General features: G+C 38.9%; 3 protein-coding genes, 2 long non-coding RNA genes and 1 other non-coding gene across 7 annotated transcripts; 2 read left to right on the plus strand and 4 right to left on the minus strand.

Moving 5' to 3' along the window:
- Positions 1-6572: 6572 nt before the first annotated feature.
- On the minus strand, positions 6573-29069 carry LOC5563829 (zinc transporter ZIP14). The gene is made up of 6 exons (XM_021849789.1): positions 27991-29069; positions 19244-19772; positions 7936-8271; positions 7719-7873; positions 6919-7510; positions 6573-6854 (listed from the first exon to the last, which is right to left on the minus strand). Exons 1-6 carry the CDS (start codon positions 28153-28155, stop codon positions 6589-6591), a joined length of 2043 nt encoding a protein of 680 aa, XP_021705481.1. The 5' UTR covers positions 28156-29069; the 3' UTR covers positions 6573-6588.
- A 12918-nt stretch (positions 29070-41987) lies between these two features.
- Trnam-cau lies at positions 41988-42059 on the plus strand. Its single transcript has one exon. It is a non-coding gene; the product is annotated as a tRNA-Met (tRNA).
- Positions 42060-42208: 149 nt separating this feature from the next.
- On the minus strand, positions 42209-78964 carry LOC5563827 (Y+L amino acid transporter 2). Of its 2 annotated transcripts, none has more exons than XM_021848935.1 (8): positions 78769-78964; positions 64755-65470; positions 44182-44400; positions 43835-44105; positions 43649-43769; positions 43373-43576; positions 43163-43312; positions 42209-43100 (listed from the first exon to the last, which is right to left on the minus strand). In XM_021848935.1, exons 2-8 carry the CDS (start codon positions 65071-65073, stop codon positions 42864-42866), a joined length of 1521 nt encoding a protein of 506 aa, XP_021704627.1. In that variant the 5' UTR covers positions 65074-65470; positions 78769-78964; the 3' UTR covers positions 42209-42863. The 2 variants fall into 2 exon arrangements, with proteins under 2 accessions (XP_021704627.1, XP_021704629.1); XM_021848937.1 differs by lacking the exon at positions 78769-78964 and adding an exon at positions 65617-65819.
- LOC110677728 lies at positions 54291-55121 on the minus strand. The gene is made up of 2 exons (XR_002501157.1): positions 54803-55121; positions 54291-54739 (listed from the first exon to the last, which is right to left on the minus strand). It is a non-coding gene; the product is annotated as an uncharacterized LOC110677728 (long non-coding RNA).
- Positions 57447-58118, minus strand: LOC110677729. The gene is made up of 2 exons (XR_002501158.1): positions 57794-58118; positions 57447-57730 (listed from the first exon to the last, which is right to left on the minus strand). It is a non-coding gene; the product is annotated as an uncharacterized LOC110677729 (long non-coding RNA).
- A 6264-nt stretch (positions 78965-85228) lies between the features above and the next one.
- LOC5563826 (angio-associated migratory cell protein) lies at positions 85229-87323 on the plus strand. The gene is made up of 3 exons (XM_021851010.1): positions 85229-85509; positions 86062-86974; positions 87038-87323. Exons 1-3 carry the CDS (start codon positions 85404-85406, stop codon positions 87237-87239), a joined length of 1221 nt encoding a protein of 406 aa, XP_021706702.1. The 5' UTR covers positions 85229-85403; the 3' UTR covers positions 87240-87323.
- The last annotated feature ends 34559 nt before the right edge of the window (positions 87324-121882 follow it).

The following is a 121882-nucleotide window of genomic DNA, read 5'->3' on the forward strand; positions in this document are numbered from 1 at the left end:
ACCAGCATGAAATATTTTGAAAACAATCAAATTTACTCAAAAATCTTATAAGCATGAGCTTGCGCATGGATGGCCTCTTCTTCGTAGTTGCACTCCGTTGTTAACCAGAACTATGAGCGTAAATAGCCATCAGACTTGAGGGGGGCCACGGCCCTTTCTTATAAGAGATAAAAGTCGTAAAGGATTTAGATAACTTAACAATGCTTGTTTCGATAATATTTGTGAACCGATTATAGTGGCACACTTTCATTCAGAAGTAGATCAAAACCTAAAGGGTTTATTCACAAATTTCATAACGCTGCAAATGGCCATTTTTGGCACCCACCGACCCCCTCGTAACGCTTTTTGTATGATTAATCAACGAATTTTGTATGAGCTGTAACAGGACACCCACCCACCCCCTTCAGCGTTATGAAATTTGTGAACAGGCCCAAAAATCGTCCGATTGATTTACGTTCTTAGAAACCATATGTCACTTTTATGGAAAAATAGTAAACGTATTTAAAAATTATATTTTTGTTCATATTGCCAAGATGGCATATTCAACGCAATCTTATAGATCTTGAATAGAATATAAGGATTTAAAAGCAGACTTTAATCAGGATTTACCCTTACAATTCGATTTGAACTAGATGTTTTGCAAAGTTTTAAAACAAGATAAAGATTTAAATGTATCAAATCAATTAAGGCTCAGGAACAATGTGAAATCAAAACCTCTTGAAGCCTACAAGCACAGACAAACAGACGTAACACTGACGAAATTTCCATCGCCCACTCATTTAACGATGATTTCAAATTCGCTATGTAACAAATCTCACAACCAGAGGCGCGCGCAACGTTTTTCTTCGCGTTTGACGTTTCACACTACCGCCATCTGCCGGTCTTGTTGCACGAAACACCTTTTCGTGCGACATGCTCACCAGATGATGATGGTGTAAACTGGGTGATGGATTTTGAAGAAATTTGTTCTAAGTGTTACGTCTGTTTGTCTGTGCTACAAGTAAAACCAAATCCAAGCCTTTGAAAAAAAAACTTGCTAGTTTGGAAATATGGATTATTATTGCTCAGCATTTCTGTTACGAACGATTCATTTCATTAAACCTCTTGACACAGACAAACAGACGTCACACTCTCATCATTGTCCATCGACCACCTTTTTAACGATCGCTTCAAAAATATGGTAGGTGGCCAATCCACCACCCGCAGCGCTCGCATCGTTTTTGTTCGCGTTTGACATTTACACACTACTGCCATCTGTTGGCCCGTCGGCCAAACACGGTGATTTTAGTATTGGGCGTACATGTCCTCGTGACTATGATTTTGACCGAGATTTGTTCTAAGTGTTACGTCTGTTTGTCTGTGCTCTTGAAATCAAAATTTGAACAAAGGATTTAATAAAACCTTTTTTGTTAGAGTTAAAAACTTTAAAACCTGAAGCAGCTTGGCTACCATCATATTGAAGGATTATTGTTTTTTTTGTATTCAAATAAAGCTGTCGTCAGCACATTCGTGCGATATCAGTTGTTTGAAGAAAGCAGGAAGGTATTTTGCTCAATCAGAGCAAGGTAGAGAAAATGTTCGATCTTAGTGGTATAATCAAAATTTTCATAAAAACAATAGCAGTTGAAAAGAAATAAATACCATACCAGTGAACCAAAACACAAAATACCGACAATTTTACGGCAGACATACTTTATACCAGCCATAAACTTATGTTTACAGATAAATACAGTCGCCTCTCCACATCTCGATATCGAAGGGACCATCGAGATAGGGAGAGATCGAGACATAGAACATTTTTTTTAACGAATACTAGATTGAAAATCACTCCGTTGCCAGGAAAATCAAAAACAAACAGATGTCATTTCGTCTTTGCAAATTGTTTTGAATCTCTAAAATCTAGTCTAGTAACCTTTGATAATGGGCATATCGACATACGGAGAGAAAATTGAGAACGAAAATCACATCGAGATAGGGAGATATCGAGATAAGGAGGATATCGAGATATGGAGAGTAAAAATGTATGCAGAATGAAGGGACTGGAAAAATCATCGACATAGGGAGAGATATCGAGATGTAGAACATCGAGAAGTGGAGAGTCGACTGTACACACTAAATTTTCATCAAAAAACTTCCCAAAGCCCAAAAAGAGCAGTTTTTTGCAAAACTAAGTGAAAATGTGAAATTTTGGTGACAAGCAGATTTCGCAAAACTTGAAGATAATATGTGAATTTTGGGGTAATTTGTAAATTTCTCTGCGAGCTTATATGGGTCCAACTTTTGCCCCGATGATTCGAACTTTTGTCACACTATGGGCCACAATTTGATGCCAAGCAATTATGTAGTAACTTATACAGCTCGAAGCATCCTTATGATGCCTAAATACGCCCTGGCATAAAACATCAAAGAAGATTTTATCTGTATTAATTTCCATGCAATGAAAATTTGACCAAAAATTATAATTTTTACGTCAAAAAAAAAAAACAACAAATAACCATAATTTTTCCAAATCTTAATCGATTTTTATGATATTTGTAGTGAAAGTCTCTTAATTGAACACTATGGTATTTGCACAGACAAACAGACGTAACACTTAGAACAAATCTCGGTCAAAATCATAGTCACGAGGACATGTACGCCCAATACTAAAATCACCGTGTTTGGCCGACGGGCCAACAGATGGCAGTAGTGTGTAAATGTCAAACGCGAACAAAAACGATGCGAGCGCTGCGGGTGGTGGATTGGCCACCTACCATATTTTTGAAGCGATCGTTAAAAAGGTGGTCGATGGACAATGATGAGAGTGTGACGTCTGTTTGTCTGTGGTATTTGTAAGCTTTGAATTGAATTGAACTAGAAATCTTAAAAAGAAAATCTTGTCCCACTCGAACTTTTGCTCCACTTTCTCTAGTAATGTTCAATTTTGGGTTATTTAAAATCGAAAAATAAATCCGGCTGGTCTTGAAATATAAATGAACGACTGAGTAATACATATTTTCTGGAAAATACATGAGCTCATGCTTGAAAAATAATCAGTTTTTATACAGTAGATTTACATATATGTAAATAAATGTCACCTAACAAACGGCTGTTTCATTGGACTTGGTGAAATAAGGAATCTGAGCCAAGAGAAATTAAAGAATGTTTTGTGATTTTTTTTTGTTATACCATACACACTCAACTATTATTTAAGGGTGGAGATAAATCGAAGCCAAACTTCTAATTTTCAAGTGATTTTTTGTGGTGACAAATCGATAACGTTTTCAGCTAAAACTGATGTTAGGTTATCCAGATTTGTGTTCTCGAAAATTTGAGGATTGGCTTCGATTCATCTTCACCTTTATTTCTATTTCAAACAAACAAATAACATACAGTGGGATTCCGTTTTTGGCAACAAAGTTGAGATTTTCAACTTTTTTTCGGAACCGTGCCAAAATCGGAACCCATTTTTTCAATTTCAAGAATATTATTTGATAGACAATATTCGGTAATTTAGAAATAGAAAGAATAGAAAGAATGGAAAGCTCTTGCATAGTAAGGCATCTCAAATGGAAAATTGTCAGTGCAGGCAAAATCAAGAACGAATACAAATTTAGCTCAACTATTTCACGCGACCAAAACGTCGCTGGACTCTGGCGACCTTTTCATGTTAGGGCTTGAGCGACACAGGCTATTTGCTGGAGCACTAAACTGCAAAACGTTAGCCAGTCCAGCGACGCGAAGGTAGAGCGACATTGGAGCGATTACTCGGATGCACAATAATTGATAACAGTCAAAGTTTTATATAAAACATATTATCTTTTTAGGAACAGAATATTAACCAAGCCTTCAATAAAATTTTCTATTTTTTTATATTTTGTAACAAAAAATAACTTCTTTTCACTTCAAATTGAAATGAGTTTTAATTGTGTTTTAGAAGTTGAGCTTGTTGAGCTTAATCACCAAATGAATTCAACAGAAATTCGCAGGATCCTGCTATAAAAGCCCAAAAACCCAAGAATCTTCACTTGTTCGTAAAAATCTCCAAATTCCGCTGGAAACCTGTTAAGAAACCTCAAGATCCTGTCGTTTTTTAAATACAACTAAACATCAACAGTATTCCGCTAGATATTCCCAGGACGCCGTAGAAATCTTAGTGATTAATAAGGAATCGCTTGATTTGGCATAGAATCCCAATAACTAATTATACATTCTCAGAAAAAAAAACCCTAATATCCGAAAGGAATGCTTCGGTTTCGCTCAGTATCCTTAAGAATCTGCTGAAAATTCTTAGAAGCCCACTATAAGAACATAGGTTTTTGTAAGCAATATCCAGAGTTCAGTTAGAAAACTCTTAGACCCAGCTAGCTATCACCTGAGAGAGAGTAGACAGCTGGCTTAGATTGCAAGCTTCCAAAAGTCAAGGGAACCTGTCACCAACTGTCACTGAAAAACCAACACATTTGGAGGGCAGAACATGAAAAAGCGTCAAAATTCAAGTAAACTTAATTTAAGGTGACCAGACTTCCCGCGTTTCGCGGGACAACGCAATTTTGAACATGATATTACTGCGTCAAATCTAATTGTTTGACTAAACTGTGCAATTAGATCATGGTTTAGACCTAAAATGTTTGTAGAATAAACATCCAATGCGAATAATGTTTCATTGGGAACGAGATCTGGCAGGGTGTCCCGCGTTTCGCGGGACATATATGGTCGCTTTAACTTAATTAAATTTTCTAGGTGTTTTTCGATGATTTCAAGCAGAATACCTAAATATAGTTCTGTGTTGGCGAATTGCTATTGATTGGTTTGCATCCATATCCATTTTCATAGTTAACAACATGAAGAAAATATGATTTTGACCAAAATAAGTTCATCTGACCCTTGTGCACTACCCAATAATTTAAAAAAAGAAGTCAAAGAAGACAAGAAAACATGCCAGCTGTCAGAGAGCTGTCTCCTCTCTCTCAGGGTATCACCAGGATCTCGTAAGGATCATTTTGATTACACGCTAAACTTCATGCGCTCAAAAATGAGTGCCGAGTACACAAAATCGGCCTCTCTTCATGCAGTACAGATTCTGTGCAAAGGGGGCTGTACACAGTTTTGTGAAGACGGTGGTAAACAAACCGAATGAGTGAAAGGCGCACAGAGGAGGAACGCTTGGAATGCGGAATTCGCTTCCATGTTTGTTTTGCTTCTGAAAACATTAAAAAAACATTCCGGTTTTAAAGTTTTTCAGAGATGTTTTCATTCAAATAGCCGAAGCGGAAGCAAATGGAGAAAAAACTTTCTCATTTGCGCCCACCTTCCGGCTTTTCGCTGGAAAAAATCCCTGAAAACTCCCCATCTTACCAACGGCCAACTGTTTGCTGCCGCGCGGGAGATGACTGACAGTTCCATTTCCATCGATCCGCGCACAGCCAATGGCCAACACATCGGTTACACATAGCATGAGTGCGACTTACACAGAATTTTCACTCAGCCAGAGAGTCCTGCATTGGTTGCTTCATTCTGTGTAGTTTTAACAAATGGGCTGCGTTGAGCAGGCTTAGCGTGTAGGGTTTATTCACAAATTTCATAACGTTAAAAATGGCCATTTTTGACACCCACCCACCCCCTCGTAACGCTTTTTGTATGAAAATTTTGTAAATTTTGTATGAGCCGTAGCATCGCGAGGACACCCACCCACCCTCTTCAGCGTTATGAAATTTGTGAATGGGCCCTTATTTCATGCTATTCGTATACTTGATTAAAATCTCGATATGACATCAAGTGCACTCCAGCCCGAGCACCAAAGTGTAGCTTAGACTGTGTTTTCATTTGGCATGGTTTCGCTATAAATGGCTTATAGAAGAAGCCAATGAGTCATTTATTTCTTTACCTATTTTGAAAGTTATGGATTATATGTTGAAGCTTCTGAAATTCACTTGAATACGAAATTACTTGTAATACGCAATTTATTTTATGAAATTCCATAAAAATATTAGAGACACGACTTTTTGCTTGGCTTGCTTCAATTGTTGTGTTGTGCTTTTACATACTCAATGCTTGTAATTTCAGAATAAAAAGAATATCGAGCTGGAGAGGCAAGACAAACAATGCTTGTGCTTTGTTCAAACGAGCTGTTGAAAATCTAGAGCAAAATATTTATATCACCTTTCGGCATACTCAAGTGGGCTCGTCTCTAGTTGAGATACTCATAGAGATTAATGACTTAATAAAACGTTGCGAACACACGACAATCTAGAATTGAAGAAGCGCTTACAGGACCTCCATCAGTCGATGCGATTTGGGGGAATATCGACGAAAATTGAATTCTGAACTTGATATTTGCCAAAAACGGATCCCTTTTTCTTGCCAAAATCGGGGGATTCTAAAAACAGAGCATGTTAAAAACATAATCTCCAAATATTGTGGGAAATTCAAACATTCTATATCTATTTTTCATTATATATTTAATTTGCAGCCATTCTCCACTCGTGAAAAGTGTTTTCGTGTTTGCCACACTATAATACATACAGCAATGCAACGTATCAGAAAAAAGCTTCGAAGAATTTTCTCTATCGATTGAATAGTTCTTGTTACACTTTGTTTAAAAATATTTTATTCAAATAACACCCGCAAGTGATCTTCGTTCAGTGCTATCACCAGCATGATCATTCCCCCCAAAAATATGCCACAAATCTGAGTCCACGTGGTTCTCAGTTTTTTACACCGTTGATCGCTGGAAACCGTTTCGCTCAGGTCCCGGTTCATTTCCGGAACAAGATCTGCCAAGGCAATGTAGAGAAACGTTCCGGCCGTTCCCGCGTAGATCCACCGTACAACCGATTCGTGCAAACCGGTCACCAGCAATCCAATTAACATACCTAAAACAGGGGAACGACATTTTAACGAAAATGTATCAATTTCAAAAAGCTCTCAATTACATACCTATAAAACTTAATATCGAAGATACCACGTTGAGGAACATGGCACGTTTTATACTAACTCCCGTTTGCAACAGCAACGCGAAATCTCCCAGCTCGTGGGGCAGCTCGTGGCACAGGATGGCAAAAGATGTGGCCATCCCGGTGACCGGATCGGCTGCAAACGCTGCTCCGATGGCCAGTCCATCGGTTATGTTGTGCAGGCCATCGCCCAGGATAACCATAAACGCCACCGGACTAAGTGGCTTGTTCTGCTTTGGCTTCTTCTCGAGCATGCTGTTCAACTCCTTCCTTTGCCGGTCCTGTAAGTCTAGTTCGATATCGTCCACTGAGTTGGTGTTTCGCCGCATTTGAGACGGTTCTGGGACTGGAGCCACTTTTGATCGAGCATGTGAGTGGCCATGATGACCGGAATCATCATCCGATCGCAACATCGGAAGAATGGTTTCCAGAGTGTACATGAACAATGCACTGAGAAATGCACAACAGCACAGCCATACGGGTTCCTGGCCGTGGGAATGATCATCACTAGGACCGTGATCGTCTTCTACCATTGAACGTTCTTCGTGGGGTATAAGCGCATGTGGAAGCAGATGCTAAAATAATTGATTAAAGAGATTGTTCAAATATTGGGTTACAGTAAGACGGGGCAAAAATTCGACTTTAGTGGAATAATTATTTTTTTCACAAAAACTATAGGGTAATTTGCCCATTATTGCGGCATTCCCTATAAACTATTGAGATATTTTATTTTAATCCATCATTGATCCATATCTGTGGGGTGATGTTCAATATACAACTTACCATCAGCGCGTCTCCGCATAGCGTTCCAACGGCCAGAGCGACCAAAAACCGAAGAATTTCATCATATGCAACCGATTTAGCCAATGGAACAATCGCCACCCCAGCTAATCCACAGATTGAGATGATAAATACGCAAACGGTTGCATACAGCCACGCTGAAAATAAATTGTTCCGATCAACAGACTTCAATGCTGTGAGTGACTCCTTCCCAACTTACCATAATTAAAAAGTTTCTTTTCCACGTGCGGTAGATCTTTGGATTGATACTTCTCCATGCAAGCCCTTTGATCGATTTGTGCCAGCAAAGCCGGGCAAAGATCTTTGAATGTGGCCGGAGTGATTTTGATCCGGGCAGCCAGAATTTCTTCCACCTCGAGTTCGTGGTCAGTTGCGTCGTGAGGATGGGCATGCGGTATCGAGCGACGATGCCTTGCATCCAAGGGCCCGAGGTGTCCGTAGTTGAAGTTCTGGTGCAGAACTTCATCGCTGTTCTGTGGCTCTTCTAAAATAAGATGGACCATGGACATCGGCGACAGGCAGGATTTACGACGATCTGGAATGGGTATTAGGCGAATATGTTTACAGCACAATTTTACAATGTTTCTTATCTGTTTTCTCCGTCAGGAAAGTAAAGCGAGAGTTTCCTTTGCATCATTAAACCTGTTTGCATTTCACATTCTGCGAAAGCATCACATGAGCAATAGCCATGAGTAAATAATATTTCTATTATACGTGATCTTGACTTATCATTAAGACAGTTGGTTGCTTTTACGTCCGAGCAAAATTCAGTAAATTGTAAATTGAGCTTAAATATGATTAAATTTATCTAGTATGTTGGTCTTGTTACTTTATCATTGGGTATTTTCCCACGAAAAGTGTATTTCGAGTACTATTAAAAATATGCACTATTCTTATATTTTGAAGAAACTTTCCCATATAGTCGTAGACTAGACTTCATTAGGCTTTATTCATAAATTTCATAACGCTGAAAACGTCAATTTTTGGCACCCACCCACCCCTTCGTAACGCTTTTTGTATGAATAGCAGGACACCCACCCACCCCCTTTAGCGTTAAAAAATTTGTGAATAAGCCCTTATTCCACCAACATGAGCCAGAACTTCATGAACAGTTGCAGGAATTTTGTACCAACTACCGTTTTGATTCATATTACGGACACTTAAGGCCTTAGAAAAGTATAACTCAGCATAGAGCATACTAAATAAATCATTATGTATGATTTATCAGCGTCATCGAGCGTCAGAAACCCTTAACTGTCGAATTATGGGCAAAGAACACGCTTTCGCAACTTGAATAATTTTAAATACAGTGGTCCAATTTCATATTCGCACAGGATACTGTTTCCACATCAAGGTAGTAAAAAACTATTAAATGAAGTATTGAGCTACAAATACTTTATCCACATTGAAGGTAACAGGTGTTATCTATTGTTTGCCAATCACAAAATGTTTCCATTTACATTCATCTTAGGATTAATAGAAAAATATTGAATTGATGTCTAAAATTCACCCAATTCCATATTCGTACACCTACCAAAATTCATACGCACAACGTTCAAAACTAGATTTAGAAGCTCTATTTGATTACTGAAATGCTTTATTATGATGTTCTGATGTAGTGAATGTATGGACAATTTATTAGTGGACATATATGAAATTTAGGTAAAGTTATGAAAAATGCCAGTTTTCGAATGATTTTTGCTATTAAATCCTACAATTCGAACAGTAACGTTTATTTTTGTCATTGGATCCAATCTATAGATTATACTCGTATGCTCTGATAGAAATTTAGTTGAAATATATATAGTTTACAGAAATCATAAACAGTTTTTATCCCTTTTGAGTTCAGAAAATTGTTGTGCCATAAGTTCAAAACTCTTCTAAAATTATATTTTTAATCAATGTAAACCAAATTTTCATTCTAAACAACAGGTAAATGTTAATTTTGAATTTGCCTGTAAAAATAATTTCAACTACGAACTTCGTTTTACAATAAAGTACCCTAAATTACGCTGTACATACCTCCACATAATTGATGTCATCGTAATATTCAATTATCTTTGAAATAATATTCAAATTACATTCAAAAAAGCACCCTATTTTGCAATTTATTGATTTTATAAGAAAGATACAAAATAACTTGAATGAGCAGAGAGCATTGATATACTATTTAATAGAATATATCCTGTTGTTTTCATCATTTTAAAAAACGTTTGTGTTGCGGTTATGGCAATAATATTTATTCTTTAAATCTCTATAATCATGTTTGGTAGTAAAATGTAAATTAAAAATGATAATTACGCAATGTTTTGATAGAAACATTAACTATGGATTATGTTTATACATTTAGGAGCCAAACATAAAGAAATTGACTAAAATTTTTGGTTTTGGATTTGTTATAAATGTTATACTACCTAAGATTCAGAAGTATAAGTTGTCGATATCCACTCCTAGCTACTCTAAAACTGATTATACTTTTTTGAAACTTGTTCAATATTCGCAGTTATCATTATTAAGGAAGTGATGTTGAAAAAAATGCAATTTATTGTTCGACTTACCGAATATTTTAGCAAAAAACATGGGAAAACTGGTATTTTTCTAAAATTTACTTAAGTTTAAAATATGTCCGCTTTTAAATTTTCCAAATGTATTCTACTGCATCTGAACAACACAACGAAGAGCTTAAGTAATCATCTAGTCCATTAAAAATTAGTTTTGAATGCTGTATATTTCTGTTTTGCTAGGTATACGAATATGGAATTGGGTCAATTATAGACACAATCTCAATACTTTTCCATTATTCCAAAGATTTATGCAAATGAATATAGTTTGTTATTGCCAAACAATAGATGACACCTATAACCTTCATTATTGATAAAGTATATCGAAGTCCATGCACCATTTAATAGATTTTTACCAACTTGATATGAAAACAGTGCCCCGTACGAAAATGAGATTGAGCCACTGTAAATATAAATTTGCGGGCTTTTCATGATTCTTATTCCGGACGCTTCCTCACTTTCACCTCATATTCCGGACACTTTGATTCGAATAGACTAAATAGACGTCTAAGGCTGTTGGACATTATAAGTTTACATAGGTTTTTATGGGGCCCAGATAGCCGTAGCGGTAAACGCGCAGCTATTCAGCATGACCATGCTGAGGTTCGTGGGTTCGAATCCCGCTGGTCGAAGATCTTTTCGTAAAGAAAATTTTCTCGATTCCCAGGGCATAGAGTATCTTCGTACCTGCCACACGATATACACATGCAAAAATGGTCAATCGGCAAAGAAAGCTCTCAGTTAATAACTGTGGAAGTGCTCATAAGAACACTAATCTGAGAAGCAGGCTTTGTCCCAGTTGGGACGTAACGCCAGAAAGAAGAAGAAGAATGTTTTTATGGACAAAGTTTATTAAAACGAGCCTCGAAAATGAGAACTTGAACGGCAAAAATTGAAACATTTCGTGTGAAATGTTTTCCATACAAAATAGTGTCCGGAATATAAAGCTTTCCGTAATATGATTCAAAACGGTATACAAATTGAAATATTGTTGGTAAGTAGCTTTACAAAACTCATCAAATTTTTCTGAGTTTATTCGCTCTTGACTGTTGATTGACCATTATGCAACCTTTCAATGAATTTTCAATATGTTAAGCTTGGGCGATGTATTTTAATGGAAATTGTTCTAAGCGTTACGTTTCTTGGCTGTGTTTGTAAAGCTATATATACAAAAAAAAATAATTTGATGTTTTTGATGTCGATGTCTTTGAAAGGCGCGAAAAAATCTTCGAACTTTGCTTTATTTGAAAGATCACTTTATCCCTTCATTCAGGGTGACATTATTGAGCCTTTTTTTTAAACCGAGTCCAGAGGTGCGGTTGAAGAAAACTAGTCTTCTCTTCATTCGCTAGCGTTCCGATGCAAAGACAGACTTGACGTCTTGTCTGCAATCGCATTAGAACGTCGATAGAATGGAAGAGACGACTAGTTTTTTTTTTCAACCGCTAGACTGGAGCACATTGATACAGAGCATGGGCATACGGTGAAATTCACGGATTACGGTAAAATCATTTCTAATTTCTGTTCCAATACCCGAGCAGAAGAAAATTACTACTGAATACCAAATTGAGGTATTCCATACCAGATAATTTCCAATACTTACAACCTGAATGAGGTATGCATGAGCCCTGCATAAGAGGTAAAATACCTCAAATAATACCTTCTGCATATTCTACAAATACCAAGCTGATAATTGGATCAGGTATTTTTATACCTAAATAATACTTGATGGATTTTCATATAAAAGTGAAATTTTCCAATACTAGTTCAATACATCCAGCAGTCCTCAATAGCTGTCGAATACCAAAATGAAGTATTTTTAATTGTTTTAAACATTTTTTTCAAATACCATTATAATACCAAAATGAGGTATTGATAACAGAACAATACCTAATTGTGGTATGATACCAAAATATGGTATGCATAAGTTATTGGCGAGTTATTCTTTCCTCCTCGGGTAGTAGCACTAGTTCCACGATGTAAGAAAAAATACAAATCAAAACTGTATTTTTACAAAACTTTTATATTTTTTCTTTAAAGTGTGGATCAAAGCTTTCGATTGTCGTTAAAAAGTTCTTAATTCGTCAATTATTTTGTTTAGGGTAGAAGCACCGGTTTTGGCCATACGCCAATTGTAGCCATAGTTGATTATACACCGTTTTAGATAGCCAAACAGTATGAAACCTTTCGGATTAAGTAGATCACATTCCCATGTTAGAGTTACATTCATTTACACGTCCAAATTGATTCAAATTATAATAAAAACAATTCATTTTCCTTATAATTTTAACTCCCATACACTTGATTTGGCCAGGGCACTTTTAATTTGGCCACTCTCATGAGAAATCAATGCGATTGGCCAATTTAGGAACCGAAGCTAAATCTCTGGCGAAAACTGGTTCTGGTGGCCTATATTAACCAATGAGATTTTCAAAGCGAAAAATGGGTTTGGCTCAGTCTCTATATTTTACATACATAATATGGATTCGAAGCTTGCATTTGACATAATTGTAGTATAAATGCGAATTCCCATATAATTTTTATTGACATTTACTTTTAGGCTGGCCAAAACCGGTGCTTTTACCCTAATGAAAAATAGTTTCTCTTAGTAGTGCTACTATAGGAACAATATTTTCATTTTGAACAAATTCGTACTTTGAATGAATGGTACTTAGATAAATAGCTCCTGACCTTCATGTCAAAAAATATTTTGCAACAGTTTACAGCAAAACGGCCGTAAAAAGCCCCTTATGCGACTATAAGGGACTGTCTACCAAGGGAACACTGACCCTAATAGATAAAAGCTGTTCACTTAATTTTACACATCATTGAAAATTTAGCCTTGAAAAAAAATTAAGATTATATAGTGAGGTGTGGCAAAGTGAGTAAATGGTGAAGTGGAAGAAAAAAGTTAAGAAAATCTTAATACTTCGCACTTTGTAGTAGACCTTTTCCGTAAAAAAATATTATTTGCTCATAAGCTTTCGATTAATTTACTGGACAAACTTTCCCAAGGAACCCATATGTTTTGTAGCCTCTAACTATAGAAAAAACAACGAAAAACTGGCGGCACAGTAGTTCACCCCACGGTCCCCTACAATTTATATCTCTCCTACGTTTTTGGGAACCCCTTTTTCCCCATATGAATTTATCTCCACGTTGTGATGAATTTTGATCAGTTGTTGTTCCTCCGCGGTCTCCCCTTTGTTGCTCATAGGATTCGAAAGTGTTTGTTTTGTTTTGGCATGGTGCATGGTGACGAAAAATTTGCTGTCTCTGTTGCTCTCTCATCATGGCTAATTGACTGTCCTGCTCTTTGACATTTCCAGCAGGAATTGTTTACATTTTTGTATGGAGTTGACATTTACAGCAGGTTTTATTCGCAGTTTCGAGGTTATGTCAAACGTGAAACGATCTATTTCCTCCTGTTTTTTGCAAGACTCCCCAAAACATTTGCCATAATCGAAGTTCAATTAATTTGAAGGGGGAAGAGAACCATCCACAACCATCATAAAGATCCTCCATATCCTTCGCATGAAGCTACTGGTACTCCGGTTGAATAGTTCTCATAAAGGGTCCTGCTCTCTCTTGGTTTTGTAAGTAATCAGATGAAAACTGACGACGGAAATTCCACTGCGTGGGAACAAACCATTTTCTATTTGCTCTCTACTGCAAATCCGGAAGAGTTCCTGTTCCGATTCTCGAGGAATATGCTGCAGCGCAGTAAAATCTTCGTGGCTATTTTCCGCCGATCGCAAAACCGAAAGAGAACAGGACCAACTGGACCCTTGTCGAGGAATATCGCGGGGCACCACAGCAACTTCAGCCAAGGAAATGAAGGCGATGTATAGGATTCCGTACTGGGATGTTCTTATTCCGGTAGCGGTCCGTATTCCGTTTTGGGATGTCTTATGATTCCGGCACAGATTCCGGTAACGGTTTGAGGTTATAAAAAGAAAATTGCTGCTCATTTTTTCAATAGGCCTATTCACATGACGTTTCAAATCAGCTGATCGAGAAGCACTTTGACAGTTCTTCTATGAAAATGACAGGCCCGTGTTAGCACAGGTCCTCCACCGATGTAAACAAATCAGGGTTGTTAACGTTAATCAACGATTAACGCCGTTAACGTTGGTTTTGTCGCGGATCAACGTTAACGCCGTTTCGTTGATTTTTGTGGCTGTTAGCGTCAACGTCAACGATATGCGTTGAATCAACGTCAACGGACATCGCTAACCAAATCGTTGATCACACAGTTCACGTAGCTACATGATTTTTTTTTCTTTACATCGATAAACAGATCGTTTCCATGCTGATTCCGTTTCCAAGGAGAGCTGAAAGGGAAAAATATTTGACCAGCTCTAAAGCAATGTTTGTTCAGTCATCATTCTGATTCCACCAGTCGTCTTGTTTGGGCATAAGTACCTTCATTTCAATTTATTTTATCGGAGACCATCAAATAGTCTGTGCCTTACAAAAATTGTAACTGAAGAAGCTAGTCGCCAATTACCAGCAATCCATGAAAATCCCTGCTAAGGATTGCAAACGGAAGCCTCCACCCAGCACGCCAACCACCACTTCTGGATTGCAGTTGTTCCAAGCGCCTTCGCCGATCCGTTGGATTCCATGCGAAACAGTTACCATATTTCAACCAATGGTTTTTCTGTTCTGGAGATCACGGTGATCGTGAAGCAGGTTTTCCAGTCTCAAATCTTTTAAAACTGCGACGAAGAACGTCTTCACAGGTCTTCACTGATGCAAGGTTGGCAAGGATCTTTATACGAGGCACTTCTTCGAGTCCTGATGGTATTCATCCTGGAGGTGCTTTTCAATGAAATGCCGATAGATAAACCTTAATCAAAAGTGTTCTTTTCTGAAAATAAACATTATACCTTATTTTGTAATTTTTGATTTCTTCCCTGTTTTTTTTCTCTTTTTCTCTTGGGTCGTAAACTTCCCTTGGACGAAATCGCGTTTAATCTTTTACCATCCGTGTCAACTTGCTCCGGTGGTAATGATAATTTTAAGACCAAGGACTTTCCAAATCCTTCCCCAAACGTGGAACTTTATATTCTATCAATATTGAGTACCGCACATTTCCAGTCATTAACGCAAGAAACAACGCAAGTCGTTGACGTTAAATCAACGGAAATCGCTAACGTTAACGTTAATCAACGGCTCGAAAAATATAACGGAAAATTCGCTAATCGTTACAATAAACGTTAACGATTTAACGAAACGGCGTTAATCGTTGATTAACGTTAACAACCCTGAAACAAATGCATAGACGGATCTGTCACATGAAAAGGCCTATGTCGAGTAAGTTTTGTTGTGTGCTGGAATTTGACATTTCATCATGTCTACAAACATTCAACGCAGGGGTGTTATAGAACATTATGGAAAAATCTCCACTCCGTATGCCCATAGGGTTAAAACATCTGTGCCGCACGATGATTTTAAGCTCAAAATGTGATGAATTTCCAAGTTTTTAAAAAATTGTAAGAAATTCAGGACTGCATATAAATAAAATCTAAAAGCGTCAATAATCATTAAAAACAATCGTCTATAGAAGAAAAATATAAAAACTGGGGGTAAGGTTTGACGGAAATGGTCTATTGTTCAACATTAGGAAAAGATGGGTTAAGTATGTGTTCAACGTTTGGATATAGAACTATCTTTTTAAATATATATTTTTTAATTTCAAAATCGACATTACAGTGCCAAAAATGTAACAGGAATAATGTTGAACAATCGCCTACGGTGTTGAATGCTTTTTTTTAGCAACCTTTTCATCAGAATTTCCATTAAAATCAAATATAATAAAAACGTCTATCTTAATCGTTTAATATTTGGCGATTTACCCTAGTCCTTATGGATTTAGAGATAAACTAATTTAAAATTTTGGTCTACTCGAATTGTAAATAGTGTGTTCATTATTATGCGACTTCTATGTACATTTGATAATTTTACCGCATTATAAAGGGCCATACTGTAAAAAGTCTTTCGAGTATTATTGTCAAGAAGATTTTTGAGGAATACATTATAGTTTATTGTCGATAGATATATTTGTTGTAAATTTTTAGATTATAAATCACAACTGTTGTATAAACTACAATAGCGCAAGAGCCCGAAAGTTGAGGATGTTAGTGATCCGTATTAAGGCGCCATCCACAAATTACATAATGCTCTAGGTAGCCTTAAGCGTTACGGCTCATACAAAACAAATCAAATTCTCATACAAAAAGCGTAACGGAGGGAGTCCCAAAATTTCCAATTTTAGCGTTACGTAATAAATGAACGCTGTCTAATGTCTATTGGTGTAAGTACAGCTGTCCTGGAAATAAAGGAGTAGCAACTACAGCGGCGGTCAATCATGCTCATGCTCTTTAACCCTCTAATACCCAACCCCGCCTTTAGACGGGATACACTTTGGAATTTTGTGTATTTTTTCGTAGCTCGGAAATCAAAATGACTATATTTTTGGCTTGACTCATAACACGCATATAAGAAAACAATTTTATGACTTTTGAAACTTTTTTGTATTTTTAGAAATTGTTTGAAAAATTGCATTCTTATGTAACCTACAAATGCCTGGGCTTCATTTAACGTGTAATATAAAAAATCGTACCTTTTATATTTTTCTACGATTAACCTATCACAAACGAAGAGCCTGGTGGTATTAAAATCATTTCAAACCTGTTTTTCCGTTAGTTACACGGAAAATAAAATACGCTCCGAAAAAAAATTAAAAATTTAATATTTTTAAAAATACCGTAACAATTTAAATTTTTATTATTGTCAAAAATCCACAACTAGAAAAGGCTTCAAGAAAAATGAAAAAAGCTAGGGATGTTCAAAAATAAAAATTATAAAAATCAAAAACCAAAATTTAAAAATTTGCGAATAAAAATAAATAAATGCCCAAAACGTGTTTAGAACGATTTTAGATAACGAAAAATAATACTTAAATCGAAAATAAAAATTTGGGTATTAGAGGGTTAATTTGATGATATTATGTATGGCGCGAAAAATTCTCGCGCCGACGGTCTTAAAAACGCTTGTGGATCGTCGCAGTTACTTCAAATCGTTTTGTCGTCTTCTGTGCGATTACGGCTTGGACACTCAATCAATAATCACGCAGAAAACACAAAAAGGATTGGAAGTAGCTGTGACGAGAAGACACCAAAGTTCTAGGACTTTTAATAACAAAGTTATGGTAAAAAATGTGAAATTTACTAAAATTTGAAGTATTTTGTACTATTGACGTCAAATAGTAAAATGTTCAATTTTACACAATATGTGTCACTCAGTTTCAATATCATGCATATGTTGTATGAATAAAATCTTGTTATTATTTGAAAATTTTAATTTTTGAACAAGTGACCACTTCCTTCAGACGGGAAATAAATCCGTTGGTTCCGAGATGGACTAGCACAGGGCTAAACATCTTGGTAATAAATATAGAAAACAATGTGTTCCGAAATATTCTATATATCATCTACCAAATGTATGACGAATATTTATTTTGATATATTTAAGATATCTGAATTCAAATAATCACTTTTTTCATATAAATAAAATTTACTTGTGTAACCTTGGCTCACTAAAATACATAAATGAGTGAAAAATTTGTGAGCGAGGTATTTACATAAAAAGTGTTAAAATTTAACACATATAATGTTTATAAAATTTAGCACGCCGTGTCTCGATCCTATTGTTCTGGGGGAGTTGCAAGTGACAAAAAATCAACTTTGAGGCTGGTATGGGGCTTTATTCAAAACCGTTTAAAATGTCACTTACAACCCTTTGCGTTTGGGCCCCTCAAATATTCCTCAATTAGAGACGAGATTAGTGTTCTAATGGCTGTTCAATCCCAGCCTTGTCATATAACGCCAATAACTTTCCCACTAACAATATCTAACTTCCCTTGATGTCTATGAGAAGATGTAGAGCTCTCTGCAACTCTGTTTAGTAGGCATTAGTATAGATTAGTTGTTCATTTCTTCTCATTCCCAAGCTTTCGGTCAGACGGAAAGGAGGCAACTCTTATACGACAGTCTAGGACTGTACCACCTCCGAATTGCAATGACTGATATGTAAACATTAATCAATCAGAACCTGTTGAACAATTTTGCAAAATAGATGTAATATGGAAAATAGAATAGAAAAAAATAATTCAAATTCTCCTCATTTGTATCCAAAAATCGAAAAATTCAAACCCCATTCAAAGTAATCTACCCATCTCCACGCATTACCATACAAACGTTATGCATCGCAAAAATTAGTGCCACTTGCCAACAATTCAAACCTGACCGGACTGGATTGAGGTTCTGCTCATTCTGTCTTGGCTCATTTTCATACAGGAAAGCGTAGAATTCCTACGTTACCCTAATCAAGCATCGTTCGTCACACTGACCAAATCATGCCGCTTTGGGTAAGGGAAGGTTCAAGAATGACGTCCAATATTTGTTTTGGGATTTCTGGATCCCCCATTCCAACTCTGTCACACCTTATCCATTACAAAATATATGCACTGCCACACTTTAGTAAACCTGCTCCCCCACATGATGGACATCATTTTTAAACGATCCCCAAGTCTATGCGAAGGTGGAAGCCCCCGGCAGATAGTGCCAGACAAAAGTTGCTTTTGTTCGTTTCTGCCGTCATAGCACCATTTCTATGCATCTATTCTGCGCACGTTTTCATAACCGCTGCTGAACGCATGGTACTTTGTATACTGAGAGTGGCTTGTTTTGGTGCGCTCTCGGAGCTGAGATAATGTGACGAGAAAATCTAGGCCTGAAATTAGCCCTTTAATACTCTGATAAAAACAAGAGCACGTGTCCAAGATACGGATTTCTTCGAATCAGGTGACGGAGGTGACCTTAATTCCTCCACTAAAATAATTAAACAAACGATCCCGTTTGAAACTCGTTTGAGACTCACCATCTCGGCGCGGATGACGATGCAGTGGATCGTGAATCTCCTTAAAGATAATTTCCTGCCATATTTCATTGTGCCAATTGCCGCTATCATCTTCGCCACTATTCGACGAGGAGCTCACGTCTGCTTGGCCGGTAGCGGAGGAGGTGCTGTTTTCTTTGGTATTATTCACTTCTGGCGTTAGTTCGTTGAAATGCTTTATCTGATCAGAACTGCTAATAATGTCCTGTTCGGCCTCCCGAGGGTGATGGTGGTAATGATGTGATTCTGCGCGTCTGTTTCTCTCGGGATACTCCGTACTTGGTGGTAATACATCATCTTGATGGGAAGATCGTGCGTGATCTTCGCTGATGCTGTTGATTGAAACGGTGACCTTCTCTTGTTGCTGAAGATCATTTTCACTGTAGTCTGCCGTGAAGGAATTCACAATATCCGATGTTTTGAATCCATCTGGACGATGTTCGTCCAATGTGTGCGAGGGCGTGAAATCCAGTCCCCCCAAGCCGAGACTGTGCATTAGATGTTCCAGACCCTGTAAGGAGAGAAAATAGAGAGTGTGAATTGAAACGGCGTGATTACGGACAATCCGTTTGCGTCATTGATTAAATGAATGAGTGACACTCAAATAAAGCGAGTGGTGCGTAACGTTTTGTGATACGAGTCGAATACGTGTAGCGTGGGTAGGTACTCTGCGTTGCAAACAAGACCGAGTAGATTCTATTCCATTGTTTGACGGAGCACGGTAATCAACTGCGTTTGCTCGAGATTATCACGATTACGAAATAGCGCAGGATCTAGTATCAGTCAACGAACTTCCAGTCTAGGAAGAAAAATAGAGCGACACGAAGGTGTCGTAAACGGTTTAGCTGAATCATTCTCATGAGATACAGCTCTACTTCCGCGTTGAAATGAAAGCTTCTTGTTTTTTGCGTATCTGTCGTAAGGCAACCTTATCTGGAATACATTCAATACGAAAAAGGACACTATAATGTATGAGTTCCATATTTTATTTTATTTTAAATCCTGGTTGGATCCGCCAATGCGCCCATTTTTTAGGTCTTAATGTGCTGTGCCCTATCATTCCACCCAACGGTTATTGAGAGGCAACAAAGTTTTGATTTCGATATAGGTCTCGTTTTGTTTTTGTTTTCTGGAATTTTTTTTTTCATTGTTATACATCTCTTTAAAAAAGTACTTCCATCAGTTGATCCACTACTGGAATATGACGGAAACTACTGGTGCAGGAAAGTTAAATTGTTTGCAAATACCTAATTATTTATATGAATTTTTAATAAGCTACAAACTACTAAACTAGAGGCGATCTTTTATTTTTATTTTTTTAGTTTACGTCTAAACAGATAACACTGAAACAACAATTTCACACGCGTATGCTGCCAAGCAACTGGTACACGAGGTAAATAAATGAATGAATGAAAACGGAAACCTCTAACAGTATGCAAAAAATGTAATAAAATGATACAGATAGTACTTCTTCGTATCAGACATATTCGTTTTGGTAGTTTTCATCCTTTTGAGGACTTGCAATTGCCACATTTTGATCCTCGTTTTATGATGATGAAATTCCTCATTTTGCGTCTCGAACCTGCGACACCCGTATTGTTGAGTTGTTGAAGTCCTGCACCTTTGCTCCTACGGCCACATAAGATGAATAGTATTGGAAAGAAAAGTGACCAATTTAAACCATCACTTTTGCCCGTCATAAAACCTGCAATTGTAGTAGTGACAAGATTTATGTTTGACTCCCTCTTACCACTATATGCAAACACAAAGCACGTGGTATATCTGCCAAAACACTGGATGGCATTTAAACATGCCCTGTATTCGAATATAAAGCCAATATAGTGCTTATTTAATGCCTGTATGCATCAGGCTTAGAAGCATTAATGATGCTGTAATAGGGTTTCTATGCAGCGGAAGTGCTGTTATAAGGTGTGTAAGCATTTGTGGTGCTATTATAATGCATGTACGCATGTATGATGCTGATTAAGGGCTTATTATTAGTGCTTATGGTTACTTGGGAGGTCTGACTCCTTTTCAAATGTTCAGACGACAATGTCCATATCATCCGCGAAGCAAATAAATTGACTGGATCTCTTAAAAATCGTACCATGGTTGTTAAGCCCGGCTTTCCGCATATGATGTTATATTAAACAACAGGCACGGAAATCCGTCACCTTGTCGTAGTACCCGGCGGGTTCCAAACGAACTGGAATATGCGCCTGAAACCTTCACACAATTTGCACACCTTTCATCGTTGCTCTTATCGGTCTCGTGAGCTTCCCGGAAGAGCTGTTCGCGTCCATGAATTTCCACAGCTCAACGCGGTCGATATTATCGCATGTCTCTGAAATGGTGATGCAATGGGACCTGGTACTTACGACATTTTTGGAGGATTTGCCGTACATTAAAGGCGTACATTGTAGGCGGCATTTGGAATGGTGAGCGATCACCATATTCCATATTATTATTGTTACCACCATATTATTGTGAAAGTATTCACAATCTAACTTGTCGCCCTTCTTGTAGATGCGGCATATTATCTCTTCCTTCCACTCCTCCGGTAGCTGTTCTATTTCTCAGATTGTGCCTATCAGCCGGTGCAGACAAATGGCTAGCCTCTCCGGGCCCATCTTTATGAGTTCATCTTCGATACCATCCTTTTTTGTTCTTGAGCTGATGCATGGCATCCTTAAACTCCCTCAAATTGGGGGCTGGTTGGTTTCCGTCGCCCGCATTACTGACGAAGACACTTCCTCCATTGTCCCGACCTTCATTGCCTGTGCTCTCAGCGCCATTCAGGTGTTCGTCAAAGTGCTGATTCCACCTTTCGATCACCTCACGCTCCCATCGTTATCCCTGCACATCTCGGCTCACAGCTCGTGTCGTTGCGGGATGCGTTAAGCTTCTGATAGAACTTATGTGTTTCTTGAGACCGGCACAGCTGTTCCATCTCCTCACAATCCGTCTCCTCCAGGCGGTTTTTTTTTCTCCTGAAAAAGGCGAGTCTGCTGCTGCCGTTTCCGTCTATAATGTTCCACGTTCTGCCGGGTCCCTTGCTGCAGCATGACTGCCCGCGCTGCATTCTTCTGATCCAGAATCTGCCTACATTCCTCGTCGACTCCGTCCCACGTACTTGACGTTGCTCTCAGCTGCATTGTTAATGGCTGCTTTCACAGTTCTACAGCAAGATGGGCTTCACCCAGCTCACTCTCATCCGGTAATACAGCCTCGAGATGCTGCGCGTATGCAGCTGCGGCATCCGATTGCTTAAGCCGCTCTAGGTCATACCGGGGCGGCCGTCGGTACCGTACGTTGTTAACGACGGAGAGTTTTGGGCGCAGTTTGATCATCACCAGATAGTGGTCAGAGTCGATGTTAGCGCCACGATAGGTCCTGACGTTGATAATGTCGGAGAAGTGCCGTCCATCGATTAGAACGTTGTCGATTTGTGATTCTGTCTGCTGTGGTGATCTCCAGGTGTATCGGTATGGAAGGCTGTACTGGAAGTTGGTGCTACGAATGGCTATATTCTTGGAGGCGGCGAAATCAAATAGTCGTGAGCCGTTTTCGTTCGTCAGCTCTAAACTTTCCAATAGTTGGTCTTAACTCCTCCTCCTGGCCAACCTGAGCGTTTTGATCTCCTATGATGATTTTGAGATCGTGGTTTGGGCAGCTGTCGTACGCGCATTCGAGCTGCGCGTAAAAGTGTATTTATCATCATCAGCGCTTCCGGAGCGAGGGCTGTTTACGTTTATTATGCTGAATTTGAAGAACCGCCCTTCGATCCTCAACTTGCACATTCTTTCATTGATCGGCCACCACCCGATCACGCGATTCTGCATATATGTTGCCAGCTTGTGTGTGTTGCCGCAGCTCTGATAGATGGTATGGTTACCTCTGAACATTCGCACCATTGATCCCTTCCATCACACTTCCTAAAACGCTACGATGCCGAATCCGCGGTCCTTCAGCACATCGGCGAGTACGCATGTGATCCCGATAAAGTTGAGATTTTTACAGTTCCACGCCACGTACCGAGCTTCCAATCGCTAGTCCTTTTACGTCGTTGTGGTCTTCGCTTATTGTCCCGGTTCGTATTCTCTCGTTGATTACTCGTTGCTTGATTTATTACGGCTGGCTTGCAGGGCCTGACACCAACCCCCTAGATTTCCGGAGGACCATTCCCCATAAATGTTCGGAGGGCCATAGTGGACAGTTCAGCTTAGAGTTCTTCTCTGGCGCTTGGACGATGATCAACCACCCCTGACATTGGGAACAGATGCTTTTGTGAGCTGCTCTTAACATGGAGTACAGACGCTCCAGGTTTGCAGAAGCGAAAGCAAAAAAAAAAATTCATAAGCATAACAGACCGAAATGAACATCGGTATGTCGACTTCAAAGTATCCGGCGACGGAGGCGTACATCTCTAATCACACGTAGCTTCGAAATAAGTCCTTACCCTGAATAGCATCCGAAAACAAGCAAACTTCATATGGTACTGTGGATTTTCACATCAAAACATCATAAACCAATTTAATTGCTTGAAGGTCGTCTGAAATGTTGGTCACGTGAAGCTGTGCTAGCCCAATCACTTGCAACCAGTCGCAGCTACCTGCGTTTGTACCATCGATATACATTGTGATGCCCGAAATAAAACACGAAAACAGATGCTGCAAAAATTGGGTCACTCAACGGTACCGGGGGGTTCAATCGAGGGTTTTAAAAGTTGATCTCAATTTTACAAGATTTGCAATCAACTGTCAGGTTTCAAAATCATAAGTAAATGTCGACCCAGCACTAAAGTAAATCAATGGGTTCAATGCGCTTTCCCCCGTAGTCCAAACCAGTTTCACTTTCAATTGAATGGCACCCAGCGGAATGGTTAGCCGTTTGAAAGGTGGTGCGCTGATAGAGTTTAACCCTTTGTCTGTGTTTTGGGATCTATATACCCCAGATTATTTTGAAGAGTTGAAACTTTTTTTTATAAGTGAACAGATTTGTCAAAGATTGCGTTTTCTCGAGATTTCTGATTTGCATAACGCATTTTTTTGATTAAATATCTTAAAAATTAGAGTTTGTATCCTTTGGCAGATACGCGAATTTCTCAACTGTAAGACCGTCTTCAGTGTCGTGTACTAGACTCGACTTGAACAAAGCTTGTTTTAGAAAAGAAATTTAGAGATATTTTTAGAAAAATCCTAATTAAATTTGATTGGGGACGGTGTCTTGCAAAGAGAAGCTTTTATGTGAAAAGGCTAAAAAATAACAAAAATTGGAGACTTTAGATTCTAATAACTCAGTAACAATAACAGTAACAATAAAATACAATATAAAATCATATATCTTTTTCTTCTTGGCATTACATCCTCACTGGGACAGAACCTGCTTATCAGCTTAGTGTTCTGACAAAACTTCTACAGTAAGCTGAGAACTTTCTATGCCAAAGTTGCAATTTTCGTATTCGTACATCATGTGGCAATCACGATGAAACTTTATGCCCAGGTAACACAAGCGAATTTCAATTACGAAAAGTTCTTGGAAGTTGAGTTAAGGTCAGATTTATACCAATTTGATAGGTAAATGTTGTCGGAAAAGAAAAGTGGTATAATCACCTTCAGTGAAGTCTTCATAACTTTATTATTTTCCAACCAATTTTGAAGCTCTTAGCATCATTCTTTTTAAAATAAAATTTATGAAAAGTTTGTATAATTAGTCTAAAATCAAAACTTGTCTTAGTTAAAAGTAGTTTTCTCCAAACTTGTCCTCTTTTAACTAAAAAATATATTTTTGTTTGACCATAACTTTATGAAAACTTACCCGACTTTAAATCTTTTTACATGCTTTTGAATCAAATTTAGTAGGTTTTAAATTGTGGGTACAACAAATTGATTTAAAAATTGATTTGACATATTTATTTAGCCTACACTTCCCGGTAACATGAATTTTCAACGTAAAATTAAATATTTATCAATTTTTTCAGTTAAACGTTAATATTTAAGCTGAACCTGGTTATTCTCATTTGTTAAACCTTCAGAAAGGTCTTAGAAGCAATTTTTCATAATTTTTATAACAAAAATATCTGAAATTTTTAAAAATATTTGAATTTTTTAACATAAAGTTATAGATACCATAAACTTTAGTTGAACAGTTAAAATGAAATTTAAATCAAAAACTAATGAAAAAATTTGTTTTTTTTTTTTCATTTAAAAACGCGTTTCTATGTAGTATTTGTTAAATAACTTAGTCAAAACTTGGTTTAATTAAATGCATTGTATACACAATATGAAAACAACTAAATTAGCTCCAAGAACATGTAAAAAGATCTGGAATCGAATGAGTATTCATGAAGTTATGGCCAAACAAAAATGATTTTTTTAGTTAAAAGGGGAAAAATATGGACTTATTTTAATTTTGGACAAATTCGATGTTCTACAAACTTTTTATAAATATAATTTAAGAGAGAATGATGCTAAAAGCTTCAAAATTGGTTGAAAAATGACAAAGACTTCACTGACGGTCATATTTCATAACATCAGGCCACCTCTAAACCTTAACATTTTTAGCTCAAAATTTAAAGTTCCCATTGTTCTGTGATTTGAATTCAAAAGAGCACACGAATTTGTTGTTTTGCTACATTTCGAAAAAGAAGCCGCACCCTACTTCTCACTTAACTTGATCGACAGATGCAGCAAGTTTAAAATTTGCTCAATAGCGCTTCCTAGCGTTCTGTATTTGTGTCACGTTTACCGTTTTGTATTTACGTTTACCTTCAACATCCCGTAACACCTACACGGGTAGAAATCAGAATCCAAAAAAAAGATTATGACTCATGATATCATGATTCCAGCGTGTTTTCGTCTTATGAAAATACACCATGATTTGGACTCATGATATCATGAGTCAGATTGCCGTAACGCAACACACGCGTTAGGTTTTTGTAGCTGATTGCTCGGAATCATGATTCAAATTCCAAAAATGTTGAGTCGCGCATCCGTTTATGATCGACAAAATAAAAAAAAGTTAAAAATAGCATACATTGAGATTCGAGCCAAGAACCTTCCGATTGTGAGCCACGTATTCTACCACTCAACCGCTTCGTCATCTTGAATTAAGAGTGATCGATACGAATGAGATGAAGCAAAGTGCGCCGCTTAGTGTTTAAACACTGGATGTTACGCTTATGAGGAATCATGATTATGACTCCAGGAACCATGATTTGTGATCCTGATACTATGACCTAACCAATTTATGAATTTCATAATTTGTAAATCATGGTGTGCGGATCAGATTTTTATCCGTGTATGACAGGTCGTAGAGTTCTCTTCATCTTTCTTGAGTAGGTGTTCAATCAATCATTCTTCCCCATTCCCCAACATTCGCAAGGACGTGGCCAGGACAGCTCTCGATTGTTGGAGGATGCGTCAATCTTGTCTAAGAGTTAGAAGTTAGTCCCAAATGTCTGACTTTGGTAACAGCCGGGAAGGAGGCAACCCTCATACAATGGGTCTAGGACTGTACAACCTATTTTCCTTGATTTAAGTTAAAAACATATTTTTACGGTTTTTGAGATTATGTCACATATTTTTGCTTAAACTCAAACTTTGGGTATATTTTCCGTGTCCCTTCCGAGATGTCAGGGAGGAAGAACCCCAGCGTTACAACTAAATCCCTTGTGGCATTTTTGTCCACAAAGTGAACGTCAAACATTACCAAAAGTGTCTATGTTCATATTCGGAACAGTTTCTAAAATTAAAGTTAAAATATGTTATAGCAGTTATTTGAGCTGAAAAAATTCTAAAGTATGTAGTTGCAAAAACATGATCATTCGTGTTATTGAATAAAATCAAAAATTCATTAAAAAAAATTAGGACCCAATTATCAGAGCACAATAATAGTTCATTTCATTAAAGTGAAGATGCATCGAAGTCAATCCACAAATTTTCAAGACTTCAAATCTAAAGAACCAGACAACGGTTTGAGCTGAAAACTTAAATGATTGGTCACACGCTGGTGGTGAATAATCGATCAAGTTTTCAGCTAGAACAGTTGTTTAGTTATCTAGATTTGTGCTCTTGAAAATTTGAGGTTTGGCATCGATGCATCTTCACCTTAACTTAACGAACTTGCCGAAGACATCAAATTTCCAAATGATCAGAATATAGAACCATACTTATGTCTAGTTGTACAAAACCATAGGAGAAACCAAAAAGTTATATTTTTCTGAATTAGCAGCATCATGCGGTGAAATTTCTCAAACTCATCAACCATTTTCTCTTTTGCAAATATCTTCCAAAGAGAGTATAATTTTATATAAATTTTTCCTTATGTGCAATCGTTCAAAGTTTTAAATTTTATCTATTTTTGGACCTTTTACACAATAATTCCTCTCTGCGAAAAACCACCCGACTTCTAAAATGTCATATGTTTTAGTAAAAGAATCAAATTCTCATTAAAAACCAACAAATGAATCGAAAATCAATTTGAATTTCACGAAGTTAAAAAAAGGATTTAAATGTGGTGTCAATACAACCCCAAGGCACAGAAAACGCAACTTTTGTTTGGCACTGACAGAAGGTTAATGAATTAAGAGCGACCTGATAGGTTGTTAGGCAGATGAAGTATCCGTTTGAAAGCGATCCTCAGTAGTGTGAGTGGTTTGAAAATGGGTTTTTCCGTCTTCAAATGACTTCAACATAAACAAAACATATGAAAATGGTCCACATACTAACCTCGAACGATATTACTCCTTTGCTGCCATACTTGTTGAAGAGGTATCTCAGGAATTTGTTCTCGCCACCGGAGCCACCGAACGTCGCCTGATGGTTGTCGTTTCCGGTAACTGTAACCTCTAGGAACCCTAGCGCTAGCAAAACCACCAAAACACTTCGTTTCATTTTTGCACGGTGCTAATTGTGTTGATTATGACGATTCAGGTGGTTTTCGGTTGCGCCGACTGCCACTGCTCTAAGGTAAATGTTTTGAAATGCACGTTGAGCTGTTGGAGTGGTTTGTTTCCGAAATCGCACTATCTATATCGTTGACGATACTTTTCTGTTCCTCAGTCACATCTCTTACTCGTAAACTCAGAGAAACCTACGTCAGGTTTATCTGTTTGCATTATTTGTTAACACTTCACTGACTTTTAATTAAACAAGTGTTGTAAAGTGTGGCTGGTGATACGCTTTTCAGATTACAACTTCAGACACTTATCTATGCTCTGTTTGAATACGTCTTCCATAAATCACCTTGTATCTTTTTAATCCACCAACAATTCATTGAAACATACTCCGTGTTACCAAAGCATGTTGCAGAAAAACACAAATAGAACTATTTTTCCAACACTGAATGCCGCATTCGGACAATGCGTCCCACGTTTATGCGAATAAGCGTTGACCCAAAAATAACTACTCCACGCGACTTCGTACGAGACACTACTGAAACAGAAGCTCGCGTACGCACTGATCTGGATGCCGAATGGGAAGGTGTTCGTCCAAACACTGATTCACAAAAAGCAAAAAAATGCTATCCCCAACTGGTCAAACTGCTTGGAAAGTGCGAAAGAGTTGCTACCACTTCACCGATCGGATCGCGACTGACTGCAGCCGTGGACAAGTGTGGCGTTGATATCCAAAGGTTTGCATCAGTCATCTAGCCAGCACCGTTGTTGAATTGAGTAAACATTGAGCCAGATTTCCATTGTTACTGTTTGTGACCGGGCCTTATGGTACCTCTGCCTACCGGAATGGAACGCCCAGGCAGGCGACACTGGTCATTGTGGACGACAAACAGCCAGAGGCGGGAGATAATGAGAGGGCAATTCAAATTATATGATCGTCGTCATTCAACTAGCACCAGGGAGCAGCACAGCATCTCAGGTATAGTTGCACAGTGTCACACACACCCCCCACTCTTCAAATGGGCGTAGCCAGGATTTATCATCAGAGTAGGGGAGCGTTCTCAACAGTTTTTTCACGAATTTCACGCAAAACCGATCATTTAACACAGCCTCTCACGCATATCTGGAACGATATTATCAAACTTGAATGAACCTAAAATTTTCCTTCGCAGGATTTTAGTTAATGGTCTAACCTTTTTGAGAATCCTTGCCTCAAACTATTCTATCGGTGAAAAAAATCAAATATTCGAGTTTCATTATTTTATATGAAAACTTCCTAGGTCCAACCATCACACAGAGTATAAACATACCTTTCATGATTTGCTGATTTTGATACTGATCAATGATCAATAATCATGATCAGTGATCATGTCCCTGTTACATTTCAAATATCCCATGAAGCGATTCTCAATCCTATCAGCTCCACTTTCAATTATTTTCGAGCCGACTGGAATATATATGAAACATATATTGACTCTAATCTTGATGTTAACATGTCTTTCCAAACACAACTTGCTATTGACAATGCTCTTGAAACTTTAACAAATTCCATTGTTGAAGCCAGCAGCATTGCAATTCCAAAATGTGAAGTAAAATTTGAATCCGTGATTATAGACGATGATCATAAACTCTTGATCCTTCTTAAAAACGTGAGGAGAAGGCAATTTCAACGCACTCACGATCCTGCTATGAAAATTATATGGCAGGATTTGCAGAAAGAAATCAAGAAACGTTTTGCACAATTAAGAAACAAAAATTTGGAAAATAAGATTTCTCAATAGGACTCTGCCTCTAAGACCTTTTGGAAATTATCTACAATTTTGAAAAAAAAACCTCAGAAGCCAATACCGGCATTGAAAGAGGAAAGCAAATAATTACTAACTAATAGCAAAAAAGCTCAAAAACTTGCTATGCAGTTTGAAAGCGCGCACAATTTTAATTTAGGACTCGCTAGTCCAATAGAAAATCAAGTTACTAAGGACTTCGAAAATATTCTCAATCAAGAGAACGTTTTCGAAAATGCCTGGGAGACTGATTTGGAAGAAGTGAGACCTATTATTAAAAAAATCAAAAATATGAAAGCTCCTGGCGATGATGGAATTTTCTACATCCTCATCAAAAAACTTCCAGAAAGAAGCTTATAATTTTTAGTTGATATATTTAACAAATGTTTTCAATTAGCATAATTTCCTGACAATTGGAAAAATGCTAAGGTTGTTCCAATTTTAAAACCAGACAAAAATCCTGCAGAAGCTTCTAGCTATCGTCCAATCAGTTTGCTTTCCTCCATCAGTAAACTTTTTGAAAAGGTTATTTGAACAGAATGATGGCCCACATCAACGAAAATTCAATTTTTGCCAATGTCCGCCACGGACATTCGACCACTCATCAACTTTTACGTGTAACAAATTTGATCCGTTCCAACAAATCTGAAGGCTATTCTACTGGTCTTGCTCTTCTAGACATAGAAAAAGCATTCGACAGTGTTTGGCATGAAGGTTTGATCGTAAAATAAAAAAAAACTTTAATTTTCCAAAATACATTGTTAAAATAATTCAAAGTTATCTGTCAAATCGTACACTTCAGGGTAATTATCAGAACTCCAGATCTGAAAGACTTCCTGTAAGAGCAGGTGTTCCTCAAGGCAGCATTTTGGGACCAATATTATACAATATTTTCACATCTGACTTACCTGAGTTACCTCAGGGATGCAAAAATCTTTGTTTGCGGTTGACACAGGCTTCTCCGCCAAAGGACGAAGCTTCATCTATAGTATAGTGTCATCTGTAGGAGATTGAGAGATGGCTTCCAAAATTCAACTTATAATATTCCCACATAAACCAAAAGCTCTTTATTTGGAACCTTCAAGTAAACATATTGTTACGATGATAAGGGCTCCAATAAATTGGTCTGATGAAGTTAAGTATCTAGGGCTCATGCTAGATAATAATTTAACTTTCAAAAATCACATTGGGGGCATTCAAGTCAAATGTAACAAATTTGTAAACAAATATATAAAATCTTCAAACAAACTTCCAGCCATGTTGTAGAGGAGGCAACTTCCCATCTCCCCACGCTCCCTCTGACTACGCCCATGAATCTACACACAATGCACACCAGACCATCGCTGCCGGAGCCGGAACGGTTTGCGGTAGTGCTGAGCGATTTTTGATGCTGAGAAGTGTAAATATTTTCAAACGGATTGACTCTGTGCAATCCGGAACGTGAGAGGGAGAGAACCTGACTCTTATCGGAAAGATACCTACGCCATCAGAAGACAACCTGCAGAAATTACAGATGATTTGAAAATTCAGCAGATGACAATGATGGAAATGATGATCGTCGTTGAGGATCATTTCCTCGTTGAGTGGATGGAGGGAGGCGTGTAGCATTGAATTGGGTGGTCAGTGAGGTTGACGGAATTTAAATATTCATGTAATGGTTATGCGTTGGGGCTAATTGATTGAATTGGTTTGGACAAGGAAACGTTCAGAAGCTATCGAGGGTACAGTTGGCTTCAATGGAATTTTGGATAATTAAAAGCTTGTATTGTTGGCCTACAAATTGCATTATTTGGGTGAGGTGTGCCCAGATCTGTAAATTACTTCTTTGTAATGCTTTTCGGGTAGCATTTTCCTTTTTTTTTAAACCATCAATTATTTATGATTTGTTAAAACATAATCAATGCAAAAAGTTTGTTTTTGGCAACAACTATGGCAGTTAGGTTTCTAAATACGTACGGTGGTAGGAATCTTGATCATGTCAGGTTGACACAGATCAAGCTTCAAACTTTTTGTGGGAGCATTAAGGGTAGGCTCACTTTCCGTTATCTTTTCTCCTCGGTCATCCATTGCAAGGTAGAAAAACTCTACTACCTCAATTTCAATTTTCAATTTTATTTACTTGTACCACCAACAGGCTTCAAAGCCCCAATGATGTCATCTGAAAACTAAACATATTAAAAATTGCCATTCTTACGATCTATCAAAAACCTAACTGAATCTTCGTCGAAGTAGTTGGCGAGACAAGTTGAAATCAAAGAGAGCAGCAACTCTATTGAAAAACTATAAGGGTACATCCCTATGGGGTTGTACGAACTGGTGACGTAGGACCACGATGGTTAATTTAACTGAATTTGATGTCGTTCTTGTTGCTCGTTTTGACTTCATACTGTTTTCAGTGCTCGAAACTTTCGTAAATATTTATGCATATAACGATTTCCAGCCAAGTGTACGTTTAATCATGTCCCAAATATACATTATCTTTATCCGATGAATTCGTCATATTTATCTATGAAAATGTGAAATTTCACTTCAGGTTGTATGATCATTTTGAAATTATATTAGTAACCTCCTATGAAATATAAGGTAGCATTGGAAAGAACAGTAGTGATTGAGGCTTGTTCAGCATGCTGAAGCAAAATCAAAGTAATTCTAACTAAAGAATATTTAACAGCAATGTGTCTATAGAAAGTTATTCGAGGATTATAATGAAAGCTTCAGTCATCGCTTTGTTGATCCTATGGTTTGAGAGAAATATTATTCATCGCTTGGCAATGTGATAAATAAAGTCTGAAATATTACTCTGTTAACTCTCTTACACACATTTGGTGGCCCTGAAAAGAGCCAAAGGCTTTGTTAGCTCGGATGCTGTCATAGATGAATCGCACTACAGGATGTTATCAGTTGATTGCCATGGTTAAACGAAGAATCCCCAACGCAAGTGTAGAAATTTGTATAAGTTCTCTGCTTATAAGACGAACCAGGTGAATGTTTCGTGGTGTGGATGGCACACATCAGCAACAGGTATTAGATCACACGGCTGAAGTCGAAATCTGAAAACGTAGCTTAAGTTTGAAATCTTGAACGATACCACAAACCGAAAGCTCGATTTGTCTAATAATAGTAGTAATGGCTACGAGGTGCTCCTCGCTAAGCAGGTTCGGAGAAGCTCTTACCAGCTCGAAAGCAAAAATGGAATAAAACCGAATCCGGCGAAGGAAGCATGCTTTAATCCCTTCGATTAGCAGATGATGCTCCTCCCATTCGTGCTCTTCTCTTCTAGTCAACCAATCTGGAAAATGGGTATGTGCCAATAATGTTTTGGGCTTAGAATTACTTGAAAATTGCGAAAAATGATAATGCGTGAGAAATTGATCAAACATGAATAGTTGGAATGCTTGACATTTACTAAATATTCTCTAGTTAGCTATTGATAATCAATAGTTTTCTTTAGTATGAAAGTGAATTTCTGATTAATGGGTGCCAAAATGATGAAAATTGTTCAATCAGAATTTCTCTTGAAAACCATTCTAAATATGTCACAATTTTGTTACATGTGATCATTTTCATAATCGAAATGCTCGGCAAATCAATGACACTGTTGGTAATGCCACTCTAGTTTACAATCGTTGTGAAATGTTGAGCACTCACCCCGACGGCATAGCAGCAGCGTCCAAGAATAGTCTCAAATTGTCGTGCCATCAATTATTCATGACAAATTAAATTTTGTACGAAGCTGCGAGATTGATTGAAGAATATAAGATGTAATAAGGTTGGAAATATTATTCCTTCAACTCTTTTCCACAAATATTATGGCCCTGACAAGGGCCGATGGCTTTCTTAGCCTCGATACGGTTACAGATAAATAGCACTACGGGATGTTATCAGTTGATTGCCATGGTCAAACGGGGAATTTGCTTATACGACGAACCAGCTGAATGGTTCGTGACGTGGATGGCGCACAACAGCAACGGGTATTGGATCCCCGGGCACAAGTCGAAATCAGGAAACGATGCTCACTCTTGAAAGCTTGAGCGATTTCACCAGTCCGACGCTCGATTAGCAGCATCTCCTCGGATCAGCAATTCTGGGGGCTTCTGGTTTCTGGTTCCTAACGGGCTTGCTTCTGGACCACCGATCACGAGTCGAAATCTGGGAGCGCAAATAAATTTGCGGCGGCGCAAATCAATAATGCGTCTTCCTCTTCCGACGACACAAATTGGACTATGACGCGGGTGCAAAAGCAAAGCGAGAATGACTCGCCCGACCGTGTTCACAGTCCGACCGCAAAAAGAAGACTGAGGGAAGAAGCAGGGACCCGTTTGCTTTTATAGTGGGAAGCGAAACCGTCGAAAAGTGCTCGAACGTGATTGGTTGGATAAGAAAGGGGTCAACATTTATCAAATTTTCAATAGTTTAACAACAAAATTCACTTATCGGATATATTACTAACGATGCGTAGATACATTTCTGATCGAATGATACTAAAATCGTAATAATTGGTTCATAAACAATTGAGTTATTAACGTTCAAAATCTCCCCTAATTTCGTTACATGTCTCATTTTCCGTACTTTTAAAATGCACCCCAATATAGAAAACAAAGACGTAGTCCTACGTCAAAACCTCTGCAGATCGTAAATAGCGCCAAACATGCTATAATTAGTTCGTTGAAGAGGTAATCTCAGCGTCACGTTATTCCGAAGGGCTCGGGGCTGCACATTTATGTTTACTTACTCCAACAGGGCAGGGCAATCTATGTGTCCTTTCAGAATATCGGCAATAAACAAAGGTCTAGCTGTATCCTGCGGACGGACAGGGGTTCCAAGCGAATAAATTGGCAACGGCTTTCATAGCTCGGCAGCCGATAGGGATCCGACCACGGAAGTCTTCGTAGTGCAAATCGCAAAAATCTCCTTTGAACGGATTCAACTCTCTCAACTCCATTGTTGTAGTGAGGCGTCCAAACTACCAAGCAGTACTCTAAGACGGAACGAGACAGGAAGCAGTAGAGCGATTTAAGACAGTAGATATCCGTGAAATGTTTAGAAATTCTAAAGATAAGTCCTACAAATTTGGAAGCTCTGTCAACGACAAACGAGATGTGCTGCTTAAAGGAGAGTTTAATATCCAAGATAACTCCCAGGTCCTTAATTAGATTAACATGCTCTATGTCTTGACCAAATAAGGCATACTTATGGACAATTGTCTCTTTTTTGCGTGAGAACGATATCACCGACCATTTTAAAGGGTTAACATCCATCTGGTTTAAATGGCACCAGTCAGCAAAAGCGTTCAGCTAAAGTTGAAGAAATCTGCAGTCATCTGTTGAGCGGATTCAAAGAAAGAGCTTCAGGTCATCTGCGTAAGAAATCCGTGGTCATTTGATCACCAAGTTGACATCGTTGAAGTAAATCAGGAATAACAGAGGCCCCAGGTGACTTCCCTGAGGGATTCCAGATGAGACAGCAATAGTACGCGACTGGCAGTCTCCCAAATCGACGAATGACGAATGATGATGACCGGTCAGGTACGATTGATCCATTGTAAAAAGCTGCCGTTGATTCCCAGCCTATCTAGCTTAGCAATGGCTATGCGGTGATTTAATTTGTCGAAAGCAGCTGTCAAATCCGTAGAAATAACGTCTGTTTGCGCACGTTAAGCCATGCTGTTCGTGATATACGATGTAAAGCATAAGAGGTTAGTAGTCGTGGATCGGCCAGCCAAGAACCATGCTGGTCGGTACTAATGTACGGTTTACAGTTCGAAAACAGGGGCTCCATAATAATCAGCTAGAACAGCTTGGCGATAGCACTTAATGAGGTAATCCCGCGATAATTGTTGCAGTCCCGCTTATTCCCTTCTTTTGTGAACAGGAAACATATGCGCTAGCTTCCAACATGACGGGAAGACGCTGACGCTCACTGACAGCTGAAAAACAAGGAGCAGTGGAGTCAGCAAACTGTCTAAATGCTCTTTAACACTTCAGTCGACGCGCTGTTGTATTTTGTACAACACTGTTAAAAAAAACCTCGCTTTTCGTACACAACAGCAGCGTGGTGCTTCTGACGGTGACAAACCGCGCGACGACTGGAAGGTTAAGAAATGCTGAAGGAATACCATCAGGCCCAGAATTGAAGGATTTTTTTAGCTTTGAGCATGCTCTAGCAATCACGTTCCTGTCAATATCGCTGGACGCTATCATGTTTTCACTGAGAAGAGGAACACTATTGGCGGCGAGCTGAATATCGTCATCAGTCAATCTATCTTCGGTAAAGACGCTAGCAAATTTTCGTGCGAAAAGTTGACGAATGTGATTCCCGGTGGAAGCTACGGTGCTATTGAGCATCATGGAGGATGGCAGGCCAGCCTCACGACGTTGTTCATTCACGAATTTCCAAAACTGCTTAGGGCATACTAAGCTTTCTCCGTATTCCTTACTGATACTGCAGAAAACATCGCTTCGCCACTCGTTTATAGGCTCCCCCAAATCTACGCGACTTTTTACGACGACAGCCAAAAAAAATCGTTGCGATTTCGTTGTTGTGTCGCTGCAAGCACTCTTTTATGAAACCATCTTGACTGACACGACGCGAATCGTTGCAAAACCGCGTCGCTGTGGCTTAGATGTGCTTATCAAACAGTGCATGCAGCGAATCATCAGCGAAATCGCGACGATTTTTTGTCGCTGTCGCCGTAAAAAGTTGCTTAGATCTGGGGGAGCCTTATATTCGAAGAGATGTTGTTCGATGCTTCGTGTACTTCCTAAGGGCTGCTCTTTTTCTCGATTTCAGACGACGCAATTCATTCGTTTGCCAAGGGGAACGAGAATGAGGATGACGAGACTTTTTAGGGACGTGTCGGTCAATGACGTAATTCAAAACGTTAGAAAAAGTCTGTGCAGCTGTAGCGATATCAGAATTGCCGAGAATGTCGTCCCAATTGAAACTGGAGAGCAAGTTGGCGATGTTATGGTGGTCAGCTTTGCGAAAATCGTATGAAACTGCGGCGGGCATGGGATGCCTTCAAGGAGAGCCGAAGAATTTGATCAACTTTCTCCAAATCACTAGCGCCAATTACAAGGTCGCTTGGTATCTTCTTCAAAAGAGATACGACAACAGCAAACACCTGCAGAAGCTCCAGGTACAAGCACTTTTCAAGCTCAATGTCGTCCAGCCTAGTGATTACAACCTGAGACATTACAACGAATGTTAGTCAACATTTTCTCTGCGCGTTTTCGTTAGTAGAACGACTATCAGCACTCAACGAATCTGAATTCGATTGGGTGGTTTGCGGTGGAGTATCGGACCCAAATCAGTCGCTGAACATTAGCTGCAACGTGTCGGCTTCAGAAGGTCTAGCGGAGTTGACGGTCAGATTTTAGTCCTGCGAGGAGATCTTCGTACACAGTACTGCTCTTTCATGGAGAAGTTTCTCCAGCTTGGGCATATGAGCAAGGTCGATGATGTCCCAGGTGTAGGAATAATATGTTATACGAAAAAGATTTATAAAATATATACATTAGGTTCAAATATTCATTGACGATCAATTCTATGGAATCAATTAGCGATTATCTGAGTGAGATTTAGACGAGTGTATTATGTGTATACGAGAGAAAAGACAAGAACGGTTGAAATAAACAGAGCGGGAACGATATGCCGGTTCGGCAATCACCTTGAATGAATACCAACTTGCTTGTGCGAGTTGCATTCTGGTGGGCGAGAAAGAGAAGGGACGAATTGAAACAAGGAAAGCGAGGGGTGAAAGAATCCAACGATGAATGTGCTAGTCAGTTTAGAAAATGTTTCTGTAAGTAATGGATGTGCAAATGACAGTGAAGTGGAAAAGAAAAGAAAAAAAATAGTGTACTTAAATTAATAAAAGAAAGGAAAATTAGTAAAATAGCGTGTTTTGTGTTTTGATTGGGAATTTGATGAATTTCCTACACCAGGTTCAATGAAACGCTGTAATCTGTCACATCAACTAGTAGTGAAGGAAGCCAGTACTACAACCAAGGTCCACGCTGTATTCAACGCTTCGAATGAAACGTTCCCTCTATGTGGAGTCCGTACGCTTTATTAAACTTCTAAGAAAACCCAAGGAAGAGAGAAAGAGTGAATTTCTTTCATAGGATGAACTTAAGAATGCTGAATACATCATCCTTCGACATGTTCAGAAGGTATCTCTCGCCGATGAATGGCGGAACTTATCAAGGGAGTACCAGTGTCGTTAAAATCCCCACTACGCTGGCACCACTCTTATATTTCGTCAGATGGTTTGATACGTCTCGGCCATTATATTGGCCATTAGAAGTTACGAGTATTGCTCACCTGGTCACACCTACACCAGAGAAGCAGTTTATGAGTGAGCTGCCGGCTGAGCGAGTAACGATATCGCGTTCATTCACTCGAACGGGCAAAGACTTTTTCGGACCAGTTTACGTTAGGCCGTTTTGTGACAAAGGCAATAACTATCGAGCTAGTGTCCGATCTTTTCAAGAACCGATTCATTCAGGCGTTTCGCAGGTTTGTGACTAGGCGAGGTTCAGGTATAGAAATGTTTTCAATTTTTTTGTACCCGAAGTCGGTTGCGAGATCTCTAACATTTGCTGAAGGATAAATACCACAAGGAGAAGATTAACAACTACTGTCTCAATGAAGGCATAAAATAGCATTTCAGTACGTCAAGTGGCCTTCATTTCGGTGGACGACTTTGGAAGGCTGCCGTGCGTACTACTAAATTTCATCTTCAAAGGATCATCGGGGATAATCCAAAATATATTGAAAACATACATACGTTGTTGATCCAGGTGAGGAAATTTCTAAATTCTAGACCGATCACAGCCCTGTCAGAAGACCTCTTTGATTTCGAGCCCCTTATACCGGCTCATTTCCTTATTGGAACATCCCTGCAGGCATTACCAGAACTCGATGTAACTGCAACACTGATAGCAATAGAAGTTTGTTTCAGATCTAAACCTCATTTTCGTATTTCAATTGAAATAGGTACAACTGATAATTATAACCGATTGCTCTTTTATTTTTTTACAAGCTCAAAGCCCTGATGAAGCTTGCATGATTTACTCTAAAAGATGTTTATGCACAGCCTGTGTTACATTTTCGCAGCTAGGTTAAGTCCTTCAACCGAATTTCATTTGAAAGCGGAAAAAATCCAGGTGCCAATGCATACGTCAAGTGATTGCTGGAGAGCAGTTTAATTACCGAAACCAAGTTTTCCAATTCAGATAAAAACATATAACTAATTTATGCGGTAATTTGACTGTGTCGAATTTCCTGAAAGTCGAATCGTTGCTGAGAAGTACCTAGTTGGTGCATTCTAGAACAGAGCAGAGGTTATTCCACCATCGTCTGCGATAGTCTAGTTGGGAGATTCCTTCTGTAGGGATGACAAATGGTTCATGTGAGGTTATTGGATTGAAACAATAAGGTTCGATATTGCTGGTTCAGCAATGCCGATGCTGATAATGGTTATGATAAGCATTTGATCCCTTCTGGTGACGTTCTTAGCGCACAGTAAATATTTGATCCAGCACATTTTGGAAAAGATTGAAAGTGTGCATTCCTGGATGCGATATACAAGTTTGAAAAACCTGAAACAATACATACAGTACTGGACAGAATAAAGTACGCATTGGCCGTTTTTCCATACAAAATGGTCAAGTTTGGAGATCTGAATCTCAGCTTTTAGAGGTCCGATTGATCTGAAATTTTCACCACAGCCTTGATATAACATAGATTTTACTCAATTAAAATATCACTGCATTTGAAACACAATCTTTTAAATTATTGAAAATCTCTCAATTTGCAAAAAATTGCAAAATTTAATTTTGAAAATATTTTGAAAACAATCAGTTTTACCGAAAAATGATGTTCTGCAAACTTGTGAGTCTTATCAAATTGTACATTTTTGCAGAAGGACACATTGCTCTAAATATTTTCATTTAAAAATTATTTTTACTTTAAAATTTTGTCATTTTTCTCGAAATTTGATATTTGCGATAACTTAAAAGTTCGTTAATGAAAAACTATGAATTTCTAGCCTAGCAAATTTGAGGTTACTTTCAAGCTGCGGTGAAAATTTCAGGTCAATTGGACAACTAGAAACCGAGATATAAGACTCCAAACTTGATCATTTTGTATGGAAAAACAGCCAATGCGTACTCTATTCTGTCCGGTACTGTATGTGGAACCTAATTTCGGATTGTCTACCATGGGAAGGTGCTATGTGTACTCGTGTTCATCAAAAAAGTTTCACGATAATTGCCGAAATTGGTACAGAACTCCATACTATCAACAGGTCGTCTGAGGTCACTTCACACATCTGCATTTCCGGATTCGCTCGGATCAGCCGGAGTAGCACCATTTCATGCCTGAAGAAATCAAAATTATGTGAAGGGCCTAGTTTCCAAGCCGATAGGGTAAGTGATCCATTACTTGTGGACGTTCCTATAGTTGCGGTAGTGCCATTTTCGCTGATTTTATCACATTAGCCACTGAACCGATACTGCCAATCGACGTATTGGCTTATTGATGCGTTCAAATTGTCTTAAAATTGATGAAATATCATTAATTGGCCATACGAAGCTAACTCATACCTTTCTGTTGAAAAAGAAACCGCCGACAAGGAGAGACAGGAGAACAACAACAGCACGACAAGCCTGAGTGACGCCATAGCAAACGAAGGAAATAACGTGAAGAAGTTGTTGAAATTCTTGCATGAAGCAGGATTGTATAAACTATTATAACATGTAATAACAAATTAAATCTGACATGAATGCACCCTTCTTGTGTAAAGTGTCATAAATACACACACAAACAAACAACAACTAAAATCCACTGAGTGGATACGAGTAACTGACACTGAAGAAGACTGCAAGTGGTAGTCGAAATACGCGTACCTGTCAAAGATAAGCATTTAGGAGCGGAATTAAAAGGTACACGGTACTCCATCTATTTTTAAGGTTAAATGAAGTTCACTCCTGCTTAGTACCTCTATTATTGGTACATCTACCCTAATCGGTGATTTATCGGAACTGAATTACCTTACGCGTATGAATATTTGTAGCACGAGTTCTTCTCAGGGTACAAAATTCGTTGGATATACAGTCGCTTCTCCACATCTCGATATCGAAGGGACCATCGAGATAGGGAGAGATCGAGATTAATAACACCTTTTTGATGAATATTAGTTTGAAAAACATTCCGTTGCCAAGAAAGTTATTAACAAACAGATGCCATTTTGCGCTTCTAATTTGTTTTGAATCCCAAAACATTGGTCTAGTGGCCTTCAATATTGGTCATATCGACATACGGAGAGAAAATTGGGAACAAAAAATCAGTAGAAACACATCGAAACATGGAGATATCGAGATAAGGAGGATATTGAGATATGGAGAGAGAAAATGCATGCAGACTGAAGGGAGGTGAAATCATCGACATAAGGAGAGATATCAAGATGTAGAACATCGAGATGTGGATAGTCGACTGTAGCAGGGAGTAAAGTTACGAAATGATCATGGTGAATCGTGTTGACAAGTAAAATTCAAACTCCAATATATTTTCAATTTAATTTAATGCATTTATTCTAACAAAATTTATTTGTATCCAAGAACTACAAATTTTTATAACTGAACTAGATACAACTGGAGAAAAAACATATTATGTAGGCTTGCAGATTTTTCAGGAGATGCATCAAAGAAAATATCCATGGCTTTCCTGAGCAAAAATTATCATCTTTCCTGCCTCACGATACACGAATGCGAACGTGGCACCATTGGTAAAGAAAGCTAGCAGTATTAAACTTTGTAAGTAGTCCTATGACTCAAACCGAGAAGCAGGCCATATCTCAGTGGGGACGTAATGTTGAGAAGAAGATCATGTGTTGCATTTTCTCACAGAACACTTCTTGGAATAATATTGTAATCACCCTCGAGCGGGAATGCAAAACGGATTTCGTTCGAAAGAGTGTCCGACCGTAAACAAGAATAGGGGTGAATAACAACTAATGCAGTATACAGTGAAATCGGTATGAAGCAGAGTGGCGCAGTGGAAGCGTGCTGGGCCCATAACCCAGAGGTCCGTAGATCGAAACTACGCTCTGCTAAGAATAATATTTTTTCAGTAGTGATAAGTGAGCATTGTGGTTTGGTTGATTGTACTTTTCACCTCAAGATGCTAAGATGAACTTCCATTTGAAATTAAATGGTTAGACTTGATGATGTGATATCAATGTAACAAAAAGAAGACGCTTTATTTCTTATTTTTAGTTTTATCTTATTTGAAATGTGTAAAAGCGATGTATAGCAAAACTTTTCATTACCGTTACATAATACATGTAGGCTGCCTTACGATAAGTATGTAAGAGAACAATACAAAACTTACAACAAGAGTGACCTTTATTGAAACAGTCTTCAATCCTTATTTGTCATTGTTTAATTGATTCGGGTTGATTATGAATTAAGCCTACGTTATTCTGAAATCTTCGTGAAACCGTTTGTACATTAGAGATCGTACGGATCCCTTCTTCTACTATACAGCCTCGTAGAGGATTGAACAAAACATTGATTACACCGTTCAGAACATGGAATATGTGGAAGTTTGAGCCCTAGTATCGAATTGTATAGCAGAGAGAATGATAATTTACTCAAAACATGTTTTGATGTTGGTCATTTGTTAGGTAAGTATGATTTATAAGTGAATTATTTACATGTTTATGCGATATGTTGCAGAATGCCTCAAAGACACTGTTGACTTTTTTTTTGTTAACTATTGTCGTGCTGTGAGATTGTATGCTTACTGATAACAATTGATGTAGCTCAAATGTGCGTCCCAGTTTATCACGAGCCTTAACTCGTAACGAGCAGTCTATTTACAGCGCAAGTAAAGGTATAGCGAGTTTCGCTTCAAGTTAGTCATTCTTTTCCGTGTTGGGCATGCACAGGAAGAGTTTCGCACAAACGTTGTTGATTCGTTGCGATGTTTGAGCCAGCCATTCCAAGGGTTTGTGGATAGTAATGTAGTACACTGGGATACCCAACACGATAATAAGCGTCCCGATGGCAACCTCTGTTGGAGATTCGAAAACGGAAAATATAACCAGGAACCCTGCCGTCAGGAGGAAGATGATGGGAATGATCAACGACACCTAAAATAGTAATGGTAAAATGAACTTTTTGAACAAAGATGACTAATTGGCCTGCTACTCACTTTGATGGGTCGTTTGGCATCAGGATGCTTCTTACGTAGCCTCAATAGTCCGGCTACGGAAATGAAGATGAACAGGATTTCTACGTAGCTCACGTAATTGATGATCGAGAAAACGTCTCGAATGAACAGCAGAAGTAGTGTGAGAAGGCACTAAAATGATGAAAATAATATTAGTTTGCGAACTATGTTTCAAAATCATAGGTAACCTACCAGGAATATTAAAGATGGGATCGGAGTGAGGCAGTTGACATTGATGAGCGAAATGGCCGCTGGAAGATGTCCGTTCCTGGCGCCTACGAAGAACAGTCGAGAAGATGCAAAAATTGCACCGTTAAGCGATCCAAATGTCGAACAGGCAACGAAAAGTGGCATTACCCAAGCCATGAACCCAAGCATTTTATCCGCAAACGTGACCTAGAGTAAATTAAACAGCCATTGTTAAGTTATACATATACAATTCAAATGAGCAAACATTTATTTCCTTACCGCGACAGCTTGAGAAGAGAGCATCTCATCTGGTGGAAGAACAGCAAAATATGCTATGTTTGTGATCACATAGATGATTGTTACAGCTGGCATACTGATACAAATTGCTCGAGGGAGGTTTCTGAAACAAACGAAAATATTTCATATCTCTTTTACAGATCATTCTTCTCATACCTATATACTTACCGATAAGGATCTTTAAGCTCCTCCGTCACGAAATTCAAATAATTCCATCCAGAGTACGAAAATAGCCCATTGTAGAAGGCGAGCGCAATGAATCCCGGTTGTATCTTTGAGTTCTCAAATGGATTTTCCAGCAGTTCCGTATTCCCACTGAATAGATACCATGCTCCGGCAGCAACGATCACTAGCAGGGCTCCAACCTTCATTCCGGTGAACGTCTCCGTCACCCGTGTTACCCATTTCACATTGTAGCAGTTGATGGCCGTAAGAAGACCTGTCCAGAAAAACGTAATTCAAATTTTTAAAATCATACCTAATGCTTCACACCATTTCAATTGGTTATAACGCACATGTGATGAGAGCAGCAAGCAATCGGACCGATTCGTACGGTGGTTCACACGTTGGCCACAAAGGCTGCAGCAGGTACTGGGCGAACGTAATGGCAGTGATGGCGTTGCCGGCTGGGACCAAAATCAACAGTGCCACCCATAGATACAGGAACGCTGGCAGTGGACCGAATGCCTCACCAATGTACGCATAATCACCGCCGGATTTGGGTATCATGGTGCCTGCAGAGACCGAAAGGAGAGAAAAAAGAGGTATGCATTTTTTTGTTTTGTTTCTGTTATGAGTTGCAACATGCAATTATGTATGTATGTAGATTACTTAAGAAACCGGTTGGATGTGGGCTACATTTTGGGAGCGTAATACACTGGTATTTTTTTTTTTTTTTAATTTGTGATGTCATTACCCATCTGGTTGTATGATGACATCTAATTATGTTATTTCAAGCAAGCAGTCGGTATGAAATGTACGATCATGTTCAATGTTTTATACTTAAATACAACAGAAAATGATTCGTTTTGAAATAGAACCAATAATCCTGTTGATTTCAGCATGAATAGCTTATGATAACATGTGAATAACAAAATATGCTGCTATATAATATTTTGTTATTTGTTTTACATTTGCCATTTGTTTTACAAAGCGTTTTAAAAACAAATGGAATAATAACTCAATGTCAATTTTTGATGTTATAATTTTGCAGTTCTTGGGATATTATCGGTTTTTTAAATCTTAGAATGGATATGTTATTACTTTTTGAATAATACTGTTACACTTCTTGAATGTTTCAATATAATACAAAACATGTGTCAAATAAAAACTGAATATTAAAAATTATGGCCTTTTTTATTATGTTTATAGTTTTTTTTTAAGAAACGCGCAAATGCTGCCGGAATTAAGCATTTGCTTTTTCAGATAAAATGATTGAATCAAAAATATTGACACACGACGTCAATAACATGTTTATATCGTGGCATGACTACATTCCATTGGGTAGTCTATCTTCACTCGATACTGTCCTGTCGAAAACATAAACAGGAACATAAACAAGTTCAACTGCATGTAGGAAAACACGTCTGATCACGCATGTCCCGTTTCCAGTGCAAATTGTAATAACATTTACCTTTAGATATGTAGAAGCGCCTGCGACATATTATTAGCATTAAGATATGCTTTCAAGCTTGGGTTTGTTTTCTACAGTTACAAATAAGATAAAAACATAAGAGTGAAATGGAAATGTCAAAATTTGGTCGATCCAATTTTTAAATACCCATTTTTAAATTATTCGTTACAATTCCATACCATCTACAGTCCTTAAAATGACCATACATTGTTTTGCTCAGCGATGTAATTAAATAATTATTTAGGTCAAAACATTCCATAATGTTCCGAAAAAATAATCAACAAGGGCATTCAATTTTGCACCGTCCAATTAAACATGTCTTAAGTATCAGCCGATAGCGAGGGAATGTTGTTGTTTATATTTCCCAATTGTTGCTTTCCGCCAGCAGACATGTTACGGTTCATTCGCCTAGTGATAACATCTGCCACGATGTTTTGAAATTTTCTGCTTCCCCGCGACGATGTCTGAATGCGACACAAACTCAATTAGCCCTTATCAGAGCAAACGATGACCGGTCGGTCGGTGTTGTACTTAGATGATGCTGCGTACTTGAAAACTATCTTGGTTATACAGATTTAGCAATTTACTGAACATACTCTTCCCATTATCTGCTCGTTTGTTTGAGTTTGCCTGCATGTCTTACGTACTTGTAGTTACTGAATTGTTGAGGATAGGGACATTAGGGCGGTTCAAACTGCATAAACGTTTGAAAATAACATCTCCCTTGAACTTTGATAAAGATTTTAAGGTGACCCAAAGACGTTGATGATTTATATAAAAAAGTAAATAAAAATACTACAATGTTACTTCTAACACCGGTATAACTATTATGTCGTCTTGATGCTAGTATAAATTTTCGAAATTTATTACTCAACCTTTAACGACGAAAGTTGCAGAAGGTACTAATTTTGAGCTTATCTTTTTTTTGGAATTTTCAGATGTTCATTATGCTAGGCCCACAAGGAGCTAAATAACATGAATCTAGTAGATAATTATCTCCTTTTCCATCAGTCTTATGTTTTCTAGTATCGATCAGTTGGGATACCGGTTCTACGATGTTGAAAATAATAAATTTTGAAAAGTCATTGGCCCCTGGTCATGTGATCCCGAGCAGAAAAACATGGCAAATTAATACTATATCATGATGTTAGGATTGAATACAAGAATACCATCTGAGCATGAGCATGAGCATGAGCATATATGACCGTACAATTCGTAGTTGCTACTCCGTGATTGACTAGAGCAATCGAAGTTGCACAGGGAATCAATGAATGGGGCTTGGGATTAGCTAACCATTCTTCAATGTGCACAAATCGAGAGCTCAAATTTTAAAAGTCAATAACGGCGCCGGCCACGTCCTTACGGTCATCGGGGAAGGGAAGGAATGTTAGCTAGACAACCGTTGTTACTAGAGACCGAAGAATCTTCTGCATCTCCACAGTTGTCATGGAAAGGATATTGGGTTAGTGGGATAAGGTAAAGATCTGGGAGTCACCAGCGATTGGTGATGCGATCCATGATACATTCACGCCTAATCCGTTTAACGCCACTGTCTATTCATGCCGCGCGAGCGACGCGCAACACGATTGATCCTGCTCACATCACCCGCCCCCGCAGGAGCAAGCAACGCGAGCAAAGGATCAAACACTACTGACCCTATCCGCGAATCACTCCACTATTTATTCATGACGCGCGAGCGACGCGCAACACGATTGATCCTGCTCACATCACCCGCCCCCGCAGGAGCAAGCAACGCGAGCAAAGGATCAAACACTACTGACCCTATCCGCGAATCACGCCACTATTTATTCGTGCCGCGCGAGCGACGCGCAACACGATTGATCCTGCTCACATCACCCGCCCCCGCAGGAGCAAGCAACGCGAGCAAAGGATCAAACACTACTGACCCTATCCGCGAATCACGCCACTATTTATTCGTGCCGCGTGAGCGACGCGCAACACGATTGATCCTGCTCACATCACCCGCCCCTGTAGGAGCAAGCAACGCGAGCAAAGGATCAAACACTACTGACCCTATCCGCGAATCACGCCACTATTTATTCATGCCGCGCGAGCGACGCGCAACACGATTGATCCTGCTCACATCACCCGCCCCCGCAGGAGCAAGCAACGCGAGCAAAGGATCAAACACTACTGACCCTATCCGCGAATCACTCCACTATTTATTCATGAGGCGCGAGCGACGCGCAACACGGTTGATCCTGCTCACATCACCCGCCCCCGCAGGAACAAGCGACACGAGCAAAGGATCAAACACTACTGACCCTATCCGCGAATCACGCCACTATTTATTCGTGCCGCGCGAGCGACGCGCAACACGATGTATCCTGCTCACATCACCCGCCCCCGCAGGAGCAAGCGACACGAGCAAAGGATCAAACACTACTGACCCTATCCGCGAATCACTCCACTATTTATTCATGAGGCGCGAGCGACGCGCAACACGGTTGATCCTGCTCACATCACCCGCCCCCGCAGGAACAAGCGACACGAGCAAAGGATCAAACACTACTGACCCTATCCGCGAATCACGCCACTATTTATTCGTGCCGCGCGAGCGACGCGCAACACGATGTATGCTGCTCACATCACCCGCCCCCGCAGGAGCAAGCGACACGAGCAAAGGATCAAACACTACTGACCCTATCCGCGAATCACTCCACTATTTATTCATGACGCGCGAGCGACGCGCAACACGATTGATCCTGCTCACATCACCCGCCCCCGCAGGAGCAAGCAACGCGAGCAAAGGATCAAACACTACTGACCCTATCCGCGAATCACTCCACTATTTATTCATGAGGCGCGAGCGACGCGCAACACGGTTGATCCTGCTCACATCACCCGCCCCCGCAGGAACAAGCGACACGAGCAAAGGATCAAACACTACTGACCCTATCCGCGAATCACGCCACTATTTATTCGTGCCGCGCGAGCGACGCGCAACACGATGTATCCTGCTCACATCACCCGCCCCCGCAGGAGCAAGCGACGCGAGCAAAGGATCAAACACTACTGACCCTATCCGCGAATCACTCCACTATTTATTCATGACGCGCGAGCGACGCGCAACACGATTGATCCTGCTCACATCACCCGCCCCCGCAGGAGCAAGCAACGCGAGCAAAGGATCAAACACTACTGACCCTATCCGCGAATCACGCCACTATTTATTCGTGCCGCGCGAGCGACGCGCAACACGATTGATCCTGCTCACATCACCCGCCCCCGCAGGAGCAAGCAACGCGAGCAAAGGATCAAACACTACTGACCCTATCCGCGAATCACGCCACTATTTATTCGTGCCGCGTGAGCGACGCGCAACACGATTGATCCTGCTCACATCACCCGCCCCTGTAGGAGCAAGCAACGCGAGCAAAGGATCAAACACTACTGACCCTATCCGCGAATCACTCCACTATTTATTCATGAGGCGCGAGCGACGCGCAACACGGTTGATCCTGCTCACATCACCCGCCCCCGCAGGAACAAGCGACACGAGCAAAGGATCAAACACTACTGACCCTATCCGCGAATCACGCCACTATTTATTCGTGCCGCGCGAGCGACGCGCAACACGATGTATCCTGCTCACATCACCCGCCCCCGCAGGAGCAAGCGACGCGAGCAAAGGATCAAACACTACTGACCCTATCCGCGAATCACTCCACTATTTATTCATGACGCGCGAGCGACGCGCAACACGATTGATCCTGCTCACATCACCCGCCCCCGCAGGAGCAAGCAACGCGAGCAAAGGATCAAACACTACTGACCCTATCCGCGAATCACGCCACTATTTATTCGTGCCGCGCGAGCGACGCGCAACACGATTGATCCTGCTCACATCACCCGCCCCCGCAGGAGCAAGCAACGCGAGCAAAGGATCAAACACTACTGACCCTATCCGCGAATCACGCCACTATTTATTCGTGCCGCGTGAGCGACGCGCAACACGATTGATCCTGCTCACATCACCCGCCCCTGTAGGAGCAAGCAACGCGAGCAAAGGATCAAACACTACTGACCCTATCCGCGAATCACTCCACTATTTATTCATGAGGCGCGAGCGACGCGCAACACGGTTGATCCTGCTCACATCACCCGCCCCCGCAGGAACAAGCGACACGAGCAAAGGATCAAACACTACTGACCCTATCCGCGAATCACGCCACTATTTATTCGTGCCGCGCGAGCGACGCGCAACACGATTGATCCTGCTCACATCACCCGCCCCTGTAGGAGCAAGCAACGCGAGCAAAGGATCAAACACTACTGACCCTATCCGCGAATCACGCCACTATTTATTCGTGCCGCGTGAGCGACGCGCAACACGATTGATCCTGCTCACATCACCCGCCCCTGTAGGAGCAAGCAACGCGAGCAAAGGATCAAACACTACTGACCCTATCCGCGAATCACGCCACTATTTATTCGTGCCGCGCGAGCGACGCGCAACACGATGTAGCCTGCTCACATCACCCGCCCCCGCAGGAGCAAGCGACGCGAGCAAAGGATCAAACACTACTGACCCTATCCGCGAATCACTCCACTATTTATTCATGACGCGCGAGCGACGCGCAACACGATTGATCCTGCTCACATCACCCGCCCCCGCAGGAGCAAGCAACGCGAGCAAAGGATCAAACACTACTGACCCTATCCGCGAATCACGCCACTATTTATTCATGCCGCGCGAGCGACGCGCAACACGATTGATCCTGCTCACATCACCCGCCCCCGCAGGAGCAAGCAACGCGAGCAAAGGATCAAACACTACTGACCCTATCCGCGAATCACTCCACTATTTATTCATGAGGCGCGAGCGACGCGCAACACGGTTGATCCTGCTCACATCACCCGCCCCCGCAGGAACAAGCGACACGAGCAAAGGATCAAACACTACTGACCCTATCCGCGAATCACGCCACTATTTATTCGTGCCGCGCGAGCGACGCGCAACACGATGTATCCTGCTCACATCACCCGCCCCCGCAGGAGCAAGCGACACGAGCAAAGGATCAAACACTACTGACCCTATCCGCGAATCACTCCACTATTTATTCATGAGGCGCGAGCGACGCGCAACACGGTTGATCCTGCTCACATCACCCGCCCCCGCAGGAACAAGCGACACGAGCAAAGGATCAAACACTACTGACCCTATCCGCGAATCACGCCACTATTTATTCGTGCCGCGCGAGCGACGCGCAACACGATGTATCCTGCTCACATCACCCGCCCCCGCAGGAGCAAGCGACGCGAGCAAAGGATCAAACACTACTGACCCTATCCGCGAATCACGCCACTATTTATTCGTGCCGCGCGAGCGACGCGCAACACGATTGATCCTGCTCACATCACCCGCCCCTGTAGGAGCAAGCAACGCGAGCAAAGGATCAAACACTACTGACCCTATCCGCGAATCACTCCACTATTTATTCATGACGCGCGAGCGACGCGCAACACGATTGATCCTGCTCACATCACCCGCCCCCGCAGGAGCAAGCAACGCGAGCAAAGGATCAAACACTACTCTGAATACAAGAATACCATCTGCTCTTCATAAAGTAAAAATAAGAGGCATAATATCAACAATCAATAACTGCAAAATATGAGATTGAAGTTTTTTAATTCTAACTGTATTACACCACGTTGTAAAAAGTTTTCAAAAGTGTAATGATTTATTGCGTAGCAATTAAATAATAAAAAATAAATGCAAATCTGCAATCTACTGACGGAAGTTTTGGAACAACCGTAAATGAGGTAACTTGCAACAGGGAGAAACTTGCAACAAATCAACATGTAACCAAATTGAAGTTTCGTTAAATTTTTGAATTGAAGCATTGAGTTAAATTATTATAATTTATGTACCGTTCATTGAACTTAGGTATAAAGCAGAAGATTTTGGCGAGGATTTGAGTATTTTTTCTGTTTTGGTTCGTTTGCTGGAGTTGAAAATCATATGCTCGTTTGATCGTTTGAAAGCAACAGAAAGCTGTTCATGTGAACACACAAATTGTAGAAATATGTCATTCGAAGTATTTGCTATCAGTTACAGTACTTAGTAGTGTACGAAGGGACTTTGTTTAATTTTATTTAAGCACTACAAAATTAAACACTACCGTTGAGGGATAACTGGCACCACCAATTTTAATCTCAAATGCTCGATATTTCTTGCCGTGTGTCATTAGAAACACATGAAAAAGCTAAATTGATCATTTATTTGAACAGTACCTATACACTATATGTTTTGTACCTACCTCAACTAATTAATTACATGTTTGGTACAAAATATTAGAAAAAAAAATTACTTATTTTCGTTAAAACTGTGAATAATTTTGAAAATCTTTATCAAAACTAACTTGCGATCGGACATTGTGAACTTTCTGCATGAAATATGATGATATGTCAAATGACCAACAGTGGCCATTTCACAAATGCTATCAATAGGTCGTATGAATAATCTGAGCAAAAGCTTTTACTTTACTCAAATTTATCTGTCAAATCATTTTCTTGAGCATTTACTCAAGTTGGTATGATAAAACTGAGCATTTGAGCATTTACTTTTCGAACATCCCAATTCGTATGAATAAAGCGTTAAAAGCTGAGTAAATGCTCAGAAAATCCTGAGTCACCTACTGACCATGCTTAGTTGAAAAATTCAAGCATGAAAAATAAATTTATTTATTAAAATGAGCTTCATGACCGTGCGATTAGTGTCGTCAGGCAATTAAGTGCATCGTGTGGGGTGGGTGTGGGTTTCACCGCCCAATTCGGATTGTGGAGATCAATCGCCAAATTCTGCAGGCCGGGAATATAGGGTTCATTCATTTATTTCATAACGCTAAAAATGGCCATTTATGACACCCACCCACCCCCTCGTAACGCTTTTTGTATGAATATTCTACAAATTTTGTATGAGTTGTAACATCATGAGGACACCCACCCACCCCATTTAGCGTTATGAAATTTGTGAATGAGCCCATACGAACGAACCCGTAAGAAAACCAGGTTCTTTTTTCTATGATTCGAAATACCAATTGCCAGGTGGGCTTAGACCCTCCTGGCCCCACCGTATTTACGCCAATGGCCCCAATATAAATTTCTACAGTGATTACTCCAGAGAACTATTCTACCAATTGGGGCCCAGCCGTAGCGGTAAACGCGCAGCTATTCAGCATGACTATGCTGAGGGTCGTGGGTTCGAATCCCGCTGGTTGAGGATCTTTTCGTAAAGGGAATTTTCTCGATTCCCAGGGCATAGAGTATCTTCGTACCTGCCACACGATATACACATGCAAAAATGGTCAATCGGCAAAGAAAGCTTTCAGTTAATAACTGTGGAAGTGCTCATAAGAACACTAATCTGAGAAGCAGGCTTTGTCCCAGTTGGGACGTAACGCCAGAAAGAAGAAGAAGAACTATTCTACCAGGAAGGCACAATTTCTATGCAGATAACACAAACATGTCTTCGGAAGTTCTTTAAAGTATTTCTCTAGGAAGTCCAACAAAAAATTAGTTATTTTGAAGAAATTATTTAGGGTTTATCTATGGAAACTCTTTTGAAAATTTATCCAAAGTTTTTATACATTTTTTCAAGCAATCCTGGAAAGTTCAATTGAAAGTTTTAGAAGTTTGCCTAGAATTAAACCGGCAACTTCAAAAAAATCTTTTGTTAGTAGATTTTATATATTTTTTCCGACAATTACTGGAAAATCTCATAAGTTTTTTTTAGAAATCTATCTAGAATTACTTCAGCAATGTTCCAAGAATTCTTATATGAATATCTCCTACAAATGTCACAGAATTTAAACATTCCTTAGATTTTCCACACTCCTTTTGGAATTACTGGAGGTATCTTCCGAAAAATTATTCAGGAATTCTTGCTGAAATTATATAAGTACCTTCTTAGGTAATTTCTTAAACAATTGCAGAATACACATCATAGGTTATTACATATTAGAAAAAATAAATTACGCATTTTTAGAAGAAGTCCTCAAAATTTCTAAAATCGGTCCTGAGAATATTCATAGAAAAACTGGACAAATATGTATGAAAGCACCTAGAAAAAAAATCGAAATTCTCAAATAATTCTTATTTGAGAAATTATTGATTTTTAGTCGAAATCTTAAGAGTAGTTTACCTAGAACTCTTTGAAAGAATTCTTGTTCTTAAAAAAAACCTCGAATTCCTTCTTTACATATTAATACAAGCAAAGTAATATTACAGCATACATGAACGATAACCGACATTTACAGCATATATGAATAATAATCGGTGGAATTTGCACAAAAATTACTGAGAAAGTTCTAAGAAAAAATTTGGAAAATTAATTTTGAAGTAATTAGTGGTATACATACAGTCAAACCTTCATGAGTCGGTATGTGAAGGGAACATTGACTCATGGAAATATCGAGTAATATAACAGAAATGCTTTGCGAAGCTGTTTGAGATGACCCTCATTTTCTTCTTCTTCTTGGCATTACGATCTCACTGGGACTAAGCCTGCTTCTCAGCTTAGTGCTCGATGAGCCCTTACACAATTATTAACTGAGAACTTTCTTTACCAAGCTGACATTTTCGCATTCGTATATCGTACGGCAGGTACGATGATACTCTATGGCCAGGAAAGTCAAGGGAATTTCCATTCCATTCCATCTTCTCGATCTTGGACCGGCCGGAAATCAAATCCCAACACCTTCAGCATGGCTTTGCAACTCTAACCACTCGGGTATTAAGGAAGGCCCCGGTGACCATCATAGTAATCATGAAATTCTGGTCTTAGAATGGTTGCATGGGTCAATATCGAGTCATTGAACATCGACTCATGGAGGTTTCACTGTAATGGGAAGGCTCTTGTTATTTTAGGCAGTTAGGATTTTTGTTGAACTTCATAAATTTTCCGGGAATTTCCCCTTGCCATCAACATTGGTATTTGGGAAAGTATTTAAAAATCTAAGCATTCAATTAAGTAGCATACATAATTCATTTATTTTTTCACTGGCCATGGTAGATGGGGAATGCGTGCCCTCTATTCCACTCTGGTTACGATGTTACCGAGGGTGGCTGTGGCATTTCAAACCGACAGCATCTCCGTTTGAGCAATGCCGGTGCCTTGTCCTATGGCTTCTCCTCTACTGATTACTAATCCGGTCGTCTATGGCGTGTAGAACTCGCTTATGACAGCCAAATTGTCCGCGAAAGTTTTCGCCAGTTCATTCTGTCCTTCGTGGCTTTACCTTGAGTATTTTGCCCAGCGGAATCAATATTGTTGCTGCTGACGAAATTCTGCCGGTTCAGATTCTGACGCGGATCAACACGTAGGGACTCCGATCGATGTTGTCCTTTGGTGAGCTCAGGTTTGTACTTGAGCACGGTCACCTGCTCTCTCGTAGCTATCTATCCAACGATGAGGGCTGTGCGGGAAAATAATCAAATTATTACCGCTGCAGACGACACAGGATCAGAAATTCATGTACTTATCGACGCATTTCCGGCAGACGTGATGCTGACTGTTTAGTTTAACCAAGTTGTGTGCCTCCATTAGGCGGCAACAAACGACAAAACACGGTTAACATCCTCCGCAAAGGCACTTCTGTTCTCACGGTTTTGTATCGCTGGATTACTTTTAGCATAAGTAACAATCGAGCCAAAACAAAACAAACATTTTGACAGAGTAAAAGCTATGTTCGAATTTCGAACTTACTCTGAGTAAAGTATCGTTTTATTCATATGGTTTTGAGTAAATGCTCAGAGACTTTACTTTGCTGAAATCGGGTTGAGCATGAGCAAGTACTCGGTTTTATTCATACGACCTAATATGTGACATTTTATTTGTAGAAAAAGTTGCACTATTTTGTTAATGGCTTTCCACTTACTATCAAGACTTTTGATTTGCTAAAATTTCCCCATGTGGTCACCCGATACAATACCATTTGTTTTTTTTTTTTCAATAGAATAGGATAAATACTCACAATTCAATCAATAATAGGTCGTATGAATAATCTGAGCAAAAGCTTTTACTTTACTCAAATTTATCTGTCAAATCATTTTCTTGAGCATTTACTCAAGTTGGTATGATAAAACTGAGCATTTGAGCATTTACTTTTCGAACATCCCAATTCGTATGAATAAAGCGTTAAAAGCTGAGTAAATGCTCAGAAAATCCTGAGTCACCTACTGACCATGCTTAGTTGAAAAATTCAAGCATGAAAAATAAATTTATTTATTAAAATGAGCTTCATGACCGTGCGATTAGTGTCGTCAGGCAATTAAGTGCATCGTGTGGGGTGGGTGTGGGTTTCACCGCCCAATTCGGATTGTGGAGATCAATCGCCAAATTCTGCAGGCCGGGAATATAGGGTTCATTCATTTATTTCATAACGCTAAAAATGGCCATTTATGACACCCACCCACCCCCTCGTAACGCTTTTTGTATGAATATTCTACAAATTTTGTATGAGTTGTAACATCATGAGGACACCCACCCACCCCATTTAGCGTTATGAAATTTGTGAATGAGCCCATACGAACGAACCCGTAAGAAAACCAGGTTCTTTTTTCTATGATTCGAAATACCAATTGCCAGGTGGGCTTAGACCCTCCTGGCCCCACCGTATTTACGCCAATGGCCCCAATATAAATTTCTACAGTGATTACTCCAGAGAACTATTCTACCAATTGGGGCCCAGCCGTAGCGGTAAACGCGCAGCTATTCAGCATGACTATGCTGAGGGTCGTGGGTTCGAATCCCGCTGGTTGAGGATCTTTTCGTAAAGGGAATTTTCTCGATTCCCAGGGCATAGAGTATCTTCGTACCTGCCACACGATATACACATGCAAAAATGGTCAATCGGCAAAGAAAGCTTTCAGTTAATAACTGTGGAAGTGCTCATAAGAACACTAATCTGAGAAGCAGGCTTTGTCCCAGTTGGGACGTAACGCCAGAAAGAAGAAGAAGAACTATTCTACCAGGAAGGCACAATTTCTATGCAGATAACACAAACATGTCTTCGGAAGTTCTTTAAAGTATTTCTCTAGGAAGTCCAACAAAAAATTAGTTATTTTGAAGAAATTATTTAGGGTTTATCTATGGAAACTCTTTTGAAAATTTATCCAAAGTTTTTATACATTTTTTCAAGCAATCCTGGAAAGTTCAATTGAAAGTTTTAGAAGTTTGCCTAGAATTAAACCGGCAACTTCAAAAAAATCTTTTGTTAGTAGATTTTATATATTTTTTCCGACAATTACTGGAAAATCTCATAAGTTTTTTTTAGAAATCTATCTAGAATTACTTCAGCAATGTTCCAAGAATTCTTATATGAATATCTCCTACAAATGTCACAGAATTTAAACATTCCTTAGATTTTCCACACTCCTTTTGGAATTACTGGAGGTATCTTCCGAAAAATTATTCAGGAATTCTTGCTGAAATTATATAAGTACCTTCTTAGGTAATTTCTTAAACAATTGCAGAATACACATCATAGGTTATTACATATTAGAAAAAATAAATTACGCATTTTTAGAAGAAGTCCTCAAAATTTCTAAAATCGGTCCTGAGAATATTCATAGAAAAACTGGACAAATATGTATGAAAGCACCTAGAAAAAAAATCGAAATTCTCAAATAATTCTTATTTGAGAAATTATTGATTTTTAGTCGAAATCTTAAGAGTAGTTTACCTAGAACTCTTTGAAAGAATTCTTGTTCTTAAAAAAAACCTCGAATTCCTTCTTTACATATTAATACAAGCAAAGTAATATTACAGCATACATGAACGATAACCGACATTTACAGCATATATGAATAATAATCGGTGGAATTTGCACAAAAATTACTGAGAAAGTTCTAAGAAAAAATTTGGAAAATTAATTTTGAAGTAATTAGTGGTATACATACAGTCAAACCTTCATGAGTCGGTATGTGAAGGGAACATTGACTCATGGAAATATCGAGTAATATAACAGAAATGCTTTGCGAAGCTGTTTGAGATGACCCTCATTTTCTTCTTCTTCTTGGCATTACGATCTCACTGGGACTAAGCCTGTGGGGGGGCTGTGGCATTTCAAACCGACAGCATCTCCGTTTGAGCAATGCCGGTGCCTTGTCCTATGGCTTCTCCTCTACTGATTACTAATCCGGTCGTCTATGGCGTGTAGAACTCGCTTATGACAGCCAAATTGTCCGCGAAAGTTTTCGCCAGTTCATTCTGTCCTTCGTGGCTTTACCTTGAGTATTTTGCCCAGCGGAATCAATATTGTTGCTGCTGACGAAATTCTGCCGGTTCAGATTCTGACGCGGATCAACACGTAGGGACTCCGATCGATGTTGTCCTTTGGTGAGCTCAGGTTTGTACTTGAGCACGGTCACCTGCTCTCTCGTAGCTATCTATCCAACGATGAGGGCTGTGCGGGAAAATAATCAAATTATTACCGCTGCAGACGACACAGGATCAGAAATTCATGTACTTATCGACGCATTTCCGGCAGACGTGATGCTGACTGTTTAGTTTAACCAAGTTGTGTGCCTCCATTAGGCGGCAACAAACGACAAAACACGGTTAACATCCTCCGCAAAGGCACTTCTGTTCTCACGGTTTTGTATCGCTGGATTACTTTTAGCATAAGTAACAATCGAGCCAAAACAAAACAAACATTTTGACAGAGTAAAAGCTATGTTCGAATTTCGAACTTACTCTGAGTAAAGTATCGTTTTATTCATATGGTTTTGAGTAAATGCTCAGAGACTTTACTTTGCTGAAATCGGGTTGAGCATGAGCAAGTACTCGGTTTTATTCATACGACCTAATAAGTAGTTTTCAAGGACTAGGGTACCTTGTTTCTGATCATTGTAATCCCTTTTTTTAGAACGAAGCCACACCTCAAATTTTCAAGAGCACAAGACTTGAGAACCAAACAGCGCTCTGCGTTGAAAATTTATCCTATTGATCACCACCAGCAAGCAAGCAATTTGATTGATTTTCAACGCGAACTGTTGTCAGATTCTCCTGTTTTGTGCACTTGAAAATTCTAAGTTTGGCTTCGTTTTATAATCACCTTAATAGCCCATGACTTTGGCAAATTATGCTAAAGATCTTCTTCTCACGCTGACTTTACATCCCATGTGAAACACGTCCTGTTCTATATCTATTCTGGGCTATATTCACAATAACACTTACGCCTAACGTCAAATATGATTGAAATTTTCATATTCAGTATTATATTGCAGAAATTACGGTAGTTCTGGATTTCTGGGATATCTGGGTCCCCAGGGAAGTGGCCACTATACGACGCATCTTAAACGAAGTTTGTGAAGTTTTCCAAATCTAGTCCAGAAAGGCTTTTATTTGTTCTTTTATTTTATAAATTTTCAACTGTAGTCTAGTTTATGTGGAGATGGCGTTAGTAGTGTTTAAAAAATAAAAAAAATAAAACTTGCATTCGTGTTGTGAGTTGACTTTTTACTTCTCAGAATAACCTTGAAATCATATATGAGTATCTGTCACGCCTGCTGGATGGGTTAAAATAGAAATTTATCACCTTTATTTACTCTCATAAACTAACTAACTTACTCCTTCACTCTTTTTTCACTAAATCACCCATTTTTCAATTTTCTTAGATACGGACAGCTTTGCGTTCCATCCCAAACTATTATATTGGATTCAGGCTTCCGAATTCTCACTCACTCTCACGATAATGGATTTATCCCTCACAGAAATTTTCAGCGATCAGCTGCCTTGCGATTTTATCCGTCCACAAAACAAAGCGAAAATAGATAATTGCACATTTCCGCAGCTGTGAGAAGTTTGTTGTCTCTTTCTCCGATCCATGGAGAATTTTTCAGATCCAGTATCCATCACCACGAGCAGCAGTTTCTTTTATGCACCAAATTACCACCCCTTTCGTCAAGTTGGTGTGGTAGCATGGTTAGCGTACACGCATCGCGGTTGTTTTTAGCAATGTTCTAGGTTCGAATCCCGTCGCCGGCATTAGTTTTTGTTTATCCACTAGTGATAATTCTCGGGAGCAGTTGGTGAACGAAAATATGATGGAGTGAAAAACAAATTATCCACAGAGTGGGGAGTGATTTTCGGTTATCCTCCATCGTAGCTCCAGGGAAAATTATTGCGGCGCTTATATTAAATCCACATCCAGCGGCGGCGGTAACGCGCAGAAGATATGCGCGCAATTCAAACGCAACGTCAAAATTCAAGCAGGCTTGGATTTCTTCGTTCTTCAAGGACGCAAATGTTTCAAATTTGCTAAATCTGCAACATTTGGTGATTTTCATTATCACTGCGACGGTATATCGACATTTTCAGATAATCGCATTACGTGGATTTATCTTGCAGAGCACAATAGTGTGAGCGATAAAAGATGTTCACGCGAGGAAGCGAAAAAAGCATTCTCCTTATGTTCGAAAAATCGTAGATTTCGCATCATTGATACGAAAATTCAGAACCCTGATCGTATTGCTTCACCTCCCCCCACATGTGACTCCGTTTGACACTTCATTAGGCCTTGAGCTTTCATTAAGTGCCTCAACATAGTCTTGAGGATGTGCTCTACATTCGGTACAACGTATACGTAAAAAATGAAATCTACTGCGGTATTTTCATCACAAAATTGGTTACTATAATCAGTGTGACATAACTAGGCATAACAGTCCCACTTTGAATTCAAAGCAAAATTTACGTTTTTTTCCGATACTACCAACTTTTGATACTAATAAACATCTCATTTTCTATACTATTGCAACGAATTCAATAAAATTTATAACAATCCTGGCCAATATGAGGCCAATACGTGTTAAAATCTTTGAATAGATTTTCTCGGTTACATGTTTTGGAACATGGGACAATTATGCGAATAACAGCAGTATAAGTTTATTCAATTAGCCAACATTAACAATTTAATATTATAAATGTAGAATTTGCGTAGAGAATTGCCTACTTTTAGGCGTATTCTAAAGGCGGTAAAAGGTATTTTTAATTTTGAAATACCGTAAAACGGGGTATCTTTGATAACGCGGGTAATTTTGATAGTGCGTTACCGAGCACATACTAAACGAAATATCATAATTATCGGTTAATGCAAAACTAAAGAATATTAGTATGACACTTCATGTAAGAGCTGTTTTCATTTGAATCGAGAACATTTGACGATTTGTATACGAATATTAAAAATTGATACGATTTAAGCATTTTTGAAACGTTTACAAATAATCTGTTCTACGATCACTGTTTGATGTAGTTTTGAATAGTTGGCCACTTATCTTTGACAGCCTAGTTATCATAGAACTTGAATATGATCTCAAATCTCGTAGCGAAAAGCATTTTCACAAACTGGGACTATTTTTGTAATCTAAGTCAGAAATTTCCTTATAACGTTTAACGCCTAGAGGTATGCAATGCCCTATAAATGTTACGTAATTCATTCGATTTTGTTCGATTTATATTCCATTATCAAAGTCACCCCAAAACAGAAGACCGTCTTCAGATTATATGGAAAATTATATATACATTCAAAATAAATAATTTGGCAACCAATCCACAGCAATCGATAGCTAGAATGCCAGTACTTGTTTTAAAAATATAAACTATAATTCTTTGACACAGCATGCATAAATATTGTAATGCGAATGTAATTTTTGAAAGCTTGGCCGCTGAAAACGGTATTGTCTACAAGAGGTAAGATCGATACTTTCATTTAGGGTAAAATTGACACCTTGCTTTGCTTCATAATTCAACTTTAAGGAAACTTTCTTTAACAGAACACTTTTTTTTGCAATTCATATATATCTGATTTTTAGAATTCCAATGAACGTCATGCATGGCGAACTAGCACACCTCCAAAATATGGTATCATATAGTTTTATCTCAAATTCTAAAAAAATGACTCATATTCTGAACACTCAATTTTAAACAATGATTTTCGATTAAATCTACGAGATTTCTCCAGAATCTTTTACAGTACATGCCCTCTATATTGAAAAAGTATTAAAAATGTAAGTTTGAATCTATACAATCGTTATTGTTCGGAATATGAGTCATGTTTGAAACTTGAGTCAAAATGTTTTTGAAACATTTGCTTCTATGTGACCACTTATACAATTATTTGATTATGTTGAAACTGTATTCTCTCATTGAGAACTTATGAAGCAATAGAATTTATTTTTTATTTTATTTTTATAAATTATTATTATTGTTATTTTATGTTATTTACATCTTGTGAATCGACAATATTTGATATCTGAAAATAATTAAACTCTTATATTTTGTCATTTAAAACTTCAACTGTAATTATTGTCACAACCAATCATTCTACACAACATTATCCTCATTTTTTTCCATGAACACAACACAAAAAAAATCATATGTTTATATTCAACCCTTTTTCACAATCTTCGCATGGAACATTTGAATTTTTACATATATTGGGTAGATTCTTTTCCTTTCCTCAATAATTCACGAAATATTTGTACAACTCCTTAGAGTCATCGGAAGACATTGCATGCGATATGTATGTTAACAAAGTGTCAATTCTACCCAAAGTGCATGTATCGGATTTATTCCCACAGGGTGTTCATCTTACACCCATTTTCAAATATTTCATCTAATAATAATGCATTTTAATTTACCTTTTTGATTTAAATTACGCTTTAACCTTGTTTTATCATCAGGCGATCTTGAGAAATTACAGACTAATAAAAAAAACTGTGATTCTCCAACGTTTGTAGGTTAATTTAGCATGCAAAAGTACACAAAACCTAACAATAAGCTTAGGATTAGCTCAGTTTTATCCCTATTTTTCCTAATAGAGAACCATTTTTCGCAAGCGACAGCAAGCATCCCCAATATACGTTTTAAAAATAAAAACTCTAAGAAAAATTTATGATTTTTTTTCAAAAAGTCCTAGATAGTCGTTTTTTCCAGCAGGTGCATATCATCCCACGCAACACTACCGGAATCTACTTAGTACCGGTAATCCGGTACCAAAATTAAGTCGATATGTCCGGTATTTTAGGTAACGGTGTCAAGATCCTAGCCAGATTGAATTACTGTATTTAACAACTTCTTCTATTATGCTTTGAAGAACGAGTTTTTACTTTTAGATACGAAATTTTTATTTATATTAGGGATCATTCAAATATTACGTGACGCAAAATTTTTGCTTTTACATTAGAGCTCTTCCACGTAGAGTTACATATTTATGAGTTTATTAAGGAACAGTTGAACGTATTCCGCTAGGAACTTTATAGAAATTTTAGAATTCTTAAAACATTTCTTGGTTAGGCACTTAAAAAATCGAGAAATTTTCGAAGGAATGCGAGATGTTGCTCCTTGATTTTAGATGAATCTAAAAAATAATTATCTGTGAACAAATACAGATATATTTGCGGAGAATTTCTCTGAGAAATCATGAATGACATTTTCCCAATTCTTTTTAATTCCTCATGAAATTCTTGTGGAGCATTACGAGGAATCTTTAAAGTAACACCTGGAACAGTCATTTAACTTTTTTTTTTGCGGGAAGTCTGGATATTTTTTGCTGCGATTTTTCAAACAATCCTATAGAGAAACTTTAGAAAGAACTCCAAAATCAAAGTTGGAAAAACTGTTGGCGGTTGCTTGGTGATTTTGAATTTTTTTTTTTTGTGTGACTCCTAGAATGTTTTGTACTATTTTTTAGAAATCCTTAGAAATTCCTGAAAATTCTAAACAAATTATTAATGAACACAGAATGATACTTTAAACTAACTATTGGAATTTATATGTAGAGTTACATATTTCTCAGGAGTACATAAATGTGCCAACGAGTCTCCGCCCAAACCGTCTCTCAGCTCATCGGAATCCAAGTGTGCTGCGCTGGCCTGGTCTCACGAAAATTCTAAAAGCGCACGCAAGGTGATGTTCTCCCGGGGAGACTTGTCTCATGTGCTGCTCGGCGCTACAACTCACCATCGTTATCCAAGTTGTGAAACAACTACATAGTAACGAAGAGCCTCTACAACTATTTTCACCTCATTATGTAGGTGTCTAGATGATCTGAAGACTCGCGATCCAAGAGTTACAATTTCGATCCTCGTTTCTGTCATAACTTCAATTATAGCGCTTACTTGTAAATAGAACATGTTACGGAGCGCATGAGACCGCATTGAGACACATCTCAAGAAAAATGAGGCGCACTAAATAAGGTCTCACAGTGTACAACGCTCCCGTGCGCTTACTAGCAAATGTGGCTCCTACACATAATGCCACAGCACGTGCACAGTAACTTTTCTTATGTCACCCCTCCCCCTGTTGCATTACGTAATATTTGAACGACTCCTTGCAGTTGTAACGAAATTGGAATATTTTGGGCAAAGTGTATCGTCGTACCTGCCACATGAGATACGAATGCGAAAATGGCAAAGCTGTCAGTTAATAACTGTGGAAGTGCTCATAAGAAGCGAGCTAAGCTGAGAAGCAGGCTCTGTCCCAGTGGGAACGTAATGCCAAGAAGAAGAACCGTGCATTCATTAGAGCTGAAAACTTGATCGATTGGGCACTGCTGGTGGTGACCAATCGACCAAGTTTTCGGCTTAAACAGATGTTCGATTCTTCAGATTGATGCTCTGATGTACGTATAACGAAATCACCTGGAGCCTTTGCATGCGCAAATTTTCACTTATAAGATGTCATTGAAAGGCCTTCTACGTACAAAAGTGGAGGTGATATACGTGCATATATTATGTGATGAAAAATAGCATACAGTGCGAGTGTATAAATTATCTTCCGAACTAATCTTTGACCTTATGCCACTTAACTTATGATAACAAATGTTGATTTGACAGCTGCTACAGATTGATTCGACTTACTTTGTAGGAGTGTACGGGACGAAACAAAATGTACATATGAACTCAGAAAAAAGCGTTTTATGCGAAGAAACTCATCAATCTGATGATTTTATCCACCGTGTTTTGCGGGTTTGATGTAATTTGTGTGAATAGTTACATTACGAGTTATTACGTCATGCGACTACTGGTTGTCTGGGTACTGCAAGGTGTGTGCATTTTACTCTGTAGCCAGAAAGAATAGTAGAGAATTGAACCCGCCTTGGTTTACTGTAAGGACGTTAAGGTGAAGATGAATCGAAGCGAAACACCACAAGAGCACAAATCTAGAGAACTGAACGTTCATGTGAGCTGAACGCATAATCGATTGGTCACCACTAGCAAGTGACCAATTGATCAAGTTTTCAGCATATGTGGATATTCGGTTCTCCCAATTTGTGTTCTTGAAAACTTGATGTTTGGCTTCGATTCCTGTTCACCTTAACTTTATCGGCTATGACGATACTATATTGATTAACAACCCCGGTACGGATTTTAAGTATGATTGGATTTCCAAACTATCTCGTAATTTGAACCACCCTAGAGGACACTTACCTAATTCTGCGTAGCACAGGGCTCCCACCATGCTGAGAACCCCGGATAGAATCCATACGATGATCGCCTGACCAATGGATCCGGAATAGAGCAGAACTCCTTTGGGTGACACGAAAATTCCCGCTCCAACAATCACACCCACAATGATAGCAACTCCATCCATCAGCCCAAGCTCCTTCTTCAATTTAATTCCACCGTCATCACTATCACTTTGCTCAGCTCGTAACCGAGAGCTGGCACCAGTCGACACTCGACTTCGAGGTGCTTCCCCAAAACCTTCCACCGGGGCCAGCGCATCTCCTGCTGCTATTTTTGCCATTTTTTACAACTATTTACTAAGGAATTGACCGAGTTTCACTACAAACTAACCCCACGCAGTGTTCTTCTCAATTGAAACCACTTTTTTTTTTCGATGAACTTTCTTCTCAAGGAGACGTAAATACTTCTAGCACTATGGTATCACAATTACTGCTTCGGTACATGCCGATATACTGCTGGTCACTCACTGCTCGCCGATCATCACGAACAACAATTGAAATCGATTTTTCGGCTCGAAGACCGGATCGCAAAACTGTTACAATAGCACCCAACACAAGCCACGAAGCACTTGTACTGCTGCGACATGCCGATTCGATGCCCGCAAACTTCGAATTGGCAGCAGAAGATCAAAAACCGTTGGAGCTGCGTGTCGATCGTTCGAAAACCGCCGAAGAAGTCTGCAAAGAAAAGTAAGAAATTGCGGATGTAGACTTGGCAGGGAAAAATGCGTATCAAAAACCGGGCTTCGCTGCGAAAAGGGGTGCGAGCGAACATGGACAGGTAGCATGGCGAATCGTTAATAATATGCGAAAATATGGCATACCATTTTTGGCTCTTGATTTTTTTTTTGGCTTGGGCAATTATGGATGGTTGTGTTGTATTTCTGAACCCAACCGTCGAACGTTGTGATGTTCTTATAGGGATAGAATCCAGGTTTTCGCTCGAGTGATACGAAGTAGGTATAATAAGTAAGAACCGTCTGCAATGATGTTTTGCCCGCGAGATTCAGAGTGGTACTGATCTGGATTCGGACAACGTCCAGATGATGGAGCGAAAATTGTTGTGGGGCTGTTTCGTGATTGAAGCTCATGCGGAAGATGTATTGGGATGTTTTCGTCCCCAGCCATAACGTATGCGACACGTTTGGTTTGGTGAAGGCAGCAGATTTACAGGATATTTTGAGTTATCGGTATTGCTTCTTGTCTTCATCGATAAGATCTTCAAATAATGACTGGGATTTCGAGTTATAAATAACATATGAGTGATATTATTACAAGAGTAGCTGATGATTTCGTCAGCTAGTACTTCAACATGTATGCAACGAAATCTTCAGTAACCCGTCCATGAGATGATTTTGTATGATAGACAATCAATATTAGAATAAATATGAGTTTGCAAATTTATTTAAATCTGTAACACTTGCAAGGCAATAGTTTTATTTATGCATATGACCTACGCCAGCACAATTGGTACACATTTCTGATGAATGTTTCTAGAATATATATACTAATGGAAGGAGGGATATTGCACATAAGGACGATTCGTAAAATGTTAAGCATGGACGTTTTGAATAATGTATATTTGATAATGATATGCCTTCTTAAAAGTACGAAAATATTTTACGCGAAATGACCTTATGTAAACGTCACAAGCAAAGAGTCACTTAATGGCTCAAGCTTATAGCTTTCTCTTATAGCTCTACACCTCGCAATCCACTGTACTAAATCCTGACCCCGTAATATTAGAACCACAAGCGTGTGCTACAAAAGAAACGATTGCTGCTAATTCAATCAAAATCTCATCCATTTTGCAAACCATCATATAAATCATCTTAACAAAATTCTTTGTCTACGCATTCGCGCACCGCATTCATGAGCTTTCGTCCAACAATGTCATATATGCTGTGGAGCGAGGTTCTTCGAATATGAAATGCTCGCGACAGTAGAGATTAAATTAGAATATCGCCCCCTTTCAATGGGTCCGGTAAGCAAACGACTAAACATGTGCACAGTATATAAACGGAGGGATTTGGATTATCTGCGAACCGAAAAGCAACGCGCCATTACTTTCTTCCAACGAGATCTAATATAGTCATTGTCTCGAACCGCGTGTGCAACCTCCTACATAGGCACATTCATCAAGTAACGACAGGAGCAACAGGACCCATAACGACACAGGCTATATCTTGTGAAGTGCCATCATTAAGTCGTAAGTGCTCCGTGGCAGAGAGGACCAGTTTTTAAAAAAATCTGTCAAAAACACGATTTCGTAACTCGTTTTTACTTAGATTTTACATTCTTCAATCCATTTTTAGAATTCAAAAATTGTCATCTATCCTTGTAGGTATGTCAAATAATCAAAGGAAAACTTTGATGTATTCAAAAAATTGCTCCCCGACTTTGCGAATATATTTGCCCAATTGCTCTCTCAAGCCTAAGGAACCGATTGAGTAAGATTGAGAGTTTCACAATTCATTAAAAAAACAGCAATTTTGTTAGAATTTCGTTCTATAAAACCAACGAATGGTGACTATTTCCACAATTACGACTGCAAACCTAAATCATGTTCTACTACACTTCTCATGCATAAAATAAGTTAAATACAGTCGAAGTTTGTTATAGCGACATCGCAAGGGACCGTCGGTATACGGAGATGTCGCAATAAAATCGTCGTTATAAAGAAGTTGGATGTCGTTATGGAGCATGGAGGAATAAAACGATCATAATATGTACTAAAATAGCTAAATGAATGTCGTTATATTGAGTGACTATTGAATATAACACTAATGTCGCAATAGAGAACGGTCGAAACAGAGAAATGTCGCTATAAAAGTTGAAATTAGTATGGGAATTTGAAGGGACTATCGGAAATGTCGTTATAGAGAGATTTATCGCAATAAAAGTTGTCGTTATAACGAGCTTCGACTGTATAAGGAATGAATAAATTTTGCCTTGATTTTTAAATTCTGGACCACTGTCCGTGGGTCAGTTGATTGAATATACCGTTGAAAAGAAAATGCACGGGCCCTCAATGGTCGTCGCTCTACACATATGTGTGCTATTACCGTTTTGTCTGTCATTTGAATCCGGGTTACTTAAGTAGATCACGTTTTATTCGGAACTAAGCAGAAGTTAGCTGGATTAGGCGGCGCAACATAAACTGTAGGTACGGATTGTTTGGCAAATATGTCGCGGCATGTGTACGACACATGACACGTATCATTCCCACGCTTGCGCCGTTAAATTCAATGTTCTTCGTAATGTTCTGTGGTTCACGTTATTGCTTATTTATGCAGAGGGAAATATCAGTAAGAAGGTACTTTTCCAAACCATTAGGGCTTCACATCAGAAAATAATTTGAATATTTGCAACATTAGTATTGATTTGTATAGCAAAGCAATTGAAATCAATCCTTATAGTTTTCATCGACAACGTGACTTCTTCACAATGAAGTAAAGTTTAACTTAAGTGTGTGCGCAAATTAGACATTTTGATAGTTTATTGACATAACCTATCCCTGCATGAGTTCCTTGTGTATTTGTAGAGGGTTCTTTTCTGGCTTAAACTGGTTTTTCTGGAGATGCATCCTAAGAAATTCTCAATGAAAAAGTGTCAGATTTTTCTCATAGTATTTCTTTATGGATTCACACAGAGTACTTGATTCAAAAATTATTCTGACGAGTTCTCCAAGAACGCTTACAACGCACACTGGTCCAGGAAGCTAATGTAGGCGGACATGAGGTTTTCGTCAAGATTTATTGATTTTAGAGCCATAGTTTATTCTGAGAATATGTTCAGAATTTTCAGTACTACAAAATGTACGGAACAAATTTTTTTTCACGGTGATCGCAAGAGTGACGTATACGCCAACTTTTTTATTTGAACGAATCGAAAGTTGGTATGTTCAGCAAAGTTGTAGCAAATGATCATAGAAACAACTTTGCCGAACAAACTTTTTCTCGGTTTTGCTTCAGAGCTGAGATAATTAAGTATTTTCAATAAAAAATCGTTTTTTGCTCTTAAGTGTTTTATTTTTTAGTTTTATTAGCCTACTATGTTCTACAAAGTTTTTATACTTATCATTTTCTACAACTTTGCTGAACATACCAAAGTTGTAATTCTTATGGTTTTCATGTTATTTGAGTTTTTCATCTTAAAATTAGCTACTTTGTATGCCTTGTATCTCAACTATGAGCACCTCAAAAAAATATATCTTTCCACCAAATGATTTTGCAGTCTTTCAAGTACCTGTGAGCAAAATTTGGAGAAGATGATATTTTTCTATCTCGTTTAAAATCGATTTTACTAATAGACGTTATGAGATAAATCCATATTTATTGAATATTCATACATGCTCAACTCACCAAAGTCATGGCTACCTAAGCATTTCAAACCAAAGGTAACACGTGTATTTATACAGAAATATAAAGTACATCGTTTTTCAGTTGTTTTCGATTAACTTGGAAGCTTCTGCAAGAAATTCATCGTCTTTTCCTCTACCAGTATTTAATCTATTCCTAAGCAAGATCACCAGGTTGGAAGTCAACATAAGCCGTATAAAGTACATATACAAAATTTACAGTCCGATTGAATTCTGTGGCATGATTTTCCCAGAATCTTCTGATGGATTTATTCCGCATTTTTTATGCTTCTTCGGCGGCATGCCGGACAACGTTACTACATGTGAAAGTAGTTTTTGCACTGCTGGACAACATTACTATATGCGAAAGTAGTTTTTGCACCGTTGGAGAGAGTACGTACCAATCGTAGAACTGGCGATACTAACAGTACGTTTCTGACAAAAACTGTTCAAATGCCTCCTCGTTAATCTTCCGATTAAAGTTGACTACTTTTAAAATGATTGAGATCCGTGAAAAGAAGTTATTACAAGTGCGGAAACGCTAACAAAAGTGCGCAATTGAATCAAATCGGGTAGGTGTCTTCGGGGGACTTATTCTTCGTAAATCGAAGAATAAGTGCTCTGAAGACACCAACAGGATTCAATGCAATCCCTCACTTTTATTCACACTTTCGGACTTATGAGCACTTCGCAGTCCAGTAGTGAAAGAAATACACAATATCTACTTCCCACGGCATGCCGTGTTACGACCATTTGAGTTCCTACCAGCTGGAAGAGGTTCGTACAGTCACAGCCCTAACCTTCCTTTGAGGGATTTTCGTGGCGATCATTTAGAATGCTGTTACACTTACTGATACGTCTACAACTATTGCACGGAAGTGGTGTTGTCCGGCATGCCGCATTACCAAAGAAAAACATGAAACGTGGAATCCATCAGAAGATTCTGGGAAAATCATGCCACAGAATTCAATCGGACTGTAAATTTTGTATATGTATTTTATACGGCTTATGTTAACTTCCAACCCGGTGATCTTGCTTAGGAATAGATTAAATACTGGTAGAGGAAAAGACGATGAATTTCTTGCAGAAGCTTCCAAGTTAATCGAAAACAGCTGAAAACCGATGTACTTTATATTTCTATATAAATACACGTGTCACCTTTGGTTTGATATGCTCAGGTAGCCATGACTTTTGTGAGTTGAGCATGTATGAATATTCAATAAATATGGATTTATCTCATAACGTCTATTAGTAAAATCGATTTTAAACGAGACAGAAAAATATCATCTTCTCCAAATTTTGCTCACAGGTACTTGAAAGACTGCAAAATCATTTGGTGGAAAGATATATTTTTTTGAGGTGCTCATAGTTGAGATACAAGGCATTCAAAATAGCTAATTTTAAGATGAAAAACTCAAATAACATGAAAACCATAAGAATTACAACTTTGGTATGTTCAGCAAAGTTGTAGAAAATGATAAGTATAAAAACTTTGTAGAACATAGTAGGTCATTAAAACTAAAAAATAAAACACTTAAGAGCAAAAAACGATTTTTTATTAAAAATACTTAATTATCTCAGCTCTGAAGCAAAACCGAGAAAAAGTTTGTTCGGCAAAGTTGTTTCTATGATCATTTGCTACAACTTTGCTGAACATACCAACTTACGATTCGTTAAAATAAAAAATGTTGGCGTATACGTCACTCTTGCGATCACCGTAAAAAATTTTTTGTTCCGTACATTTTGTAGTACTGAAAATTCTGAACATATTCTCAGAATAAACTATGGCTCTAAAATCAATAAATCTTGACGAAAACCTCATGTCCGCCTAAATTAGCTTCCTGGACCAGTGTGCAACGATTCGTCCAGGAAGTTTTCAAAGATTTCTAATATTATATGATTAAGCATCAATAATCACTAGAATCTTTTGGGATTCTTACTTCCTTCTTGGATTTCTCTCGCATGATTCTACCATAGAATTTCCAAAGAGTTTTCAACAATTTCTTTAAAAAAAATCTATAGAGATTCCAGAAATTTCCATATTTTCGAAGTTGTTTTCTGCTCTTCTTCAAGATGTTCCCAAAGATTTGCCTAGAAAACCCAGATAGCATTGGTAGCTGAATAACAGTTTATTTAGCTGAAAAGAGTTTGTATAAACAGGACTTTAGTTGAATAAGCAGTAATCAAGCTATCACTGTTACTTGGAAATGATCCTTATATTAGGCAATAATCAGAAAAGACGATATAAAATAGCTCAAAGGGCACATTCAAGAAATGTTGGGATAATACAAATTTATACGAATATGCTAAGAAGATAGTGTGGTAGCAGAAGCTCAAGATAGCATGAACCGGAACGATATGCTGCGATTTTATGCAACAATTGATAGCGCACGCTACAATACCGTACCAGTGCTTGCCATGTGCAATGATCGAGAAGGGAATTTGCTGACTGATAAAACGGCGGTGGCTGCCAGTTGAAAGAGCACTTTTGGCTGTTGTTGAATGGTGGAAATGAAAATGTAGCGAGAAGCAGGATGAACATTGATGAATACGTTCAAGCTGTGACCTATCGACCATAGGAGGCTGCTGGGAAGGACGAGACTCCGGTCGAGCTTGTGAAATACATAAGTAAGCAGTTTTACCAGTCGATCCTCCGAGTGATTCTGAAAATATGGGACGACAAAGAAATTCCCACAGCCTGGTTGGATAGCCTCATATGCCCAATTTATAACAAAGGGCTCAGATTTGAGTATGTCAACTACAGAGGGGTTTCCTTTCATTTATTAAGTTAACATCTAAACAATTAACACTTTCTACAATTTCACGCCACAAAACACGGTTCGTGACCGCATCTGTCCTTCCTCGGTTCTGCCCCACGCTCGCCAAATTGATACGCAATTGATCCCCTCACCTAGCTCGCTGCGCTCCACGCCTTCTTGTACCAACCGGATCCGAAGTGAACACCATCTTTGCAGGGTTGCTGTCCGGCATACTTGCAACATGCCCTGCCCATCGTATCCTTCCAGCTTTGGCCACCTTCTGGATACTGGATTCACCGTAGAGTTTGGCGAGCTCATAGTTCATCCTTCGCCGCCACACACCGTTTTCCTGCACACCGTCAAAGATCGTCCTATGTACCCAACGTTCGAAGACTTCATGTCCTTGCAAGTCCTCCTCGAGCATCGTCCACGTTCCATGCCCGTAGAGGACTACCGGTTTTATGAGCGTTTTGTACATGGTACGTTTGGTGCGGGCGTGAATCTTTTTTGACCGCAGCTTCTTGTGGAGGCCATAGTAGGCTCGACTTCCACTGATGATGCGCCTCTGTTTTTCATGGCTAACGTTATTGTCAGCCGTCAGCAAGGATTGAAGGTAGATGAACTCGTCGACCACCTCGAACGAATCCCCGTCTATCGTAACACTGCTTCCTAGGCGAGTCCTGTCGCACTCGGCCCTACCAGCTAGCATGTACTTTGTCTTGGACGTATTCACCACCAGTCCAACTTTCACTGCCTCGCGTTTCAGACGGGTGTTCATGTCTGCCACCTTTTCAAATGTTCGGCCGACAATGTCCATATCATCCGCGAAGCAAACAAATTGTTTGGATCTCATAAAAATCGTACCCCGGCTATTGAGCTGGGCTCTCCGCATAACACCTTCTAGCGCAATATTGAACAACAGGCACGAAAGTCCATCACCTTGTCGTAGTCCCCGGCGGGATCCAAACAAACTGGAATGTTCGCCTGAAACATTCACAAATTTTGCACACCTTCTATCGTCGTAGTCTCGTGAGCTTTCCCAGGAAAAAGCTGTTCTCGTCCATGGTTTTCCATAGCTCTACGCGTTAGATATTATTGTATGCCGCCTTGAAATCGATGAAAAGGTGATGCGTTGGAACGACATTTTTGGACGATTTGCCGTAAAGTAAAGATCTGATCCGTTGTCGATCGGCCGTCAGCAAAGCCGGCTTGATAACTTCCCACGAACTCGTTTACTACAGGTGACAGACGACGGAAGATGATCTGGGATAATACTTTGTAGACCGCATTTTGAATGGTAATCGCTCGAAAGCTATCACAATCTAACTTGTCGCCTTTTTGTAGATGGGGCATATTACCCCTTCCTTCCACTCTTCCGGTAGCTGTTCTGTTTCCCAGATTGTGCCTATCAGCTGGTGCAGACGAATGGCCAGCCTCTCCGGGTCCATCTTTATGAGGTCAGCTCCGGTACCACCCTTACCAGCAGCTTTATTGTTCTTGAGCTGGTGAATAGCATCCTTAAACTTCCTCAAAGTGGGGGCTGATTGGTTTCCATCCTCCGCAGTACTGACGAAGGCATTTCCTCCGTTGTCTCGTCCTTCATTGCTTGTGCTCTCAGCGCCATTCAGTTACTCGTCGAAGTGCTGCTTCCACCTTTCGATCACCTCATGCTCGTCCGTCAAAATGCTCCCATCCTTATCCCTGCACATCTCGGCTCGCGGCACGAAGCCGTTGCGGGATGCGTTGAGCTTGTGATAGAACTTACGTGTTTCTTGAGACCGAAAGAGGCGGGTCTGCTGTTGCCGTTTCCGTCTATAATGCTCCACGTTCTGACGGGTCCCTTGCTGCAGCATGACGGCCCGCGCTGCATTCTTATCCTCCAGAATCTGCCTACATTCCTCGTCGAACCAGTCATTCCGTCGACTCCATTCAACGTACCCGACGTTGCTCTCAGCTGCATTGATGGCTGCTTTTACTGTTCTCCAGCAGTCCTCATCCAGCTCACCCTCTTCCGGTAATGCAGCCTCGAGGTGCTGCACGTATGCAGCTGCAACATCCGGTTGCTTAAGCCGCTCTAGGTCATACCGGGGTGGCCGTCGGTACCGTACGTTATTAACGACGAAGAGTTTTGGGCGCAGTTTAACCATTACCAGATAGTGGTCAGAGTCGATGTTAGCGCCACGATAGGTCCTGATGTCGATAATGTCGGAGAAGTGCCGTCCATCAATCAGAACGTGGTCGATTTGTGATTTTGTCTGCTGTAATTATCTCCAGGTGTATCGGTATGGAAGGCTGTGCTACGAATGGCCATATTCTTGGAGGCCGCGAATTCAATTAGTCGTAAGCCGTTTTCGTTCGTCAGCCGGTGGGCGCTGAACTTTTCAATAGTCGGTCTGAATACCTCCTCCTGGCCAACCTGAGCGTTTAGATCTCCTATGATGATTTTGGCGTCATGGCTTGGGCAGCTGTCGTACTCGCGTTCGAACTGCGCGTTAAAAGAGTAATTATCTTCATCAGTGCTTCCGGCGTGAGGGCTGTGCACGTTTATTATGCTGAAGTTGAAGAACCGCCCTTTGAGCCTCAACTTGCACATTCTCTCATTGATCGGCCACCACCCGATCACGCACCTAATATCCATCACTATAAAAGCTGTTCCCAGTTCTTATGTGTTGCCGCAGCTCTGTGTAGATAGTATAGTTACCTCTAAACGTTCGCACCATTGATCCCTTCCAACACATTTCCTGCAACGCTACGATACCGAATGCGCGGTCCTTCAGCACATCGGCGAGTATGCGTGTGCTCCCGATGAAGTTAAGAGATGTACGGTTCCACGTACCGAGCTTCCAATCGCTAGTCCCTTTACGTCGCTGAAGTCTTCGCCGATAGTTCCGGTTCGTATTCTCTCGTTGCTTATTCGTTGCTTGATTTTTTACGGCTGGCTTGCAGGGCCTGACACCAACCCCCTAGATTTCCGGAGGACCTAAATGTTCGGAGAGCTATAGTGCACAATTTAGCTTAGAGTCATTCTCTGACGATGATCAGCCACTCCTGACATGGGGAACAGACGCTGTTGTGAGCCGCACCTAACATGGAGTACAGACGCTTCAGGTTTGCAGATGCAAAAACAAAAGCAAACCCCCCTTCCCTGTCAGCATACGACCAGAGTTCTCACCGAGGTTGGTTACCCGATCTTCCCTATGGTTACTCCGGCCAGTACCGCGGGGAGTTGCTGGGCAGGAGGCTAAGGGCCGCATAAAGGGGTATTTTTTATTCCTTTAGGTATGCGAGGTACCAATGGTACGCCATGCCCAGCCATTTACCAACCGAGAATCGAAATTATAACTCCCGGATCACACGTCTTCGACCGTATCACGTAATCCATCTAAACACCTGCATGATAGTTGTAGAGGCTCTTCGTTTCTAAACAGTTGTTTTACAACTTGGATACCGATGGTAGCGTAGCACCGAGCAGCGCATGAGACGAGTCTCCCCGGGCGCATAGCACCTAGCGCGCGCTTTTAGAATATTCCTCCGGCTAGCGCAGCACACTAGGATTGTTTTTTCTTTGGGAGACTCGTTAGTACATTCATGTGATCCCGTGAATTATGTAACTCTAAGTGCATCGACATTCAGGCCACTCAACGTTGTATGCTTAGGGCACCGAGGTTTAAAATGTAGTAACTACGGCTGTCATTCAGATTATGCTTTAATTGCAGCACCTGTGACTGGGCTCCTGTAACAATTTTCAAGGTGGCTAGAAGAAGCAGTTTGCTTATGCTACTTCTACTGCGCATGTGTTAAAGTGCTATAAGCAAAGACCGTCCCTCGAAGTAATAACGTAACTCCCTTTTAAGAAACTCGTTACACAAATGCAAAAAATGATCAAATGTCAAGGAAATCTCTCAGTCAATGCATGTATAGCTAAGAAGCAGACCCTTTCCCGTGGGGTAAGACACTCATTAATATTGGTTTTAATATCCGTTAATACGGATTAATATATATTATTTTTATGATATCATCGAGTTACCTACGATTTTCCTAAAGAAATCTGACAGAAGTATCTTGAATTTAAGTCAATGTTGGGGGTTTATAAACAAGAGGTTAGGGATCGTGGATTGTATGTCTTGCCGATCTGACATACCATAGGAGACAAATTGCATCGGAATCGAGTTGCGGAATGGCCCGGAGATCGTAGAAAGATGTGAGGCATTGATGACAAAGGAGCTTCACTAAATGTGATGCATCGTACAAGGTGCCAGTCTCCTTCTAGCCAGACTACCAGATGGATGTTGGCACCAAACAGTGTGGTATATGTTGCATCGGACGGATTTCTCGTATATTTTGCTCAGACGATCTGACGATAAACACAACATAAATAATCAATTTGCCTTGGCAACTCCGGCAACATGCAAACAGCAAAACTCCTTGCATACTTGATAATCTTCTCAATATCAATATTAATATTATTAATAAATATTAATATTTTAATACTGGATCTAGTGTCCTGTCCCATGCCCTTTCCTAGTTGGAACTTAATGCCAGAAAAAGGATGGTGACTACTCCATGATGCTAATTGAAATCTTTCGAAACCAACAGTCGGATAATATTATAATACATAACCCTAAAGAGCAGCAAAACTTAAAAAGAAGGAAAATCCTTTATTTAAACATGCAAATGAAATGCTCATAAACATTCATTATCATAAAGAACAGCCGATATATTGAAGAAGGCAAAATTTCAACTGAAAAATATACAGGCAAAATATAAATTACAATATACAGGTATCTATGAAGAAAAACCCATGTATAAAAGAAGGAATAATCGTCGAACCAAGCATAAAATCGCAATAGTATCTAGTTCCAAAAGAACAGCCAATGTTTAAAAGAAGGATAATTTTCTATTGAAAATATATCAAATAGAGAGTTAATAACCACTCCAAAGCATAACTCAGTACAACAAATAAACAAACCTACGTTCAGAAAATTAATCTTTTGTGCGGAAAATAATAGCCTAAATACAAATTGCTTCAAATTGTATTTCTAAAGAACATCTATTATTTTGAAGAAGGAAACATCACAGATGAGAAGGGAAACACTTGTGGTGGAACAACAATCAACAAGCTTCTCAGCAATAAAATGTTGAAGTATGGCCTTTGTCAAAAATAAAAATGTGTCGAATCCATACTTCAAATTAAAAAGAGCATTTTTTTCCGTTCGACCTTTTGTCCATTCAAGCCTCTGTCCATTCGACCTACTGTCCTTCGACCTTTTCTCATTTGACCTTCTGTCTTACAACCACTCATATCAGTTCCATTCAAATTTCAAATATTTTTCTGTACAAAAATCTATGAGAAATTATTTTAAAAAAATTGTAAAATTGTTCTTCCAAAAATAACTTGATAGTTTTTAACAGGCTTCTGATTGATGATCATAAAAAATACATTGTAGAATTTTCCAGTAAGATTCTAATAATCATTGAGTTTGATAAACTCCAAAAATCGACCGTTCAAAACGTTGTGCATTATTAGTGTGAACTTTAATTATTTTGGTGTTTTTTTATTATCACAAAATTGTATAATATAAATCGAACGATGTACAGAAAACCGATTGCGATTTCATTGATAAATCAAAAAGATATTGCATGTCCAAGTTGTTTACTTCATAAAATGAACAGTCCTTATAAAGAATCATCATATGATTCAACAATAAAACTTTGCTAGAAAATATTCTTATTTTTTTTTATTTGGAATGTTTAATCAATACAAAAGTCACAACCTGGAATCAAAGTAAAAACGACAACGAGATGAACTAGCCCAGGGCTAAAAATCTCGTTAATAAAGTCAAATCAATCAATCAATAAAAACGACAAGATCTGACATCGCTAGGACATACGCTAGGTTGTTTATATATTGAATTTGAATGAAATGACAGTCCATGTAAATGCATATTTCTTTGTAACAAATTGTCCGCATGAGCTAAAAATAGCCGATACACTACACTTACGGCAAGCATCAAATGAGCCGCCAGCAAAAAGTAAACACCGGTCACCTTGACTCGTTCCAGCAAAATAAACCACCAAAACCACACAGCGGAAACTTCACGTTTTCATAATCACCGCTATCAGTTATAGTTGGTTTGTAGACTTGAAGCACCCATTGATCCAAAGGGATTCCCGCGCTCGGTGGTTCACTACGCTACGAGTAGTCGCATGGCGTGTTTAATCCATTCAAACTAACACTTACTTCCAGTCAGAACATTTCGCGACCATATGTTGTTCCCACTGAATCAGCATGTAGACGAACTCAACATGCAGTCCAAGGTTAACCCTTTCTTTTTGAAATATTTGGATTTATGAGTTTGGCGTTCAATCAATTGATCTAGTAAAAACAATTATTTTGTCATTTACGAACGTGATAAAGAATTTCATAAACTTATCTAGTCTTTCGAATCTCAGTCCAAACTGAACATAAACTTTTTCAACCCTTTGTAACCGACATCGATCACCCAAATTCAAAAAGTTTGTATTGCAGCCGACGATTCATCGATGCTAACCAAACAATCACGCAGACATGTGGCAATCGATGGAGACGGACGGCAATTATGAATTGGATGTCGGTGTGGAATCGTAGCGTAAGCAAGTAGGTATGAGCACTCGAACAAATCCACGTGTTTTCCAAATTCTGCGAAATCCCTCTCCGCACTTGGCACCTTTTGGGTGGATGGATATTTTGGGTTGTGCAACAGCATTAAATGCCAGGAGGATGACGAAACTCTTGGAGTGGAGAGAATCATTTCCTTGCAGGTAGGATATCGATTGAAGCGCAATTTTTGTTTTTGTAGTCTTTTGCGAATACTTACTACATGTTTTGTATTCAGAATTCTGATAATCCTATTTGTTTCAGCTGTATTGTATCATATACAAATAAAATATTTGTAGAAAACCACTCAGAAGCACTAGACATACATTTAACTAGAAATAAAATTTCCATGCGAGGAAAAAGCACTTTACTTGAATCTGCACCGGTCAAACTGCACACGTATACTGACTGCCTATACAAAGTAGAATGAACCCTCTCTCAGTTTGCCACCTTTTCAAACAGTAAGTTCAGAATCGAGCATGGAGGATTCTCTCATTGAAACAGGGCTCGAGCATGGAAAAACCATAGAGAAAAGGGACCGCTCAACGGCTTCAAATATTGAGCTGGGGTAAACATAAACATCGAGTGAGAGAACCATGCTTTCATTGCAAATTCCTATATTGGTTTCATGGAACACAAACACAGTCCCGTCAATGGTGTCTGGGAGCAAGATGCTAAATGTTCCTGGTAGTTACGTTTAGCATTCGATGTGGTTGTGCGATAGGCAGAATATAAATGATTCCAGTGTCTGAAGATACATATCAGTATTGATGGGATGAGCTTGTATGCTATGCGAAACATGTTGCGTTGTGCAAAATGGTACAGGTGACCTTCGATATAACGTTAACGTTAATCATGTATATTAAAAAAAATATGTATAAATATTCACAATTAGTAATAAATTGAAAAATACGATATGAATGACTTGCTTTAGGATAAAACTGCGTTCAATAAAATAAAAGCTAGTCCATATTGGTACAGCATACAACATGACCGGCCTGAAAACTTGTTGAAAGATTAAAAGCTTGTTCTTAAGACAATGTTTTGATATTTTTTTTTTCTATCTTTATTAACGAGATTTTTAGCCCTGAGCTAGTTCATCTCGGGACCAACGGCTTTACTTCCCTTCCGAAGGAAGTCATCACTGAAGTTTTTAGTGACTATCTCGGGGATGGGATTCGATCCCAGGTCCTCGGCGTGAGAGGCGTGTGTTCTAACCACTTCACCAGGTCTGTCCCCATGTGTTTTGATAATCTTAAAATAAGTGGAAACAGTTTTTTCATATAATTGTTACATTTCTCTCGTTGTGACTACATTTCTACTTGAGGGTCTGAGAAAAAAGAAAAAAGATTTTGGTTCAGGTGGGCACATAATAAGGCTCAGAAGACATCTTCCGTTAAATAATGTTTGATCCTTTATTTCTGTTACTTGCTTTTGAGGGGCGAGCAATCGAATCGGAATCACACGCGTTTGAAGTGCACAATCCAAAAAAATGGGTGGGTAATGTCTGTTACATTACCGCGGGGTTGACGTTGGCCTACTATGGACATAACTTCGATCAATTCTGGGTCAGACTCTAACAACAGTAAGGTAGCTTTTTGCAAATGATAGGATGTTTGATGATAGATGATATATGCTGTTATTGTGAGTATTCAATTACGTTATGGTTTTAAGGGAGATCTGTCATTTGGTTTAGAAGCTTTTTAAGAATTACGGATTTCAAAGTAAAATACTTTAAAAAATCAGTGGGGGTTGTGTACAAGACACGAACACATGACGTTAACTACGCCAGGTGATTTGCTGCATTTGAATTTAAGTCAATTAACCTACAGTGGCCCAATTTCATATTCGTACAGGATACTGTTTTCACATCAAGTTAGTAAAAAACCATTAAATAATGTATTGAGTTTACAATACTTTATCCACATTGAAGGCAATAGTTGTCATCTATTATTTTCCAATCACATAATGTTTCCATTTACATTCATCTTGGGATTAATAGAAAAGTATTGAATTTATGGCAAAAATTCACCCAATTCCATATTCGTACACCTACCAAAATTCAAACGTACAACATTCAAAATAAAATTTAAAAGCTCTATTTGATTGCTGAAGTGCTTTATTATGATGTTCAGATGTAGTGAAGTACATTTATACAATTTATTAGCGGACATATATGAAATTTAGGTAAAATTATGAGAAATGCCAGTTTTCCAATGAATTTTGCCAAAAAATCCAATAATTCGAACTATAACATTAGTTTTGGTCACTGGCTCCAATCTATCAATTATATTCGTGAGCTCTGATAGAAACTTAGTTGAAATATATACAGTTTACAGAAATCATGAACAGTTTTTATCCCTTTTTGAGTTCAGAAAATTGTTGTGCCATAACTTCAAATGATATTTTTAATCAATGTGAACCATATTTTCATTCCAAACAACAGGTAAAGGTTCATTTTGAACGTGTATGTAAAAATAATCTAAACTACGGACTTCGTTTCACAATAAAGTACCCTAAACTAAGTCGTACATACCTCCACATAATTGATGTTATCGCCATATTCAATTATCCTTTAATTAATATGCAAGTTATATTCAAAATAGCACCCTATTTTGAAATTTATTGATTTCATAAGATAAATACAAAATAACTTGAATGAACAGAGAGCATTGATATACTTTTTTCTAGCATATATCCTGTTGTTTTCATCATTAAAAAAACGCCTGTGTTGCGGTTACGGCAATAATATTTATTCTACAAATCTCTATAATCATGTTTGATAGTAAAATGTAAATAAAAAATGATAATTACGCAAGGTTTTGATACGAACATTAACTATGGATTATGTATATCCATTTAGGAGCCAAACTGAGAGAAATTGACCAAATTTTTTGGTATTGGATTTGTTATAAATGTTATATTACCTAAGATCCACAAGTATATGTTGTCGATATCCACTCCTAGCTACTCTAATACTGATTATATTTTTTTGAAACTTGTGCAATATTCGCAGTAATCATTCTTAAGGAAGTGATGTTGAAAAAATGTAAGTTATTGTTCAACTTACCGAATATTTTAGCAAAAAACATGGAAAAAGTGGTATTTTTCTTAAATTTACCTAAGTTTTAAATATGTTCGCTTATAAATTTTCCAAATGTACTCTACTACATCTGAACAACACAAATCACCGGGTTTTGTACCAACAATACTAAGCTTACAATAGTCATCCCTGAGTGATTTTTGAAAACTCCACAGATCATAAATTTGCGAAATTCGGTCAACTCTCTAATGCTTCAAATATATGAAACTTTCTGAAAATTCTGGGTTTACAAATGAAGATTTCACTCATCATTGTAAAGTCATCCCTGAGAATTTTCGACGAAATGAACGTTTCATCTCGTAGCAATTATTCTCTACTATGAGACCATCTTGGTCTTGTTGTGTATACTCACCATACACCAGGCCATTTCACCAAAGTAGAATCGACAATCGATTGTGTGAAATTTTATCACTCGTCGCCAAAATGTAGAGACGTCCGTTCCAGTTTGATGGTAAACTAATAATGATTGTTTTATTCCGATCAGCTAAATACAGTACAAATCAAGATTGCTTCGATCCTACAAACAAAATTAAAATTAATTTTAGATTGAAGTGATGAGAAGCTTAGTTTGCAATTTATGCGACATTCAGGGTCGCATGTTGAGCACCGCTGTTCTATACCATTTTGTAATTATTGCTCAAAGAATTTTGCATACATATTCCTATGGAAATACGGTTTTAGGTTATTTCGGCCTTTGCAGTCTTAGACACGAGCAGAAAACAGAAATGAAAATGAAAATGTAAACATTACACAAACATAACCCAACACAACTATGTAAAAATCATTGTAAATCTCCACCATTAAACCACAAACATCTTCTATTACCTCACCCACACTAACAAGTAAGTGCGTAGCCAATCAAAGCAGGTGTCGAAAAAAGTGTAGGAGATAAAAACCATAAAAGTTAAGTGGAAAGCAAAAAAGTGAGCTCTAAAAGCTATTCGCTATAAACTTTTAGATCACAACAGCAAATAGCGGCACAACCGCAGTGAATAAAACACAAAAAACTTGTTAAACCAAAAATGTGATCCAAGAATTTTACCCACAGCCAAAGTAGGCGCCATCTACAAATGCTGGACAAGTTTACGTGGACTTTTACTATGTATAGGGACAAAGAAACGAGCCTTTGTAAGTAGTTAGGGTTAGAGTTAAAAACCGTCAAATATTTTGAAACGAAACTATTCAATTTATTTGTAGACTTCCCTGAAGAAGGTTTAATATAAACCGAAACCGTTGGACACTAAGGCAAAACCGTTTTTCTGCCGTCTAAGACTGCAAAGGCCGAAAGAACCTAAAACCGTATACGTTTTCAGTCGATAGGTAACGCTAATTTCTATGGAAAATTTGATTGAGAAGATAGACAACATTATTTATGTTTAAACAATATAATAATTTGTGTCCACAGAAAATGATTTTAGCTGTTTTTGTGTGTCCTTTCAAAAGCAGTCAATCATTAAAAAGTCAATCATTATTAAGCCATTTTCAAATTACCGAAAATTGTCAAATTTGAAGCTTGTTCTTAAAAGATAAACTGTTTTTTTATGTTAATTAAAATACAAAAAAAAAAACATTTAGTTTTGTTACACCAAGATTTCATTTGTGATACGTACTAATGAAATTTAATGTATTTTTGTATACTTACTCTATTTTTAGGAATTGTACTGTTCTTGAACAAAGGTCGCTTATGCGTCTGTTGTTTTAACATGGCCTTTGTATACAAATACAGCCATTCCATGAAAAAACGACCTAGTGGGTCACCAAATTCCGTGAAAATTTGCTATTTTGTCCCTTATCCAAAATAAGGATACATGTGTTTTTGGATTTTTTGATTAGAATGGCCATTTCCGAAATAGAGTGACCAGAAAAATCCAGCGATTTTGCCAAATATATTTTTTTTTATTTTCTAACTTTTGAACCATTCGATCGATTTTCAATCTTTTTGGACGAAATGAAACCTAAAAGTTTTGACTTTTCAGGAAAAATGTGAAATTTCAGGTCTCAGCGCATTGGATTTTTTAATTTAAAAAAAATCATAACTTTTGAACAGTTTAACCGATTACCAATCTTTTTTATGGAATGTAAGCGTAATATTACCACTTTTCAGACAAAATTGAGAAATCTTACATCTTAAATGGAAAAATATAAAAATTTCTTGTTGTTTTTTAGAAATTTTCATTTTTTTTAATGTAAAAAAATATTTTCTCAAAGTTTTATATTTTTTCTGAAAAATTGGAATTTTAAGCTTTCATTCCATAAGAAAAGATTGGAAATCGGTTAAGCTGTTCAAAAGCTATGATTTTTTTAAAAATAAAAAATCTAATGCGCTGAGACCTACAGTGTGTGCCGATGAAAAATGACTGATTATTTTCAAAAAATATATCTCAAAAACTTAAAAACATTCATCGCTGAAAATTTGACAGTAAACGTAAATTTTTCTGAACTTTCAAGAAAAAATAAGAACAGCAACAGCCCCTTTTGGTCTCGAGGCCCTCAAAACACAAAAACGGACATTATAAATTTTTTTCATGTAAGAAAGCAATTTTTGTAAAATTTCATATTTTTCATGAAAAGTCAAAATTTTTAGCTTTCATTTCGTTCAAAAAGATTGAAAATCGGACGAACGGTTCAAATGTTATAATATTTTTTTTAAATAAAAATTTGGCAAAATCGCGATATTTCTGGTCACCCTATTTCGGAAATGGTCACCCTAATCAAAAAATCCAAAAACACTTGTATCCTTATTTCGGATAAGGAACAAAATAGCAAATTTTCACGGAATTTGGTGACCCACTAGATCGGTTTTTCATGGAATGGTTGAATATATATGTGAAGCTTATAAAACATCATTGGAGATTTTTCAGCAATGAAAGTATGTGGAACGCCTGTCACAATAAACATTATGGGTCTCTAAATTTATAACATAGACCATAGTCCTACCATCCGGAAATCTACTTCGAAGTGTACCGTTCCGAAGTCTAGTCATCATTTAGTTCCACAAGGAACAACATTTTTAAAATATTTTTGAAATTATAAAATTGGGTACCGATTTTGACATGGTTCCGTTTTTTGGTAACTGAAAACTTCGACTTTGTAGCCAAAGATGGAATCCCATAGTACAACAGCTCTTAGTACGTTTGGACAGTAGACTATATTTCCGCATTGGAAATTCCCTTGACTTCCTTGGGTATAGAGTATCATCCTACCTGCCACACGATACATAAATGCGAAAATGGCAACTTTGGCAAAGAAAGCTCTAAGTTAATAAAGGCCCAAACGCAATGATAGCGGAACGGCAACGGAAAGCGGAACCGGTTCGCCAGCACCCAGAGGTGGCACCGCGGATAGGTAAGGATAGGAGATACTGGACAAGAGGCTGTTTTCATCGCCATATCGGCAATAGTATTTGAATAGGCATTGAACTTCCCATCCAACCCCGTTCTTCTCTAAGTCAGGCGTTATGGGTGGTGAATATGCGAGCGCACGCTCGTCGCAGGCGTTACCTAACGGCACCTAACAATTTTCTGTTATTTTTATGAATGAACCCGAAGCAAAACCGAAGGCGATCGGGTAACGGTTTCAATCTGTCAAAAGCACGTTGTTGTGTTGTGATTTGCTGCCGCTCGGATGGTGTGCAATTGACGCGGTTTTACGGGTTTTACACATTAGATCTGGGACCGCGTTTTGTTTTGACTGTGCCGCTTCCGAAGGAATAGTAAAAAAAATACCCATTTGTGCCGATTTCGATCCACGAAATGAAGGATAATACGCCACCGAGACCGGCTTTCGACGAGGATGACGAACTCATCTACGTCGGGGATGCTGACGAGGTGTTGAATCAGTGGGAAGAGGAACTGAATGGTAAGCGTGACCTTGAGTCATTGATAAACATTAAGGTAAGGAGACCGGACCTGCAATTCTGTCCTGTACTTCATTTAAATGAATAAAATGTCACTGATTTCTAAAAAAATATCTATGTTAATTTGCAGCTAACAGATTTCAATTTTTTTTGTCAATATGCTCGTACACATATCTAGATTCTGAGAATTGCCAACGGATCTCGGGAATGTTCCTGAGGCCGGAATCATTAATTCGCAGATTCCTGATGATTACAGATATAAATAAATAAATGAAAAATACTCTAACTTTAGGAATCATCAGAATCCTTGAGCTTGCTTGATTCGACCTAAACTGTAAGGTTATTGGAATTTTTAACAAGTTGCAATTATTTTCGTTTTGCACCTTTGCTTTTTGGCTCTGCACTTTAAGGCATACTTTCTTATGTAGAACTACGAACATTATCGAAAATGTGAAATTTTGTCCCACTCTGTAGCAAAACCCATCTGGTTACTTTATCTTTGGGGCATAACGAATTTGGTCACTTTATATTAAGGGTTACATTCAATATTACAGATGAGGACAATGAAGACGAGCTTCTGGAAGAAGATGAGGCTGCTGGTTTCGCTGACGGGGAGGATGACATGGATGATGTATACATTCCGGAGCGAGACGACGCACTGGTTACGTTCACCAAACACACCGGTCCGGTATTTTGCGGTACTCTGCATCCCACCGAAGATCTTGCTGTAACCGGTGGAGAAGATGACAAAGCCTATGTGTGGAACACCAAGACAGGCGAAAGCGTTTTCGAAGTTACAGGGCACACCGATTCAGTTATTGCCTGTGAGTTCAGCTATGACGGACTGTATGTTGCCACTGGGGATATGGCTGGACAGATTCAGGTTTTCAAAACCACACAGGAGTACAAGAAGGTGTGGGACTTTGCTATGGGTGACATGTGCTGGATGAAATGGCACTTTGGAGCACACGTTCTAATGGCTGGTTCTGATACGGGAGAGATCTATGTGTGGAGGATACCTTCCGGAGATTGCAAGGTACTGCAAGGATTTGGAGAGAAGTGTGAAGTGGCGAGGCTTTCCCACGACGGAAAGCGAATTGCAGCGGGTTATGGAAATGGTGCATTTAAAATATGGGACATTAAAACGAATGCTCCTATATTGGATGTTGTGCCAAATGAGGCGACAACTCACACCAGCAATATCACGTGCATGTCACTCGATCGCGACAGCCAGTTAATTTTAACCGGAAGCGAAGAAGGTAAAGCCGTAATAATGGGACCGGCGGGTCCAGTTGGAGTCTTGCTGCCAGATGGTGGCCCAGTAGAAGCTGTTGTGATCGACCATCCTGAATTTGAATTGAAGGTAGCAGCCACCGGAACATTGAATGGAAAAGTAACTATTTGGGACGTGGCTAGGCAAACAGCCCGAGTCGAGTGCGAAGATCCTCACAAATGTGGTGTAACAAAGTAAGAACTTCTATTGTTCTAGTCGTAGAAACTGGAATTTATGACCTTTCTTTTTTATTGTAGGCTTCTTTGGGGCAAAGACTGCACCCTGATTGGTGGAACACTGGGCGGAGTGATCAAAGTATGGGATCTGCGAAGCGGTGCACTGAAGTTTGATCTTCTCGGCCATAGGAACGATGTTCAAGACATTGCGTACGATAAGCAGAAAAATATTATCCTCTCAACATCCGAGGATGCGACTGCTAAAATTTTTCAACTTCCGTGAGCTGCAAAGCTTGTAAGTTACGCAGAAAAGTGTTTTGTACATTTCCCAAAAATCAATGTTAATAATAACTGTATATCAAAAATTGTAGAATCTAATGTTCATGGAAAGAATTCAAAAGAACTGAAGCAAACTGTTAACATTTTCGGAACGAGGACAATTTTGACGTTCAGCTCATTCGCCTAAATTGGCTATAACACTAAGGGCATTAGGGGACGGACCTGGTGTAGTGGTTAGAACACTCGCCTCTCACGCCGAGGACCTGGGATCGAATCCCATCCCCGACATAGTCACTTATGACGTAAAAAGTTATAGTGACGACTTCCTTCGGAAGGGAAGTAAAGCCGTTGGTCCCGAGATGAACTAGCCCAGGGCTAAAAATCTCGTTAATAAAGTCAAACCAACCAACTAAGGGCATTACTAAGCCGGCATAGGTAGCCTATTGGCAATCGTTTCTGCTTCCCAAGAAGGTCGTGGGTGCAATCCCAGGCCCCGTCCTTTGCTTATATTTGTAACGTTTTTTCTAATAGCTATATTTCTCTATTGTATTGAATAAATCGAGCGCTTACCAAAGTGGTATCCTTACGGTCGAATACATCACCCATCACTAACAAAACATCACGTACTATCAAGGTAGCTGTACGAATTTCAGGAGTTGCTCAGATGGTCATGTAACAATGGCTATTGTATGGTTATAATAACCATTGTTGTACATAAGGACGTGGCCGGCGCCGTCCATCTAGAAATATTAAGAGTAGAGTGATTGTTTAGTTGAGATGGTAAAAAGCTAAAATCCAAACTCCTTTTAAGTGATTCTTTGTGCAATGTCTCTTTTCTGATTGATCACGGTTTAGAAACTACGACTTCATCAGTTGATCGTTGATCATTTTGATCGTTTACAACTTTTAAAATGAGGATAATTGCAAACTTTCTGTACCACATCTATTATATCCACCCATGCAATCCGCCAGTAGGGGAACCTGGTCCAATAAGGACGCTGTTCTAATTCGGACCATCAAGCATTTCTCAATACTTATGCTACTGTGAAGATCGTGTGTACCGTTTTTCTACCCATCTTCCGGCTTGAATCTAACACAATAAATTTGACGCCTTTCAGTATTTTCGTTTGATTTTTATATTAGTTTGTTGTTTTGGAAAAATTGTCTTTTCTTAGTTTCTTCAACTAGCAAATAAATTTAGCTTTTGAATTCATTTAAGTGAATGTGATTAGTGGTGTAAAAGGAAAATGTGTGACATTGTGCCTTCCGTGCTGTAATCAAAGATGAGTTTCGGCCGTTGGGATAAGGATGACGAGAAGATTACGGATGTTGCAGGCAATTTGGTGAGTTTGTTCCATTTTACCATGGCAAAAGATATGCGGGCGGTTTTTCCGCGTTTTTTTTTATTACGGTATGCATTTGCATGGTCGGAATTAATTTTATTCAGTGTTTCGGCCGGACGGTTGGAAAAAAAATCGGCTGAGAGTCATTCGATTGTGTTGCTTGCTCCTACGGGAGGGCAAGAGCTGGAATCGTGATCAATCGTGTTCGCTTTTTTTTTTGCGTTGTACGGATACGGAAAAGTATCGCGAGGTGCGTAGTAGTGTCATTCGATTGTGTTGCTTGCTCCTATGGATCAATGCACAAGTTCATTATTTGACGTTTGAGCGGTGCCGTGTTATTTATGTCACCATGGAACTAGTGAATTCGGCACCGCTTAAACGTCAAATTAGTGAACTCGTGCATCGGTCCATAAGGGCGAGAAACGTAATCAATGATGAATCAGTCGCTTGTCCCATGTGTAGTAACTTTTTTTTTTGACAGCTGCTCGTTTCTTGTGATTTAGATACAATTTTATTTTTTGCATGCTTCCGATGACCCTGGAGGGATTGGTTCTGCTTTTTACCGAGCAGAATGTCACAACTGTCGAACGCGCGATCATTCCTTTTTTTTCACGGGAAAGAATATTGTTCATCCTGTAAATAAAGAATTGTTTCTCTCTTTTGATTGCCGACATTCAAAAGATTAAATTTAAAACAAATAAACATCAAATACTCTGTGTCTATCGCCAGCTTTTCAGGCGAATCCTGACTAAATACCTTTCCCAATCCCCCAACTCCGTAGCACTTATGAGGGTGTCGCTAAGTCGGTGGCCTCTCATTAAGTAAGTGCTACATCAACATTTCCTCCCCCTATCCCAAGTTACGGTAAAGATGGGCGTGGCCGGGAATAGCAATATTCATGGTTTTGGTATTCTTGTCTAAGATTGGATCAAGGAATACTCCCCATCCTTGTTCTTGAAAGCAGTCTGAATGAGATTATCAAAAAGAAACATGAATGTTACTAGTATCCAATCTACGAAGTATACCGTAACTACGCTAACGCTAACGCTATTTTTATATTAGTTTGTTGTTTTGAAGTGCTCTAGTGTACCGTCTGTTAGAATTTTTTCCAAGCTTCTGTAAGCGACAATAATTCTCCAATCTGTCTGTGCCTAAGCTTTCATCTGTCCATATGGGTTTGATATGTCTATAAACTGTTTGTGTTCAACTTTTTCGAACATCACAAAATATGTGTTGGTCCAATCCGGACCATTTGATATGGTTCAATTCCTTCTCAACTTGGTAGAAACTCACAGAGGTTGAAATATTGATCGATAGTGCCGTTGTGGTCAAGTCTGATTTGGTCAGAGTCTCCGAAAAAAAATCTACAAAATACGATAGATCGAGTAATTTTTCATAACGGAATTTCATGAGGCATCTTTAGAAAACCCTTTAGAATTTCTGGAGGATTTCCTGAGTTTATTCTAAGAAGAAAAAGAAAACAAAAGAAGGGAATTAAGGTCTTGATATAATCCTAAATTAACGCATGGACCCTAATTCTGCATTTTTTTTTTGAAGATCCATGAAATTGGAAATTTTATTCAATGGTATTTTTCAAAACCATTCCGGAGCTCTACGGTTATGTTCACCTAAATACGAGAAACCTCATATGTTTTTCTCTTTATATTGTTTTACCAATTTTATTTCGACATTTTGAGCAATCGAGTAAAGATTGATATTGTTTACTTCATAAATTTTTTTTCTCAAAATTTTAGGCCAGGCGTGCGAAATTTAGCAATGCATAGATCTAGAGAACTTCAAAACTAAATATTTTTAAAATAATCTAGGCAGTTCTCTGAGGCTATGTATAGGTAGTAAAGTAGAGTTTACTCTAGTATGGATAAAAGCGTTTTCTCAATGATAAGCTGATATTTTGAACTTTTGGTTTACCTAAGAACTGTTAATTTTATAAAGAGGGCACGTTTTTCATGCTATATCTTTTTATTTATTAATCAAATCGTAATTGTTTCTCTGTGCATCGTTCAACTATTATTCTACAATGTTATGAAAATATAAAAACTCACAAAATGCTTTTGGTTGAAGAACTGAATACTTTTTCCAAAAACTCCAAAAAAAAAACTGTTCGTCAAAGTTAAGCATTATTTTTCGCATCACAAAAATCATCATTATTATTCACAAATTGTATATTGGTATCCTTTATTGTTGTACTGGAGGTAGAGCTTCAAAAAAAATATATATTCTACCATTCTCTGACACTAGGTCACTTCAGTGGTTTATTCTTTATGGCCTAATTTGCTGCTACACCATAATTTTACTCCCAGCAAAAAAGAAAAGTAAAAAGCGTGTTCAAATTTGGTTTAGATTACTAGAGAAAATATATTTTTACAAAAAAGAGCTTTCTTAGCTTTTTTATCGTGAAAATCGCGATGCAAGACAACATAAATTATAATAGGAATAGGTTTGCTTCAATTTCATCGTAATTAACGAAAGGGGCGGTTGTGCGGGTACTTTCAATATGGGCTGCACATGGTTTGGTTCTTTTTTCGCATTTTGTCATACAAAGACATAAATTTGAGTACGATTCAATAAAGTATACTAAAAATAAACACCATTCTACTCAAAAGTAGTGAAAATTCATATGGGACTGTTATGCGAGTATACTCGGTATACTGCAAGGTACATGGAAGTCTTTATTTTGTCTTTGAGTATGGGTAGTATATGCTCTGGCCCCTCCTCAAAAAAATACGGTAAGGTAGTTCCGGGGGATAAGGGTCTGAGGCCAAGGGTGATGTCTGTCCACTCTGTAAACCACTTGAACAATTCAATTGTGTGCATAGTCTGTCGGTCGGCGGCATACCCACACTCCCTGAGTTACCTTCTCAGGCGTCTGTTTGCAGATTTCCCCCATGTAAAAAACACCCGAGTGGCGATGCCTGCTCCCAACTAGACCACGTGCTGGTTGATGGGCGACATTTCTCAGATGTCATTGATGTCAGGACCTTCCGAGGCCCTACACGGATAAAAATCTGATCCCCACACCATGATTTACAAATCATGAAATTCATAAATGGTTAGGTCATAATATCAGGATCACAAATCATGGTTCCTGGAGTCATAATCATGATTCCTCACAAGCGTAACATCCAGTGTGAAAACACTAAGCGGCACACTTTGCTTCATCACATTCGTATCGATCACTCTTAATTCAAAATGACGAAGCGGTTGAGTGGTAGAATACGTGGCTCACAATCGAAAGGTTCTTGACTCGAATCTCAATGCATGCTATTTTTAACTTTTTTTTTTATTCTGTCGATATTAAACGGATGCGCGACTCAGCATTTTTGGCATTTGAATCATGATTCCGAGCAATCAGCTACAAAAAACTAACGCGTATGTTGCGTTACGGCAATCTGACTCATGATATCATGATATTCTTATGAGTTCAGCTCCGATACCATCCTTACCAGCAGCTTTATTGTTCTTGAGCTGGTGAATGGCATCCTTAACCTCCCTCAAAGTGGGGGCTGGTTGGTTTCCATCTTCCGCAGTACTGACGAAGGCATTTCCATCCGTTGTCCCGTCCTTCATTGCCTGTCCTCTCAGCACCATTCAGGTGCTCGTCGAATTGCTGCTTCCATCTTTCGATCACCTCACGCTCGTCCGTCAGAATGCTCCCATCCTTATCCCTGCACATCTCGGCTCGCGGCACGAAGCCGTTGCGGGATGCGTTGAGCTTTTGATAGAACCTACGCGTTTCCTCTCTCCTCGCACTCCGTCTCCTCCAGGCGGCGTTTTTTCTCCCGAAAATGGAGGGTCTGCTGTTGCCGTTTCCGTTTATAGCGTTCCACGTTCTGCCGGGTCCCTTGCTGCAGCATGACCGCCCGCGCTGCATTCTTCTCCTTCAAAACCTCCTGGCACTCCTCGTCGAACCAATCGTTCCGTCGACTCCGTCTCACGTACCCGACGTTGCTCTCAGCTGCATCGTTGATGGCTGCTTTTTCCAGCAGTCCTCGAGAGGGGCTTCGTCCAGCTCACCCTCTTCCGGTAATGCAGCCTCGAGTTGCTGCGCGTATGCCGCTGCGACATCCGGTTGCTTGAGCCGCTCTAGGTCATACCGGGGCGGCCGTCCATACCGTACGTTGTTGAGGACGGAGAGTTTTGGGCGCAGTTTGACCATCAGAGTCGATGTTAGCGCCACGATAGGTCCTGACGTCGATAATGTCGGAGAAGTGCCGACCATCAATCAGAACGTGGTCGATTTGCGATTCTGTCTGCTGGGGTGATCTCCAGGTGTATCGGTATGGAAGGCTGTGCTGGAAGTAGGTGCTACGAATGGCCATATTCTTGGAGGCGGCAAAATCAGCTGGTCAGCCGGTGGGCGCTGAACTTTCCAATCGTCGGTCTGAATTCCTCCTCCTGGCCAACCTGGGCGTTTAGATCTCCTATGATGATTTTGACGTCGTGGCTTGGGCAGCTGTCGTACTCGCGTTCGAGCTGCGCGTAAAAAGCGTATTTATCATCATCAGTGCTTCCGGAGTGAGGGCTGTGCACGTTTATTATGCTGAAGTTGAAGAACCGGCCTTTGATCCTCAACTTGCACATGCTCTCATTGATCGGCCACCACCCGATCACGCGCCTCTGAATATTACCCATCACTATAAAAGCTGTTCCCAGCTCATGTGTATTGCCGCAGCTCTGGTAGATGGTATGGTTACCGCTAAACGTTCGCACCATTGATCCCTTCCAACACACTTCCTGCAACGCTACGATGCCGAATCCGCGGTTCTTCAGCACGTCGGCGAGTATGCGTGTGCTCCCGATGAAGTTGAGAGATTTACAGTTCCACGTACCGAGCTTCCAATCGCTAGTCCCTTTACGTCGCTGTGGTCTTCGCCGATTGTCCCGGTTCGTATTCTCTCGTTGCTTGATTTTTTTACGGCTGGCTTGCAGGGCCTGACACCAACCCCCTAGATTTCCGGAGGACTATTCCCTCTAAATGTTCGGAGGACCATAGTGCGCAGTTTAGCTTAGAGTCCTTCTCTGGCACTCGGACGATGATCAGCCGCCCCTGACATGGGTAACAGACGCTGTTGTGAGCCGCTCCTAACATAGAGTACAGACGCTCAAGGTTTGCAGAAGCAAAAGCAAAAGCAGAAGCAGAATTTTGGTATTCAGTAGCACTTTTCTTCTGCTCGGGAAGGAACATTGCCGAAATGAGTGCGCAGAAACATGAACACGGACATCCTTGAGAAGCTTTAATATTTTGCAATAAAAATCATTATTCGACGTCCATTAATTACGTAAGAGTTCATAGGGGGAAAAGAAGACTTTCAGATTTGTTACACACCAGATGATTTTTTTAATTTTCATACAAAAAGTCTTACCATAAGGGGAACGGGGTCGAAAACATGCCAAAATGGTCTTACATAATTACAGCCATACTTTACACCAGTCGACAGCCATACTTTACACCGTCGACAGCCATACTTTACACCAGCCGTAAACTTAAGTTTGACGAAAAATACACACTAAATTTCCATAAAAAAATGCCCAAAACCGGGTTAATTGTAATAAACTCAAAAATAGCAGTTTTTCGCAAAACTTAGTGGAAATGTAAAATTTTGGTGACAATTTTCACACGATCAGACAAATTTGACTAAATTTGAAGATAATATGTGGATTTTAGGCAATTTGCAAATTTTTCCGTGGTTTTACACATGGGTCGAACTTTTGCCCCGCTGATTCGAACTTTTGCCCCACTATGGACCAAAAATTGTTTTCAAGTATTTATGCAAAAACTAATATACCTCAAAGCAACCTTATGATAGGTCTAGAAACGCCCTTACATAAAATATTGAAAAAGATTTTATCCTCCATTGGTTCAATGCAACGAAAGTTTGACCAAAAATTACAATATTCACTTAGAAAAACAACAAATAGCCATAACTTTTCCAAATCTCAATCGATTTTTATGATGTTTGAATTGAAAGTCTCTTACTTGAATAGCATTCGAACCACCATGACACTTATAAGATTTGTTTTAAATTGAGCTAGAAATCTTAAAAAGAAACTCTTACCCCACTCGAACTTTTGCCCCACTTTACTCTAATGATTAGTATTTTTTCATTGTTATATCATTGCATCTGTTTTAAAATATGCGAATTACACAATAAAGCAACTATTTTTTAACGCATTACCGCATATAGAATTTTCTTCCATTTTTATATGAATATGTAATGCAATGCAACTGATATCGATATTATCGACAATCACTATCACGATAAAGCTCTTATATTTACTTTAAAGACTGAGTTTTATAACTGATACGACGGGCTACTTTGCCTTACAGTGAGAGGCAAAATAAAGTGCCCACCTTACCAGTTTTCGAATTTCTCTCATTGATTTGGTTCAAATTAAAGTTAACACACCTAAATCTTTTGTGATATTTTATTTTTGATGTTCTTTTAAAGTTGCACTTACGAAATTTTGATAAAAAAAAGAATTTTACTTAAAGAAAAAGAAAATCAATTTGTATTGAAAAAAAAGTAGTGACAAAAATAAGTGCCCACTTCCTTCTTGGCCCCAGAAAAGATGATTTAAGAAAAATAAAAAGCAATTTAATAGTTAATGTGTCCTCCTTTGGCCTTAAGGACTTGCTGGAGGCTCTTCGGCATGCTTTTCACCAGGTTTTGTAGGTGTTGTGGATCTAGTTCTTCCCAGGCGCGCTCCAAGGCTTCAAAATAATTATTTTTGTTGGTAACACCAGTTTTTTCAACCCTAGCATCGAGAATCGCCCACAAATTCTCGATGGGGTTGAGGTCTGGGCTTTGTGGAGGCCATTCCAGCGGTTTAATCCGACAAGACCGGAAGAAAGACTTGGTCTTCTTTCCAGTATGCTTCGGGTCGTTGTTCTAGAGAAATATGAATTTCTCTTCAAGGCCCGTCTGGATCAGCGAAACCTCCAGATTTTCCAGCAAGATGTTAATGTAGGAATCTGCCGTCATTATTCCGTCGATTTTCACGACGCTTCCTACTCCACTCCATGAAAAACACCCCCAGACCATCACATTTCATCACATCACACTTCCATGCGTCACCGTTCCTTGGATGTGGCGCTCCTGAAGCTCGAGCTGTCTAACCGAGAGCGGCGGGCTCGTGTGTGATGCAGAGCACCACATCCAAGGAACGGTGAAGCATGGAGGAGGAAATGTGATGGTCTGGGGGTGTTTTTCATGGAGTGGAGTAGAAAACCTCGTGAAAATCGACGGAATAATGATGGCAGATTCCTACATTAACATCTTGCTGGAAAATCTGGAGGTTTCGCTGATCCAGACGGGCCTTGAAGAGAAATTCATATTTCTCTAGAACAACGACCCGAAGCATACTGGAAAGAAGACCAAGTCTTTTTTCCGGTCTTGTCGGATTAAACCGCTGGAATGGCCTCCACAAAGCCCAGACCTCAACCCCATCGAGAATTTGTGGGCGATTCTCGATGCCAGGGTTGAAAAAACTGGTGTTACCAACAAAAATAATTATTTTGAAGCCTTGGAGCGCGCCTGGGAAGAACTAGATCCACAACACCTACAAAACCTGGTGAAAAGCATGCCGAAGAGCCTCCAGCAAGTCCTTAAGGCCAAAGGAGGACACATTAACTATTAAATTGCTTTTTATTTTTCTTAAATCATCTTTTCTGGGGCCAAGAAGGAAGTGGGCACTTATTTTTGTCACTACTTTTTTTTCAATACAAATTGATTTTCTTTTTCTTTAAGTAAAATTCTTTTTTTTATCAAAATTTCGTAAGTGCAACTTTAAAAGAACATCAAAAATAAAATATCACAAAAGATTTAGGTGTGTTAACTTTAATTTGAACCAAATCAATGAGAGAAATTCGAAAACTGGTAAGGTGGGCACTTTATTTTGCCTCTCACTGTAAGTAATGCCTGTGAAAATCTATAAAAAATCTAGTGATTTATTTTTAGGATAATACGCGAGGATACCTTCAATATAGGAGCATCTAGAACATAAATCTCACCAGCAACGACAATATTGCTGGCGCGATATTTTTTGTGGTGGATTACAGACGTGATAGTTCAGTGTGCTCGTCGAGAACATCTATTGATGCATTCTAAGATCTTTGTTATCTTTCTCCTGATCTTTCTAACAGATTCTTTGGTAGAATTTTATGGTATCGATACGAGATCATTTGATATTTTTTTCCGCGATCTTTTTTTTCATTATGGATCAATGCACGAGTTCGTTAAATCTGTGTTGTTTTTTTCATAAGGGCTTATTCGCATTCATCGATTTCCCTTCATTGTTGCTCTCTTTGCGCTATTGCAGAAAACTGATTCTCTTTTCGTATCACAAGTTTGTGCTGTAGGATGAAGAATCACTATTTATTGCTTCATTAACAAGAAATGTTACAGATTTATCTAATTTAGCGAAGTTATTGTGATGTCCACGTAAGGGTTATATTATAGATACAGTCGAGCGAGAGCGAGATCTGAATGAAGAAGAACTGAAATGAGAATGAGAGAGGTAGAGTAGGAAAAAGAGAAGTTCGAAGCTGGATGGTATTCGGGGATTGATGGAATAAAGTAGATTGGTCTGGACTAGCAAGAAGATAAGATGTGTTCTTTATTACGCTGACTGAAAGTAGTCTGATTCCCCATAAACTAAACGTTACACGGTAAAAAATCAGCACGTTCGATTGAATAGTTTGATCACTTGACTCAATTCAAAACACCAATCACCATGATTTGAAGAGTTCTAACTTTGGATTCGCTCTACTGTCTCTAGAACTAGACTCTGAAGTGAAAAGTCGTTGATTTTGAACATCGTGTCTATTATATGAAAGCAATCATTGACAGCTCGTTGTAGAAAGTGATTGAGATCAATTCAACCCCTTTCAACAGATGCGAGTTGGTGTCGAGGTAAGACACTAGACTTGCAGTCCGAAGTTTGGTGGTTCAAATCTGGGTCAGGCGGAAATGTTTATTTAATTTTTTTTTTATTTCAAATCAAAACATGCAACGTTGAATTCAAGTGATGTTACCTTGATTTTGCCAAGATTCAACAGTAGTGCAAATCCAAGTGCAGAACTATTGATAGCATGGTGCTTATTTTTTACCGTGTACAGTGGCCGACGAGGATAATTTGGTATCCAAACTGGAAAAGTGATTTTTAGTGAATTGTAACAGTTTTCAGTAAGTACGTGCTATTGAAATAGTGAATTTTACACCTCGGCGTAAGTATAGTGTTTTTCCGAAAAGTGACGAATTTGAGAAAATACCGCCGATTTATTTCTTTGGTCGGGTTTTCTTAGTAATTTTCTATTGTTCTGAGGCATAGTTCAGCTTTCAATTTCTCCAGAATAATAGAAATTTTCAGCCATTGTGATCGTCGCTACAAATTGTAATTCGGAATAGAGAACAATTGTTCCAAAGCCATTTTTTTCTCTTCTGACAAAACAGTTGGCTTGGGTTCTCACACAGTCACCATTACCCAAAGCATTTTTTAATTTCATTATATTCAACTCTGTTCACACAGTCGATCTACCGCTCAGTTCACCCCTGTACCTACACTTGTGAAAGGGAACGCGGCGGAAAAAGGAACAGTGATAGTGGCAACCGACACTCGTCAGAAAAGTGAGTGCCTGAAGAGTTCATCCATTGAAAACAAACCGCTCATTGGCGGTGGGAAGAAAACTACATCGAGGTGCATCGTGCGGTTGGTCAATCCAATCAGGAAGGCTATAGAACCCGGTGCATCGGGGCAACGACGAGTCTTGACGAATACTGTTGCTGCTGTTGGGAAATCGCTGTTGCTGCCGTTCGGAAATCGCTGTTGCTGGAAAATCGTTGTTGCTGCTGTTGAATATTCGCTGTTGCTGCTGCTGCTGCTGGACCGAAAGAAAAGCCACGGTGTCTTTGTGGAGGAACTTTATTACAAAAAAATAGGTAAGTCTGAAATTTCGAACTAAAAACAATTAGACTTTGCTCTTTCATTTGAGACCAAAATCAAAAAAATCGGTCGGGGGGTCTAGAACATTTTTTTTTATTTTGTGTGAAGTATTTATGGATAGGGTGCAGAGCTACCTGGGCACTTCCAAGATTCACTTTGGCATGAGGGTTTTCCCGGCTGAATTGTCTGAAACTTTGCAATGAGAAGCACTCCAACGCGATGCATATTGTGGCCAAATATGAGCTCAGTAGATTTCAAAAAACCTCAATGCCGAAGTGAATCAAAAGTACCAAGAATAGGATCCGACTCCCTATGTGTTTTTGTACAGACGCACATTGCGTTGAACGTATGGAGATACGGAACAAACTGCAAGATCAAACCATTTGAATACCTTGGCATGGAAGGTAAAATTGTTCTTGGTCAAAAGAGCTGTAATAAGCATAATTATATTGGTCATAATGATGTTAGAAGTTATTAGGGAATATTTCTCGCAATACTTATGATCTCGTCCTAAGGTGAAGATGCATCGAAGACAAACCTCGAATTTTCAAGAGCACAAATCTAGAGAACCTGACAACCTTTTGCATTTAACATTTTATTGATTGGTCTCCACCAGCGAGTGACCACTGAGTTACCGGTTGTCTGCTTCTCTAGACTTGTGCTTTTGAAAATTCGAGGTTTGACTCATTATTGAAAAGAATTCACATGGTTTTGGCTACATAAGCCAAATTTTTTAAAATTCATTGCGGCTAGAGCTACATCATTTCATCAGTTTTATCTTATTTTGCCAACAAAACAATAATTTGTGAAATTTGTATGAATATTCTGTAGGAATCTGTATATGTGCACGCTGATCAATGACTTGACGGTAAATCCATTCGTTTGCTCAGTAATAACAAGGTACACACCTATGGCTTTTAGGACGAGGTCATTAATTATGCGAGATTTCTCTTTTTAGTCGTAGCTACAAAAGTGACTTATCCGCCTTTCAAATAACACAATTTCAGTTATTCGAATTGACCAGTAGAGAGCTCCGCATGTGATAAACCTTGTAACATACTTGCCTCTTGGTGCTGAAAAATATACTATTTTGGATGGTATTTCAAAAGCTTCAAATCTTATATTTTTTACGTTATTTTCTTAATGGCACAGTGTTTATGAAAAGATAAGAAACTAACATGAGGCTAAAATGGGTTTAAGATTTGTGTACATGTTTGCAGGGCTATAATCCCACATTAAGCTAAATACAGTCATATTTCCCTTACTCGATATTGAAGGGACCATCGAGTTAGAGAGATATCGAGTAACAGAACACAAAACTGCCATCCAAGGGACCATCGAGTTAGTCATGAAAACCAACTTTTAATATGGTTCTCTAACTCGATATCGAGATACAGAATATCGAGTAAGGGAGAGTTAACCGTAATACCAATCAAACTCATGAATATTTCTTCTGCTATCGGTCGGATTGAATTTCTCTCTTCAGCAAATTTCTTTATTATGGTTTGAAGATTGAGTTTTTACAATGGGATAATGAGTTTGTACTTACATTACAGTACAAGCATGTTTGGAACAAATCTCAAAATTTCTTCATAGTAATTTCCATATAAACCTACATTATCTTTGGGCCACCTTTAAATCACCACCTAGAAAGCTGAAAATTTCACAGAACACTATTTTTATAGTAAGGATGGTAAGAAACAAATGGGAGATTGGATTCTCAAACATTTTTAAATTTTAAATGGCCCTAATGTACATAAACACATAGATAGGCAAATACAAACATATGTGCAAGTCACTCAAAATCAAACAAAAAAAAAATTACTCCAGACCCCCCGACCGATTATTTTGGTTTTGGCAGCAAATGAACGCGAGAGACCTAGACTTTATTGTGGCGAAGTTTCAGACTTACCTATTTTTTTGTAATAAAGTTGTTCTACGAAACACACCGTGAAGCGTCTACCCGAGGGAACGCTGATTGTGTGGAGGTTATCCGGACCCGCTTAGTTGTGACGACTACAGATATGTGATCAAGTTTTGTTTTTGGCGTAGCTTTTAGACAAATTTTAGACCTTATTGCATACTGAGAGTGTTTTGTTTACATTTTTTTAAAGCATGTCTATGGTTACTGCTCCGGATCCTTACCTACCAGGATCCATACCATTTTCGCAATACCTCGAGCAGCTCGAATACATATTCGAGCACAATGAATATCCAGTAGCGAGATATAAGACATCATTCTTGGCAGTATGTGGCATTGAGGTGTTTACCGAACTAAAAAAGCTTTTTCCGGGGCAAGATTTGAAGGCATTAACGTACAAACAAATGACCGACAAGTTAAAAAGTAGATATGATAAGGCAGACTCGGAGGTAATACACAGTTTCAAGTTTTGGACTAGGAGGCAAAGTATGAGAAGTACGAGGATTTTGTTATTGCAATCAAGGTGTTAGCAGAGAAATGTGCATTTGGCGACTTCAAGGATAGAGCGATAAGGGACATGTTAGTGATCGGTGTTTACGATTCTAATCTACAAAAACGCTTATTTGACGAAGAGGATTTGACAGCCTCAAAAGCAGAAAAAAATAATCCTTAATCAGGAAATGTCTTCTAGTAGAACACAATTGCTGAACGAAGATGACAAGAGAACCAGCATCGTAAACAGATTAGGTCCTAAGCCGGAAGCGCCAAGAGGTAGATACAGGAGCCGAAGCCGAAATTATGAACGCAACAGCAGGTCTAGATCTTTCTCCAGAGGTAGAAGTGATAACAATTACCAGAATAAAAACAGAGATGACACTAGGAAGCCTTCATACTTTTGTTCGTTTTGTAGAATGAAGGGTCATACAAGGAAGTATTGCTACAGATTGAATAGGAAGAGCCCGGACACTGGAAGATATAGCGTAAAGTTCGTTGATTCGCCAAAATCGAATAAATCGGAATCCGATAAAACCGAAATTTTTAAACGACTGAAAGACGACATCAGTACAAGCTCAGATGAGGAGGAGACTTCTTGTTTGAATATCGTTACAAAAAACCTGAGAAATGAACCATGTTATGTGTAAGTCAACATTGAAAAACGACGTTTAAATATGGAGGTGGATTGCGGTTCGGCGGAGTCAGTCATACCAGAGGAATTTTTTGCTAGAAATTTTCGACATTTGGAATTGCGGAAATGTAATAAACGGCTAGTAGTCATTGATGGGAACAAGCTGACAGTTTTGGGGAAAGTTCTGGTAGCAGTTCAACTAAATGGAATGCAGAAGCAACTTGATTTGGTGGTTTTACGCTGCCAAAATGATTTTATTCCCCTGATGGGCCGCTCGTGGTTGGACAATTTTTTTGTTGGATGGCGATATACTTTTGCGAGCATGACACTGCCGGTTGCAAACATCAGATCGCTTGATACAGACAATTTGGTCGACGAGATTAAACGTAAGTTTCCTATAGTTTTTAATAAGGATTTTTCAAGTCCAATAAAGGGTTTTACTGGGGATTTAGTTTTAAAGGAGGATAAACCTATTTTTAAGAAAGCATATCAAGTACCGTTGCGTCTTCGCCAAAAAGTTTTGGATTATTTGGACGAATTGGAGAAAGATGGAGTGATAACGCCGGTAGAGGCGAGCGAATGGGCTTCTCCAGTAGTAGTGATTATCAAGAAGGACAACAATATTCGGCTTGTGATAGACTGTAAGGTCTCCATTAATAAGGTGATAGTCCCAAATACATATCCGTTGCCTTTGGCCCAAGATTTATTTGCCACTCTTTCGGGATCAAAAGTATTTTGTGCCCTGGATTTGGAGGGAGCGTACACCCAATTGGTTCTGTCCGAGAGATCAAAACAATTTTTGGTGATTAACACAATAAAAGGTTTGTACGCCTACAACAGGTTACCCCAGGGAGCCTCATCCAGCGCGACCATTTTTCAGAAGGTTATGGACCAAGTCTTGGCGGGTTTGGAAAACGTCTCGTGCTATCTGGACGACGTGCTTATTGCAGGGAAGAATTTTCAAGATTGTATGAATAAGCTTTTGTTGGTCTTGGAAAGGCTGTCAAAGGCCAATATAAAAGTAAATTTTAAAAAATGTAAATTTTTTGTCACGGAGCGTCCCTACCTAGGGCATGTTTTGACTGACAAGGGCTTGCTTCCTTGTCCTAGCAAGGTAGAAACTGTTCGGCAAGCAAAAGCCCCAGAAAATACTTCGGAACTTAAGGCGTTTTTAGGATTATTGACATTTTACGCCAAGTTCATCCCAAACTTGTCTTCTCGCATAAGTTGCCTTTATAGGCTTTTGAGAAAGGACGTTAAATATGTTTGGAATTTTGAATGCAACAAAGTATTCAACGAATGCAAACAGATTCTAATGAAACCAAACCTTTTAGAATACTTTGATCCTTACAAACCTGTTGTAGTTGTAACGGATGCTTGCAATTACGGCCTTGGAGGCGTTATTGCCCATGTAGTAGACGGTGACGAAAGACCAATAAGCTTTGTTTCTTTCTCATTAAACGACGCCCAGAAGAAATACCCCATTCTTCACTTGCACGGAGAAAATGAAGTACCCAAAAGTGAGTTCATTCCACTCAATTCGTGGGGTTCGTGCGTTAACCTAATTTTGAGTTGATGGGGTAGAAGTTGTTTTCATTTGCAGCCGTGCAAAAAAATACCTACTGGCTATGTTCTTTTCACTCAACCGGCAGATCAAATAACTCAACTTCCAGTACTGTGCCACTTACTCAAATTTGAGGTAACGCACAAAGGTTCGGTTTTTGGGTTGTTTTGCTCTTCGCTCTCTGACAACAATAGAAGGAGCGAATGAAATAGGGAGAGAAAAATAACTCAAAAATAAGTTAAAATATACTCAAATATGGGTTTTCCGTTTTCTCCGTGTGGAGGCCCTGGCAATAGTTAGCACTGTCAAAAAATTCCATAAATATTTATATGGAATGAAATTTACGATTTATACGGATCACAAACCGCTTATAGGAATATTTGGGAAGGAAGGAAAACATCCTATTTCCGTTACACGTTTGCAACGGTATGTGATGGAACTAGCCATCTACGAATTTGAAATAATCTACCGTCCGTCCTCAAAACTTGGAAACGCTGACTTTTGCTCGAGATTTTCACTCTCACAAGAAGTCCCAAAACATTTAGCTAGAGAGTACGTAAAAAATCTCAACTTTTCTGATGAATTCCCCATTAATTACAAAGAAGTGGCGGATGATAAATTCCTGCAAACCTTACTACAATACCTAAGGAAAGGTTGGCCTGACAGATTGGATAAGAGATTTGTTGACATTTTTTCTCACTACCAAGATCTGGAGGAAGTCGATGGATGTGTGATGTTTCAAGATCGAGTGATCGTACCGGAATCCATGAAACAAAAAGTACTAAAACTACTACATGTAAATCATTCTGGCATAAACAAAATCAAACAACTGGCTCGCAGAACGGTTTATTGGTTTGGTTTGAATAAGGACGTGGAGGATTTCGTAAAAAGTTGCAGAATTTGTAATGAAATGAATGTGGTAACAAAAAACCACCGTATTCGCAGTGGATTGCAACCAATAAACCGTTCAGCACAATACATGCTGATTTTTTTTACTTTGAAAAGAAGACATTTTTACTAGTAGTCGACAGCTTTACAAAATGGATTGAGGTAGAGCACATGAGAAATGGTACGGATCACAGAAAGGTGATCAAGGTTTTCCTTCGTATTTTTGCCAGATTCGGATTGCCAGATACTTTGGTTACCGATAATGGACCGCCTTTTAATTCCGACACCTTTGTCAAGTTTTTTGAGAACCAAGGGATTGAAGTACTCAAAAGCCCACCGTACCACCCAGAGAGTAACGGCCAAGCAGAACGAATGGTTCGTTTGGTAAAAGATGCGTTAAAAAAATTGCTACTTGACCCGGAAATTATGAAAATATTTGTTTGGGCGAAGACCAACATCAATTTCCCTCTGAAAAACTTTTAAGCTATAAGTCAAAAACTCTGTTGGATTTGATCAATCCGAAAAATAGTCCCAAATTAAAACGAACCAACACAGACAGACACGAGACAACAGACAATTTTGAATCCAATGCTAAGCATGATGACGATTTGGCCAAACTAAAAAGTGGTGATCTGATACTTTACAAAAATTTTAACAATACAGACATCAGACGTTGGTTGCCTGCAGAATTTTTAAACCAAAACTCCGATACTACATTTCAGATTTCGCTTGGCGGCAGAATCGTTTTGGCACACAAACGCCAACTAAAATTGCCGCAATCGCAACGTTCTCGCCGAAGGAGGATGTATCTTGCCCGTGAAGAAAGCACTCCGTGTGAAGAAGACGGTCGCAGTTCGAAAAGAAGAAGGGATGAAGAAGACTCCGACGAAGACGAATTTTATGGATTTCCGGCGGAATCCTTCATCTATTCGGACCATTTGCATGGAGATATCGAGAGTTTCCATGGTGTTCCTGACATTTCGGATGAGCATGGCGAACCGTCGAATAGAGCAGCAGAGGGTCCACCAAAAGTGGTTTCGAAAAGAAGTTCGACAAGAAAAACAAAGAAGAGACGGAAGGAGGGTTTTGTTTACTATTAAATTATTAGCATGAATTATTTTTATATGAAAAGCATAAAGCTTAAAAGTTTCAAATAGAAATGTCGAACTAGTTATATTTAAGTTACGCATTGAGTGTTCACTTAAGGGTGAAGGACTGTGATGTCCACGTAAGGGTTATATTATAGATACAGTCGAGCGAGAGCGAGATCTGAATGAAGAAGAACTGAAATGAGAATGAGAGAGGTAGAGTAGGAAAAAGAGAAGTTCGAAGCTGGATGGTATTCGGGGATTGATGGAATAAAGTAGATTGGTCTGGACTAGCAAGAAGATAAGATGTGTTCTTTATTACGCTGACTGAAAGTAGTCTGATTCCCCATAAACTAAACGTTACAGTTATAAGCGAAAGAGAGGATCGATGAAGAGAAATCGCTCATGTCAGATAGGCCCTATTGAAGAAACAGCCCAGAAATTGAGGTTTCAGCGGTGCCATATTCACTCGTTGCCATGGACACGTAAATAACACGGCACCGCTCAAAAGTCAAATAGTGAACTCGTGCATTGGTCCATAGAGACTGATGCATGGCAAGATTATGTAGCTTTTTTTTTGTTTTTCAAAATTTTTAATGCATTATATTTGTGAATTTGGGGCCTTTCTTAGCCTAGTTCCGCGGCTACAGCGCAAAGCCAGTTGTCGATTCTTGGTCGGTCCAGTATCCTTTCTTAACGAGAATTTCCTTGACTTCCGGGGCATAGGATATTATTGTGCATGTCACACGATATGTGAATGCAAAAATTGCAAGCAAGCAGAGCGATGCAGTACACACTTAGATTAAATTTATTGGGTCGGTAAAATTTTACTACCGAAAAAGTCAGTAAAATGAAAACTGTCGCCACGCGTAGTTGAAAAGCAAATTTCACCATGTTTTATTTTTTATCGATATATGATATAAAAAGGAAGCTGTCTGCAAAATTTCAGTAAAAAATCTCTGTTTTTCGATGTCTGACATTTTTTTTTTAATTTACTGACTTTTTCGGTAGTTCCATAACCCAGTTATTTTTACCGAACAGCTTGAGTGTGTAGAGCTCTAAATCTATACTGCATACATTTACGTAATGTTTAAGGACAATATAAATTTGCGGCTAAATTCAAGCTCTACTTAGACTGGCTCATGCCGAGCAAGAGGTACGATTGCGCTGGAATATCCTTTCAGAGTTATGTAGGCTGTGGCATTCCTGATAGGAATTTCCTACAACCCACCTTACAACAATTTTCATCTGCCATATCAGGCATCTCTGGGACTAAAAAATTATCCAAACTTTTACCATAAATGAGCATTACAGTAGTCAATCCTGAAATAAGGCTTTGCATTTGGAGATAATTTGATCAATGCGCTAAAATTCACTTCAATAAGAATTAAAAAAAATCATTTGCAGTAATCCAGAGTAGCACTTCCTGTGATTGTGTGGCACTTGGTTTACCACTTTTCCGTCTTTTCCGTCACTGTACATTCAATAGGTACTGTAGGCCACAATATTAAATGCTAATTTAATAACCATCAATGCATTCCACTTTCAAGTCATACATCCTCCTGTGCTTCTATGTTTGCACCGATGGAATTTAGCATCGTTATCGATAAGTTGAACATCGACCATGAAAAAAGGCTCAAAAAGTGCCAAAATTGTTTTATGCCTTTGTTACCCGCGGATGGTTCCGCGGTTAAGCGCTGGCCACTTGATGGTACACGTTGAAGTGTATGTATTTCTTTGAACCTTCTCCCTGATTGAAGCATCTACACGGCCAGTGTTCGAACCGAACACTGAAATCGATGGCTCATCTTCTTCATCATCATCACATCAAATTTTGCCATGAATTGTACACATGTGCCGCGTTCGATCGGACCGCGAGCGTCAAGCAGGGCAAGTAGCGAAGCACTTTTTGAGGACTTGCACTTTTACGAAGTCGCTTTTCTAAGGCATTTTTACTAAAATTTCAACTTTCGAATTTTCGACAATAAGTTTTTATTTTAAACTATTTCATCCAATAGCTCTTTTTCTTTCTTCTTGGTACTATGTCTTCACTTGGACAGAGCCTGCTTCTCAGCTTAGTGTTAGTGTTCCACAGTTATTAACTGAGGTCTTTCTTTGCCAAAGATGCCATTTTCGCATTCGTATATCGTGTGGCAGATACGATGATAAATACTCTATGTCCAGAGAAGTCAAGAACATTTCCATTACGAATAGATTCTGGACCGACCGGGAATCGAATCCAGACGCCTTCAGCATGGCTTGTAGGAATGCCCCTGGATTTGTAATAGTTATTTTTCAAGAAAATCACTAAAATAACTTCACAGGATAATCATTTGTTTTACATATACGTCCAACATATTAGATAGTTTTGAAAACATTTAATGACACCTTCTAATTTAATAACACGTTAACCTTCTAAATTGTTAACGTTCGGAATATGAGTCGTTTACGGAGTTTAAGACAAAACTATAACTATTCCTGTACCACTTTTCGCTACCAGCCCTGATCAAACCTTTCTTTGCCTTTCTTGGCGGTGGCTTCCATTTTTTTTGCGCTTACACAAATCAACATTTTTCGCCAAACAGGTTCACATGGTCAAAAATCAGAAGAGACTTGAACAAACGGCGGTTGGCTTGGTCGGTTGGTCATCATTCTTCGCTGTATGGAAAACTGGAAACATTATTCCGTGTGCGAGTCAAGAATTTTGGCCTCCTTTCCTTTCTTTTTTTTTATCGTTGCCAGAGTGAGCTACGACGACGATATCTTTTGTGCTGGAAAATATGCTAGGGACAAGTGGAGGAGACGGCGCGTGCTGTCCGGCTCCTGAAACTCGGAACGGGGCGTTAAGTGTAATTTTATTGGAACGTTTTGAGAGCTGGTCTTGGGGTTGGCTGCCCACGACGCTGTTCTTGTTTGCCGCCAATGACGGTTAAGTCCTGGCATTGGGGTTGAGTAAAACCTGTTGTCGTTCTGCTGAACTGTTCGTTAGGTAATGTTGTGACACTAAGAATGTATGCATGGTCTAGAGTCTAGACTAGATTGAGTAAGTTTTCGTTCTGTGCAGAACTACGATTAGATAAACGTTGTATTAGTGGTTTTATATTTTGGTCATAAGGAACCATTCTTTTCGATTTGCAAAAGGTTCTTTTTTTTTGTTTAAATGTGTTCACGTGTTTAATTTTCAAGGTTTGCCCGTTTTAAAACTGAAATATTTAATTTCGAAGTACAACTAATGACTATAAACACAATATTTTACCTTCCTAATGCAAAAAATAGGGAACTCTTGAATGGAACCCTAGACAATTTTTGAGAGTAAGGTCATTCTGGATACAAAAGACCCTGGAACCAGTTTCAGAAGGAAATGGCATATATCATGATCAGCAGATTATAACATATATTGACTCTAATCTTGATGTTAACATTTCTTTACAAACAAAACTAGATATTGACAATGGTATTGAAACTTTAACAAATTCCATTGTTGAAGCCAGAAGCATTGCAATTCCAAAATGGGAGAAAATTTGAATCCGTGATTATAGACGATGATCTTAAACTCTTGATCCGTCTTAAAAAAGTGAGGAGAAGGCAATTTCAACGCACTCGCGATCCTGCTATAAAAATTATACGGCAGGATTTGCAGAAAGAAATCAAAAAACGTTTTTCACAATTAAGAAACAAAAATTTTGAAAATAAAATTTCTCAATTGGGTCCTAAAATTTTTAATGAGATCTTGTTTTTATTCAATAACACGAAAGAGCATCTTACTGCAACTACTTTAGCAATATTTCGCGCTCAAATAACGGCTATATCATGTTTAAACTTTAATTTAAAAATTGGGTCCATAAATGAACCTTGACACTTAAGATCATGTTTGACGTTCGCCTAGTCGACAAAAACACCACAGAGGTTTTAGTTTTACCACTGGGGTTGTTCCTATCTGACATTTCGGAAGGGACACGGAAAACAAAATACACCCAAAATTTGAGTTTAAGCCAAGGAGTGTGACAAAATCTAAAAAAATGTTTTTTGGACTCAAACCAACGGAAAACATTAGAAAATTGAGTAAACATGTGTTATTGGCCTAAACTTAAGCGTTTGGCACTAAAATTGGGACAGGGCTTTAGGACCCTATTGGACCCTGGCTCTAAGCCCTTTTGGAAATTATCTAAAATTTCGAAAAAAACCAGAAGCCAATACCGGCATTGAAAGAGGAAACAAATTATAATCAACCAATTGCGAAAAAGCTCAAAAACTTGCTATGCAGTTTGAAAGCGCGCACAATTTTTATTTAGGACTTACCAGTCCAATAGAAAATCAAGTTATTCAGGACTTCGAAAATATTCTCAATCAAGAGAACGTTTTCGAAAATTCCTGGAAGACTGATTTGGAAGAAGTGAGAACTATGATTGAAAAAATCAAAAATATGAAAGCTCCTGGCGATGATGTAATTTTCTACGTCCTCATCAGCTTAGCTATCATTCTTAGTAGATATATTAAAAAACTTTAACTTTTCAACAAACATAAATTGTTAGAATAATTCAAAGTTATCTGTCAAATCGTACACTTCAGGTTAACTCCAGATCTGAAAGACTTCCTGTAAGAGCTGGTGTTCCCCAAGGCAGCATTTTGGGATAAATATTATACAATATTTTCACATCTGACTTACCTGAGTTACCTCAGGGATGTCAAAAATCTTTGTTTGCGGATGACACAGGCCTCTCCGCCAAAGGACGAAGTCTGCGTGTCATCTGTAGTCGGTTGCAAAAAAGTTTGGATTTTTTTTCTTCATACTTGAAAAAATGGAAGATTTCTCCTAATGCTTCCAAAACTCAACTAATAATATTCCCACATAAACCAAAAGCTCTTTATTTGAAACCTTCAAGTAGACATGTTGCCACGATGAGAGGGGTTCCAATAAATTAATCAGATGAAGTTCTAGGGCTCATGCTAGGTAAGAATTTAACTTTCAAAAATCACATTGAGGGCATTCAAGCCAAATGTAATAAAGATGTAAAATGTCTCTATCCACTTGTTAATAGAAAATCAAAACTTTGTCTTAAGAACAAGCTTTTGATATACAAACAAGTTTTCAGGCCAGCCATGTTGTATGCTTTACCAATATGGACTAGCTGTTGTAATACCAGGATGAAAGCTCTGCAGAGAATTCAGAATAAAATTTTGAAAATGATTCTGACTAACGGTACATGTTTTATAACAACTGGTGATACAATAAAATCATATCAGAGCAACAAATTCTGTTATATTCCTGTTTTTTTTTTGTCTCGTCAGGTACTCCTCTAAGGATTCCGCCATGAATATCTCTACAGGGACGTCTTTAAGGCTTTCTCCAAATTACGACGATTTCTTCAAGGATTACTCCAGGTATTTCTCCAGAATTTCCTCTGGTAGCCTTTTTTTCTGTTCGGATGCGCCACTGCGACCAGTGTTTAGATCTATTGTGGCATTACCCGTATCCTTAGTGTATAGTGCATGTCGCATTACTCCAGTTCCATTGATAGGTAATGAAGCATCGATTTCTGTACAGTTCTTGTTGATCCCTCAGATATTGGTACAAATCGACTATGATGAAAAGGTCCCGCTATTTACACCCTTCATAGAAATTTACATCTCAGCGAAGGCGCGCCCCTTAGCAAACATAATCGATTAAATTTCTGAGAAACCAAATCGGTACTACTGATATTTGATCATGCAACGGAACTCTAGTCCCATCGTTGTTTCACTCTTAGTTTAGTCCCAGAAAAATACTAGAAAAAAGGGGCTTTATGCTAGCAGCAAAACCGAATCAAGCTAGAAAATTTGTTTAGTAATCAGAATTCACGTGAGTCCTTGAATTACCAGTACTTACAGTCCTTGTTGAGTTAGTACTCATGATTGTTATCCTGGCTTCAAGTGTAGTCTCGGGACTGACCAACTCCGAGTCTTTAACCATCTGCTAGGTAAAATAGATTAATTTTCAGAAACTGTTGCCAATAACAAGGACTTTGTACCGCGAATCATTGAATTACCAGAACATATTACCCTAGCCCGACAAATAAGATGAGACTAAGATTCAAATTGGTAGATCTTACCCCGTAACGCACCACGAACAGGTGATCTACCCGCGTTACGGATTCTGGTAGTCTTCTTTTAGGCATTATTCCTGAGATTTCCTCCGGGATCACTCCAGAAATTCTCCCGGACATTCCACCAGAAATGCATCTAGGGATTCTATAAGAAATAATTTCATGAATTCCTATAGGGATTCCTCAAGAGTTTCCTTTACGAATTTTCCCAGGGATACCTTCAGGAAAATCGCCGCATGAAATATTCTAAGGATTTTTTTCAAGTAATCCTCAAGGAATTCCTCTTGAAATTTCACCAGAGATTCGTTCTGCGCCTCCTCCTCTCTAGAAATTCCTACAAAGATTCGCCTACGAATTCCTCCAAGGATATCATCAAAATTAATAAAAATTCTTCCAGCATTTTCTTTGCTATTTTTGTTCGGTTATTCCTCTAGGAATCCCTTTAGATTTTTCTGAAGCAATCCTTTAAGAAATTCCTAAAGAAATCTCTGCAAGAATTGCTGTGCAGATTTTACTAGTAAAATCCCTGGAGGAATCTCTGAAAAAATGCCTGCAGGAATCCCTGAAAGACTTCAGAAGGTATATCTGGAAGAATTACTGGAGAATCCATGGAGGTATCTCAGGAAGTATCACTGTGAAGATTTTGCTGTTAGAATCCGTAGAGAAATCCCTGGAAAAACCTTCGTAGAGATTTTCTGAAACCCTGGTATAATGCTTAGAAAAATCCCAGGAGAAATCTCTAGATGCATCCATGAGAAGATTTTCTAAAAGGTATTTATGAAGAACTTTTACTGGAGGAATTTTTGTAGAGATTTTCATAATGTAATCCCTGAAGTAATTATTAGGACAATTTCTGAAAAAAATCTTGCATGAATGCATGGGAGAATCTCCGAAGGAATTACAAGAGGAACTCTTGGAGGAATCCCCAGAGGATTTTTTAGAGGCCCTGAACGAGTCCCTTGAGAAATTCCTGGCGAATTCTTTGAAGATTATTTAGAGAAATCATTAGAATAAGTCATGTAGCAATTTTCCTCGTGGTTGCTTTGGAATATTCCTGGAACAAAATCTTGAGATATTTGGGAGTTGTGGAATACATTAAAGAATTCCTGGCCGAATCCCTAGAGCGATCTGTGGAGGAATCCCGGATAAAATCTCTGGAAAAATTCCTGGATGAATCTCGAGAGACTTGGAAATATCTGTGTATGTATCCGTGGAGGAATTCTCGGAGGAAATTCCGGAATGATCATTAGATCCTTGAAGAAGTTTACCTAGTGTAACTCCTAGAGACATTTCTGGAGAAAATCTTGAAGATATCTCTGCAAGAATCCTTGAACGATTCTCTAGAGGAATATCTGAAGAAATACTTGATAACTCCCAGGAGGAATTTTGGAGCTTTCCTATAAGAATTCCTGAAACAAGTCCTGAAGGATTGCTTGGAGAAAGTCCTAGAAGAATGCCAGTAAAAAATGACTGGAGGAATCTATGAAGGAATCACTGGAGTTATGCCTATAAGAATTCCTTGCGAAATCTCTAAAGGAATCCCTGTAGATATTTTCTTGCAGGAATCCTTAGACAAATCTATTGTCAATTCTCTGGAGGAACTCCTTGAGGAACTCCTGGAGGAATTGCCAAGATACTCTTGGAGCCCTATCGGAACCGGTCTAAAATGTATCATGGCGAACAAAAATTCTACTGGAGGAATCAATGGCAAAAGAAATAGGAGAAAAATGGCTGTAGGGATTACGGTAGAGATTATATTGGAGAAATTTCCGGTGAAATCCCTGAAGGAATCTTTGAAATAATTCCTGGATAAATCTCTGGAAAAGTCTTTGAAGATTCAGAGGAATTCATGAAGGAATCTCTGGTGGTTTTTATCAAGGAACGTCTTGTGCCCCATTTAAACAGGTCTTAAAATTGCGATTGCAGCCAAAAGTCATTATTCGCAAGCGATAAATTGTCGTTTTACTTATCCAAAACATGAACCATGGCTTGTCGAATGATGATTTCGATTCCTTATATTGTACTATTTTTCTGAATTGGCGTAACGGAAATGATATTCGATTTAAAGGGGGCCTAAAGGCAAAGTAGGTTTATATGGAAATTAATATGTAGACATTTTGAAAACATGTACCAAACACGTTAGTACTGTAATGTAAGTACGAATTTATCATTCTTCAAAGCTTAATAAAAGAAGTTTTTGAAGAGAGCAACTCAATACGACGAATGAGAGGAGATATATTCATGAATTAGCCTTAAAAGCTTCTGAAAAAAAATCTAAAACCAAATGTACTCCAAAAAGGAATTGTTTCTTCAGCAAATTCTCTTATTATGGTTTGAATTACCAGTTATTATTCTCCCTATTGAATTACCAGTTATTATTCTCCCTAGCTAAGGGAGAATAATATTACAGTTCTAACGTGTTTGGAAATTTTTTTACATAGTCATTTTTATATAAACCATCATTGTTATTGAACCACCTTAAAATAACCACCGAAAGTGCTTGAAATTTCAGAGAACTCTGCACTATGGGACAGGGACGCAATCTGGCGGGATAAAATTAATAACTCGGTAACGAAGCGTTTCCGGTTTTTGGTGTCTTCGGCAAAGTTTTTTGTAACAACGAGGCCATCTACTGACATAAACGGATAGTTCGTAAAACGTCCGCATAGGTGGCGCCACAATCTAACTTTTTACTTTGACGTTCTAGAGACTTGGCATGTTCAGCAAAGTTGTTCATTTTGATAAAATAGACAACTCTCTCGAAGACGTCAAAATTCCACAGCCTACTGTTTTCGAGTTATAGGCGAAGTTAGAGAAAAAAGTGAAAAAACGATTTTTTTCACCGAATTTGAAATTTTTTCTAAGAACCATGTCATATAATATTTTTTGCTGATATATATATATATATAACAAAAGCCAGCTCTAGTGGAAAAACTTTAATAATACGACGCATAAAAATTCAGAAATAATGAAAAAACCTAAAAAATAGGGCATTTTTTGAACCTTAATATCTCCAAAAGCGCAAAAAAACGCAAGCTCAAATTTTCAGGCAACATTGAGCAATACTTGATGAAACGGATGTCAAAATTCCAGAGAAGTATATTTTGGTGTTTTTGAGATCTATCATTTTTTTACAATGATTATATTTCTCCAATACAGTAAATTTCCATGAGGAATCTGAAAAGACGATCGACTTCAAGAAATAACGAGTCGTGGAACAAAAACATTCGGAAAACTGTTTAAAAAACCATCATAGTAGCCATGAAATTCAGTTTAAGAGCAGTTCCTTGAGTTGATATCGAGTAATGTAGATGAAAGTGTAGATCAAAACTTGGTACATAATGGTTTTTCCTCAATAATTCAAATGATATAGTATGCCAAGAAAGACTTGATCGTGTGTCAGTTAATTGTTGTCATCATGGTTCGAGGTGAGCAATTTATTTTGTGAATGTGTTACTTTTAACACTGAAAATCAAATTTTAAAGCATATTCATGTCGATATCTCTAAATACTAAAATTTCAGAGCGCACGATCCCTTGTCCGGAGCTTGTAGATTTGTTTTAAAGCGGAAAGAGCGTTGATTGTTGGATGTTTCGAAACAGAGGATACAGATCAAAGGTATCAATTTGGAGATTCCTTCGATTTTGAGAACTGTTAGGTTGTTTAACCTTAAATATGTGTTTAATCACCGGATGTGCATAATTTTTGAGCTTCAGGAAAACTGTGACAACGAATTCGAGACGAAATCCAAAGCCAGCTTGTACTGTGAGCAGATATAATAATTTCATGAAATACTAAAATATACTTTTCCGATAAGGGCTCATTCATTTATTTCCTAACGCTTAAATTGGCTATTTTGGACACCCACCCACCCCCTTGTAACGCTTTTTGTATGAATATTATCCAGTTTTTATATGGGCCGTAACATCGTTTGGACATCCACCCACCCCCTCCAGCGTTATGAAATTTGTGAATGGGCCCTAATTTAAACATACACTTAAATATTTGCCATGACAATATTAATCGCGTAATGGAAAGGAATCCGTAAAAAAATAAAAAATCTCAAAAACACCAAAATATACCTCTCTGGAATTTTGACATCCGTTTCATCAAGTATTGCTCTATGTTTCATGAAAATTTGAGCTTGCGTTTTTTTTGCGCTTTTAAAGATATTAAGGTTTAAAATTGCTCTATTTTTCAGGTTTTTTCATAATTTCTTAGGTTTTATGCGTCGTATTATTAAAATTTTTCCACCAGAGCTTGAGTTCGTTGTATATTTATCAGCAAAAAATATTATATGACATGGTTCTTAGGAAAAATGTCAAATTCAGTGAAAAAAATCGTTTTTTCACTAATTTTCTCTAATTTCGCCTATAACTCGAAAACAGTAGGCTGTGGAATTTTGACGTCTTCGAGAGAGTTGTTTATTTTATCAAAATAAACAACATTGCCGAACATGGCAAGTCTCTAGAACGTCAAAGTAAAAAGTTAGATTGTGGCGCCACCTATGCGGACGATTTACGAACTATCCGTTTATGTCAGTAGATGGTCCTCGTTGTTACAAAAAACTTTGCCGAAGACACCAAAAACCGGAAACGCTTCGTTACCGAGTTATTAATTTTGTCCCGCCAGATTGCGTCCCTGGCCCATAGTGCGCTGTTATTAAAAAAGGGTTGGGGATGGGATTTGCAAACTTTTTTTGAATTATTAACTGCCCTAATCCTAACATATTGAGATATTTCTGAAGAATTGTGTCAGATGCTTTTCCTTGGTTGTCAGATACAAAAAAGTTGGTTTTCACGCACAAGTTCCAAACATGATGACCAAAACCGAATCGCACAGTAATTTGGAAGCTGAGAAATAATCAAAATACTGATTTACCATTGATCCGCAATTCTTATTCTTGGGATTACGCCCCCAGTTCTAAGTCATTCTTTTGTGATTAACAGTTCACAAAAACGTCTTTAATCAAAAACACTCGAGAACATACCCCTATAGGCAGTTCCAATTATTTACAACCAGCGTTTTACGTAATCCAATATCTGTGCCTAACCCGCTGACCTAAAAAACGTCCGCAAAGCAAATAACAAGCCTCGGTCAGCGGCCAATTATGGAGCACCCGCCCAATTACGACCCCTCGCGAGGGAATAACGTGTCCAATAGTGACCTATGATACGTACGTAGGTACCTATCCTATCGCGATTCGCCGCGTTTACAACCGTTCCCGATATTCGGTTCTTCGTAGAGGTATCGCGCGAAAGCTCACCAAACCGACCAGGAACGCCCGAATAGGAAGCGAACATGGATAAAACAAAAGGCCTCAATCATTCCCCAATCGAATCTGTTCGGCCACCAGACCAGCCATGGCATACAAAAGTACACTGGCAAATTAGCACTCACTCAGACTCGACGTACGAAAGACGCATCACCCATTCAAGAAGAAGCGACGAACCCCACGAGTGAGTGTGCCGACGGCCGCAACCATAGGATATCGAGCGATCTTGGCTTGGGTACATTTCTTTTCCAGCACAGCACCTTTCTCGGTTTAGGAGTATTGGGGGTAAAGTGGACATATGAAGATGATTATGCAAGTCCAGTTTAATTTGTCTGCCAACACCTGCCTGCAGACAGGAGCGGATAGCCAACTTTTTCCCGCACTAACCAATAGCACGAGGAGCTTATTTCGCCAAACTACTCTATTCCTAACGCCTTTCTGTTACCTCGTACCATTATTTCACCTAAAGTGTTATAGAAGTGCAGTCTTGGTAGCGTAGATGTGTCCTGTTTTGAATATATTTCGTCATTCATTAGATGCAACTATTTGAATGATTTCCACGATTTTGTCAAAATTTCGACACCGCTGTTTGACATACTGTAGATGTTTCACACTCCACTTCGAACGTTTTCGATTTCGATTTAGCAGAAATTTCAAAATATTTACCAACTCTGTATCAGACTGTGTTCACAACATTTCTACCGTCAAGTTTGATGAGAAATGTTGTTGGTATTCATAAATAAAACAATTACTTATTTTCAATACTGGTAAAAACTACATCACACCGACGTTTCAATAGATATATTTTTCATTTGATTGATATTTCAATGCTTAACAGCTTTTTCAAGCCAAAGTAGAAATATTTCAAATTGAAACGCTTGTGCACTTTACCACCACCACCCCTACATATTGTTTCTGAAAGCGTCGTTACTTGGCATTCTTCTGGCCGGCCAATTCTTGGTTCCACTTAACCATCATCGATCTCTTGCGTATAGTTATGCGAGCTCAACATTTTACCTTGAGCTCCGCCGAACTGCATCGGCACTTGGTTCGACGTGGAAATCATTCAGCGTGATCGTCGTCTTGGTGATTCTTACCATTTTTGCCATCCAGCTCTACTGGTGGAACCGGGTTCAGTCAGTGAGCAAGCGATCGCATGTTTGTTCCCCGTTTCTTCCATCCGATTGATGATCAACTGACCTATATTGGAACGAGAAACCATTCGTGCGTCTCTTCTGCTGCTGCCCGTTGGGAAGTATACTATATAGTTGTTCTGGGTGTTGCTTTACGAGTAGGGCTACACATTTATCAGGTAAAACTCTGATACCTACTGGAACAACAGCCGGCAACGGAGCATGACAAATATGGAGCTGGCTACTTTTTTGTTGTTGTTATATTTATTCTTCTTATTAACGTTACGTCCTCATTTGGATGGAGCTTGCATATCAGCTCAGGGTTCTATGAGCACTTCCATAATATTTAACTGAGAGCTTTCCCTGCCAAAGTTTTCATTTCTACATCCTTGTATCATGTGGCTGGTACGATGATACTCTCGATATATTTTTCATATGTATTCCAGCCGGCTCGAAAATAATTGAAAGTGGAGCTGATAGGATTGAGAATTACTTCATGGGATATTTGAAATGTAACAGGGACATGATCAGAATCAAATTCACTTGGCTACAAAGCTGACTAGAGTCGATTAAGACCAAAACAATCGAATAAGGGTTTCTAGAAGATGAAAAACAAGTAGGGCTATCAGGACATTAAATTGAGAAATATCCTGAATAGCACTCGACAAATAAAATTCTGCCGTTAGAATTACTTTGCGAATTATTCCATGACCGATGTTTGGCATTAAAGTCTCCAATGACAAAAAATGTTGACTTATTGTGAGTCAATTTTCGCAAGACAGTTTGGAGCAAATTTTAGGGTAGTTTTATACATATATTTACTTCAAAAATCAAAAAAAAAAAGTTAATCGATGGAGCCTTGAGTGTAAAATAGAAGGCATTTACGCTTGATACCCTCCATCATAGTCTTTACAGTGTCATCCGGTTTCAGTTTCTCAGTTTTTTTTTTTCATTTTCTTAACATGTACTTCTCGTCTTAGACAGTCTTCTTGCTCTTCCGAAGTTCCCGCTTCATTATTGCCCAGTACTGCTCCACCGGGCGCAGCTCCGGACAGTTTGGCGCATTCATGTCCTTTGGAACAAAATGGACAGAGTTGGCCTCATACCACTCCAGGACACTTTTAGAATAGTGGCATGATGCCAAATCTGGCCAAAAGAGCGGAGCTATGTCGTGCTGCTGCAAGAACGGCAAAAGGCGCTTCTTGAGGCACTCAGATTTGTAGATCTCGCCATTTACTGTGCCCTTTGTCACGAAAGGATCACTCCTCAGTCCGCAAGAGCAGATGACCTCTGCCAAATGAGATATTTGGAGGCGAACTTCGACATTTTCTTCTTCCTAAATTTGTCCAACCCCGGAATTTGCCTAAAATCGGCTTTTATATACGTTTCGTCGTCCATCACACAGCAGCCATATTTTGTCAGCATCTTCTCGTAGAGCTTCCGTGCCCGAGTTTTAGCCGTCGATTGTTGCCGCTCATCGCGGTTTGGGAAGTTCTGTACCTTGTATGTATGTAGTCCAGCTCTCTTCTTTGCATTCTGGACGTAGCTCTGCGACATGCCGATCTTTTTAGCCAAATCACGGCTTGAGTCGTTGGGATTTGCTTTAATCATCCGCTGCATCTTTCCCTCCGTCTTTTTGTTCTCCGGTTCCGGTTTTCTTTCAGCTTCTGTGCCGTGGTCCAACGTCAACCGCTCCTGGAACCGCTTCAACACTCTGGAGACGGTTGAATGGTGAATGTTCAACATTTTTCCCAACTGCCGGTACGACAGGTCAGGAAATTCCAGGTTCACCTCCATGTTTCGTTGAATCGAAAAACATGACTTCGAGTTTGACAGTATATAAGCAATACACATCAATGAGAAAGTGTGCAAAATTTGGTTGATTTTTACCCAATGGTATAAAAGTTATGCCCTGTTGAATGTGTCGCAATAATTTCGTGTACGCCCTTTATAAACCAAGAATGATAAGGGATGATACACAAATTATGTAACGCCAAATTTAAACTTTTTTGACCTCTTCCCACGCCCCCTCTCCTCGGAGCGTGACGTAATTTGTGCATGACCCCTTAGCTACTGTCTGAAAGTATTTTGATGAGAATGTATAAAATTCCATCTTCACCAAGGGCTTTCATATATTTTGATTTTATCAATTAAAGTTCTCACTTCTCCTAAATCAGGCTCCCATGAATTTTCAAAAACGTGCTATTCTATAAGAATGATTTCAAAGTCCTGAGTAACTTGATTTTCAATTGGACTAGTAAGTCCTAAATTAAAATTGGACGCGGTTTCAAACTGCAAAGCAAGTTTTTGTTTTATTTTCGCGGATCACATTATGGTATTGCAATGCCTCTTGCTGGAATTTGTTAAAGTTTCCAAAGCATTGTCAATATCAAGTATTGTTTGCAAAGAAATGTTAACATCAAGATAACTATCAATGAATGTTTCATATGTATGCCAGTTGGTTTGTATAAAATTGGTTGTTGAGGTGATAAGATTGAGAATCACTTCATGGGATGTTTAAAATGTATTAGGGACGTGATCAGAATCAAAATCAGCATGAGTGACCAGTTGGCTACAAAGGTGGCTAGAGTTGGTTAAAACCAAATCAATCTAGAAGAGTTGAAACAAGTAGTATTATCAAGGTATTGACGAAAAAAGCTTATGTTTCATACGCCTATGAATGATGATAGCAATTCCCCCACATGCTCCATCCTGTCAATCATTACGATATACAAAAAAGTTTGGATGCAGATATCAAATTACTTTCAGTAATAACTGCTATATGTATAACAACTACCGAAAAGCTAAACATTACATATAATTTGCAATTGGATTAGATGGACAAATTGATGTGAAGATTTGCGAAAAAGTTACACATCATCTCAGTGAGAATCGAACTCACAACTCCCCGATCTCTAGTTGGGGCGCGTTACCACTACGCCATGAAAGGACTCATGAACGCAGAAGTTAACCTGAATTCGATTTCAGCTCAATAATCACGTAGTCCTCTTTCGCAAAGTGCATATGTATGTTATGAGCTGTTAAAACAATAAACAGCTCGTCCTGTTTGCCATTCAAAGAACGAGCATTCCAATTCAAAATATTTAAATTATTATGTGGATCCATTAGGAAAACGTAATCGAATAACAATTTGATTAGTAAACTTTACACCAACTTGGACTGCATCAGTCATAGTGATAGTTTAGTTCAAAATCAGAGGGAGGCATGTTACCAGAAGTAGGTACATTTTCTGTTGGGTTGGATATTCTGTTAGTGACGAAACGAAATTCGAACGTTTACCAGTAGGGAAGAAATTAAAGAAGAGGAATTGAAATTACCTACGACAACATTGTTATAGGCATTTTATAGGGTATTTCCATTCGAACGGTTACGCGACGGAAAAAATAGCTTGTGAATAAGATTGATTATAGCTCACCTGATGGGTATGATTATTAAGCAAACAATCGTTGACTAAAAAATGAGAATTGATGGAGATTCTGCCTGGGGAAAACGCCTACGAAAAACTTTGCCGTTCATCTACAAATTGTTGAGGCTCATCAACAATTTGTATGTGTAAGGGGCAATTACAAAAGTTAGTCTTATGGTTGCCCCCGCAATTTGCGCATACAAACTTTTTGATATCTTCTTTCACAGAAAAGACATCCTTAAAGTGAGAAGAACCTCCGCAAATCATGAATTTAGCTTCCATGTGGCAATGTTTGGTACCACGACCCCACTTTTAGCACCGACTTTATTGAGTGGGGCTCTGGAAATTTTCTCCTGGTTTCTAGATATGTTCCCATGTCACACGGACATCGATAATATTTCTATCTTGTTATAAAGCTTCAATAGTTTCTAGATCACTTTTGTTAAAGTAAACTAAATAATATTTTCGAGAAAGCCTTTTCCGACGAATGCCAGATTGGGTTCTTTTTTCGGTAATGATTACTTTGACTGGGGAGAATCCAAGCAAATCATTTATTCCATTTTCGATCTATTCAGGTGACTTACAGTCCGTTCAAGACAACTTTGAACAAACGTTCAGGTTTGTCGTCATGAGTAACAAATTTGTGCTTCTTCTATCTTGAAGTTCGCGATCTTTAATAGTTTCCGGCAAAACGCGGCAGTATCCTTTCTTAGCGATTTGGAAGAAAACCTTAAGGGGAATAATGAAGTTCAAGATCTTCTGCCCAAATCCTCCAAATTCGGAGCAACTGCCTACGATTGGCGGCACTGTTTGTTGGCATGGATTTGATGTTCGGA

Source organism: Aedes aegypti, chromosome 3 (genome assembly GCF_002204515.2).
Source record: "Aedes aegypti strain LVP_AGWG chromosome 3, AaegL5.0 Primary Assembly, whole genome shotgun sequence".
NCBI classification, from domain to species: Eukaryota; Metazoa; Arthropoda; class Insecta; order Diptera; family Culicidae; genus Aedes; species Aedes aegypti.

Coding starts and splice junctions, on each gene's coding strand:
- LOC5563829 (XM_021849789.1), bottom strand. CDS start 28,155: ATGAAACGAAGTGTTTTGGTGGTTTTGCTAGCGCTAGGGTTCCTAGAG. Junction 19,773..27,990: donor AAGGAGTAATATCGTTCGAG/GTTAGTATGTGG, acceptor CTCTCCTTACAG/GGTCTGGAACATCTAATGCA. Junction 6,855..6,918: donor TTCGATATTAAGTTTTATAG/GTATGTAATTGA, acceptor CCCCTGTTTTAG/GTATGTTAATTGGATTGCTG.
- LOC5563827 (XM_021848935.1), bottom strand. CDS start 65,073: ATGGCAAAAATAGCAGCAGGAGATGCGCTGGCCCCGGTGGAAGGTTTT. Junction 44,401..64,754: donor CCTGTGCTACGCAGAATTAG/GTAAGTGTCCTC, acceptor CGGTCTCTGCAG/GCACCATGATACCCAAATCC. Junction 44,106..44,181: donor GCTTGCTGCTCTCATCACAT/GTGCGTTATAAC, acceptor TTTTCTGGACAG/GTCTTCTTACGGCCATCAAC.
- LOC5563826 (XM_021851010.1), top strand. CDS start 85,404: ATGAAGGATAATACGCCACCGAGACCGGCTTTCGACGAGGATGACGAA. Junction 85,510..86,061: donor GTGGGAAGAGGAACTGAATG/GTAAGCGTGACC, acceptor TCAATATTACAG/ATGAGGACAATGAAGACGAG. Junction 86,975..87,037: donor CACAAATGTGGTGTAACAAA/GTAAGAACTTCT, acceptor TTTTTATTGTAG/GCTTCTTTGGGGCAAAGACT.